Source organism: Cavia porcellus, unplaced genomic scaffold (assembly GCF_034190915.1).
Source record: "Cavia porcellus strain 051 isolate PalLab524CR breed Dunkin Hartley unplaced genomic scaffold, mCavPor4.1 scaffold_4, whole genome shotgun sequence".
Classification (NCBI taxonomy): domain Eukaryota; kingdom Metazoa; phylum Chordata; class Mammalia; order Rodentia; family Caviidae; genus Cavia; species Cavia porcellus.
In genome coordinates, this window is record NW_026947487.1 from 99,063,513 (window position 1) to 99,204,230 (window position 140,718).

Here is a 140,718-nt window from a genome sequence, read left to right on the forward strand (position 1 = left end):
GCAATGGTACTTGTAAGTGATGGGCCAATGTAATCATAAGTTCAAAGAAGTGATTGGCTGGGAGCCAATGAAGACTTTAGAACAGGAACTTTAGTTTTTAGTATATGTGCTGGTGAAGGGAGCACAGGATTGAGTTTTTGAAGGGTTGTTTTGGCTGCCTTGTAAAGGAAAGTTTGGTTAGGACCAAATGGAAGTTGATGTCATGTGAGGGATGAGGAATAGGATGGCTGAGCAGATATTTAGGAGGCTAAGTTGATAGGGTTGGACAACTGACAAGAGAGGAGATATCAAGGTGACTCTGCCTCTGCATGTGTACTGGGGATTGAACTCAGGGCCTTCCCACTGAGCTACATCCCCAGACTCCCGCTCCTCCCCACCCTTTTGATTTTGAATTTTGAGAAAGGGTCGCATTAAATTGCTAAATTGCCCAGACTGCGGTTGAATGTGTAGTCCTCCTTCTGTCTTCCAGCGTGCTGGGATTACAGGCACGCACAATCACATCAGGCTCTAAGTCTTTTTTTTTTTTTTTTTTTTAAAGGAATATAAAACTATTTATTGACCACTGCTCACCATTATTTACAGTAAGTAAACAATATACAGTAGAATAACATTCTGACTACTACAAAGTTGTTTTCCTGGCTTCTGCTGAAAACAGTAACCCAAATACTGAAAAGATTGAGCCTACATGTAACGAGCACGTCGGGGTCAAGAAAAACATGCAGGTCAGTAATTTTAGATTACAAGTTTGTTCACTCAGTGATTCTAGCAGGTCCTAAACTGTGAACACTTACCACTCAGTAGGTTACCATAGGCCAAGTCTTTAGACATCCACAAATCCTGACTTTTGAGTACATATTTTTGTTGTAAAGCAATGGGTCATGAGGAATCTTTAATGTTCCCTTAACAAGTCTTCCTTAGCTAATTCAAATAAACCAGGTTTTGACTTATTACCTTATTTGGGTTGGGAAGTTGTTAGTAGAGAGAACAATTCTTTTTTTCAGAAAATTTGCAAGTAAACTGCAGCATTTTATTGACTAAAGACACAGATCTAGATTCTGCTAATGCTGTTTTGAAAATATCCACTTTAAACAGTCCTATTAACCACAAAACCACCTCTTTAACTTGAAAAGTTATGGCTTCAGGAAAACGTTTAACTGGAAGTGATTTCTTCTTTTTAATATTTTTTTAATGATTTCTTAAATTGCTAGCATGAGGGCATCCCAAACATGAACTTATCACCCAGAAATTTTTTTTTTTTGGTGACTGCTTAAAAACAAAACAAAAACCATTTATATAAGTATTTTATTTATACACACACAAACAAAAAACTCAAGAATGGTCCATAAGCATGTAAGTTATAACATGAGTTCTGATTTAGTTTGACTATGGACAATTCCCCTAACATTTAGAAAAGCAGAGGAAATGTATCAGGCTAGCTCTTTACTGACAAAGAAAGCAACTACAAAAGCTTTTATTTGTTCAAAGAAACCAGTGCTATAGATGCAAAACAAACAAAACCCAACAACTCTCCCAAATACTATTTTCAAAATTAACATATTCAACTTGATTTTCATTAGAATGCTGTTTTTTTCACACCAGTAAATCAAAACCAAGACCCATTATTACCCATATTTTATATATATATAAATATATATAAATGATGTAAGTTATTGAGCTTCATCTTCTGGACAAGAATGCCAGGTTAGTCTCTCTTCATAAAAAGCGATTACAATTTGAGGACATTTCATATTTGCCTCTTTTGCCAGCACCAAGTCAGCCTCATCTGAATCTTTCCATTTCATGAGAAACATCAATTCCCCACTACTGTCTGTGGCACCAATTATTCGTTCAGGATCAAGACCTCTAGCAAAGCCTCTAGGTTTGTCAGCAGCATCTCTTTTTTTCTTTGATTTGCTATCATCAGATTCACTGTCAGATAAAGATTTTCGTTTTGTACCATCTTTTTCTTTACCAGCTTTTTGAGAATTAAGAAATGCTTCAATTAACTCTGGACAATCTAAATTTTCTTCAGGTTCCCATGTATTGTCAGCATCTGTAAATCCCTTCCACTTCAGAAAATATTCCACCTTCCCATTCACTACACGGCGGTCCAGTACTTTTTCTACCACAAATTCTTCAGGCTCTGCTTCCTCAACTTTTTTACTTTTTCCATTTTGTTTCTTTCCCATTTTTTGCAATGTAGTTTTATTGGACGCCATTTTTTATTGCAGACTTGAAGAGCTATTATTCACCGCCTCGGATGCTCAGTCGCGGGTCCGCAGCGTCTCGGCCTGCGCGCTTGCAGCTCCACTTCCAGGCTCTAAGTCTTTTGATGTGGATCTTTGGTCAGATGTTGAGGCCATTCTGCGTAACGGAAAGGGGAGGAAGAAGAGCAGGTTTGGCGTGAAAATTAGTTCAAAGTTATTCTTGGGTCCTCAAAGGGTGTAGCATTTAGCAAAGGGATCTGCAGTCGTTGACGCCACAAAGGGACAGCAAGACGTAATACAGTCACAGTAAGGAACTAGAGTGGCTTTCGTTGAGGGATGCGTAAGGTGTGGCAGTCAATTAGCCATGTGATTGCCTGGTCCGGCGCAGCTGCATTCACTAGAAACTAGGCTGTTCGGATAGAGGGGGTGTTGGCTCCGACCAGTCCCGCCTCTTGCGTCCTACTTTTCTTTTCATTCATTGGTCAATACCCAGGTCGGTCAAGGGCCTGCCTCCGCGTAAGAGCCAATCAGCGATGATAGGAGGACGCTTTCCTCTGGAGCTTGTTCACGAAAAGGGGCCTTGCAAGGGGAAGTGAGACGCTGGTGGTTGCGGCTGGTGCGCAGCCGCGAAACTAAGGATCAGAACTGTTAGCGGCGGTGCAAGCTGGTAAGAAGAAGGCGAGGATCCGAGGTAAGGAAAGAAACGAGTCACGGATGTGGATGCCAGTTTCTCTGCCTGGCCTCGCCAGCACTTGACTGTCCCCCACGCGCGGCGGGAGCTCAGGTGATGGGGCGGAGATGAAGTGACGCGAGAGGGCGGGACACGCGGGACCCGTGGCCTCTGTCACCTCACTGGCTCGCACGCGCCACGTGGGCCCGAGGACCGGCGGAGGACGCCGCTGAATACCAGGGAGTCCGCGTAGTAGTTGCTTTATCTTTGAAGACGCCCTGAGTTCGGCGCCCCTACAAGATTCGCGTTTTTTTCGACCTGGGAGGCAACGGCTCAGAGACTCCAAGCCGGTGGCCGGAACACCTGGCTGGGACGCGGCAGCGTCGGGGTCTGGGGGAAGTCGGATTTAGCAGACCTTGGAGCTCAAGCGCTTATTTTGGAGGCCGTAGTCCGAGACTTGAAATTCAGACCTATTTGTGGTGTTTGGGGTCCGGGTTGAGGCGGACGGCCTCGAGTAGTGCTACTGGCACTCCAGTGTCTAAACCCTCGGCGTCCCTAACTGACCTTTCCTACCCCAAGTTCTGTGCGGAGAGCAGAGGAAGGACTGTCCTTGGTGCTGGGAGCTCTCGCGATCTCAGTAGGCAAATTAGGGGAGGATAGGATTGATAACTCAAAACTTGTTGGAAACGCTCCACGTCCCAGATACCGGAGAAGAACTAGTTATTATAATTTTTTTTAATCGGTATCAGGGATCGAACTCACGACTGTCTGCTTGCAAGGCAGGCGCTTATGCCGCTGAGCTAAATCCCCAGCCCCAGAAGAACTAATTATATTTACTTAATTTTTATTTTTGTATCGGAATTTGAACTCAGGACCTCACGCTTGCCACACAGACATTGTGCTGCTGAGCTATATCCCCAGCCCAGAAGCTAATTATAACCGGACAATCTTTCTCTTTTTTTGTCAAAAGAAAACTTCTAAGAGATGATAGCGAAAATACTAGAAAACTGTTTCTTTCATGCCATTGTGGAAGCAGCTGTAAAGCTTTCGTGAATCAGATTGGCAATATGGATCTACAGCCTTTGACCTACAGATTTTGCATTTGGGAAATGTATAGTTAAAATCTAAGCAAGGAAAAGGTTGTTGCATAAGGCCATACAGTTTGGTGTCTTATAAAGAGCTGGTTAGGGGAAAGGACCTTTAAATCCCAGCAATAAAGAATAGATAAGTAATTGTGATTGTTTATGCAGAAAATGATATATTACCTATCCTATAAATGTATTTATCATTAAAAACCAAGAAAGCCAGATTCAGAGTTGTAGGTACAATATAAAAATATGTAGAGAATGGATGTATATGTAATGACTTTTTTTTTAAGCAGAAAGATCATATTAAATTCTCACAAAACCTTATAAGACTGGTATTATGCTCAACCTACCAGTGCATAGCTGGAGTTTAGACTGGAGCAGCAGTATAAACAGCTAGTGTCACACCTAGTATACCACTGGACATCTGAAAACGTCACATTTAGCCAGTGTTTGCCTGACAGACATTGTACTGCTGAGCTATGTCTCCAGCCCAGGAGCTAATTATAACAGGACAATCTTTCTTTGTCAAAAGAAAACTTCTAAGAGATGATAGCGAAAGTACTAGAAAACTTTTTCAGAGTTAGCCCTGTTGTTTGCCAGGTACAGGGGTGGATACTGAAGAGCTATTGGTAAGGAAGCTATAGTTCATAAATTCACAGAGCTTGTGGGCTAGTGGGAAATTAGGTGAATACTTGTAGTTTCGTGGAGAGATTGTGAACATGGGATAAAAAGTAGAGAAAAGACTCAGGGAAGAGAGGAAAATGGGGTCCTGGGTTAGCTAGATGAAAAGCATAAAGCCCTCAGTGTAAGAGCAGAATGTATAAACATAGCTTTCCAAAATTTCTGGAATGTGTTTATGTGATATAGTGAGAAATAAGAATACTTACATTTTAAGTTTACTCAATTTTTCTAAGTTGTTTAAATCACTTTCAGATATTATCAAATGTTTCAGAAATCAGTATTTTTGAAAAGTTGAATTTTGAAACTTTCTTAAACTCTTTAATTTTCATGTTTAACAAATCCTTATTTGCCGGCATAGTTTCAGAATGTCAAGTACTATGTCCTACTGGATCTCAACTTCTGCAAGGAGCTGCATTGCCACCTTACAAGGTGGCAGACGCCTATACTCAAGGTGTGTCTCAAAAAGGAATCTATCCATATGGAGGCGCCTTTCCTGGGCATCATCTCCCCTACAAAACAGTTCACCATGTGGTACCTTCACACTGCAGAAAGTCTACAGACACACATCAACAGAGGAAGAGGATTTCCACCTGCAACTCAGCCCCGAGCAGGTAAATGAAGTGCTTCGGGCTGGTGAGTCAGCCCACAAGATTCTTGACTTGGACAGTAGAGTCCCAAATTCTGTGTTGCGGTTTGAAAGTAACCAGTTGGCTGCAAATTCCCCAGTGGAAGACCGTCGAGGAGTAGCTGCCTGCCTACAGACCAGTGGACTGATGTTTGGTGTCTTTGATGGACATGGTGGTCATGCATGTGCACAAGCAGTGAGTGAGAGGCTCTTCTACTACGTGGCAGTGTCCCTGATGTCCCACCAGACCCTGGAGCAGATGGAGGGAGCGATGGAAAATATGAAGCCCATGTTGCCTATCCTGCAGTGGCTCAAGCATCCAGGCGACAGTGTCTACAAGGATATCACTTCAGTGCATCTTGAACACCTCCGTGTTTATTGGCAGGAATTGCTTGACCTACACATGGAAATGGGACTAAGCATTGAGGAAGCATTGATGTACTCTTTCCAGAGACTGGATTCTGATATCTCACTGGAAGTCCAGGCTCCCTTGGAAGATGAGGCAACAAAGAATCTGTCACTCCAAGTTGCTTTTTCTGGAGCAACAGCTTGTATGGCTCATGTCAATGGAGTTCACCTGCATGTGGCAAATGCTGGTGACTGCCGGGCTATCCTTGGTGTCCAGGGGGACAATGGCATGTGGTCTTGTCTACCTCTTACGCATGATCACAATGCATGGAATGAGGCTGAGCTCTCCCGGCTTAAGAGGGAGCACCCTGAGACAGAGGACAGGACGATCGTCATAGATGACAGGCTGCTTGGTGTCCTGATGCCCTGCAGGGCCTTTGGAGATGTCCAGCTGAAGTGGAGTAAAGAGTTGCAGCGCAGTGTCCTAGAGAGGGGCTTTGATACTGAGGCCCTCAACATTTACCAATTCACCCCCTCACACTACTATACCCCACCCTACCTAACTGCCAAGCCTGAGATTACGTACCACAGGCTGAGGCCCCAGGATAAGTTCCTTGTGCTAGCTTCAGATGGACTGTGGGACATGTTAGGGAATGAAGATGTGGTGAGGCTGGTAGTGGGGTATCTGTCTGAGGCAGGTCGCCATAAGCCAGATCTGGCCCAAAGACCTACCAAGCTGGGACTCATGCAGAGTCTACTGCTGCAGAGAAAAGCTAGTGGGCTCTATGCAGCTGACCAAAATGCAGCTACACATCTGATCAGACATGCTATTGGAAGCAATGAATATGGGGAAATGGAGCCAGAGCGGCTGGCAGCAATGCTGACATTACCAGAGGACTTGGCAAGGATGTACAGGGATGATATCACTGTCACTGTAGTGTATTTTAACTCAGAGATAATTGATGCATATTACAGGGGGGATTAAGAATGAGCTATGAAACCTGGCTGTTAAAGGGACAGGCAGATAAATACAACTTGCTGAATAATTGACCAACAGGAGAAGAAAACAAAACAGCCTAGGTTTAAAAGCAGTAACAGTGATTTTATGTCCCTGTGTGTATTGGTCAACTTTTTAGTGCAGAAAAGAGAATATAAAGTCTGTTGAACTGGCTTGTGCTCATATAGCCTAAGTCCTTTATAAAAACACTTGAACTCTGTCACCTAAAGTTTTTTTTAAAGTATAAATTTAATAATGATCCTAAGAATAAAAACTTCAGGATCAGGGGCTGGGGATTTAGCTCAGCGGCATAAGCGCCTGCCTTGCAAGCAGGCAGTTGTGAGTTTGATCCCTGGTACTGATAAAAAGGAAAAAGACAAAAACAAAAAACAACAACAAAAAAAAAACTTCAGGATCTTCTGAAATTCAACTGCAAAAATCTGATAATTCTGAATTCACAATCATGCATTTCTAGATTATAGTTTTATTTTGCTTTGTTTTTTAAGTTACCAAGGCCTAGGTTTACAAAGCATACTGTAGGACACTTTTCTATGCAACATTTTTGTGAATATTCTTGTGAAGACATTCTGTAACAGTGCATTCTAGGTCTGTTTTAGTTTATTTAAAAACTGAATCCTGACCAAAAAAACTAAACTAAAAAAGCCAGGTGTGGTGGTACATGCCTGTAATCCCAGCACTTGGGAGGCTGAGGCAGGAGGATGATTGTTAGTTCAAGACCAGCCTGGGCTACAAAGTGAGCGCAAAGCTAGCCTGAACTGCATATTGAGACCCTTTCTCAGAAAGACCAAAAAAAAAAGAACTAAATCTTTGGGCTGGAGATGTAGCTCAGTGGTAGAGGGCTTTCCTAGCCTGTGTAAGATCCTGAGTTTGAGTCCTAGCATCACAAAGACCAAACATACTGAACCCTTAAATTTGTAAACAGGCCTCCAATAAGCATGTTTGGGACAACTTGATTTTCAAGTGAGAGTGAGAAGGTCTCGGCCTGTGGACCAGCGAATTTTTACTTGTGCAGCATTTGGCCTCTCCACTGAGTCCCATAAAACTTTGAGCCGTTCCAGGGGGAAATTTATGTCTAATTCTTAAATCTTGGCCTTTCTTGATTTAGTAAAATACTCCACTCGACACTCCCATCTTAGCCCCTGGGGGATTATGCACTGTTTTTTAAAAAACCTTTCTGATTATATCTCTCAAACATTCTTTAATTTCCTTCTGACACAACATTTTTTCCTCTGCTATCCTATGCAACCTTAACCTGAAGTTGCTAACATTGTGATGGTTTATCCAAGTCTTGTACCTACTCCTTCAGATGGCTGGATGAAAGGGAACAGTGTGATCACATGTAGTTTTGACGGACATTTAGGCAGAACACACTTCTTCAGGGGTTTGTAGATTTAAGATTTAGCCTGAACCTGGAGAGGTGAAAACTTGTGGGGTCTAAGGAGAACAGCCAGTAGCCAAGATTCCATCTGCATCCTGAGAGGCAGTGGGGAAATGGGAGGAGTGAGACCTATCAGATGGGACATCTGCCTGTGACTGATAAATTGCCATTGCTACGCCTTAGGAATTAGACCATATTAGGTATGAGAGCTGAGGCGAAAATAAAAACATAACTTGTAATGGTTTCCATGGACTGCAGAATTTTTGTTCTTAAAAATTAACCTGCATGGATCCTTTTGGGGGATGAATTTTCTCATGAGTGGCTATGGCATTTGAACAACAGGAAATGTGTCCCGAAATGGAAACACAAATATAATCCCCAAGCCCACAGATTAGTTTCCTGTGCCAAATCAAGCATAATTCTTCAGTATAATTGAACTACATTAGTTGATTTCCTCTCCCCTCCTCATACCATCCATTGATTAAAAAAAAAAAAAAAAAAAAGCAAATAACTATGTTTGGCTTCCTTATTTTTATCTGTCCCAGATGAAATTCGGTTAAGGGTTGGAATATGTCCATCTTGGGAAGGTTTCTTTGTACGTTTTCTGGTTTACCAGTTTAATGGTGTGACTTCATTTAAGAAGTTTCTCTTTTAGAGCTGGGTGTGGTGGCACAGGCCTATACGCCCAGCACTCTGGCATTGAGAGTGAGGCAGATAGATTTCAAGTTCAAGGCCAGCCTGGGCTACCTAGCAAGACCCCCACCACCACCACCAAAAGAAAAAAGCAGAAACACCAAACTCTTGGGTGCTTTAAATAAACTGTGGTCCATTTATTCTGAAATCATTACTATTCCTTCTGATCTCTTAGACTTTAACTCAGAATGTGAATCATTATCATTCTCTTAAGAGTTTAGCGTGAAAGTTTGCTGCTGAAACTGAGGGACTCAATTTGACTGACATTTTCTGTTGTTTTTCATGCCAGCTAAACACTGGAGTACGCTTAGAGCCTGGCATGGGTCATAAATGTGTAAAATTCAGTAACTTGTGTAGCAACTGAGAGACAGTCTTTCCGCCTATGTCTGCAAGCATATCTGTGTTTTTTCTCAGCTGAATAGATCCTACTGCTTTCTAGTTGGTATGTTGAGAAAGAAGAAAGGCTTGTTTGTTGTCGGCCTTTTCTCCTGCATGGACTCTCAGCTTCTCCCTTGAATGCCCCAGGGACCATCGCCTTCTGGTTAAATTCCAGCTGTCTTTCTGAGATCATGGTTCTTGTTAGTGGCCTTCCTGAAGCACACAGGCCGCTGCTTAGGACACTGCAATTGTAAAGAAACTTAGTAGTCTTTGTCAGATCTTCCAAAGCGTTCGCCATTACTTTTGTATAGTGATTTCAACTTTAAGACTTCTTAAATTGAGTTTTTAAAATGAGATTGGCCATTTAATATAGTACACATGGCTTTTGAAGTAAGTGTGATTTGATGCTTAAAATTAGGTATTTATCATTTTAGGTAAGAAACAATAATGGCATTGTTTAGATTTTGTTTTATGTGTAAATAATACAGCTCTGGTAGTCTAATTTCAAATTGTTATCAAGTTACTGAGTTTCAGCTTTTGGAGATGTTTGTAACATAAAAGCTAATTTATTATAATTAAAACATAAGTTTGAACTATGTCAATATGGAAACATTTTTCCCAGTACACATGGCCTAAAAGATCTCTAGTATTAGGCACATGGGTAAATTTTGATTGTGGTATAATCGAGTTGGGGTCTTTTATATATATATATTACATGGTACTGGTGATCAAACTCAAAACCTCACTTGCCAGGCAGGCACTTGTGCCACTGAGCTAAATCCCCAACCCTGGGATCTTTTAAAGACAAGTGAAATATAAACAACTTGAGAGCTTGTTAAATAAGAATGTAATTATGTGGAGCAAAGTATATACAGAAATAAAAATATATTTAGAATGAGTCTGGCTTAACTCTTGTCTGTCAGACCTGTCTTCATTTGACAGCTTTGGGAAAACCTTAACTTCCCAGGTTGACCAGAATATCCTCTAACTGAGCCATCCGAGTGTCATTGTAAAGTGGTTCATTTGTCTCTGAAATGTGACTCTTGTAGTACAAAATGCAGTGAGTACCTTTGGAGCTGGAGATCCAAGCTGGTGTCAGAGCTAGTGACGCAAGCTGCCACACGCATGACCTAAGGGGAATGTGTGTTTGGGCTGCTGCATAACTGACCCTGAGCCAACCAGGGCTCTGTCCTTGCCTTCTGGGGCACTTGCTAACTTGCCTTCTGGAAAATACTTAACAAGCATTTTCTTGGAATAATTATTAACTGTGTTCTTTAATAATTACTGGCAGTTGTATTTTAAAATGTATACCAGTGTTCTTAATTGATACTGATTTTCTGTTAGAGATATTTAAAACTTGTAAATAAAAGAGATGAAATGAAATTGATTTTCTTTGGTTTGAATACTAATTTTTCTAGCCCTTAGGAGACTAGGTTGGGCCAACTTTTGTTTTACCCCGTTTATCTGACCAAGGAAGTTTAGTCTAAGAGGCCATTCAGAAGACAATGCTCTACAAATTTTGGTGGGTTGCTGAGCACACAGGAAGCCCTCATTTATGTTAACCATGTGTGTGGGGACCTGAGAAGAAGGAAAAGGGAATGAAGGCTTTGATGTGAGGGTCTCTGCACACTGAGAGCCAAGGTCTGCTGAGATTTCATATTATTTGCTGAGATTTCATATTGTTTAACTGAACTTTTAAACTGTAAAACCAGGTTTGTGTCAATAGTAAATGCAGAACCAGCTTTGGGCAAAAGGTCTTGAAATGTACCTTAGCAGAACCAAAAACTCCACTCTAGCCACTGTGCTAGTCAGTCTCATTATATGTTGAGAGAATAGCTCAGTTACAAGGACTGTGTCAATGTTTTTTTTTTTTTTTTTTTTAAATCAGTACCAGGGAGGTGCTTCTGCCGCTGAGCTAAAGCCCCAGCCAGTGTTTTTGTTTTTTAATGAAGACCTGTCCTAATAAGGAAATGCAAAATAAATAACAGGGGATATAGATCAATGTGAAGGCCCCGGGTTTAATCCTGGTACCAAAAAAAAAAAAGATGTTAAGTCACTAATGCTTTAGTGTCACCTGGGGTGGTTAAGCTAGGCCTCCAGATGGAGTTTTTTTTTTTAAATTAGCATATATTTATGGGGTACAATGAACTTTCAGTATATTTATACATTCTGTAGTGTACAAAGAGGGGTATTAACATATCCATTTCCTTAATCTTCAATCATTTCTTGAGCAAATTGTAAGGAAATGATGAGAGGGGGAGTGTTAGGAGTCTAATCATAACAGAAGAAGCTGTTAATCCCCACACACACCTTTTTAATGTGACTCAGGTTGTGAGCTCAGGTTCAGATTGAAAATTTGCCCGTGACCCCATGGTAAGGCTGGGGTTTGAAATAAATTGACAGCATTGTCCCGATACTGGGCTTTCAGAAAAGGATAACAGTGTACTGAAAACCTCTTTTGCATGGTTTTGGTGCATTATAGAGGGACTGGAGAGGAGAGGCTGGTGGTGCTGAAAGGAAACTAAAAGGCTCGTTGGGGTCATTGCTGAGAATACAGAGTTCTTGACATTGCTTTGGCTGTTAGGCAGGCTGCATATACTTGCATATTCCTGTGTTTCATCATTTTAAAACATGATAAAACTGAGGGAACATGAGAGAATTTAAAAATGAGACTGTTTGGGCTTTTTAATCGGGAAAATTAAGCCTATAGATTTATTTCACCCTTTACCTTTACAATTTTTGTTTACATTTTACTTGATGATACTAAATGGCCTTATATGGTCCCCAGCCTGGTGACTCTATGAATTGTGGTTTACTAGCCCTTCAAGTGGTTCTCTTTGGGGACAAATGAACTTGTACTGACCTCTATGTCTTTGCCTCTTTGGCCCCTGACCTTATCTGCTTTTTAAAAGCATATCTAGGTCTGGAAAATGGCCTGCTGCCAAGATAATAGGGCAAGGTAGTCTGTGGAGGGAGGGCTGCTCTGCAGCTCGTACTGTCTCCATCTCAGCTTTGCCCTCCTTGAGCAGGATTTTGAAAAGCCCTCGCCTGCCCAAACCCATTCTCCTGCAGCAGATAAACACAAGGAATGTCTACCTGGAGCATGACCGGGGGAAAATTATGCCTAACTATCTAGGGATGTCTTAGTTACTTTTCTCTTATTGCTGGGACAAAATATCTGACACCCAAAATGAAGGAAGGAAAGGTTTATTTAGCTCACTGTTTGTGGAGGTTTCAGTCCATAATCAGCTGGCTCCAAGGCAGGGTGTCATGGCACAGGGACAACACTTCAAGGCAGCAGCCAGCAAAAGTAGCTAGAGCAAAAGTGGGGAAGAGAAAGGTTCTTTTTCTCCCTTATATTGTACATAGCAACCCCCACTCCCAGGGCAGGTGTAGCACTCACAAAATCTAATTACCCTCCTCTTGCACAGCATGAGGATACATTTACAAAGTAAGGACCCTGACTCTGCTGAGTCAGTTAAACTGCTAAACTTCTCAAGTTGACACAATGTATCAACCAGAACAAGGGGTAACCTCACCCACCAAGGGGCTGATCCCACCCACTACAGCAGTGACCATAACACTGACCCTGAACTGGGGCGGGGGGCTAGGGAAAGGGACACATGGACTGAAGCTCAGCACTGGGTCCAGTCAAGTATCTGGTGACGGGGACCCTGGGCATCGTGGAGGTAGATGTGAGAGTTACAGGGAAATTACAGTAAAGGTGGCAGGCAGCTAGCCAGATGTGGTTGGGTGGGTAAGGAGGGGCCCTCAAGGGATCTCAAGGCATGGGAAAGTGATAAAGACCATCTAATGGCCTCAGGAAAGGCTGGAATGGTGCTTGTTCTTCATCAGCCTGGGATAGTATGGGGCAGAACAGAGAATTCCCAGTTAACCCCGCAAGTTCCCAGTAGCGTTGCTGCCCGGTCTGGGCAGCTATCTTTGTGGATCTCTCCCCTACCTTTATACTCCAATCTCAGGCTGGATCCCATCCTGCCGAAGGGTGCACAGGCTGATTGAAAAGTGCATAAGGAAGAATGAAAGGACAGGTGAATGGATGGACAATTAAGGTAGATAAAGAAGATAAAGTAGTAGATAAAGATGTACCAAAAAACAGGGAGTTCAGATTTTTAGGAGGAAAACTGAAGGGTGATGTGATAGCAAAAAAATATCAGGAACCTGGTCAAGGTCCCCGACTGACTGTATGAGGGGTACAGTGAGGGGATGAGATAAGAAAAGGAGACAAATTTAGTAATGAATGACAAAAAGGTTGGGCGGTCAATGCCTCACGATGGGCAGAGACAAAGACACTGAGATAGCCACTGTTTATTGAGTGTCTACAATAATTGGTCCTAGAGGACAGCTGTGATCTTATATCAATAAGATCTTATGCTGATGAAATCATGCAGGATGACCTAGAGGGCAGAAGTGACCTTATGCTAATGAGGATCTTTATGTTGAAGAAGACATTGGGAAGAGATGGCAAGTTAAGGAGGAATTTGTCCTTAAAGTGAATTCTGGGGGCTGGGGATTTAGCTCAGCGGCATAAGCGCCTACCTTCAAGCAGGCAGTTGCAAGTTCAATCCCTGGTACCGATAAAAATGAAAAAGACAAGAAAAAAAAAGTGAATTCTGGCTCTCTCTCTCTCTCTCTCTTTTTGGTACTCATGACCTCAAGCTTGCCAGGCAGGTGCTTATACCACTGAGCTAAATCCTCAGCTCTGTGAATCCCTATTTTTACTACTATTTGGTTCTCAAGAAACCAGGATGTCCTCAGCTGATGCAATCTTGCCCTGGAGTGTCACAGTATCACAAGACCATTGAGGCCTCCACTGTGACTGGAGATACGTGGAATTATGTTCCTGCACGCATAGCTGTCATGGCAAGGCACTGGGCCTCCAACAAGCCCTGATCACAATTTAATTGTGAAATGATTTTCCCCCAACAGTTATGCAGAATGGCCTTCAACAAAAGAGAAGTGAAGAAAGTTGGCAAAGAGGGTTCAGTGCCTGAAGACCATGAATATGGATGGATAGAAACAATTAACTAAAAAAGAATCACTCCGAGAGTGGCAAGGGCCCATTCTTTACTCTCTGGCCACAAGATAAGCCTGGATGGCAAGGTAGAGGTAGGGACATAGGTTCTGTGAGAAGCAGGTGACCCTATAACTGGAACAAGCAGTGCATTAGGTGGGAAAATGGGGCATGAATTCAACAAATTATCAAGTCCCTAGGCTTGTGGGACGGAATGTGTCCATGTTCACTTAGAGAGGCAGGGGGTTTACTGGCCTTGATGTAGGCCTTGTCAAGGAGGAATAGAGGAACTGGGCATCTTCTAAGTTCCAGCAGGTGCTGTGGTCACTAAATCCTGAGCGTGGCATGATGAGGACATTAAGCCCTTTGCTGTGGGGTAAAGTGACTGAGGCAGTGTGAAGGGCTGCCTCTAGGTGTCGCCATTAGGCCATGCTATTGTCAGCCTCAGCTAGCTAGGTAGGAGTGTGCTGTTGAGAAGAGGAAGTCTTGAGGCCTATCCTTGGCTGAGTGGGGTCTCCCTGGAGCTGTACACTGCAGCAGTCTACAGGAAGCCCCCTGCACTCTGCACACATTTGGGGCTGAGAACAAAGTGGAGTGGGAGAAGGATCCACTCAGGTTGTGCCAGAGCCAGTGGTTGGCTGTAGGTGGTCAGGCACCTTGACCAGTTTCCCTCAGTATCACTGCTTTCCCTTGTGGGCTGACCTACACCTCAGACTCCATCCTTGAGATCGTATTCCTTGAGCCAGGTCCCACAGCCACCCTCCCAGCAGTCCTGGGGTCCATTCCCTCCTCCCCACCTCCTATGGTAGCTTTAAGAATAGTGCCAACTGGGAGCTGGAGGTTTAGCTCAGCGGCATAAGCGCCTGCCTTGCAAGCAGGCAGTCGTGAGTTCAATCCCCGGTACTGATAAAAAAGGAAAAAGACAAAAAAAAAAAAAAAAAATAGTGCCAACCACCTCTGTCCTCCCTGTCCCCAAAGGACAGTTGTGTCCCTGTCAGTGCCCCCATCATGCAGTCAAATCTGACTGAGTTACTGCTCTGCTCAGAACCCTTCCATGGGGGAGAGTTCAGACTTGCCTTCCTAGGGTTGCCTACCCAACATCCTCCACTTCCTCCCAGGTGAGTGGACCTAACAGTCACACAAAGTTCCGTGTTCTTAGACCGTACCAGGCCTTTGGCCTTGCTAGTCCCTCTGACAGGAATGCCTGCCACCCTGCCATTCAACTCTTTATTGATGTGCTGAACATCATTTGGCCTGGGAAAACTTCCTGACTGACTTTCTATGTCCTTTTTTGTTCTCGTTTCACTGGGTGCTCTTCACATTTCCTCAAGTGTCTCTTGTCTGTCTGTCTGTCTGTGCAGTCAGCACCAGAGTCCTGGTCTGACTCTCCTCTGGGTCCCAGGAAACATGTCAGGCACTCAACATACACATTTAAAATATTAGGGGCTGAGTGGGAATGTGGCTTAGTGGTAGAGGATTTGCCTAGCATGTATGGAGCCCTAGGTTCAATCCCCAACCCTGCTAATTAAAAAAAAAATTAGGAGAAAACTAAGAGTTCTCAGTCCTCTTATATAAGATTCACTTCTTCCAAAAATTGGACCCCTGACCTCTCCTGGGATTCAGCTTATCATCTTCCACTGGTAGTTTTAAGAATGGTGACCAATTTTTTTTGTTGTTGTTGGTACCAGGGATCAAACTTATGGGGGCTAAATCCTTGGCCCCCATGACCAATTCTTTGACACTATTCCTATGAAGCAGTGAGGTCTGATTTTCCTCCTCTTGAATCTGAATCTGGGTTGACTTTAAGGACTTGCTTGCAACAAGGAGAACACAACAAAAGTGATAGTGAGGTTGACAGAGTTAACGTATGACAAAACATTGATAATTGGTGAATCTATTTTTATTTTTTCTGGTACCAGGAATCAAACTTATGGTCTTGTGCTTGCCAGGCAGGTGCAGTGCCACTGGCCATATCCTTAGCCCTAGTGAATCTAAAGGATGATCCAAGTAGGTTTGTTATAATATCTATTCTACTTTTGTGTGTTTTGGAAATTTAATGTTTTTTTTTTTAAATGGGAATTGAATCCTGGGCTGCACACACATGTACTCTGTCACTGAGCTACATCCTCAGGCCCCTCACCCTTTTTTTCCAGTTCTAGAGATTGAGTCAAGGCTTTTGTACTGAGCTACATCTGTTTTTTTTTTTTTAATTTTTTTTTAGGCTAGTCAAGTGAAGCAGTGGGAGTGGAGAAGGAACAAAGAAATCTGTAACTGGTTGTGATCAATTAGTTATAAACACCACTGCACTCGGACGGACCAGCCTACATCTGTTTTTATTTGTTTTGTTTTTGTTCTTTTAGAAATTTGAGATAAGATCCTGCTAAGTCTCTAACTTACTCAGCGCAGGCTTGAACTTGTAATCTCCCTACCTTAGCTTCTCAGACCTGGAACTTTTTTAACTGACAAAAAGGTTTCATGCAGGTGTGGTGGTGCGCACCTGTGATCTCAGTTCTCAGGAGGCTGAGGCAGGAGTATTGGCATGTGTTTAAGGCCAGCCCGCATTATTTAGTGAGGTTGAGTCTAGCATGAACTACATAGCAAAACCCTACCTCTAAAATCCCCCCCCAAAACAAACAACCCCCCCAAACAAAAACCAAACTAACCCAAAACAAAACCAAAAGCCAAAAAAAAGTCTTCATCCCTGGCCCCGCCCCCACCCCCACTACCCTCTACCACTTCCAAAGAATTAAAAAAAAAAAAAAAACCTCAGTTCCTTGCTAATGTGCAGGGCCAAGTGTGTGAGCTGACCATGTCCATCCCACCTCCCACTTTTTCCATTCTGTGGCAGCCTCCCTGGTCTGCTTTCAGCCACAGAAGGGACACAGAGAGACTTGTGATAATTGAGGTAATGAACTAGGCCATGTTTATGAGCATATACTCTGGCCAGGTGCTATGCTGTACACTTCACAGGTATCATTTAGTGCTCATACAACCCTCTAAGTAAGTATTACTAACCCACTCTACAGATGAAGAAACTGACCCTGGACAGGTAAAATGCTGTGCCTGTGTCACAAAACTGGTAAGCACAGCGGTTAAGTTTTAAATCCTAGGGACTGACTTCAAAGCTTCTGCTTAGCACTCCGGCAAATCTGTTGAGTATTTATCCGTCTGATAAGAAGGGCATGCTCCACCCCCTCCCAAAGGCCTGCCAGGATTTAGGAAGGAGTGAGTTGTTACTCTACAGAGCATTGTAGAAAAAATTGGGGGGGAGCCCTTGGTAAGATATGAATTACATAGAATCAGAGGAGTCCCATCTTGTGGCTGAGTACTCAGCCTAAGCCTAGGATGGTGACTTTGTGGACACAACTTCAGCACTGGTCAGGGGAGACCCTGTGTATACTATTTCTCTGTGTTCCTGGTCAGTCTGGCATTTGGTTCTGGTTGGGAAGCCAAGGGCATGCAGAACTTATGGGGCGCCTGCCTCCAGCAGGCAGGAGGGGTCAGGCGATCCCTTCACTGGTCTGCAGTCCCTCTCCCTGTCCTGGCACCTCTGCCTTGCATCCCCAGAACTTCTCAGAGGCACAGTGAGGCCTGCCTTCCCACCCAATACCTGTGAGAATTTATCTCAGAGGGAGAGACAGGGAAGGAGGATAGGCCTGACAACTACACCAGGATTTGAACAAAAATGGTTATGGCACTGGTGTTTGTAAAAAAGAGAAACTATGTGGTTGACATGTCCTCCTCTAGGACCGGACACAGAGATCCTGGTACATTCATCTTGGCAGACTTTAAAAGTAATTGTGAAAACGGAATAGTGGCAGACCATTATAATTTGACAGGAAACTGTTATTTGTAAATATTGTAAGTAGGGGTGATCAACAGAATGTGCAGTGTGCCCCCCAAGTTGCAATCCCTCCCCTAGCCCTCACACACACTCCTCCCCCAGTTCCCTCGTGACTTACCCCATTAGCCCAGTCAGTTGGTAGGTGGAGGAGGGGAGCACAACTATCTTGGGAAGGGGATGAGATCACCCAAAAGCTGGCTGATTTAGAACCGGGTAACTTTTTCCACCCATATGGTTCTCAGAGACTTCTGCACTGGCTCATAAACTTAGGTGCCAGTCTCAGGGAGGAGGGGGTCATATGCCCTCCTCAGCATAGAGATGATGGCCTGGCTCGATAGAGTGCAGAACAGAACTGAAGTTTTGAGATAGAGTGGCAGAGTGGAATTGGGGCATCGCAGGGCCCAGCTGGGACTCGACAGTATCTTTCCTCCCAACAGTCTGGGTGTCCTGTCACTCCCCAGGGACTGGTCTAGGTGCAGGAATAGCCCGGAGGACAGCCACCCTGTGAAGAGCAGAGCTGGGCTTGCTGGTGGTACCTCTAAAACCTGGTGTGTCTTGGGGTCCAATCAGCCAGCTGTTCCTCCCCGAGAGGTCTGGCCAAAACCCTGCTGGGCTTAGTTGTAGAGGGAAGAGATCTGGGCAAAGAAAGGATTAGGTTCTATTGCAATTTGGTTCTTGATCCCCCCCCATCTTGTGCCCCCAGCTCAATATCCCTCAGGCTATCTCAAACTGGGCCTCCCCTACCTCAGAGGAAAATGCAGTGTGTCCCAGTCCCTGAACTCAGCCACATTTCTGAGCCTTTGCCTAGGCTTTTGTCCCTAACAGCTCCCCTCCCCTTCTTTAGCTGCCTTTGTCAACTGTATCCCGAGTCAGGTGTCATTTGTCCCAAGTCAGTATCTATGATACCAGCTTTTTTTTTGTATTTTTGAGATAGGGTCTCCTTATGCAGCTCAGGCTGGCCTTGAGCTCACTTTGTAGCCCAGGCTGGTCTCAAACTCTCAACAATCCTTTTGCCTCAGCCTCTTGAGTTCTGGGATTATAGGTGTGTGCCACCATACCTGTTTTATCATACCAGTTTGTTCATGTGAATTCATCTGAGGCCAGGGGCTGGATCCAGGAAAAACTCTAAAATGTGTTAGATAAGGAAAAGAGCAGGTCCCTAGAAGGGGTAAGGGATCAGGAGAAGATTGACTGCATGCATGACACTGTTCTATGCCAGGCCTCAAGGGAACCAGGAGCCTCAGATGCTTCGGACCTCACAGCACACAAAAGACTATGTAAGTATGGTGTGTGGGGAGCCAGAAACTGGGTAGAACTGGAGTGAGCAGGAGCATCCTGTTGTAGCCTGGGCCCCAGGCAACAGAACTATGTGTGGAATTCTCCAGTTGGAAGCCACCATTCCTGGAAAATCCCCACAAACTCTTCAGAAATGTGCTTTTGTGCTGACTGGGCTGCCTCATGATTAGAGAGGAAGGGGCTTTTTTATACCTGAGCACCTTAGCTGAGGCCTTTGCCTTCTCTGGACATCTTGGTTTGGGCTCTGAGATAGCTAAAGTGGTGATTCACACATCTATTGAGCACCATTGTCCACTCCATCTAATTTTCTCTATTGCCTGCGAAGGAAGCTGACTCTCAGATGTCAAATGGTTTGCTCAAGATGATGTAGCAGAGTCAGGATTGGAACCCCACCCATCAAGGATTAGGCAGCACATGGTTCTAATCCTCCAACCGCATCCAGGGCAGGGAGCCTGCAGGCTGAGGATGCCACTTCCAGCTCAGTCCCACCTGACTGAGGCCTGGCCTGGCCCTGTTCCTGTCACTCTCAGAATAACCCAGGCAGTTCTGGGCATGCATTGCAAGCCATCACCTGGGAACTATTTTTGTCCTTCGGGTAACAAGGAAGTCTCACCTTGTTCAGTAACCACTTGGGGCAATGGTGGAACATGTGACCCCCTGCAACGCCAACTGACTTTGCTGCCCTGCTGGGAAATGACCCTGACTGTGCTGAGGAAGCCTTGGCTTAGATACATTGCCTTTCTTCCCTTCTCCTGGAATCTGGTTCTTGCTGTCCCATCCCTCTTCCTGGTAGCCCACACCTCCACACACATGCACACTATGGCCAGGAAGCAGAGACTGTCTTCATTTGTTCTGATGACTCATCAAGTCTTATGTACCAGCCAGAAAATTCTTTTTCATATTTGCTGTGCAATAAGCTCGTTTCTTCAAGTTCAGGTAAGAGTTCTAAAATCCAGGTGCAGGGGCCATTTCAGGATTTAACATTTAGAACTTCACTTTTGGAATCTGGGGTCTTAAAATCCTGTGGAATAGTGGCTGATGGCATTTGAGGAGATGGCAAAAATGATGGGCATAACCATATGTATTCTGAAAGGTGTTATGGATTCCAAAGGCCATCTGTAGATCATGGATCCCAAAGGTTATCTGGGGGTATAGCCCAAGATGCAAAGCACCCCAGCTAACATTGAGCGTCTAACTGCTGAAACCAGGTATGTATGTGTTGGGGAAAGAGGGCAGGGAACCAACCGCATAAGAGACATGCTCAGTAACAAGGCTAGAAGCAAATCTGATTTTTAAAAAGTTCCTAAAACAACAAAACCAAGAATGACTATGGCTGTAATTAATAATAATAGTTGAATTTTTGTTTTTATTTTCAGGTTAGGGCTCAAACCCAAGGCCTCAAGAACACTAGACAAATGCTGAGCCACTGAGCCACACTTATAGCCAGTGTAGTATATTTTTCGAGGGCCCATTATGTGCCAGTTTCTGTCCTCAAATCAGAGCTTCGTTTGTCTTTTCTCAGTTGATCCTACAATCTACTCTTTTCTGGGTGAGAGGATGGGCTTTGGCCCATAGGATGAACCCCTGAATTGTGGCTGGTTTAAACCAGTTCTGCAGCTTCCCTGAAGGGGAATAAATGAACCCTTAAGCCCCATACACAGAGATGTTGTGCTGTCCCTGCCAGCAGTGCTGGGCATGCGAGGGCAGGGCTGGTCTCTTGGGGATGCCTTTGGGGAGCCAGCCAGGCCCACGGAGCTGAGCTGGGCCCCACTTGGTCCAACTCCTCTAGGCGTTGGGGCTTGAAATAGCAGCTGCTCAAGAGCTGACAATCAAAGGGCAGCTAAAAAAAGGCCCCTCATCTGGGCTCTGTCGCACACGGCTCATAGGGCCTATTTTGGGGGAGAGGGTGCCGACGTGCCAATGGAAAATCCATGAGCTGGGAGTTTCCAAGGTGGGGACCCTAGACTCCAACCCTGAGTGTGTGCATGCATACACGTGCACATACACACATACAAGTTGCAGCCCTTAACTCATCTTCTTGGCCCTTGGACCTTTTTCCCTATGACAGCATGGGACAGGGATGAGGCAACTGAAGCTCAGGGAAGGGAAGGGAAGGGAATTACCTGAGGTCATTTATCTAGGAGTGGGCAGGACCATGGCCAGACTAGGCTTCTTTGGTCCCCCGTCTGGAGCTCTTTCCAGGAGGCAGCCTTCACTGAGTAAGCCAACAAACACATTGCCCTTGGACAGTCAAAGGCTAAGAGATGGGAACAATGGTGGTCTGTGTTGGCGTGGGTAGGAGAAATGGAGGATGTGGGAAGAAGCCCCACTAGGAGCCCCCATGTCACCCATCTGGCATGGCTGTAGGAAACAGTAGGGCCCCATGAACAGTGAGCCCAGCCCCCACCTCACTGGTTGACCACTTCATGCTGGCTCTGTCTGAGCCCCAGAGGCTGGCAGCTGTTGCCAAATTTCCAGAGAATGTGTCAGATAAGGGGCCAGTGCTCGTGACTCTCTCCCATCCTGCCACTATCTCTGACCCTATTGCCACGGCGCAGTGGGTAAGAATAGCAACAGCCATGGCGAACAGGCACACACAAGGCCATCACAACTTGAGACAACACAGCAACATCCTCAAGAAGACAGACATGGCTCTCAGATGAAGGAGGGCAAGCCTCAGGATTCTCCTCCCTACTGGTGCCAACCCCCCCCTGGCTTCTTTTCCTCCTTGGCACCAAATCCTAGCACATGGAATGGCACAGAGCAAACTCAGTGTTGCCTCTGGTGTCTCTGGGAAGAGATCTGGCCAGATTTGCCTTCCATGGAGAGGCTATGGGACCTGGAGTTGATGCTGTCCCCGTCTAGGCACCACAACCACCCCCTGAAGCAAGAAGCAGCCAGCTGAGGCCTCTCCCAGGGATAGAGCCCCTCACTGTCCTGATAACCCTGGCCTGGCCTGACAGCTGGATACCCCTGAGAACACTGACTGTGGTCAGTGGGGATATGGATGGGGTGGTCCCTATGTCCTATGTGTTAATGGCCCAGTGATCACAGGTAGAAGGGGGAAAGTTGTGCTGATTTCCCTGCACAAGGCTGAGATACTCCTACAAGTATGTGAGAGTAGCCATGTCCCTCTGAAGGAAGAGGCTGTTGTCATGGAACCCATGGTGAGCATCACTGTGACGCTAGAATGGGGGAGATCTAAGGAGCTTTGTCTCGATGTTCCTGAGTCACTATGACACCTGGAAATAATCATGGGAGCTGAGTCTCTAGTCCCTATGTTAGTAGCCCCTGCAACTCTCACAGGCTGACTCACCATAGAGACGGAGATGCAACCCCACTTCCCTTCTACCACTCCTATGCCCTTGCTGTCCTCATTTCCCTCCTCATGTGGCTCTTCCCCTTGACCCTTCAGCTGGCCTCTGGACTCCCATGTCCCCCATCTACCCCAGGACCTGAGGAGAAGATCAGGGATGCTAGGAAAGGAAAGGAACTGGTCTGAGGCACTCTTTGCACATTCACACACATCGTGACACTCTGACACTGCACAGATGAGATGGGCGCATATGCTTGCACACACACAGGCACATGCATGTGCGTGTGCACATGATTCATAGTGTGACAGGGCTGCCAAGGGGTCCCCCAACACTTGTTCTGCCAGGTAGTCCCCACCATCACTGTGTCCTCAGGATCCTTCCACCTTTCTGAGGAAAACATGTCATTCCATACCAGAGGAAGAACTTCTGCCTTGAGGCCCAATCTGGAGTCCTGGGTTAGATATAGGTGGGTGGGATTGGGAAGCCTTTGGGGGTCCCAAGATTGTTTTTTTTTTCCTTAAGGGGTAAGGGCCAGCCTAACCCCTGGGCCTCTTGCTTCAAGAGCTCTACCGTTGAGGCTGGAAAAAGTTTAAAAATATCCTCATGTTTACATTCTTTTCAAACTCTCCTCCCAGTCTTCAGGGCTGGGTCCCTTTGATCTGGCTCTGTGCCTCTGGAAGGGGCCTGGGTCAGGGGGAGTATGAGCCCCCTACTGGAGCCTACCCGCCACCCCCATTCCCTGCTCCAATCCGGTCAGAGCCTGTGAGATCTGGTACATCACAGTACCAGAGAACCTAGGATCTGGAAAGAAGCCCAGACCAGGAGTATGTATTGCCCTGAGGCACCCAGCAAGGCCAGGTGGGGAATGGAACTAGGGTCTTTATCTATAACACTTCTCCACAGCCTGGGCCTGATGGGACTTCTATGGGGCATGTGCATGGGTGTGGCTGCAGGAATTTGGGATATGCCCTCCAACATCTTGTGGACAAGGGAAAGATACGTTAATTAAGCTCCTGTGGTATGCCTGGCACTTTGCTAAATGTATTTTGTAAGGATTATCTCATGTCATTCTCCCAGCAATTCTATGAATTGAGATCCCTTTTATCAACAAGTAAACTAAGGCTCAGGGAGGTGAAAGGATTTATTTGGGAACACACAACAAAGAGGAGGTAGGGCCCACGAGTTCTTCCACCTGTACTGTGCAACTCGGTACCACCCACCCCCATCACACTTTGCTCTGTTAGGTCTAGGCCTTGTCTGCTGCGTGAGACTGCCTCACTAGTGAGAATCTCCATAAGTAATCACTGACCCAGTGCCGGTATGTTTCTCCCACCTTCAGCTTCCTTTTTAGAATGGCGCTAAGGGTTACAGGAAAGGTTTATATCCAAAATTCCTTAAGAAAATGGAGCCCTTGTCCCTGTGATCAGCCCTAGCAGTGATACAACCATGAAGTGTCATGGTGTCTGAAGGCTTAAGAATGAAGCTCTTAATCTACCCTGGCAACTTGCTGTTTACTCTTTTCTTAATTCCTCATTTACTTGTCAATAATTCAACTACTCACCACTTGTATACATACCCATTCATCATCATCCCTCACCTACCCAGGCACTCATTCATTCATTTACCCATATACACAGAGTAAAGACCCAGAAAGCAGGAGGTTCCAGCTCAGGCATCATATCTCACTGACTGCATAAACCTGGGAGCGTCTTTCCATCTCTTTGTGATTCGCTATCTTACTTTTATCAGAAGGATCCCTAAGGCCCTTCAGGGAGATCTGGGAGATCAACTAATGGTTATGGAAACTTTTAGAGAGGTAATATGGACCTACAGTGCACGTCTACCTCCATACAATTCTGCTTTGTGCTCTCATTCCAAGATTCCTAGCCTCAGCCTTACTTCCCTGGCCTTCAAGATCTTTCACTGAAAATGGAGCCAAAAATCCACCCTAGTAGGTATAACCTCCGAAGAATTTTCTGCTCTGAAGACTTCCAATTGGGTACAGCCAAATAGAGAATCCTGGGAAGGGAAACTGTTTGGGCTGGGGTGGTCAGCAGAGCCTGTAGTTGGGAGTGGGATCCCTGAGCCCAGGGTAGCTGGGACTGGTCTCAGGGTTCGTCTACAAGCTCCCCCAGGCCAGCCAGTGTGCCTGCCCTAGCTCTCTCAGCTAGGCTTGGCCCCCATCCCACAGGATCTGCCAGCAGTAGAGAGATTATCTCCTAAAAATAGGGCTGGGCCCCACCAAGGTTGTTTTTCTCCCTTCCCCGTGACTTACCATTATCAGCTCTGGATGCTTGGGACAGCAGGTCCTACCCTGACTCCCCAAAGACTGTAAGGAAGAGACTATGTGGAACCAGCTTGTGTCTAGGGTCAATCAAAGGGCAGAGACTGGAGGTCAGTCTGGAGATGTGGTCAGATTCAGCAGTCCACCAGGGCTATGGCTTAATTTTGATTCAGAAGTAGGGGTTCACCAGCAACAGGGACAGCTTCAGGGAAAGGCACAGGGATTTCTGTCCTTTTGAGTGACTCCTCTTCCCTGACTTTCTGCAAGATGTCTCAAGTGAAACATAGAAGTGCCTTTGATAAGATTATATCCAAAAGATGAGAAGTATAAAACAAAAGAGGCCTTTATTCTGAGAACGTGGAGAGAGAAAACCAAAACACCTCCGACCACTGGAGTCAGGCTTTCTCTCTGGCGGACACATGTCGTGGGGGGTATATAAGTAGCCTCCGTTTGGGGTGGAACCTAAGGGGGCATTAGGGATGCTTGGGTAGCCCATTGGTCTTTGTTTGGCACCATAGGTAAATTCCTAGAGGGAGGGGGAGATAGGAGTCACAGGTAAATTCCTAGGGATGGGGGAGATAAGAGCTCCTTGGTTCCGCCTCTAAGGCTTCACCGGCTACAGTGTCCTGTCTGGGCCAAAACTCTTTCACCTTGAGCATCACTGGGACAGAAGGATTCATTCACTGGTTTCATTTCTCCTGAACTTCCCTTTCAGGGCCCTCAAGGTTCCTGTGCCTCCTGAGACTGAGGGGGTCTTTGTCCACTCCTGGGTGCAGGTGGTTCCCACACAGGGACACAGTGTGCTCATGTACAAGGAGAGGACATTTATTTGCAAGATTATGCACTGCCATAGAAAAGCTAGAGCCTGAAAATACAGGACTTGACCTTCACCTGAATAGTTAATCCAGTCAAGGTTTATTGATGGTGGTTGCTGGACACCCAAGGAAATGACCCACCTTGCTTTGGTCCCAAGATCTCACCAGCACCCCATATGATGTCCCATATTATTTCTTACAGGGGACCCCAGGCTTTTCTTCAAGTCCCCAGATTCATTCTGTGCAGCAGGAGATAGAGAGGGCACACAGAGCAGGTGTGTGTATTCATACCCATGCATGTGCATACTCACATGGACACTCAGATATGAGCACAGTAATTCTTTAGGGCTCAGCCCAGCTCTCTAAGGTTTATTACTGGACAATGAGCTGCCATTTAGAGTACTCTCATGGGTATTCCATAAAGTCAGAGTTTCCCTCTGGGGATTTGTCTGGTGATAGTGCCCCCACCCTAGGAAGGTGGAGAAGGTTTTACTCTGTCTTGGCCCCCATTGGATCTTGCTACTGGATCTTTCCCAGTGGATTCAGTTAGAACCAGGTCCAAGCTCCCTGCTGGTGCTGCCTGGATCACTCAGACGGCCACCTTCAGGGGCATGCTGTCTGCTGGTTGATCCAGGTCCTTCTTCCTCGCCAGGGCCAAGTGCGTGAAGATGAGGATGAGGAAGAAGCCTGAGGGGCCCAAGAGGGATGGAGGGATGGATCAGCTTTCAGAAGGGGCCCTGGGGGCTTTCCTATCTCTAGAGATTCTCTGCCATTGGTGTTAGTTTAATAAAGAGGTGCAATTTCCTAACAGCATCCCTGAGGCTGGCTGGGGATGACTCCTGATGCCGTGAGACGTCTACTGCTTGGCCTTCTCAGCCCTCACCAGGCCCTCACCACACCAAGGCCATCCCAGCACACTCCAGCCTCCCAATTCCCTTTCTCTGGGAGACATTTTGGGTGGAGTTCATCTGAGAGCAAGTGAACTGTTCCCACAGACCTCCAAGAGAAATGCACAGCAGACCATTGTGGTAGAATTGTAAAGAAAACCAGTAAGGGAGGAACTTGGCGGAACAGAGGAAAAAAAAGGTACAGAGAGCGTAGTTTGGGTGGAAAGAATTAGTCTGGAAGGGCCTGGACTCTGCTACATCTTGGCAGTGTAACCTCAGACAAGTCACTAAATCTCTCTATGGCATAGTGACTTCATCTGCAAAGTAGAGTTGCCAGGATCCATGTCACAGGGTGTGGAGAGAGAGCACTCCACATGATAATCCATGTAACATGCCCAGCATAGGGCCTGACACACAGCCAATGCGTGATGATGTAATGATGAAAGCTGGTCCTGATGATGTTGATCACTATGACACCAGGTGACAAGAGCATGACTATGAGAGTTAGGGGATTCCTTTTCCAACACAGGGGAATCTTTTATTTGGAGAGTACAGCTCCAACCCAGCCATTGCCCTCCCCCATATAGAATCCCGGTCTCCATTACCTATTGCTGCCAGGGTGCCCAGGAGGGTGCCCATGGCCATCAGCTTCGTGGGCATGCCCTTCATGTGGCCCACCTTGCGCATGCACTCGCCCTCCACATTGCAGCGACACACAATCACTGGGGGAGAGGAAGGTGACAACTGTGGGGGAGGGCTCCCCTGCTTCTTGGAGCCCCCTGTCTGGCCAGTTGGCTGCTATGCACTTTTGTGCACACACCTGTGTCTGTGTGTGTGTGTGAAAGTGCTTGCTCCTTTGTACATGTGCTACACAGAGGCATGTGGGCCTGGTAGCAGTTGTACAGGTATGCACTGTCACTGTGAGGGTCCATGCTGTATACCCACCCTATCTTCTGCACCTTGGTAGCTCTCTCAGCATATGCAGATGCCAACTTTGGCTGCATCTAAACTCTAGCCTCACCTTGGACCAGGAGCTGCCATGTCTGGACATTGCGGCTGACAACCACAGGGACTTCGTGTTCACCTGGTTCTACCCAATGCAGGGCTAGGGTGAGGTAGGCATGGGAACCTGTTGGGATGCAGGCAATATGTATGGTCACTAGTATAGACTGGCATCCTGGGGGCTGTTCCTTCTAGGCCCAGCCCCAACCCCTCTCACTTCCCAGAGACCCCACCCCCCCATCTTGGCCACAGCATTTCACCTCCCACTTCATACCATTGAGAGGCTGGAGGCGCCAATCCCGCTGCACTGTAGGGTTGGGGCCAAGGGCAAAATTATAGGGCCCAGGCACACTGGCGAGGTCAGGATCCTCACTGAGCCCACTGACCACCACACCATAGTCCTGGCGGGGTGTGCAGAGGTATCGTGCAGGCATGGGTGCCAGAGTCAGAGCTGGGGCAGGAGGGGCATTCAGGAAGTGGACCACTAGGGCAGCAGAGGTGCTCAGTCTTGGTTCATCTGTAATGTTGAGGATGAGGGTGAGCTGGGGACTCTCTGGGGTGGTCCATTCCCCACAGCCTATCAGTCTCACCTGCTGCCTCCCTGTCATTGTCTCTCCATCACCCCCTTTGTTATTCTGTCCCATGCCACTCTCTTTCTGACAGTAGGCTTCATCCCTTCAGTATCTGAACAGATGCCAAGCCCTGATGCCCCACAAGGTGACAGTGCCCTGACCATGGAGAAGCACATCCCTGCTGGTCTACCCTGGGCCTCCCAACCTACCCTCCCTTGGGACAGCTGTTCACAGCTACCAGAGAGCTGTTTATCATCCTCCTCAACCAGCCTCAGTGCCCCATTTGGGTCATGTTCCTGAATTTGTCCTAGATGCAGAACCTGGCTCTCCTCCTATCTTCCCCACCCAGCTCTGTCTGTCCCCACCTGATCACTGAATCTAACACCTCAAGAAGTTCTCCAGGGGTAACAGATAGAGTTGAAGGGATTTCAATTTCAAGGTAGCAGGGTGGTGGGAGAGGAGAGGCAGAGGCCAGGCCTGTATATCTGAGTATACCCGTTTTTAGTGAGGGATACTGAACTGGAATCCTTGTCCCTCTCTCTTGCCCAGGGCTGGGTGGTTGCCAGCAAGGGTCCCAGGGAAGAAGCTCAGTCTTGACCATCTGTCAGTCCATTTGAGGTCTGCATATGGAATGACTTCCATTTGTATTTCTAGTGCTTCCCTCCCTTTGGGCTCCATTGTTGCCTGGTCATACCTGTGTCCTGGGCTTCCACAAGCACTGTGTATGTGTCCCCAGGCTGGGCACCCTGTAGGGACTGAGCCGTGTGTACCTCCCCAGAGACTTCCTCGATGCAGAGCCAACCCTTTGAGTCATTGACTAGGGAGAACCTGAGGTCCACAGAAAAGGATGGGGTTGAAAGGCACTGGAAATATGTGTGGGATCTTGCCCAGAAACTTCCAAGATGATGTGATTTGCTCAAGTTCCACATTCTCTCTGTGACTTTGGGGACAGCCACATTTCCAAGTCTCTCTCCTCAGCTTCAATACTTACTGGGCATCTGCCCTGAAATCTGGGTGGGAAGTGGAGGGAAGCCCAGGTCCTTTCTCCAGGTGAGGATGTATAATATGAATTTCCATAAAGCCTAAACACCACCCACTACCATGCTTAACCATTCTATCCAGTTGTGATTCCCACCCCAAACCCAGGAGTCACAACCTTGACACTCGCCGTGGTTGGGGCCTATCCTAGATCATGTGAATCTCCTTTGAGATCCTGGAATCACCTCTGGGGAGCAGGGGAGAGCCAGCCTAGGTAAGGACTCACCTTAAGGTTCTGTTCATGGGTTCTGAGGGCTGGATAGTCAGCAGAAGAGAGCCAGCTGGTGTACTGATTGGGACACTGGCTTCATAGCTCTCCTGGTCCAACTTAGGGGGTGGCATCACCTTCTCCACCAGCACAGTCACTGTGGCTGTGGCTTCAGGGCCTGGGCCTGGACCCACCAGTTCCTCCACATTTTGAACTACCACCACCACCTTGTGGTAGGGAGCTGCCTCATAGCTGAGGTTCTAGAACCAACAAAATCTGGATCACTGTGTGGGTGAGGGGATGGCACACTTGTGCATGAATATGTATGTTTGCCCCTTTCCTATCTGTCCAGACCCTTACCTTGTGGAGTTTGAGTTGAACGTGACCAGAGTCTGGCTCCCAATCCAGTGCAAATATCCCTTCCTTATCCCCTGACTCAATGGCAAATTCCATGAGGCGGAAGGCAGGATCAAGGTCAGCATCAGTGGCCATCAGTGTGGTCACCACAGTACCAGGCTCCACATCCTCAGGGAGGCTTACAGGACCAATCTGGAGAGAGGTTGAGGGGACAGTGAACCCTACCAGTGTTTTCCCCAGGGTCTCCCTCCAATTTTGCTTACCTGGGAGGTGGTGAACTCAGGGGCGTGGTTATTGATGTCGGTGATCACAATTGCGACCTCACACAAGCTGCTAAGGCCTGAAGCAGGGGAGGGCTTGTGGTCAGGCCGAGGTAAGAACAGAAGGTACAGGGGCTCGGATCACCATTAAGGGACTTACTTACCTTCCTCTGCTCCTGCTAGGTCAATAGCCAGTACCTGAAGCAGGATGTGCTGGCCAGCTTGGAGGAGAGCAGGCCCCAGGGTCACACTGCCTGAGGCAGGGTCCAGCTCAAAGGCTTTCCCCTCAGCCCCCTCCTTGGGCTCAGGACTCAGGAGCTGATACACAACATGGGAATTGGGAGAACCAGGGGCATCTGCGTCCTCTGCCAACAGCTGAGTCACTTCAGTGCCTGCAAGACAACGGATGGGATCACAGCTTTATCCCTCACTCACTCCTTTTTTGTGCTCAACTGAGCGTGTGTGTGTGTGTGTGTGTGTGTGTGCTGAAGGACACTGAGATGGCAGCCTGAAACTAGAGCCTCAACCCAGAGAAGCAAGATGGATGGTTCATAGGGATTCCACCCTTTCCACACTTCTGTTAGGACCCATAGCCTACCTGGGGGGCTGAGCTCAGGGATGCTGATTGAGGGACCACGTTGGGGGCAAACAGGTGCATTGTCATTTTCATCCGTCACCACCACACGAAACTCCAGAGGTTGTGCATAGTCCTCACCATGGGAATTCTGAGCCCGCACCAGGAGTAGGAACTGTAGTGGATGGGGGTGGGTTGGGTTGGGGTTCAGGTCAGGACCAAGTGCAGCTCCATCCTGCCTGGGTCTAGTTATCCATGTGGTGACGAGCTTCAGCTCTTTTTCCCCTGTCTTTACAGCTCCAGCTCTTCTGGGCTCTCTTCCACTGCCTTAGCATCTGTGGGAGATGTGACATCTCCCAAAGCTAATTAGTCAGCAATTAACACCCTTCAGCCTCCCCTCTCCTTCCCTCTCACCTCACCTCAGCCTGAGCCTCTCTGTCCAGCTCCATGGTCACATAGAGTTTCCCTTCTGCGTCCACATCAAAAGGTCCAGGGGGTTGGCTCTCCAGGTGATAGTGCACATTCCCCCCACTCCAGTGTACCTGGAAAGAGGACACAGAGTGGCCAAAGTCAGGAACAATCTATGCCATTCCTGGGTCCCAACTTTAAGCAAGGAGCCTGGGTCCCAACTACCTTGTGACCCCAGGCAAATTGCTGCCCACCCTGGGTCTGGAGTCCAATTAGTGTCCTTCTTTTGGGGGCACTTGTCATTGTAGTAACTCCATGCTAGTGTTGCCTTGGCCTAAGCCTCAACCCAAAGTGCCTGAATAGGGCTGGGGATTTAGCTCAGTGGTATAAACACCTGCCCTGCAAGCAAGCGGTCGTGAGTTTGATCCCCGGTACCTATTTAAAAAAAAAGTTGCCAAAGTGCCTGAATGACCAGGTTATTTTCTTTTTCATACTCTCAGGCTGGGCCTGACCCCAAGGGATTCCTAGAAAAGGCCTGAGACATTCCTGCCTTGGGTGATAATCCCCGCGGCAGCAAGAGGAGGCAGCTGTTTTCCCTGAGAAAACGTAAGAGGTCAGAATACAGAGCCACACCTGTCAAAGATGGCAGGCAAGGGACTGAGGGCTTGGTCCCAGAGCCTTAAATATCTCACTCCACAGTAGGAAGTGGTGGGAAGTATGCAGGAGGAGTCAGGGTCAAGTTGGGTCCCAGGCCCCTCTCCCATGAGACTCAGGTCCAGCTGCACCATCCAGGGGGCTGTATCAATTACTGATAGCCATTTACTCACCTGGGCAATGGGGTGTGGGTACAGCACTTTGAGATTCTCTGCCAGGTGGATAGGCTCTAGGGATACCCAGGTATTCTGTACTATGGAGATCTCTATGGTGGCTGTGGCCTGGTGGCCTGAGGCCTGGTCACCCATGTCCTTGACCTGTACCAATAGTTGATAAGGCCCCTCCAGGGCATGATCAAGACTGGTGCTCCCTAGAAGAGATCAGATGGATGCCTGAGCATTGGGCCAGGGAGCAAGCACCAGGCAGTCCTTCTCAGTGAGTACCAAACACAAAATCAAGCATACGGCAGGTGTTCAGGAGGCTTTCTTGGTCAAATGATTAGAGGGGCTTTTAGAACCATCATGAGTATCCAGCTCTGATGCAACAGTGTACCATGTCACTTTCATATTAACAGTGAGTGATGATGGCTAGACTGGAGGAGTAGATGAACAGCCAGGATGGGGAAGTGGGTAGGTGGAGATAATTCACTGAGTGAATGAATCATTGATTAAGTGGATGGATAGGAATTTGGATGTGCAAGTGGATGAAGACAGTGTGGATGAATGAGTATATTAGGCAGGTGAGTTGCATGGTGGTTGGCAATAAATGGGTGACAGGGTAGCTGGCTGGGTCAACACATGATTCACATTACCATCCATCCACAGCTCATGCCTCTGGTCCACACTCACAGGGGCAGGTCTCTCCTTCCATCAGTCCTGAGATCTTCAGACTCCGGATCCTCAAGTCATTCCTCTCTGGTCTCCAGAATGCGGAGCCAAAGTACTCCATTGACACTATTTCCTATCTCCCTGTGCATGGCCTTCACCTTGCTGCTCTTTCCTCCTTCACCTCCAGCCCCAACTCATCCATCCCTTACAGCTCAGGGGATCCCTCATCCAGTAATCCCAGATCCTCCATCACACCTAGTTCAGGCTCACCCTCAGGGCTGAGGGCCAGAGCCCCCTGCTGAGGCTCTAGCTGGAACATGTCTGATGAAGGTTGGGCTGGGCTCTGGCTCAGGATGTGGAATCGAAGATCTGAGTTGGCTGTGCCTGGAGCATCCGCATCCGAAGCCTCAAGGAAGAAGAAGGGAACACCTGGAGGGTGGAGGGAAAGGTGAACTGTGAGGGATGGCAGGGGAGGGAGGTTCCTATGCCTCCCCTATTTCTTCCTGGTTCTTCCATAACCATCGTTGAATCAGGATCCTGGAGGTGAACTACAGATTTTCAACACACTTCCCAGGAGGGCAAACTGAAGCTAAGAGTAAATGGGTCCCTCAGTGGCGTGGGAATGGTAAAGGACCAGACAGAAATGAGAGAGAGAAGCTTAGACCCTGCCTGCCTTGTCCTTGTGTCTCTTTATTCTGCTGTCCCATCAGGGCCCACCTGACCTTGCTGCATGCAAAGTGGCTGCTCTGGTCACTCACCGGGCTTGGTTCCCTGGCTGAGCTGAACTCTGTAGATGGCCTGGGAAAACTGGGGAACCTGATCATTCTCATCCTTCACATGCACAATCACAGGCTGTGGACCCCACAAGACCTTTCCATCTCCAGTCTCCAGGGTGACCTGGAAAGGAAGGGGAGTCAGTGCCTGGCCATACCTTTCCTGCTGTATCCTATACCGCAGCTATACCTGTAATTTGTATTCTGCCTGTTCCTCCCGGTCCAGGGCACCGGTCACCATAAGGAAGCCAGAGTCTAGATCCACAGCAAAGAGGCCCTTAGCTGCCATCTCAGAGTCCCCTGACAGCATAATCTGGCCTTCAGCCTTCTCATGGGGCAGCGGCAGCTAAAGGATGAGAACAAAGGTAAAAGAGGTGAGCTCCAGGTCTCAAGAATGTCCCTGTCACATAATGGCCTCATGTGTGGAAAAACTGTCTCAGAGAAGGCTGACATTTACATGAGGTCACACAGTCAGCAAGTAGCAGGACTGAGATTCAAAGTCAAAACTTTTTGCCTTGCATCTGAGTTCTCCATATTTCTTACCCCTCTTTCTAAAGTTGGAGCTTCCCACCAACATTTCATTCTTTAACTGAGACCCCTACTCTCATCTGAGTAACGTTATAACATATATGCTCCTGAAGGGAGGGCTTCAAAAGGGAGCTGGATCAAGACAGAGGAGTGGGAGGCTGAGGCAAGAGGATCATTGTGAGTTCGAGGCCAGCCTGGGCTACAAAGTAGATTCAGGGCCAGCCTGAACTACAGAGTGAGAACCTGCTGGAGGTGGGGAAGGAGGCCTTTGTGAGGAAGGGAAGCTCACCCAGCTCTCAGGCTCACCTTGATCAGGTACAAAGGGAAATTTCCGCCGTAGTTCTCAGGGACTTCCACAGACAGCTCCGCAGGCTGGGCCTCAGGGAAAGCCTGTAGGGAATTCTCACCTTGTCCCTCATAGCCATTCCACAGGTCATCCACTTTCTGTTTTTGACCTCCTAATTCCACAATGAACCCATAGCCCTGGTTCTGAGCCCACATCCCCACAGTCCTCTCATAGTCATGGTAGTTGGTCCAGGCAGAGTTAAGATCAAGGGCACCAATCCCTAAGGCCAGGACCTGAAGAAGGGGGTCAGGGCCCACTCACCTGGGGAATAGAGAAGCAAAGCAGCCAAAGCCAGGCAGGGATCATGGTCAGGATGGGCCTAAGGGACATGGCCATGAGGATCTGGCCAGATGGGTGGGAAGATTTCCATCCCATCCACACAGCCAAAGGAATCTTGCTACTGGTTAGCCCCGCTTCCTCCCCTATGACCCTGTAACTCCATGTTAGCTGCAAGGAAGTGTCCAGATCCACAGCCTGAACCAGCAAGGACCCCAGGCCCAGCCACTCCGCTACTTGGCTCTTGCTCCCACAATGACCTCCATGTGAATTTTACCTCCCTTTGTCTCCCACCAGAGCTTCTAGATCTCAAAGTCATAATTTTCCGGCAGCCTCTCAAATTGCAAAAGTTTGAGGCTGGAAAGCTGACTGTGAGAGTTCCTTCCTGTAACTGCCTCACATTGCAGGCAAGGCCTGAAGGGCAGGGCCTGGGCAAGGTCACAGAGGACTTGACAGGAGGGTTCCTTTTGGAAGAGGGGACCTGTGGCTGGAGGGCTGTCTTGCTTTCCACCGCCACCCTCCAGACATGGAGTGCCTTCAGGGAAGAAGCTCTGCCAGTATCATGGCATTTTCCAACACTCAACATAGAGCTCAGCATTAGGAGTGCAGACGCCATTGCAGGTTGGGTCCTTGGGGATTCTTTTCTGACAGTGAACAAGGGGAGGACAGGGCACTGTTCCCCTTCAATCCCACCCAGTTTTGGCCTGATCAATGCTGCTGTGCTCCTGGCCCCTCACTCACTGGTGTCAAAGGCGGCTCCTTGGGTCCAGCTGCCAAGAGGGAGGACTCCTTCTCCAGGGAGATCTGGTCTGCCTGGGCTGGACGTAGAAGGACAAGGCAGACACTTGAGCAGGAAGGCAGTCCAACTGCGCTTGCTCAGAAATCATCCCTGGGCCCACACAGCATGCCTGGCTCCACCTAGCCCCCCAGGTTACTCATTGACTTTAGGAAGCCGGGAGCTGCTCAGCATCCGTGACTGCCAGCCCCAGGAGGTGGGCAGATCATTGGCCTGGCAGCTTGACACAGACCAGTGGGCATAGAAGTCTGGCTGTTTCCTGTGGCTCCACTCAGTCCCACTTTCCCCCTGAGTACTGGCACCTGTAGCTGTACCTCTGTACACTCTGTTCCTTTTCCTTGGATTACCCTTCCCAGCCCTGCAGTGGTGTGGTAAGTACCTACTCATATTTCAGCATTCAGCTCAAATAGTTCCTTCTCCAGGAAAGTGCTTCGTACTCACTGGCTCAGGGAATGTCCCCATCCCATGCTCTGTGCTCCCTTTATCATTTTGCACAGGACACCAGCTAGTTTCCCATACATTAGATGAGGAGCCCTTTCAGGGTAAGACTTGAGGACCGAACCACGAGTTGGCCCTTATCCTGCCTCATAGCCCCTGACAGGCTTGGGGACCTCAGACAAGGCCTGGAGTGTGCATCAGATGTAGGGTGGATGGACAGTGCATGACCTGGGTATTAGGGACTTTAGACCACATGCAGGACCAGGGTTTGGGGAGAGAAGCCTGTGTACTCTCCTTAGCCCCCACTGAGTTTTCACACTGGCCCCCAGTCACTTACAGGACTGGGGCAATGGACTGTCTCACGCCTCTGACAAAGAATGAGTAGACTGAGCCAGCTCAGGTGACCTTGAGGGAGTGCAGGGCTGACTAGGGCACTTCCACCAGGCAGGCTGCCAAGCAGACTCAGGAGAAATTTCTGGGGCCTGGGAGTCTGAAATGATGGGGGATGGTGGGAAGGTCCCTGTTGCTCCCTGTCCTTAGAGCTCCTGGTGGACTTTGCTGGTGTCTCTTCATTGAGTATATGTTATTGCCTCTCAGGGTGGAAGCTGGGCTGGGACATCTCAGCTGCCCCAGTATTGTCATGAGCTAAACGCCTGTCTGGAGTCACTCAGTTACCAGCCTGGATCAAGGCTGTGTGGAATCTGTGCCGTGAAGGGGTTTAACATGTGTTGAGCTCCACTAGGCAGCTGGCACAGCTGTGAGCACACACCTTCATTACCCTACCCACTGTGTTCTGAAGGGTCCCTGTCCCCATGTACTCTGGGGCACAGAGAGGCTACGTAGTTTGCCTGGGATCACATCAATAAGCAACAGAGCCAGGAAAGCTGTGGTTTTTCTTCAGGCCAGGGGACACTCACTTCCTCTGAGGAAACCATGCCCCAAATGTACATCAAAGTGTTTTGGTGGCTGTGGCGGGTTGGGGTGGGGTGCAGGGAGTGGCAGCAGTTTTGAGAAATTAATACTTCTTTGGGCACATGGATGATTCTTAGAGGCTCCTGCTTTTGTCTCACACACAGAGAAGCAGCCCACAAAGCACCTGGTTTTTTTGAGGGGGGCAGTATAGGGAATTGAACCCAGGGCCTTTGTATACCTACAGTCCCTTTTAATTATTTTATTCTGAGATAAGTGCCTAAGCTGAGGTCAAACTTGATCCTCCTGCTTCAGCCTCCCAGAGTGCTGGGATTAATCATGCTTAGTTCAAACCTCCTCTTGAACAAGCTGTCTTCAGGGCTCTAACCAGGTCTTGAGGCTGTTAGAGGTCTGTAAATAAATGGAAGCAATGAAGAGATGTGTGGGTCCTGGCCTAGAATGTTCTCAGAATCTGTCATCTGTCTTGCCAGGGGTTGCCTCCAGGCTTTGGAGACAAGCAGATCTTATACCAGTCCCCGGTTCTCACCCGTCACCAAATGCAAAGGGTTGTTTCCAAAACCATGTGCAGTGGTCCTCTCTCATCCCCATGCTTAACAAATGAACCAGTGCCTTCTCCCACCCAGGTCCCCATGTCTCCCTACCCAGATGATTCCTGGGCCCTTAGGCAGGAACACAGAAGAAATGTCAGCTGCAGAACCAGACCCAGGCCTCTTGTGTGGCTGTGAGACCTAAGCCAAAGCATGCTTCCATGAGCAGCCTGTTTTCCTTTATCTACAGTGGGTTGATAGAGCTCTTAATCAGTTGAGCAATGCCAAAATCAGTGCAGAACAATGATCTGGATACCTTGAGCTTTGAGGGGTCCTCCTTTGAGCCCCCTAACCATGCTCCACCCCCTGTCCCCACCCCATCTATCCCTTCAGTCTAGCTGGCTAGACTGCCAAGTACTAGAATTAGATCATGAAGACCACATCAGGGTCCCACCAGAGTGGGGCAAGGGGTACAGTATCTCCCAGCTTCAGAAATCCTTCCTGTTTCTGAAGCCCTCAAACAAGAGGAAACAACAAGCCTGACATGTCAAGAAATAGTCTTTATTACAAAAATCTGTATGTAAACAAATAGCAAGAGCACTGAACAGCCTTCCTCCAGGCTCCAGTGCATGCACAGCTGGGTGTAGAGAAAAGCAGTCCCCATGCACAGGCCCTGGCTGCTGCTAGGATGCACATGGGCCTGCATATGCATCCCTGGGGGCCCAGCCCTCACTGGCCACTGAGAGTTGCCTCACTTTGCATCACTATCTGTCCATGACCTTTAGGAAAGGGAGGCCCAGTGGGCAGCTCCAAGGGGTGCAGACGCTCAGCCAGTCCTGAGGCACCAAGGGTGGTTGGCTGGACCAGCCCACCAACCCATCCATTCTTCTGCCTACCACAGGGAGAGGTCTTAGAGAACTGAGAGGTCGTGGCAGGACTTGGACTTGGCACGAAAGGCCATTTTGCGGCTGTTGCGTGCTACAATGCGGCCCAGGAAGCGCTTTGCCTTCTTGCCAAGGCTCTCTCGCCGCTGGGTACCAGCTTGCCGCCGGGCATTGGCTTCTTTGCTGTCCCTGCGCAGGCGTATCTGCCGCACGACACCTTCAAACAGTGCTTGGACATTGTGTTGTAACGCCGCTGATGTCTCGATGAACTTGCAGTCAAAGACCACAGCACAGGCCCGGCCCTCTGGTGTGATGGAGACAGGCACACACAGGTAAACAAAGGGTGGCAATGTAGGGCACTCACTCAAACCCTGGCCATCCCTGGCAGCTATCACCTAGGAATCCTTGAATAAGCCCTGGGCCCTTTTCCGAAACACAAAGTTCGTAGCTCCTGTACTGAAGATCCCTGACACTGCTGGGTTACTCCAAAGGGTGAATGTGCCTGTGCTTAGGGAGTTCCCAAAATGGTGGTGCAAAAAAAAGGAATTCATTTATTTATTTGAAATTCAATATTTAAATAAAAGCACTATAGTAGTCAACCAAGAAAAATGAAAACTATTTTGGACCGTTTAGTGTCTTACGATTTAATGCTATCTTATGCTAAATGACTCAGTGGACTGAGGAGAGAGGCAATATCACCAAGGCACTGGCAGTTTTCTCTGAGGGGGTCAGTGCTGGGGGCCACAGAGGAGGATGCTAAGCCCACGAGGGAAGGGTCAAGCTTATTCTGAGACTGGCTTCAGCCGGGAACCAGGCTCTTTTCTTCTGACCTGATTCCCCGTACTCTCTCCCACCAGTCAACCCCTAGCTGTTGGGTCAGGGCCACAGAGCTAGGGGAGGAGGACTCTAAGGTGAATCAGCCCCTTAGAAAGTCGAGTTCTTTCTCCAGGCCTTTGGGAGGGATAGCAGTCCCCTCTCTGCCTTTCTTCCCCTTCAAGTTTTCTTCCTTAACATTTTTAGCCACTGATGATCTCCAGGGACTCAGACTGAGCCAAGACTGACTGAACTGCCAACCAACCAGGTTCTCCCTCCCTTTGCTGACCTGCTGCCCACTTACCATCCACAGAAACTTCACGGGAGCGCACAAGATCACTCTTGTTGCCCACAAGGATGATGGGAACATCATCTGTCTGCCGTGCCCGCCGCAGCTGGACCCGAAGTTCTGAAGCCTTCTCGAAGCTGGCCTTGTCAGTGACTGAGTATACGATGACATATGCATCCCCCATGGCCATGCAGTGACCAGGCAACCATCGGCTTCCATCCTGCAGAGCACACACAGATGCACACACCTACCTAGCTATCCTTGTGCCCCTGCCTTGAACCTGTCACTCCTGGCAGGATCCCCTCCTCCAGGTCTCTCCTCCTACTTTGACCCTAGATCCCTGTTGATTCTTACCTGCTCCCAAATGTCATAGACCATGAGTGATGCTTCTTCTCCGTCCACCATGATGGAGCGATCATATGTGTGCCCTACACAAGAGGCCAGGAAACAGGTTACTGATTGGCTGTCAATCCAATGCTCCACTGCTCCTTTTCTTGTTCTGTTTATACCTCCCAATCCTCCTCAGAGCCCCTTTCGCTAGCATGATGATACTACAGGCAATGGAAGGGACAGTGCTGGGGGCTGGTAGATGCATGGCATGGTATGCCCAAGCTTCCCACATGTCCCCAAGATAGCAATGTCCTAGGGGTCCTCTCCAGTGCTCCCTGCCTCCCTGATGCCTGGCCCTAAGGTGACTATCACAATGTCCTGAGTTAGAACAGTGACTACCACAACACTTGGAGGGCCCTGACCATCTAGGGCTCTGCTCCTAGAAACTCCCTCTGGTTCTGCCAACCCCAGCAGAGAGCCATGTCTAGTCCCTATGCTATAGAGCAGTCAGAACCAAGCCTCGGGTCTTCTATTTTGGGCATTTCTCCCATACCAATGGTTGGCATGTGGGGTATAGGGATGGCGTCCGGTTTCCTTTAGTTTCCCCATCTTGAAATGGGAAGGCAGAGACATAATTTTGACAGTGCATTCACAATACCATGGTGTTGGCCCATTTGGTCCAGTTCCTAGCCTCACTGCACTCTTTTCCTTTGTCCTGGTATTTCCTCTCCCCTGAACAGCCTCCCCGGTGTCCTGGGGATTTCCTCTCCCGCGAACAGCCTATCTCCTCACCTGCAGCCTCTGCTTCAGGGCCGTCCTCTACACCACCGAAGATGCGCGCCAGGGCGCTCTTGCCCACGCCAGCGGCCCCCAGAAGCAGCACTTTGTATACGCTTTCGTCGGAGCTGCTGCCCCCCGAACTGAGAGAGTCGGAGGAGCCCTCTGCCCAGTCCAGCCTTGGACCCTGGGTCACCGTGCTGGAGCCAGCCACGCTTGCAGCCCGGGCGCCCGGAGTCAGCGCCGCCTGCAGGTCGCGATCGTCCACCGGCATGCTGCGGCGGTGCATTGGGGGCGCCGCGCCCCAAGGGGTGCTGCCCCGACGGCGCTCGCGCTCCTTGCCCGCGCCCCGGCTCCCGCCTGCCCCGCTGCCGCCACCGCCGTTCAGGGTCATCGTGTCTGATGTGCAGTCTGGAGGACCAGAAACCCGGATGGCCTCGTAAGCTACAGGAGGGAGGGACGGGCGGAAACCTACTCCCAGCCACAGGGTCTTTGCACCCTAATCTGTGCCCCACCCCGGGCCTCATTTGTCCACCCACGGTGCGGCCCGCCCCTCTCCATCTGGACACTCACCCACTCGCACACAGGCACCTTCAGGACCAGGACCTGGACTCTGATATAGCCCACGGAAGGTTCAGATACAATCAAATCGCGAACCCGGGTTCCCACAGACGGACCTTCGCTGCCGCTGCAGCTGGTACCTTCCTTCTCTGCAGCTTCCTCGGTGGGCTGTGGGTCCCCGGCTCCAGAGCCGCTTATTTAAACCCCCGCCCGCCCCCGCCCCGCCCCCATCCCCGCCTCTGCGGGGGCTGACGTGTCCGCCCTTCTTCCCCCGCCCCGCGGGAATCCCCCACCTCCTCCTGGGACTTAGAGCTGGCGGAGACTACCCCCCCAACCCGCCACCCCGCCGCGTGCCAGGGGCGGGGCAGGAAGCCAGCGGCCCAGGCTTGAGAGTAAAATGGGAGAGAAGAGGAGAGGGAGTTCGATGCGGGGCGGGGAGACTCGAAGAAGAGGCAGGCAGAGGGTAAACTGGACTAGTCAAATCTAATTCCTTCCCTCTGAGGAGTTAGATCTGGCCCTTTAAGAGCAAATTCTGTCTCCCGGACCGGGACTCTTGCCCAAGCCAGTCCTTTTCACTCTCCTTTTGGTCCTGGGGAGTTGAAGATTCTCCCTAAGGTGAGAGTTGCCTTTCAGAGAGTTGGTGTCACCTATGAACCCCTAGAGGCCATCAGAAACTGTTGGGAAGAGGCCTTGAATTGTACCCTCCCAGCAGCTGCCAGCAACTCTACTAAAAATATCTGCCCCTGACCTGGCCTGGTCATTCTGCTCCTGGGCTGGAGGTTGTCCAGAATTGGGGAATCCAGGCAGCCAGCGTGGGGTGCCAACAGGAGCCAGTCACTTCAGTCTGCAAAGTTTCTTTGCTCCCTAGCTCACTTCCCACCAGGAGAGGCATAAATGCAGTGTGGTGGTCTTAATCAACACAGATGCCATACTCTGTCCAGACCTCACTCTCCTTTGGACCTAATGTTGGGTCTAGGGGCACAAAGAGAAGGGGACGTAATGGGAGCCTCGGAGTCTAGTTCCAGCTCTGCCTCCAGGCCACTGAGTTTTGCCCATCTCCCAGCTTCAGTGTGCTGAGCAATATATTGGACATCATGCCCTTCTATTCTCTCCTTACTCATCTTTGGGGTGTGTGAGGTTTGAAAGTGGATAAGCTATGGAGTAATCTGCAACAAGGATTTGCTATCAGACTCTGATGTTTGACTATGATGAATGTGGTACAGGTTGGAGGACACCCATTTGGTGCTCAGGTGACATCACAGATGGATGGACCCTAGTGGGCTGTTGCAGGTTGTCATGGAAACCTGGGCCAGATTCTGGCTGCTATGTCAGTTTCCTTGGCAACAGCAAAGAAAGCCTTGAATTGAAAAGGGCCTAACTAGATAAGGTTAGGGAGTTCATGCAGGACAACCTATGGTGGCCTTGGTTTCCTGGATGAGGAATTGTGGGAAAAGAGAGGCATGGGCCCAGCTCCTGTCAGGACAGGAGTCTCAAGGGCCAGCACAGCACATCAAGAGCCTTGGCTATTTATGCCAAGCCCCCCTCCCTCTTCCTCCTGCCTGCCCAGCACACACACTGTGTTCTGGAAAGAGCCCCTCAATGTCTAGCACAGTGTTTGGCAGAGTGTGAGTTTGCGGGTAGCTGTGGCCCTTCCCAGCAGGGGACCGGGCTGGGGAACCTGGCTTTCCCCTCTGGTAATCTGAGCTCTTGACCTCAGCAGTTGTGTTTTCATTGCCAGGGGAACTGCATCCACACAGGGCTACTCAGATCCCAGGAATTCTGGTGGCTGCCTCAACGGGTCAGAGACACTCATCACAAGGCTGGGTATGGCCAGGGCTCCCAGGATCCAACATTTGGGCATGACCTTGAGATACCCGCTCTCCTATTTCCTAGCCCTCCCAGCTCTCTGGAATGAACCTGGCTATTAAGAAGCAAAAAACAGACTGGAATCAGAACCAGGACCTTCTGTCCTTTTCTAGCTATGTTTCATTCCCGTCCATTTATCCCAGCTGAGTCCATTTCCTTTCCAGGGGGTTGTTCTGAGACATAAAATAACACAAAATGCGGAGGTAAGGTAGTTGACTCCAGTCTGGCACATGGTGAAATTTCAGCAAGAATATTTCTACTATTACCCTTGGTTGGATGGGCAGACTGAGTGAATCTGAGGGCCCTCTCCATTCTCTCCAGGATAGTAGTGTACACAGGAAAAGGGAAAAGATCTTAGGAATAATGCAGATAATTCTGTCCCGTCCCTCTCTTCTCTGTGGGATTCCACATTTTCCTTCCTCTTTTAGACAACAAAATGCTGCAGAAAGAACTCAGTGAGGCTTCCACGGTCCTATCCCTTCTGGTACCACAGCCCTTCTGCCCCAGGGCCTCTGCATTGCTTCAAGGCTTCATTTATTTATACCACTGACTGATACAAACAGTACCTACTGTGTGTCTGGCCCTTGTGTTGCCAGTAGGATGATGAGTGAAAATAGACAGGGCTGGGCACATTCATATGTATCATCTGATCCCTGGATCAATCTTTTTAGCTATGGTTTGTTGTTCCCATTTTGTAGACACAGTAATCAAGGCCTGAGGGGTCATGGTTAGAAACAAGGGGCAGAAATATCTAGTGAGAGTTTCAGAGACCTGAAGTTTTGCCACCTCCCTATATCTCTGTGTCCTCACATAGCAGCTGGGGTTCCAGAAAGTTCCTTGGGCAGTGGCTCAGTATGCACAGATGGTGTCCTGCAGGCAACCAGCAGCCAGGCACAGATGAGTCAATACTGCAAGTAGACTATTTGAAATACCAGTAGTGGCATGAGCAAGCTGGTGTCCCTTAACCACTGTGGCCAGAGGAATGACTCAGAAACACCTGTCTCACTTATTACCCCCACACCCAGCTGGACACAGACACCACAGCCACTTTACACAGATGGGGGTCTGTCAGGGCAGAGGTTCACATGTGGTGAGGCCTACAGCGTGGGAAGGCTCCCGGGGACCTGATCATCCCGGTCAGTCACCCTGCTTCTCTGGAGCACACAGCTCCTTCATCTGTGGAAATGGGGGATCTAATGACTGGAGTCATCTGCAACTGGCCTGGGCCATTTTACACACAGAGCAGTCTCAAGGGGATTGACAGGGTTCTTCAGGATCCTTTTAGCACAGAAAGCTTTAGCAGTGCCCTGCCTGGGGCACTGCTGGGGACCAGACTAGGTGATTAGCTTGTTCTGCATTACCACCATCAGGATAAGCTGGCATCACAATCTACTCACGGGTATTACAAGATACATATGATCCTGGGCAAAAATCCTCCTCGAATTTGAACTCATTCTGGCCTCTAGACCAATCTTTAATTACAGGAAACACAGAGGACAAAGAAATCAGCTTGTAAGGCTTCTCCTGGACAACTCACCTGTTTTTTTTTTCGAAAAAAGTCAATGTCCTAGCCAGGCATGGTGGCCCATGCCTATAATCCTCAGAGGCTGAGGCAGGAGGATCACTGTGAGTTCAAGACCAGCTTGGGCTACAAAGTGAGCTCAAGGCCAGCCTTAACTGCATAATGAGACCATCTCAAAAAGCCAAAAAAAAAAAAAAAAAAAAAAAGTCAATTTCAAAAATACAATGGTGCCTGGTATTGGGGCACATGCCTGTACTCCCAGCACACAGGAAGTTAAGGCAGGAGGATCTTTACAAGTTCAAGGCCAGCCTGAACTACATAGACACCAGTCTGACCTACTAGTGAGACCCTAAGAAAACCAAAAGTACATACTATAGATTAGATGTGGAAATGTCCCTCAAAGACACATGGGTTAAAAGCTTGTTCCCCAGAATGGCACTATTGGGGGGTAGAACCTTTAAAAGTTGGGGCCTATTGGGAAGTCTTCAGGTTGTCAGAAGGGTGCCAGTCCTTTTCTTACTCTTTTTTGCTTCTTGACCATAAAGTGAGTGGCTTTGCTCTGCCATGCCCTCTCCATCATGATCAGTCACAGGTCCAAAAGCAATGGGACCAACCATGGACTGAAACCTTTACATTTGGGAGCCAAAATAAATCTGATCTCTAAATTGATTATCTTTGGTTTTTGGTATAGTGAGGAGAAGCTGAGACAATTATAGAAGAAGCTAAAGAGAGACAACAACCAAGTGCAATATATGACAAGCCTTGAGTGGAACCTGATTTAAAAAATGGACTATTACTAAAAATGCCTTTTGGGGGAAATTCATATATGGCTGGATATGAGTTGAGGAATTGTTCATTTTTTGGGAGGGGCAGGTAAAAGTATTATAGTTCTACTAACTTATCTAATGCAGATGTAGGACACAATACTTGAAAGAAAAGGGTCATGTCTCTACAGGTTACTCTCCAATATACAGAATTCATATTTATACATACATATAAATAAAGCCAGTGTTTTAAAAAGTCAGTACTGAAATATAGTGGTAGATTATTGGGTATACACATACATTCATGTACTACTTTCAATACTTTTTGTATACTTCCAAGTTTTCCTAATCAAAATACTGGGAGAAAATTTAAAAATTAATGAAACCACAGTACACTTTTCTGCATACAACAACCACTATCTTCTCCCAAATCCTAGTGACTCCACCAAGATGAAAGATACAAGACACACCAGGAAATGAATATAAATTAAGGTTTTATTACAAAAAACAAAATGTTAGTTCCTCATTGTCAGTGATTCAGGAAAACAAAGCCCTGAGCTCCAGGTGAAGCTGAGGTTAGGACACTGGTGCATAGTGAAGGACAAACAAAGCTCAGGAGCGGGCCGACAGGCACTGATTCACAACCTCCAGCAGGTGGGTGTTCTCCAAAGCAGCTGCCACTCGCTCCTTATCTGCAAGCTGTTTGTTCACTAAGTGGGAAGGAAGAACATGAAAGGCAGAATCAAAGGCAGGTTCTGGCCAGGTTGCTAACCAAGCCCATTTCTATGCCTTAGTATACTATGTCCACCAATATGGCTCTCCTATTTCCTTCTGTTGATTAGCCTAAACCCACTACCTGAGCCCCTATCTATTTTGCCTTCTTACCACCCTCTTCCACCTGGCTGCTCATGTCTGCTTCCAGTACTACTGAAGCCTGACACACTTGTACTAGGGGAGTATAAGATGGGAGTACATGAAAAGCAGAAGACTTGGGTCAGGCTACATTTGGTCTAGGCTACCACCTTCACTGAAGAGTCTCTGGCAATTTCACTCACCTAGTCCTCAACATTAATCCTGTCTTATAGGCATGACAATCTACTCATGGGTATTACAGGATACATATGACCCTTCTCAAAGTTGAATTCAAAGCACTGTAGCAAGGGGGAAGTCTCAAGACAATGTAAGACTGTAAAGACATCACTGATGCCACCAGCTCACACTTACCTGCATGTTCCGAGGCATGGGTCCCTGGAGTAATGTGCACATCCATCTGGGAGGGAGAAAATTTAAGCCTGAGCATTCATTCACCTACCTTTTGCTCCCTCCCTTGCAGGCCCTGGGGCAGCACCTCTCATACTTCCTTCTACTCACACCTCTGGACTACCTCTTCCATTACATTCCAAATCCACCCACTGCCACTACAATTCTATCCAAATCACAGGCTATCCTTGACCCAAATCCCTCTACAACTCCTTACTTCCTTTCCTGCCACATTCACTACTTTTTTGCACTTTCCAGTCATTATTTTTATTCTTGTCACATTAAACTGCAAAGTTTCCTCCATTAGATTTCTGCTAGTTGCAATCTTTCTAGACCTCATCCTGATGTTATTGCTCTATCTTATGTCCTCAGCACCAGACCCTTACACCTGTTTTACCCTTTAGGTTCAACTCCAACTGACCTTGAAACGCTGGGGGAGAGAGCGCAGAAGCTTGACTTTGATGGACAGGCCAATAAGAGTGGCCATGCTGCAGTGTGGAATTGTGGGTGTAAAGGCCACGGCCACTGTGCTGTCGGGGTCACTAACCTGGTAATGGTGAGAAAAAGATGTCAGGAGACCACGGACACCTCCAACCCTAAAGGTCTCTTCTTTGTTGCGTTGGGCAAATCGTCTATCCTATACGGGCTTCTGTTTCAATATTCATAAAATGGGCACATGAATCTTCCTCCGAAGATCCTTCTAGGTGTCCGTGAGCTCCACTTCACGGGCAATGGAGTCTAACTGTCCCGAACAAGTTGCTCTTGTCACTGAAAGTAACTCACCTGAACCCTAACTTGCTCTACTACGTTCAATTCCTCCAGCGTCAGTGGATGCTCCGGATCATTGATGCAGCGAATCAGATGTGTCAAGTGAAGGAAAAAGGGCTTTACGTTTTTCCCTACTCAAAACCCACGGCCAGGGATGACTGGGATTATTTCTCCGCCAACGGCTGGATCTTAAAGACACATCTTCCCAAAGATCCGCAAACCCGCCCCCCACAGCGGCGGATATCAAAGATCTCGCGCGCGTCGATGATGTCCGGAACCTGCTCGTCTTCCTCGCCCGCTGTCACAGGCCGCTCCCCAGAACGCTCGTAGATGAGTGGGTTAGCGTTCTCCAGAAGGCCACTGCCCACCCCGCCACCACCTCCACCCCCACCTGCACCTCCGCCGAGGCCCACCATCCCGGAACCACTGTCAACCCCAGTTTGTATATACTTCCGCTTCAACCTGCGCACGTCCTGGGAACAGGAAGAGGCGTGGCGTAGCTACGGGGTCGTACGAGGCACATTCGGCGTTTCCTGCGCTCAGGCGCGACTTTAATAGAACTGGTGGTTTTGGCGTGCAGACCGCTCGCATTCAGAACAATGAGAAGGAACCCTAAGACACTGAGCCGTGTGAGCCCATTGGAAACTGTGATATAGAGACCAAGGACAGTTGTCCTGGGATACTTAAGAGCAGTCCGAGGTTGAGCCCCACACCCCTTTCTCCGGGAAGTTAGGCAGAGCTGGAGCTCAGGTGCCCAGGCTGACTTCCCTCTGTTAGGGCAAGGTTCTCCGTATTTAGAAGTCTCCTAATGATTTCCTGCCTGCCCCATAGAACCATAGGTCCTGGAATTACCTGCCAGGAACATGATTTGGGATCTGGCAGGTAATTATTAGGCGAATCAGTGACAGTGAAGTCGACCTCGACTGGAGAGAGTACTGTGAAACCCTTCCCAGACCCTGCCTGAGTGAGTCATTAAGAAGTGCCACATTCACGTATGCATTTCAAAAGTAGAGCAGATACTGAGAGCCAGAAGAACCGGCACTCTCTCAGACCACGGACTATAAAGGAGGACGGACCTGTGAAATGGGACCCAGTAAAATATGGGTCTGAGTCCTGAGTCTCAGTCCAGAAAGCAAGGAGGCGCTGTCAGGATGAAGGTCACAGTCACAACTCCCTGCCTATGTTCAAGTCCTTCCATTCTTCCAAACCGACATTCGATTCCCTTCTCCATCTTTGGGGGTCTGCATCCCAAAGCTCTTCAGGCAGCACTCCTGGGGTCTCCAGTTACCACCTCTTGTTCCCTCCTCTTGACTCTCACCATTCTCTTCCAGTCTGTGACTGCAAAGACAGTAGGCATAGTGGCTTCAGTTTTGAGAAGAGGGGTTCCTGGTAGCTCACAAAGACTGCAGAAGAGGAGGTCACCTTTGAGGAGGTCAAAGAGAGCCACAGTGAGGTGGCCGTGCTCCACCTCTGGCTCCTGGCTCCCTGGATCTCTGTCTACCTCTTGTGCATTCTTCAACATCCACCCTGCCCTAGTGGCTTCAGTTTTGAGAAGAGGGGTTCCTGGTAGCTCACAAAGACTGCAGAAGAGGAGGTCACCTTTGAGGAGGTCAAAGAGAGCCACAGTGAGGTGGCCGTGCTCCACCTCTGGCTCCTGGCTCCCTGGATCTCTGTCTACCTCTTGTGCATTCTTCAACATCCACCCTGCCCTACCCACCCTGCCCTACCCACTCAATGCCCTGCCTACTTCCTGGGAGGTTCAAACTCCATCCAGGACCAACCCATGCTTCTGTTTCTTGGTGAAACACAGCTCACTGCATAGCAGAACAGAAACTGGCCTGCAAACAGACATGCAGATGGACAAGCTTCCTGCGTGGCTGAACTCTGTGATCTGTGGGCTCCTGCTTCTCTTCATCTGCAGCCAAGGTGAGATCCCTTTAGGGGGTGATAAGGACTGAGGTCTCATTTGCAAACTGCAGAGGGAGAACCTGACTCAATGGATGTGAAGTTCCAGGGAGGGAAGTGTTGGTGGAGATGACAGACTATATTGTGGGAATCCAGGGCCCACTGAACACCCCAACCTGGTAAGTGCCCATTGTGAGTCTTGGAAGAATAGAAAGGGTTAGAGCTAAGGATATACAATACTTTAGAGGGAGGCAAGTATGAGAGCTGTGAGGATTACCGGGAAGGCAGGTCAGAAGCTTCCTGAAAGGGAGCTGGAATTCTGGACATTTCAGCCCTGTATGTGTAGCTGTTGTGATAGCTGATCCTGGCCCTCAGGTGTAAGAACAATTACAGCAATAGCTTCCTGATGCCATTGGCTTCTAAGAATGATACCACCTTTGCTAGAGAAGTACCCTGAAATTCTATGGAGGTGCTTCAGGCAAATTTACTGGCTTTGAAAAAGACAGAAGCCCCAGCCACCATATCCCAATGCTGAACTGTGAGAGTTCTGGGTTCCTTTCTCTCCATGTCCCAACCTACGGAAAAGCATGGCATAGTTTCCAGGGCAAAGGTGATGTACTCTGTGCCTGCCAGATATTCTCCAGGCTCTTAACAGTTGCTGATATCAGTATAGCTCCATGTGCAAGGTGTGTCTGCAGCTCTTGACCTTCTCACTCAAAACCTCCTGGTGTGGGAGCCAACACTCTGCCTTCCCCTTCTGCAGTCCAGTCTTCTCAGGAGGAGCCACCACTTACCCCTCAAGGCACACTCCGCTAGACTTATTTTCTTACCTGCTAATGACCAGGCTCTTGGTGGACACTATGACTTCTAGGCAGGAAGACTGGCCAAATCTTCTTGATGGCTCCTCTTTAAACATTCTCTTGGCTTGAATTTATGTTCAGTATCATAAGTGGGCACAAGAGTTGTGCTCTACCTAACTCTCATCAACTGAGACCTGCTGGTTCCTTCAAAGAGAACATCAAGGTCACAGGATTTTACATGCTGTGCCCAGGACTCTACCTAAGAATAGATGTGGGTACCCAGTATCCCAACAGGGACATTGCAGCAGGTTTTGTCCTGTGCTGTAACAAACATCAGGCATCAGTGTCTGGTGTCCACAGTGAACAGAGATCTCGTCTGGAAAGATCTTTAAGTGGCATGTTACCAGAGAAAAGAATGTACCTTTAGAGTTGGAAAAATGTTAAACTTCCCTGTCTGCTGTCTAGGAGTGACTGCCCTGTCCTTAACTGCTTCATGTGTCACAGACGTGCTTATCCAAGTGGACCTGCTGAAGGGATAGGAGCATTAGATCTCCAGAATGTTTTAGGATATTTTTTTCTTATGAAATCTGGATTTCTTAGGCAGAGCCTGAGACCACTGGAGGGAGGTGCCACCTGATGGAGATGACAGCTTCAGGGGAGCATGCATGGGTACTTCCCCATGTGACTGACACTTCCCTACAATCTGAAGCACAGGAGAATCAAGGGTGATTGAATGGTACCCAACACCAAGTGGGCATCCCGTCAGATAGAAGAGTTAATGAACACTATGTGCTCATCATCCATTTTCAACAATTAATAGGCATTTAGACATCCTAGTTTTATCTAGACTGTTAGATGATAATTAATTGCTTCCTCCCCTGCAGACCCCGGCCAGAAGCAGGCTGGGCTTATGATTTGGTCACAACTGCATCTCTTTCTCATAACTTTCCTTACCATATCCCTTTTTGCAAGCAGGTGTAAAGAAGTGCTTTCTTTATGTCATGCCACCTTAGGCAAGAGATCTTTGAGGATGGGGATTTTTTCATTGATTCCTAAAGTCCTCCCAGTACCCTACAAGGACCTGGCAGGGTTAATGCAGAGGAAACTGTCTGCATGAGAACCTTTACTGGAAGGTCCAGGGCTGAATTGATGTGACACCCCAAGATTCTGTTGGGTAGTCTTGGGTAATCTGTTGGATAGTACGAGAGTGTAACAGTCAGAATATGTCTGAAGCAAATGTTTTGCAGATCAGGCTCCCGGCCAAGGCTGAGCTGAGGGTGGCAAGGAGGTGACCATAATCATAGTGTGGAAGACAACTAATTGTGCAGAACCAACTCTGATGTGCACCTCTCTGTCCACAGCCCAGGACTCTGCCAGCCCCATCCGGACCACAAACATAGGGCAAGTGCGGGGCAGCCTTGTCCACGTGAAAGGCCCCAATGCAGGGGTCCACACCTTCCTGGGAATTCCCTTTGCCAAACCACCTGTAGGACCTTTGCGGTTTGCACCTCCTGAAGCCCCTGAGCCCTGGAGTGGTGTGAAGGATGGGACCTCCCACCCTGCTATGTAAGCTGTCTGAGGAACTGGGGAAGTTCAGCCCTTGGGAGAGTTTGGGTGCCCTGAGCTCAGAGTTAGGCTGAAGTGGTTCTGCCATCTAAATCCTACAGCCAGTTTTCCTCTACATTGGGCAGGGGGATTCTCACTATGAGCATGCTAGGCTCCAGAGGATAGAGGAACTATGTTAGATACTTGGCTCAGGGTTTGGGAGCCTCGTGGTATTAGCTTTAGGTGCTGAAGAGAGGGGCAGAGACACATTTCTTTCTCTTTGGGTTGTGCCACATGTTCTGTGATATTGAGAAGGTCTCTGAACAAGATTCAAGTTAATCTGTGAATCTTGTAAGAACATCTGACCCAGCAGCAGATGCAGCTGATCTCTCAAGAGGACAGTAGTGCTAATCCCTTGGAAACTCTACTCTCTGTAGTTACTGTGCCAACTGACAGGGCAAGGTGCCATGGTCTGGTTCTGTCTTGGAATAACTGTTGCTATTGTCACCAGGTGTCTGCAAGATACTCACATCACTGTTTCAGGGGGTGAGAAGTTATTTAATTTGACTGCACCTCCTCTCTCCATGTCTGAGGACTGCCTTTACCTCAACATCTACACACCTGCCCATGCCCATGAGAGATCTAGCCTGCCTGTGAGTGTCAAGCCACGGTCAGCTTGGGTGTGGGAGGACATTTCTTCTCCAAGATTAGAAGGTGGCGTCTCCAAGATTAGATGTGACTTGGTGATAGACATTTGCCTATAAAGCACAAGGTTTGTGGTTCAAGGCCATGTACCACAAAATCAAACAAAACTGAAGGAGAATAAGATAAGAATGGACATGGTTAGCCTGGTTCTGTTGCAGTGTGGACCCTGCTGTGAAACCTTCTGCTATGGAGGCCAGGAAGGGCTTCTCAGCCAGACTGGGTAACTGACCCCTAGGCTTTAAGTCATAAAACCCCAACTGGTACCAGAGATTGGAGGTCTTGGTGTCCAAGAGCTCTACTTTGAAATCACCCAAGAACCCGGATGTGGTTTATCTGTTGGTCCAGTGAAATAACATTTTTATTAGTGATTAGGCAGGATAATATCAGAAAACCCCCAACCCCCTTTTTCCATTGTCAAGGGTTCTGAGAGTAATAGATCTAGGCTTGGAGTACTTGACCCAAAGTAAGAAAGTCCTGGTCTATCTGACTGAACGTGGGTCTTGTGACACACCCAACTGAACTTGTCACCCATGCTTCAGGTATGTGATCTTACTAGGGTCCTCTGTAATAGTTGCAAAGAGGCTAAGCAGTGAATAGTGTATGAGGAGGCCAGATGGTATTTGGGCTGGGCAAAAGTCATATGTCACAAGTCTTAATTTCCCCAGGTGATGGTATGGATCCATGGCGGTGGGCTGATTGTAGGCATGGCTTCTGTGTATGATGGATCCATGCTGGCAGCTTATGAGGATGTGGTGGTGGTCATTATCCAGTACCGCCTAGGTCTCCTGGGCTTCTTTAGGTAAACCTGGGGTTAATCTGGGAAATAAGGCTGAGCAGAGAAAGGACAGGCCTGTCATTACTGTCTCTGCCACTTTTCAGCACTGGAGACCAGCATGCTACTGGCAACTGGGGCTATCTGGACCAAGTCGCGGCCCTACGCTGGGTTCAGCAGAACATTGCTCACTTCGGAGGCAACCCTGACCGTGTCACCATTTTTGGCGAGTCAGCAGGTGGCATAAGCGTGTCCTCACATGTCTTATCTCCCATGTCCCGAGGACTCTTCCATGGTGCCATCATGGAGAGTGGAGTGGCTGTGATGCCTGGCTTCATCTCCAGCTCATCTGAGGCTATTTCCACAGTGAGTATCCTCAACCAGCCCTGCTCAGGACTCCTCTTTCTTCCCTCACTTTCAGATCCTCTGATGCACTGTCATTCAGTGGGAACAATGAGGGCAGTTGAGGTGCCTCAGGAACTGCTGCCTTCTTAGGAATTGCTGAGATCTTCAAGAGTGAGAGTCTACATACCTCTACCTCTAAGAACCTGAGTGTGTTCTGTGGTTAGCAAAGTGAACTCATGAGGCACCAACTATGGAACCATGAAAACAACTGTGATGGCCCCTCTGGCTGAGACTTCTGATCAGCAGGGGAGATAGAAGAGTTTCATACAGGCAGCAATTTGTACAGGGCATCCTGTGAAATTGGAGTTTACCTGCATCCAACTGAGTCCTCTTCCTACTTGGAAGGAAGAGCCAGTTTCTGCCTGAATTAATTTCAGATGGTGGCCAACATATCTGGCTGTGGGGTTGTTGATTCAGAGGCTATGGTGAGATGCCTACGTGGCAAGAGTGAAGAGGAGATTCTGGCCATTACAAAGGTTGGCTGTTCTCAGATATGGTTGAGGGGGGGTGATACTGTCTGAGAGCATGAGTCCCTTTTATTCTGTACTAATAGTCACATATGCATGAGTTGCTGTCCATGCATTCCTGTATGGGAAGTGTGCATAAAGATGTGCTAAGTCAAGGGTGGGATTCCTGGGGTGGATGTGAGTACCCTAGGGTGGTGAGTTAAAAGGGGGTAAAAACAAGTCATTTGACAATAGAAAATATCTGAGACCTGACTTGCATCCCTGACCTTGAATACTCCATCAGAACTTCATGGCCATTCCTGCTGTAGTAGATGGAAACTTTCTGCCCAGGCACCCCCAGGAGCTCCTGGCCTCTGCTGACTTTCAGCCTGTCCCCAGCATTATTGGTGTCAACAATGATGAGTATGGTTGGATCATCTCCTCGGTAAGGCCCAGTCCCAAGCCCTCAGTACTTTGGGATATGCATTTGGTTTGTAGGGGTCCTGTGGGTTATCAGGTACATGCTGATCCTACCCTCAGCTCTATACTATTCCTTCATTATCCAGGTTATTGGCTCTGCTGACAGCCAGAAGAAAATGAATAGAGAGTCTGTGCAGGCTGTTTTGCAGAGCATGCTAACACAATTGGTAAGGCTCCTGTGTGCCTACCTCAAGACACGCTCAGATTCATGCTCATGCAGGTGTCTCATCAAACAAAAGCTGAACCATGTATTTGGTTGTGGGAAGGGTCACCCCAGGAATTGCCCATTTCTTACAATCCAAAGTCCATGACTCATTACTGTTTTCCCACCCTAAGCTCCTTTCCACACCCAAGAACCTGCCTAACCTGTCTCTCTATGATGTGCCTGAGCTAGATGTTGCCTGCTGAGTTTGGTGACCTGTTGATGGAAGAGTACATGGGGGATAATGAGGACCCCCAGACCCTCCAAGTCCAGTATAATGAGATGATCGGAGACTCTATGTTCGTGATTCCTGCACTCAAAGTAGCACATTTGCACCGTGAGTACATCTGTAACTGAGGTCTCACTTCCTAAGCAGTAGCCTAGAACTATGAGTCCCAAGTGAGCTCCGTGGAGTCCAGGTCTGGCCTCATATTTTATTGAGCTTCTAGTGCCAAGTACTTGATGGTCCTCATCTCAGTAAATCTTTGTGGTTAAATCTCAAGCAAAAAAGAGTAATTCTGGAGGGTCACAGTTCCTGATTTGTGCTCATCAACAGATGAACAGATAAAGAAAATGTGTGTATATCATAGAATATGACTTAGCTATAAAGCTGAAGGAACTCATATCATCGGCAAGAAAATGGGTGGCACTGCAATTCTTCAGTAAAATGAGCCGTACACAGAATGTCACATAGTATATATTTTCTACAAGGGAGAAATATGGAGGAAAAAGGGAGAGGTGACATAAAAGTAGGAAAACTAGTAAAGGAGAGGAAGGGAATTGGGAGGGAGGAAGAAGGAGGAAAGTGGGAATGAGGGAGAATGATCACTATGTTGTACACATGTACAAATATGCCAAAATGAAACCCACTAGTCGGTTTATCTAACATGCACTAAAAATTATTTTCCTACCTGATGTGAGAGACAGATACATTTCTCATTATACAGTGAAGAAACTGATGAGACTGACAGTCAGTGAGCTACCCGAGCTGCTCAGCTGGGAAGTCCAAGGTCGTGGCTTATCCAAGGCCCTTGCCTTTGTCCCTGCTGCAGCCTGGGGCTCCTTCCCAAACTGTTCACTTAAGTGTTTCATTACCAAGGGTGAGACAGAAGCTCTAGTTAAGCAGTCACTAAGTCACAGCTGTCCACACCTTCAGGTTCCCATGCCACCGTCTACTTCTATGAATTCCAGCATCCTCTCAACTTCCTCAAAAACACCAGGCCACCCCATGTGAAGGCTGATCATGGTGATGAGGTTCCCTTTGTCTTTGGAAACTTCTTTTGGGGTAACCAAGGTGAGTCTCTTTGACATGCAGGAACAGGCTCTAGCTGGGTCCCTGAGTTGTGACTTTACCCATAGTCCAGATGAGCAAGTTGAGGCCCAGAGAGAGGTCGGGATCTGTGTGCACTATCTTAGAAACTTATCTTAGATCTGTGTCCACATCAAGAAAGTGTACTGGGATTAGAATCCAAGCCCTTGAACTCAGTGGTCCCTCCTCCAACTGTCCTTATCTTGACTATGTGGTCCAGCATGGGTGAAAAGGGAAGAGGGACTGTCTCGAAGCATATTTGTTTTTTTAGTGACTTACCAGAGTCAAAGGAAGAAGGGACTTTCTGGGCCCACACTGAGCCCTGGACCAATTCGAATAGAGGCTGAGATGAAAAAGGTTGGGCAAGGGGAGGGGTGGCTCTAAGGTAAGTGGAAAAGGAGAAGACTAGACCTGATCTACAGCTTAGTGATGAGATTGGTACATGAATGTGCAGCAGGGTAATGTGATGAGCATCAGTCCAAGACCTGGGCTTTTGTCCTCCTTCTCCCTGCAGCTCACTTCACTGAAGAGGAAAAGCTACTGAACAGGAAGGTGATGAAGTACTGGGCCAACTTTGCACGAAATGGGTGAGGGAATACCCCCCCCCCTCAGTGTTTGCATGGTGTGTGACCCTATCAGGTGCATCTCTTACCTGTAGGGACTCTGTTAGCATATGTGTGTCCTTAAATCGTGCATTGACTCTATTGCAAAATCAAGAATTGTGTGGACAGAGAAAGGGGTCTTGCCAGTACAGGTCACTTATCTGTCTTCCAGTGACCTGGTGGTGGCCATAGTACTGTGGTTCTGTCACAGCCTGCTTCTAAGAAAGAGGGGCAAAACAGGACTAGTAACCCTGTCTCACATGGAGGGGACACTAGTGGGATGTCCTTGTTCTCTGTATCAGGAAAAGTTCCCTTTATTTCAGCACTTGCCAGCTTAGCTTCCAGTCTTGATGCAGTCAGCGCACTCGGGAGGGGCTCAGCAGGACTCAGACTGACCTCTAACCCTCTGTTGGGAGGGTGTGTCCACAGGAACCCCAATGGTGAGGGCCTGCCCCACTGGCCTGCACTAGACCATGAGGAGCTGTACCTGAAGCTGGATATTGAGCCTACTGTGGGCCGTGCCCTGAAGGCCTCCAGGCTGAAGTTCTGGACAGAGACCCTGCCCCGGAAGATCCAGGAGCTAAAAGGGGCTGGGGAGAAGCACACAGAGCTGTAACTCCCTGTGTGGGAGGGAAGGGTGGGCGTAAGTGCAGGTAGGGTCTGCCTATACACACCCACACACTCACAGCCATTCATCCTTCAGCCATCCATCCATTCAGCCCTCGCTGCCTAATGTTGCCAAGCCTATCTTGTGTCTTATGATTTGTATCTAGAAGTCTCTCTAAAGCCTTAAGTGGTCATAGCTGGGGTTTTCAAAAGATTACTGGATCTAGGGTATGTGACGCTAGTATTGATTCATGGTGTGATGCTAGATTAAGGGTGCCCCACCCTGGGTGTGACTGATACCTGCCATGAGAGTGAGTAGTCTGGGTAAGATATAAGGGACAGGATATAAGGGATATAAAGCTTGCTGCGGTCACTTGTCATTTGCTGCTTGCTGCCTCCTTCCTGGTGTGAACTATTTCTCCTCTGTGATTCACCTCTGCCATGACAACTTGCCTTGCAGCCAGTCAACTATGGACCTAAACCTGTACACACTGTGAGCCAAAATAACCTTTCCTCCTTTAACTCTGGGTGTTGGGTATTTTGTGTCAGCAAAAAGAAAAGTAACCAAGATACCCAGGAAGCTGTGGATGGCAAGTCCCAATGGACATCCACTTTCCTCCACCTCCACACTGGATCTGGACCCCTTTTCATTTTCTTACTGTATCTTCATGCCTCTACTTTTTGACTTACCAGCCCCCGCCCTTGCCTGAGATGAAAGTGATGCCCAAGAATGTTATCCGCACCTGGGTGTCAAAATTCTTTTTACCTCTCAATAATTCCATCTGTGTTCATATCTATATAGGCCAACAGAAAGCCAGATTACATGAACCTAGGCTCTTTGTATGTCCAGGCTGCTGTAAAACAGTATCATAAGCTGGGTGGCTTCTAAACAGCAGAGATTTGTTTACAGATCAGGAAACTAAGAAGTGGACAACAGTATACTAGCAGACTTGACTTGTTCTCTGGCTCATAGATGCCACCTTCTCACTGTGGCCACGCTTGGTAGAAGGGGTAAAACAATAGCCCTCATGACCTTATTACCTCTTAAGGGCTTCACCTATCTGACCATCAAATTAGAGATTAGGTTTCAGCTTTTGAATCTGGGGGTTGTCACCAGGTTGAAAGAGCATACCTAGAGTTCTCCAAGGTTGCCAACTACTGAAAATGTCTTTATTCATCCCACCCATATTAAATATCACCTACAATTAACTTGTCAAACAACTCACTCACCTCTCTTTCTGTCCAGAGAAGTTACAGGCTCCGTTTTTGTGAGAGTCAGTACTGCTAATGTCCGCTTGCCCTTGGAGCCTGCACCAGTTGGTTCAGGAGAGCAGCCAGGTCCTCAATGAGTGGTCTGTTGAAGTTTACTCGTTTTCATGGTTTCTGCCGACAATGTTAGGTCCACATATACGTGATCATTGTGGACCAGCAAAAAGGTTTCTGTCAGATGTTCTAGAAGTAGTATTGGAAAGTCTACATATGTATAGCTGAGAATATTCCATTCCCTGGCTCCCTGGTGGTCTCTACACTCAGGCAGATTTTGAGAATTCCCCTTGAATTTTTTGCAATGAGGAGAATTCCTCCTTATTATGTGTTTCCTATCATTTTTGGTCATGAGTGTGACTAGTTTTCACTTTATTGTTTTTCCTAAACTGTTTTTTTGACTCTCCAATAAAAACTTATTATGTATTTGTGTCTCATTGTACAGGTTTGTAAATTGTGTTCAAACTGCTTCTTTGTTGCCCCCAAATACTTTCCCTATGTTGAAATGCTATAACCCTTGCCCCATATTCTGAGATACCCTCTTATGCTCCAGTAGCAATCTTTGGCCAACTTGTCATCCTGGGACACTCTTCCCTCTTTCATCCACTACATTTAATATTAAATATAGTGTATTATAATTGTTAAAACATGAAGATGTTCACATTACTCACCCTGCACTCCAGGTGGCTGATAAGGAGCACATTAAGCTTGGGCCGAGACACTTGGTAGAGAGTAGAGACCTCATTTTCAGTGCATCCTCACTGGCACATATGGTGATACTTCAATGTGTCCTAGAAGAGTTATTGAAATCTCGTTGCAAACATGCCTCTGTATGGTTTTCAGTTCCTGTATTGCACAAGTTACCCTAAAAGAGGGTTCCTTGGATATTTCTTAGATCTTAGTAATAACCTTATTTTAAGAGCTTTATTGTATGATAATTTAAATAGAATTAAGTTACCCATTTTACTTGCATAATTTAGTAAATGTAGGAGACATCCAACCACTACTATATCATGTTAAAAATGTTTTATCATTGCAAAAGCTCTCCTCATGCCACTTTATAGTCATCACTGTGGTTTCTGGCAACCACCTAACTGCTTTCTCTGGTTCTGCTTTTCTCTTTCTGTAATATACAAAGGGAATCTTTTGTGATGGTTCTGTCACTTAGCATGTTTTTGAGATTCAAGCTGTACTTCTTTCCTTCCACTGTGGGTGGCCTTCTATCACACGTCCTCTCCCCAGGTGATGCGCATCTGAGTGACTTCTGTACTTTGCTATTTTAAACAAAGCTGTTCTGAACACTTCCAGTCATGTCTTTGTGTGGTACACGCTTCTGTGTGAGCCCTTAGAGTGGAGATTTCTGGTGCAGTGACAGCATGGAAACATGGCCACGCCTGGGCTCACACCAGTGCTGTTTGTGTATCTAGGTAACATTTGCTGGGCACCCACAGCAGAAGCAGTTTTCAGAAATCTTGTAACTGATTAAAGCATTTCTAACAACTGGAGCGTAAACTGTGTGGCCATAATCCATTTATGAAGTAAAAAACTCCCCTGACTTTTAAGGGCAGAGTTGCATGACGAAGCATTTCATCCCCATGAGTAACACTGCCCAGCAGGTTACCACAGAGGATTTCACCAGGTTTGACTAAATACTGATATGGTTGAAAGATATTTGAATAGATGAAATAGTGAGGATAAGAACTGCAAAGCTAAAATTGAACTACTTGGGTGATCTGCAAAATCAGCTATTACTGAAGATTGTGTCAACGACTCTGAGCTGCTGTACCAACAGTGTGTCTGATGCTGCAAATACTTCCTACAGAAGTCCTATTAGGGTTGGCAAGGTCTTCCTACCTAACTCTGCCTTCTTGATCCTGTGCACAAGCTCCAGGCCCTATGTATTTCTTTTGCTGCCCTGATGTTTTTTATCTTAAAAATAATTATAGCTTGATGTGGTGGCACACATCTGTAATTTCAGCACTTGGGAGGTTAAGGCAAGAGGATCACTGGGGATTTGAGGCCGGTCTGGGCTATATAGTGAGTTCAAGCCAGTCTGAACTGATAACGAGCCTCTGTCTCAAAAAAAGATCCCCCCCCAAAAAAAACCCCCAAAACAACAACAAACTCAAACAAAGACATTGTAAGCACAAATTTGTTGTATTTGCAAAGGAAGCATTTATGGGGTACAGTAAGTGTTCTTAAACTGATTGAACCTCTCACTTGTTCCTATTTACGAAAGAGTGAAATGGATATAGAATAGCAAAATGGCACAGTGAAGTGAAAATGATTCAAAGGCCCACATCAGCCTCTGAGCCTCTGAGCACAGCAAGACCTGGATAGTCTGCTCCACCTTGAGTGAGTGCAGGGCCAGTGACCTCTGCTCTGTTGTAAACTTCTCTCTTCACAAGCCACTAAGAGAGGCATCATAGCCCCATCCACAGCAACTATTCACCGACATTAACAGTGTTTTAGCTCATGCACACTCATTGTGCATATTTGTGCAGGTGTATTGTGAGGATAAGGTGATTTTCACACTTGGGATGACAGTTTGCAGTGGTGCACATATTTCCATAAATGCCCATCAGAATCCTCCCCCTTGCTTCTAGGAACACTTCTCCCATCATTCTTGCCACTTTCTGAAGCAGTTCTGCTGCTCTTCTTTCCGGAATGTAGTTTAATTGCACTATTTTGGCTGTGTCCACATCTGAGTTAATTCTGAGCCTTTATTTTTCAAGGTCATTTTGACCTTGAGGAAGGGGGAGAAGTTTCATAGTTTTGGCTCTGGCTAATGAGGTGGATGAGGATGCACGGTCATGTTTTTACAAGTCTGTCCTGTTGGATGGCCTTGGCAGCGGCATTCACCATTTTGATCACAGCTTGTAAGGATTTGAAGTGGGAAGGCTTCTGCAGCTGCTCTAGAGAGTAGTAAGGTATGTTCCAAGTGAGGGGGAATTTTTATTTTTTTGGTAGGATGTGTATGTGCGTGTGCGTGTGTGTGTGTATGGCAGGTTTTCTTTTGCTGAATTAAGCTTTTTTTTTTTTTTAAAAAAAGAACCCTCAACTGCTTATTTTGATCACACCTCGTACATTTAAATTAGGAAACAGATTGGTGAAATTTATCTTTAGCATTTTTAATGTTTGTTGGTTCTGTTTAGTTTATTTCATAAGGATGTTTGCTAGTTTGCTGCAACTTGAACCACTTTCCTCTACAAATTTAATTTGATCCAAAGAGAACAATACTTATATGCAGTTGGCCTTATGGACAGTTGAGTGATATGTCTGTTTTATATGCACATATAACTCAAATGTCAAATATTAATTGGCTTAAGTGTAAAACATAAGTTAAAAAGTTGGAGAAATTTCTGATATGTTTGTAGGCTCAAATATTGATATGTTAACAATTTTAATAAACAAATATAGGTAATTTCATTGCAATCTCAAATCCATATGGATATCAGAAAAGGGGACCCAGCCAACTATGAGTCCAGCAGGCAAGGAAGAACTTTCAGGGTAAAAGGTACAGTCAGACCTCCCTGCCTTTGCTCAAGCTGTTGCCTTCAACTCCATTAAAGTCCAGTCCCATTCTCAGTTTGAGGGGATCCTTTGTGCTCTTTTAGATTGTGAGTGTGTCCAAGAGACCTCATATTTTTAAAAGATGATTTGATCACGGAGGTGCTATAGCTGAACTTGCTGTTCGAAGTTGTGATCAGGGGTTCTGGGTCACTGAGGGCATGACCCAGAAGGATGTATCTCTTCTCAGATGCCTCTCTTCTCTCTCTACTTCTTGTGGCCAGCTTCAAGGCTATCCAGGTCCTTCTATCATGCTGTTTCTGCATTATAGCCCACTGAGTATGGACTGAAACTTCTGAAATTGTGGGCCAAGATAAACACCTCTTTTAAGTTGTGAGTGTCAACTATTGTGGTGAGGGAAGTGATTAAAATACTCCTGTGCCTCCTCAGAGCAGTCTCTCAGCTTCTCCAACTACAGTTTCTTGCTCCCTCCTCTTCCCCTCTAACACTATCCTTGGACCTAGGGCTGCAAGGTCAGTGAACACAGTGATTTCAGGCCTGAATTTCAGGACAGAGTTTCTCATATCCCACTTGATCTGTAGAAGCCACATGGTGCATTTGAAGGAAACCAAAGAGGACCAGAGCAGAGGGGAGGTGACCATGCCCTGCCCTGCTGGCCACTGGTTCCCAGAGACTGCCCGCTCAGTGTCATTTCCTGGCAGCACCCTCTTGCCCTGCCCATACAACACTCTGCTTACTCTCTGCCAGGTCCAAACTCCAACTTGGCAAGGCCCTGCTTGGCTACCTCTCAGTGAATGCAGCTTACTAAGCCGCAGTGCAGGAACTGGCTTGCAAGCCGATCATGACCATGGGGCTGGACGTACACTCTGGAGAACTGAAGGTACCTGGTAGGCTCTTGCAGCTGTGGCAGGGATCATGCCTTGGCCTGACAAATTGTGCAGAGGCAGAGCTTGAGACTTCCAGAGGGAAGATGACCCTCTGGAAGGAAGAGCTGGTAGAGATGACAACAAGAGAAGGTGAATCTGACTGACACCTCCCTGCACAGAGAGGATCATGGGTGACTGAAGAGTGCACAGCATGCAGGATGGGTCTTGTCTGGGTAGAGAAAAAAGTTAACAGATTCAAGGTGCCCATTTTCTACTTTCAGCAACTAGAACATGGGCAGCCAACAACTAGAACATGGTCAGGTGATTTTCAATTGCTTTCTCCCTGCATGGCCTCAGCCACAAGCAGGCTGGGCATTTCACAGTTGTCATAGATGCAAATCTTTCTCGTCACTCTTCTCACAACATGATCATTAGATGGAGGATGCTTTCTTTATGTCATGTAACCTTGAGGGCAAGAGTCCATGAGAATGGGAGATTTTTTCCATCAACTCCCCTAGTCCTCCTTGTGCCTCGTAGAACCTGGTGGGGTTAGTGCAAAGAACCCTCTCCCCTCAGTGCATGAGACTCTTTGCTGGATGCTCCTGGGCTTGAATGGCAGTGTCAAGTACTAAGGAGCCTGACTGGGCCTGTTGGCATAGGTTGGGGACAGACCCAGTGATGGGAAGGAACTGAATGGAAAAGCCAGGAAGTGTGTGAAACCAGAATTTTCAGATCAGGCTCCCTTGACAATGCTGAGTTAAGGATGGCAAGGAGGGGGCATCTGAATAGACAGACCCAAATCTAAAGTGTGTTTTCCTGCTGCATCCCATACCTCTACCAGTCCTATTAAATCATAAACATCAGGCAGGTGTGGGACAGCTTCATTCACGTGAAGGGCACTGATGTGAGGGTTCACACTTTCCCAGGAATATCTCGAAAATTTGCAAAACCATGAGTAGAATTACCACAGTTTGAGCTCCATGAAGCGTCTGAACTCAGAAGTAGTATGAGCAATGGGACCTCCCATCCTTTGAAAGCTCTCTGGGGAGCTGGATATATTCAGATCTAGAAAGGGGTGTTTCTCTAAGCTCTGGACCAGGCCTCTGGGGTTCTTTCATCAAATGCTCACAATTAGTTTTTCTCTGCATTGAGGCTCTCAGTGGGCTGAATAACTCTGCCAGGATTCATACTGAGGGCTTTGCATCTAGAAAGTTTTATATCCAGGTACTCAAGAACAAAGCAGAAATGTTTGTCTCCAGATCTGAATAATGCCCAGAAGTTCTCTGCTATCAGAAGTGGCATCTCTGGGAGAGGTTTGGATTGTCTCTGTGAACTTGTCACCCCTGCCACCAAAGTAGATGGAACAGATCCCTGAGACAGGCAATAGTGGTGGATCTTTGGGGACCTCATTCTCCAAAATCACTGTGTCAAGTGACAGGACCTAGTCAAGAAGAGTGTATTCTTATAACTAGAGACTTATAGAGACAAGGTTCCCAGAGAGCCTGGACTTTGTATGAGGGACATACCACTGCTTTTTTGTGAGAAACTAACCTCCATTTATCCATGCAGTGCCCATGTGAGTGTTTTTGCATGTTCGGGACTGAATGAATACAGAGATTAATGGAGAATGTCAATATTTTCACCCAGTAGTATTCATAGAAACACCAGAGTGAGAATTTCCAAGCTCCAATAGGAGTGGAATACAAGACCCTCAAGAGCCATGAGCCCTCTTTGAAAATCTGTACCCCATCCCAGGTTTCTCAGAACTTATCACTGGTGGGGAGATGGTCAGAGACTATAGAGAAGGATCATGAATAAACAGGCATCAGTGAAAGAACTGCGGGTGGTTTGTAGCAAATCTGAAACCAGGGACTAGTTTCTACAACTGCACAGCTTCTGGAATAAGGTTCTACTGTTGGCACCAGGTATCTGCAAAATGCAGATGTAATGAATTCAGAGGGTCTGAACTTTTTGAATTTGACCCTACATCTCCTATCCCCATGTCTGAGGACTGCTGATAGATGTTATAACTGAACATCTATCCACCCATGGTGATGAGGGCTCCAACCTTCCTGGAAGTGTCAGATTGTTGTCAGCTGGCTTGGGCGAAAATTTGTTCTACAAGAAGATTAGCAGGGATCTACAGATGTATCTCAGAATTAGCACCATTGTCCAGCTCTGGGCTAAAGCTGAACTGAGACAGATAGTTGGGGTGGTGTTGTAGTCAGGGCTTGTGCAGGAGAACAATTAAAATCAGGACATGGAATTTATAATACTATTTTATGATGGTCACCCAGAGTTATCACAAAGTGCCAGAAATCTATCCACAATACCAAAGACATAGGCTATTTAGCCAAGGGCCAGAATCCCACAGCAATGTCCTGCATGAGTCCAGATGAAGATCCAGAGCTCGTGACAATGCCTTCCACTAGACCAGCTGGAGGTCAACTGCCCACAAGAAGGATTCATGCCAGTCTGTTTTATGGATTCATGCTGGGAAGGCCCAAAGGTCAGCGGTGGAAGCCAGAAAGTCTATGTCAGAGGGTTGAAGGAGATGTGCTAATAGGTTAAGTGTTCTATACTGGAGCTGAGAAGTCACACTCAAAACAAAGACCAGGGCAGTCCTGAAAAGCACCACAGCCATCCTCAGTGACTTGGAGGCCCCAAACTCCTCCGATGATAAGCACAGTCGAGTACATGCCAGGAAACCAGCATGATGAGTTCATCTTGGAGATTCAGTGCACACATCTTCCCCTCTGGAGCCAGGAGGCAATGCTCAATGTGTGGACCAGAGCTTCTCCAGGAGAACCAATGGTTCAAACAGCACCAAGTAGGAGAACTCACAACACCTCAATGCCTTAATGCCTTTCTTCTCCTTCTCCATGTCTCTATCCTTGGGTGGAACATCTATGCTCAGCACCATGATGATTTAATTCTGCTGACATTAAACTGACCAATAATTTAATCTATAACAGGTGTTGGTGGAGGAAGAAGAGGAGCAGGAGGAGGAGAAAACAGAGAAGACAGAAATGTTACAAAAAAGCTGCCTCCCAACCCCATCAGGTGCCAAGTACCAAGGTGCTTGACCCTCTCCCACTTCAAACTAGATGTTGCCTATTGTATTTGGTGACCTCTTGATGGAAGAGTAATCTAGGGACAATCAGAAACACAGACTCTCAAAGGCTAGTTTTAAGATATCATGGGGAGCTTTATGTTCATGATCCCTGCACTGCAAGTAGCATATTTTCAGCAGGAATTCACCTGCAAATAAAGTCTGATGCCTAGGGGGTAGCTCAGAGCTGTAGGTCCCATGGTGTGTAGTAAACAAGTTCACACCTACATTTTGGTTGAGCCTGTGTACTAGATAATTTATGTGCTTTGTCTCAGTAGGTCCTCATAGCTAGTACTGGAGGCAAACAGCTCTCTCACTGTATAGATGAGGAAACTGAGCTTAGTAACATTTAGTAAGTTTCCCAAAGTGCTTACCTACAAAGTCCAAGACCTCATTTCAGTCTCCAGATTCAGCCAGCCTTGAACTAGCTATCTCTTGTCATCGATGGCAAGGGAGTTTCAGATAGAGGCAGGGGAGTTTCAGATAAAGTATCACTGCAGAATGTCCTTCACATGTCCCTGGGTTTTCATGGCTCTGTCTACTTCTGTGACTTCCAACACTGGTCCAACTTCAAGTATGTAAATGCTACCCTCCAACAGGAAAGCAGAGCATGGTGATGAGCTTCTCTTTGCCTTCAGATGTCCCTACAGTCACAGAAATGGTCTCTTGATCTGAGGAGCTAGAATGGGGCTCCAGTTGGGTCCTTGAAGTGTGACTTCCCTTACTGTCCAGATAAGGAAACTGAAGCTCAGAGAGAAAGTGGGATAGCATTTTAGAGCTCAAAAGTCTGTGTTGGAATTAGAATCAGAGCCCTTCTACTCTACCTTTTGCTTCCTCCATCTGACCCCATCATGACCACAGTGTCCAGCATGGGTGCAGAGCAGAGTACCTCAAAGGCACCATTGCTTCTTGAATGACTTCCAGTTTTATACTAAAAAGTGACTTTCTGGGCCATGGACCACCCCACGATCACTTATCCAGAGGATGGGATGAGAAAGGACAGGCTGAGAAAGGAGGTCCTGGGTCTGGGGTTTGTGGGAGAGGAAGGGACCGGGCCTGGGTCCAGGTTCAAGCTGGAGCTGGATGACTGTGATATATGAATGAGCAGCAGAATGGGGGTTGATAAGGATCTGGGCATTTGTCTTCTTCTTTTCTGCACTTGATCTCATTAAGGAGGAGAAGCTTTGGGGTAGGAAGATGATAAAATATTGGGCCAATACTGCTTCAAATGCCTGTATGTCCCCTTACTGTCCTGGAATGTCCAAGAAACTGGAGGTGCCAGGAGGGATTTTTCAGGCAGACTTTAATGGTGTACAATCTCAGCCATTAGAAATGCTCAGAACTAGTCTTAGCCCCAAACCAAGGACAGGTCTGCTTTTATAAAACTTGTGACATCAAGTAAGTAGGCATACAGAAGCAAAACAAAGGCAGCTAGTCATGTAAGCAACTAACTGTATCTTAGCCTTGAGAAAAAACACCCTGTACATCTCAGGATGCTAGGATCTGTGTAGCCTGTTCATAACCCCATTTGTTAGTTTTATTGGTGCTGGTATCCAGCAATCATCTCTAAGGGAGAAGATTCCTATGGGAGAACTACCTGGAGCATCTCCCTTATCAATGAGAAAAGCACAAGCCCCAGTGACAAAGTGGCAAGTTCACCTTCCTGAGGGACGTGTTGCCCGAGGACTTGCTTGCCTGTGCTGGGAACATTTTACAGAGGGAGAAAGAGGCTAAGTTTCTCTCCAAGTTCTGCTTTATTATCTCAACTTCCTCAGACACCATGAACATCAGGTACTGTCCTTGTCTGTGGTGACCTCATTAGCATATGTGTGTCTTTACACATGATAACATCCTCCCAACTCCAGGTTCTATATGGACATGGAAAAGGAGGGACAAGCTGTGGTTCTGTCACAGCCTGTCTCTTAGAATGAAGAGAATACAGGCCCTTTCATCCTTTTGCACTAATGGGAGGCAATTGCTTTTTTATATCAGAAACTCCTGTCCTTATCACCATGATTCCCTTGGCCAGCGTGGCTACCTGGCGTGACCCAAAAATCAGGGTTCTGAGATCTGAACTCTGCAAGGCTCAGCCTGCCTGCCCTGCTTGCTGGGATGGCACATTCATAGGAACTCCAAGTGAGGGTCTGCCCTGTGGCTTACACTGGATCACAAGGAGCTATACTTGAAGCTGTATGTCTAGCCTGTTGCGGGCCATGACATTGAGGCCTCCAGGCTGAGGTTTGGGATGGAGATCCTGCTCCAAATGCTCCAGGAGCTAAAAGGGGGTAAGTAGTAGCATACAGAGGTAGGGTGGGCAGGCTTGAGTGCACATTGCCTTTGCTTGTGGTGTCGCATGCCCACTGAAGCACCCCTGTTGGCTCTATGTTGACATAACAGTTCATCCACTGTATATCAACTCATTCAGCTAACATTTGTGAAGAATCCACTGCATAATATTCATTTCTAAGAGTGGCATGTGTTCCTTGTGTTAGACACACTCAGTATAGTCCCCACAAAGCTGTGGATGGATGAGTCCCAATGGACGCTCACTTTCTTCCATAACTCATTGGCCCTGGGCAACTCCTCCCTTCCTGACATCACCTTCTTCCTGCGCTGTTTCTTCGTCTCCTAACCCCCAAATTCTCCCTACTTTAAGCAGAAGTTTTATGGAATTTTGCTTTCACCTGGGTGTCAGAAACCTGTACCCATCCCTCACAAATTCCCCGATGTTCTCAGATCTTTGGAAACCCAATAGAAAACCTCATTACCTAAACACTAGGCCCTAAGTACAGTTAGGCTACTATAATAAAAATATCATAAACTTATACAAAACAGATACTTAATCATTGTTTGGAGGTTGGAAAATTCAGCTCAAAACTCCAGCAGACTAGGTGTCTAGTGAGGTTTTGTTCTGACTCAGAGACGGCACTGTCTCACTATGACCTCACTTGGTGAAAGGAACAAACAATAGCCATCATGATCTTATCATCTCCTGAGGACTCGCTTCTCTTACATCACATTGGAGTTTAGGTTTCAATATATGGATGTAGCTTATACAAACTCGGAAGACCACAGCATTTAGAGCTTGCCAATATCAGTCACTAAGTTTGCCAGTTATTGAAAATGTTCATACTTATAGTCCCCTATTTTAAATGCCATCTATTACTAACACTTTAAAAGCCTCATCTCTATTTGTCCTAAAATGGTGAATGGATTAATTTTTGAGATAATCAGGGCAAGGCTTGTTCTCTGGTTATCCACGAGCTTTCCAGGATGTCAGCTATCTGCAGATACCATGTGGTTCACATTTAAATGATCATTGCCCATCTGCAAAGAGCTTTTACTGTAAGACTTTTCTTTGGGGTGACATTGGTGGTCAGATGGTCCAGACATGTCTAGCAGAAGAGATTTCTGTCCCCTATTCCCCTTGCGAACCCTCCTTCCAACAGGTATCCTCTTTTCTTTCAAAATTTTCCTGTAAGTATCCTGACCACTTGGCCATCTCTTACTCCCAATGGTTGTTTCTGTGATTTGCTTTCATCCTCAAGTAATTTTTTCCTTAACTCTTCTGCCTTCCCCCACCAAAACCATCCACTCTCCACAGGTGTCAAAATTGTGCTCATTCTGCCTGGGAGGATTGACAGCTGGTGGGCAACTTGTTATCACCTTGCTGAACTGATTCAGCGTGATGCTGAATGTGGATGGCCCACCTGAAGATTTTTGATAACTACATAAAAAAGAAGAACCGAAGAGGAAGAAGGGTGTTGTTGGTTCTCATGTTGCTACTGCTTCTCCTGGAGAAGCTTGCTGAAGTTCTTTCCTGATATGAATGTGGCTGTTCTCATCGTCAGATGAGCATTGTTATCAATGATGACTGAGGTTCATTTTGGGGGAGCTCTGGTCCTTAACTTTGAACATCACTTTCTGGCTCTGGAGGGGAAGATGTGTGCTCTTCAATCTCCAGGAGAAACTTGTCACACTGGTTTCCTGATACGAGCTTGGTTGTTCTCGTTGGAGGAGCTCAGGACCTCATTGTCATTGAGGATGGCTATGGTACTTTTCAGAGGGAGCCCTGGTCCTTACTTTGAATGTTGCTTCCTGGTTCCAGTGCAGAACCTTCAGCCTACTGGCACAGATCCTTCATCCCACTGGTACAGACTTTCTGGCTTCCAGCATTAACCTTTGGGTCTTCCCAGCACAGATTCATGAAACAGACTTGCATGAGATATTGTCATGGGTTCTAGGTGTCTTCAGCTAGATTCACACACGATGTTGTCATAAGATCTGTGTCCTCAGCTGGATATTTTGGGATCTTGTGTGTGACAGATTTCCTGCACTTTTTGTATTTGACACTTTTGGTGACTTATAAAATAATTCTATAAATTATGTGTCTTGTGTTAAATTGTTTTCCTTGCAATTTTTGACTACAACATTGCCTCTAATCCCCCAAAGCATTTTTTTCTCCATCTTAAAGAGGTCAAAGCTATCATCTCAGAGACCCTTGGCTCCCTCTGTGCAGCAGTCTGTGACCAGCTTGTTCTCCTGGGCACCAGTTTTCCCAGGGGGATCATCCTCTTTATTTCATGCATTACACTTAACCACAGAGCCTCTGAACATCTGGGATGCCAGATGAACATCTGGCCTTGCCCATCCTGAATGCCAGATAGCAGACAAAAACAACATTAAAGCTGAGGTAACCTGAGCTCAGAAATCAAAGGTATGTACATTTTAGGACGCAAGGTCTAATGCATACTGCTTCCACCATGTTCTGAAAGGGTTATTGAACTCCTGCTGTGAACACATCCCAGTATGTTTTTTAGTAGAGCAGATGCACAGGGAATTTCCCCAGTGCAAATTTTCAGTACATTTTTTTTTTTTTTTGGAAATTTTAGGAGTCTTCTAATTTTTTAGAGCCTTATCATAAAATAATTTGCATAGACAAACTCAACTACTTTAAAATCATAATTTGGTAAATTTGAAATGTGTGAGACTGCTATCACCACCACATCAGGTATTAGACTGATTCTTTTACTCTAGTGACGCTCTTCATGCCCCTTTACAGTCAGCACTGCCCTCCAGGCTGCTCCCAACAAACATCTGTTTTTCTGCAGCTATAGTGTGCTATTATAGAAAAGGCATAATTTGTAACTGGCTTTGTGACTTTACCTAAGTTTTGGTATTCAAACTGTACTTCTTTCTTTTTATTCCTCCCAGGAGATGCACACATGAGTAACTCTCAAGTCTGGATATTTTTCATAAAGCTTCTCTGAATGTTTCCAGACATGTCTTTGTGTGGAGACACGCTTTTGTTTCCTTTGAGGTAAAACCTTGACAAGGAAATTGCTGAGTCATGTGAAAGCACGTTGACCTTTTCAAGAAAATGCCAAAGTCTCTTCCATAATGACTTTATCATTTTGCTTCCCCACCAGCCATATTTAATGGAGTCAGTCTTTCCATATCCTCACTAACCCTTGGACCTGCGGGTCTTAAATCTGATCGATACATAGTGAGAGTTTTCTCATTGCTGGTATTTCCCTAGAATTTTAGCTTGTCCTTGCGTCTTCCTGTTTGTCTCTCTTTTTTTCTAGAGCACCATATGAGGTGTAATCAACAAATACATAAATCTTTTTAACAAAAATGTTGAAAATATATTACACTGAAAGACATTGTCATTAATCCCATTCAAAATCTTCCCTTTTACTTTGTATGTTTTTTATTTTAAAGATAATAAAATCTAACAAAACAGAATAAGTCCAATCAAAACAAAGCAGTGAAATAGGTACAGAATTTAAAAGCAGGATGATAGGAAAACCACAATGCCTACTGTACTATCTCTTTTTTATTTTAGAAAAAAAAGGCTCAGGAAAGAAAAATGAAAAGCAAAAGAGACAAACAAACAACAACAACAAACCCACTACAATAACAGTATACATTTACAAAACAAGATGATAGGAATTTGACAATGGTTGCAACACTGCATATTGTTACCTTCAAAGGGGTTGCTTAGAATAACAGATATAGACATGTAAAATTGATCTAATCTTATGAATATTAACTGTTCTTTTTTCAGTAGCTAATATAATTAGTAGTATAGTCATTTTAGCTATCATATGTGCTATCATATATATATATACAAATTTATATTTTTTCCCTTCTTCTTTCCTCCTTTCCCCTATCTCAATTACTCTTCTTACCTTTTTATAGTATTTAGTGTAGATTTTGGATCATATATACTTTTTCATTTTCTTACACTAGGGAGACAATATGATATTTGCACATGTGAGTTTGATTTATTTCACTTATGAGTATGGTCTCAAGTCATGTCCATTTACTTAAAAAGTCTCAATGTAGTCTTTCTTTATAGCTGATTAATACTCCTTTGTATAAAAACACCACATCTTTTTTAGTTATTCCTTGATTGACGGGCACTTGGGTTGTTTCCACGATTTGGTTATTACAAATTGTGTTGCTATAAAAATGGGTGCACATATATCACTGTGGTATGATGTTTTCAGTTCTTCTGGGAAAATACCCAGAAGAAGAATAGCTGGGTCAAGTGGAATGTCTAATCCTAGCTTTTTGAGGATTTCTTCAGTGACTGCACCAGCCTACACATCCACACAGCCCCTCCAGCATTTATAACTGATTGATTTCTTCATCTTGGCCATTCCTTCTGGGGTTCGATGGGAATCTCAGTGTGGTTTTAATTTGAATTTCCTGAATGACCATTGATGTTGAACATTTTTTCATATATTTATTTATCATTTGTATTTCTTTATCTGAGAAGTGTGTTACTACAGTATATCTTGTTATCTTTACAAATAGTTGTTCATTCCATCAGATAAAGCAAAATCAAACCAAAACAACACAGAATAAAACCAATAAAAACAGAATATTGAATAAAGCAAAATGATTAGTCAGAACAAAACAAAACAGTGAAAACAATATTGGATTCCAAAAACAAGAGAGAAGGAAATTCCCTATGTTTGCTATATCGCACACTATTATCCTCCCTATAGACGCTCAGACCACTGAACCCAAGCCTGCAAAGTCAACCAAACAATACAGGCATTCAGTTACTTTTTGTGTCTATCTCAATTGCTGTCAACTCAGCCTGTCCTCCAAACCAGCCAACCAGCTGGTTGCTTGGTGGCGGTGGGGTGGGGGTGGGGCTTGGTTATCTTCAGCCTGCATACTGGCAGGCACGTGGGAGTTGCTATCTGCTTTTCTTTTCCTGGGCCCTACATGACTTGGACAGCTTTCCAGAAAGGCTGGCCAGTTGGCTTCTCAGTGTGCTCCTGCCAGTCCCAGCATCACCCTGTACATTCTAATCCCATTGTTCTTGCTACTGTCCCAAGCAGTTCTGGAAGTCCTCTTTCATGAGTATTTTTTGGACTACTTTTCTGTCCTAAATAGATTTAGAATGTTTTGGCAATTTGTGTCATATAAAAATATTATGATGTGTTCTCATCCACTGGATCTGGCATCTGGTATCTCTGGCTTTTCTCTAATGTCAGAATGACTATGAAAAGTAAATGTTTTGAATCAATTCAGGACATGGAGGCAGAGAGAACAGTACAACTAATTGTAAATTTCCAACTTCTCCCCAATTGAGAAATTTTCTTGATAATCCTTTTTATTCTACATTTTTATTATTACCTTGGCCACCATCAATGTCAGGGCTTTGGTAAGATGGTGACAGAGCACATTGGGATGTTCACTCCAAGAGTGACAGACAGCAGCCCCAGGGTTAGGAATAAGCACTGCACTGTACTGTCCTGTTATCATGAAGTATCTTCTACAATGATCCTGGGCTTTGAGAAGCTGAGGATCTCTCAGCAGCCACAGAAAAACTACAAAATTAGGTAAAGATAATGAAGGACAGCAAAAGCTTTGGTCCAAGCAAGGGCTGGGGCCATAGCTTGGACCATCAAGCATTGGATAGGAAACATTGAATCAACAACAGGTGGAACTCAAGACTTGTAATATGGGCACCATTGCCCAGGAAAAGGCTAAGAAGAGAGGAAGCATGGAACGCTGGGCTGTGGGAAGTTAACCGCATTGGAGGCTGTGTGAAGAGGCCAAGCCTGGTTGAAAGCACTAGAGGCTTACTCCAGAAGTCAGGCAGGGCTGGTACGCCTGGCAGTTGCTTTGCTCCGTATATCTCGGGAAGATTCTCCATAGCTTAGAATCTCTCAGTAATGGACCTACATCCCCAGAAGAACAATAGGCCCAGGAGAACGCTGCCAGGTCCCCAGATTTGGAGTCAATAGGTTAAATTATATGTTTCTCAAGTGAATAAATGAATGTAAACTTCATTTTGGCCAAAGTGAGGACCAGGGAAGGTACTGGATAAGGGCAGATGAGTAGAGAGGGTAGATCTTTGAGAAGTGTCAGTCAGGTGTGATGGCACATACCCATCATCCCAGTGCTCTGTAAGGCTGAAGGAGGAGGATCACAAGTTTGAACCCAGCCTGGGCAACTTAACATCTCAGAGAGACCCTATCTCACAATAAATAATAGAAAGACACCAAGAATTTAGCTTGATACCATGGCCCTGGGTTCAATCTCCAGTACTGTAGTAGAAAATACAGTACTGCCAGAATTTCCAGTGTATTTGCATCAAACAATAATGACAATAATGGCTTGGATGTTAGATATCCCCAGACCAAGACCATGAGGGGTTGAGAGACCTTGACGGGAGCCCTGTAGGTGAAGAGGAACCTTTAGGATGGAGGGCAGCCATGCCCTACCTGCTGACCAGTGGCTCCCTGTGAGCTCTGCACTCTCCTGCAGCACCCATCTGGTATGGCACACCCAGTGCCCCACCTCCTCCTTGCTGGGCTTAAACTCTAACCTAGGTCACACTGCAGCAAGGCTGCCTGTGGGCAAAACAGTGTATGCCCAGAAGCACAAGACACGCGGACAAACTGACCATGCAGCTGGATGGCCTTCCTACTCTGCTGAGCACTGTCACCTGCGGACTCTTAATTCTTCTACATGCAGGTCAAGGTGAGTCTTGGAGATGTCAGATACTAGGGTAGCATGTACCAAAGTGCACAGAGGCAGAGCATGAGACTGCCAGGCAGGGGGAGTGAGTTTCATAACTCTCTCCTAGCACTCCTCAGCATAGCATTCCCTGCAGGGAGGATGCTTTCTTTATGTCCTTCCACCTCGAGTGTGAGATCCCTGAGGATGGAGGGAGACCTACCAGGGAAGGAAGGAATGGCGGAGGTAGCAGCTGATACTGTGGGAAATGTGTACCACCAAATGCCCGAAACCAAGCCCCTAAGATGAACCCTGGAAGCACTGAGTGTCAGAGTTACCTGAGGACACCCAACACCAAGGAGAAGTCTGGTATAGGTATTGCTAAGGAACAAGGACTGACAGGACTGGAGCTCCTATCCTAGCAGAGGAGCTGGAATTTGGGACATTTCCTTCCTGGATGTATGGCTGTGGCTGTAGCTGCTCATGGTCCTGGGGTGTAACAATAATGATAGTAGCAACTTCTTGCTGCCTTCTGTCTCTGAGTGTGACACTCCCTTAACTAGAAAAGTGCCCTAGGACTCTCAGAGGGAAAGTAACAGGTCTTGAGGGACACAGAAGCTCATGAGCATCACATTCCAAAGCTAAACTGAGAGGCTACTGAATCCCTTCAATCCATGCCCTTGACAAGGAGCAAAGACATTGATTCTTTTTCTTTCTTTCTTTCTTTCTTTCTTTCTTTCTTTCTTTCTTTCTTTCTTTCTTTCTTTCTTTCTTTCTCTTCCTTCTCTCTCTCTCTCTCTCTCTCTCTCTCTCTCTCTCTCTCTTCCTCCTCCTCCTCCTCCTCCTCCTCCACTTTTGAGACAGTTCAGGCTGGCTTTAAACTCACTTTATAGCTCAGGCTAGCCTCAAACTTGCAGCGATCCTCCTACCTCAGGTTCCCGAGTGCTGGGATTATAGGTATGTGCCACCATGCCTAGCTTCATGTATTGGTTTCAAGGGCAAAGCTAATAGGCTCTATCACAAACAGGTAATTCTAGGTCCCTTATCAAGAGCTGATGTCGGGAGGGCATTATGTGCTACATGTATTTGCAGCCTTTGACCTTCTGAACCAAAAGCTCCTGATGTGGGATCTGATGACCCTTGCCCAATGCAGTCTGCCCCAAAGGAATCCTCATTATCTTACTACCATGGTCCACCCTGTCCAGCTTCCTCCCTTATCTGCTATTGATCATGTTTTTCGAGGGTACTAGAATTTCCAGACTGGAAGATTTGTCCAACCTCACTTATGGCTCCAGTTTAAAGTCTTTGCTTGGATTTATGTTTATTAAGTATCATTGAGGAGCTATAAGATGGCACAGGGATGGGGCTCACTCTTTTCTGTTTCTTTTAAACTTGGGTCCTCAACAGGACCATCGAGAACTCAAGTGTCTTCCACATTGTGCTCAAGACTATGTCTAAGAAAATTTATTTATTTATTTTTATTATTTTTTTAATTAAGGGAAAAAATCAAAAAAATTAGCAGGATATATTATAGTAACTTTTTTGATTTCCTATTGATTTGATTTGAAGCCCTGTATTGCTCCCACCATCTTGTTTTGACTGATTTTACTCTGTTCTGTTCTGTTTGATAGTATTAAGTTTGAGGGTATAGACAACTACTTTGAAGGCAATAAGATTCACTAAGATGCCCATTCTGGTTTGACTATTATCTCCTTTTGAAGCCCTGTAATGTTTCCAGCGTTTAGGTTTTATTGGTCTTGTTCTCTACTATTTTGTTCAATTTTATTATACCTAATGATATAGGCAATTCTTTTTAAGGTAGCAAGAGGCATTATGGTAACCATTGTGGATAACCTTGTATTCTGTTTTTACATCATATCCTTTGTTTTGACTGACTGCTTTGTTTTGTCATATTTGGTTTTATTCTCTTCCAAAAAAAGTAATAAGAACTATGGGAGTAATAAAACCCAAAATGTGTAAATGTTGTTGTAAAAAAGAGAGGAAAAAAGTGCTCTAAAGGACACAACTGCAAGTGTGTTTAGATGTGTAAGATAGATGATATTACTAACTTTTTGTTGGATCATTGAATACAACTGTTTGCAGTCTCACTGTTTGAATGTCCACTTTGTATGCTTTAATCCTGTAACTTGAACAACTATTTCTAAGATGACAATATGTAATCTGTTAACTAGTGATTTCTTCCTGTTTTTTTTGAAATTCTGTATTACTTGTACCCTTACACTGTTTTGTTTTTTTTCCTTTTAAATAAATAAGTAAATAAAGAATACTGTTGTGCACTTGTCCTTGTATTTCACCTAAATGGTCACAATATCAGGTCTCTCTGGTCATGGGATTACCCTGCCTGACATGGTGTCCACCACTACATGGAAGGGCTTCCTCTTCCATGATGCAGCGGTGCAGATGCACAATCAGGCATCAGTGTGTGGTAGTCACAGTGAATCACACGGATAGAGAGGCCAGCTGCATAAACAAAGAGAAGTGTGCTTTTTACTTGGAAAGATGTTGTTAAATTTCCCTGTCTGTGAGTGTCTGCTTTCCTGTCCTCAGTGGTACTAGGTGACATCAGACATGTTGATCCAAGTAGATCTAATGGGGAAGGGAGCATTGGCTTCTCATGAAGTTTGGAGGTATTTAACTTTTTCATATGGAATATGTCCAGATCTGCTACATTCTACAGAGGAAGAAACTTGGACAACAGGAGGGTGGTACCCAAGTGATGCCACTTCTTTGAGATGACAATAGCAAGGGAATCCTGGACCTGATTTGACACCTGCCTGAACTCTGAGGCCCTTGGAAGAACGAGGCTGACCCAGGGATGCACAGCCCTGGTCTGAGACAAAGAAGAGTTAGCAGACACTGTGCCCATCCTCTATTTTCAACAGCTAGCAAGGCTTGGACAACTGAGTTTTATCTCAACATTTCTGAGACAATCAACTTCTTCCTCCCTTTCAGCCTCAGTCAGACCAGGCTTTTTATGGTCAGTGATCATATCGTATCTCTTTCCTAGCACTCCTCATCATACAACTCCCTGCATGAGGGAGGCTTTCTTTATGTCCTTCTATCTCAAGTGTGAGATCCCTGAGGATGGGAGACTTTTGAGTCAATTTCCAGTCCTTCCAGTGCCTAACTAGATCAGCATATGAAACACTTTTCTGGGAAGTTTTAGGGCTGAATGTTGGTTATAAGCCCCATTGAGTCTGAGTGGGTCTCATGGGATGTGCTGGGGCCAGGCCCAGTGTCAGTACTGTTTGGATAGGGGAGATTGTGTCAGTTTGGGACATGTGTGAGGACAGTGTCTATGGATCAGGGTCCTTTGACATTGCTAAGTTGAGGGTGGCAAGGAAGTAGCAACATCTGCAGTAGAAGAGGGAGCTGCAGTGGCAGACCCAACCCTGATGTGCATCTTTCCACCCCCAGCCCATGATCCTGCTGGCATCATCTGAAATACAAACACAGGACAGGTGCAAGGCAGCCTCATCCATGTGAAGGACACCAATGTGGGGGTATACACCTTCCTGGGAATTCCATTTGCCAAGCCACCAATAGGACTACTGTGGTTTGCAGCCCCTGAGGCCCCGAGCCCTGGAATGGTGTAAGGAATGGGACCTTGTACCCTGCCATGTAAGCTCTCTGGGGAGCTGAGGAAATCACAGACACTGGGGAGAGGTCGAGTGCTCTAAATTCCGGTTAGTCTGCGGTGACTCTAAACCCCATATCCATATTTTTTTCTGCCTTGATGAATTCCCACAATGAATGTGTGAAGCTGAAGAGGTTGGAGAAGCTTAAACAGGTATTAGCTATAGGCCTAGCAGTCTAAAGACATTAGCTTCAGTTCCAGGAAAGGGAAGCAGAGATACATTTCTTTCCTGATTTGTGTTGGGCCTAGTGTTTGTGCCACCAGGGAAGATTCTAGGACAGGCTTAGGTTGACTCTCAGAACTTTTGAGAAATTCTGACTAAAGCATTAGATACAGCTGATGCCTGAGGAAGACATCAGTGGTGGTTCTTTGGAGAGCCTACCTTCCACTCACTGTACCTGTTGAAGAGGCCAGCGGCCAAGGAACAAGTCTATGATGTTACAAATGGAGACTCTGTGGCTGGGAAGTTTCCTCAACAGTCTATATTTGGGATGAAGTACATGTCACTACTCTTCTTTGAAAAGCAAACTTCCATTCCAACCTGCAACCTCTGTGTGTGGGTATCAGGGACCTGGCTTAGAACCCCAATCTCCTAAACATGTGTACAGCAAAGACTTAAAATAAATGAGACAAGTGGTGTGATTTTAGGGTTCCTCTGCAGAGTTTGAGACTCTGGGGACTAAGACAAGGAATGTCTCTGAGCAGCCTGTATTTAGTTTTTCAAACAAGGAAGAGGTTAGAGTGGAACGTGCAGAAAACTGAACAGACCTTAAGAGTGGTTCGAGGAATCTTTCAAGTAACAGATTATGTTAATTTAGGAGAAGTATCTTAGAAGAGCTACATGTTGCATTTCACTAGAGGAGTGAAATGCCTACAGCTACAGTCTTTATTTAGTTAATTGGAGTTGGAGCCAGGTGTACCCAGCTGTGTTAAGGCATCTTTTTGTTTTCTGGTTGGCCATGCTGCAGCCCTGCATGTGTGTTCAATTTCCAGTTTCAATGGCTCCCAACATGTGGGCTCCTTCCCTATTCCAGGACCAGATGGTTATAGACATAATGGTGAATGTCAGCACCTACTGCCAAGGTTCCCATAGAGATGCCTAACAGTCATGATTTTCCAATCTCAAGATAAGCAGGATCCAAGTTCTTCATCAAACTTGAGGCCTCCCTGGAAGTCTGAGCTCCATCTTGGGTTCCTCTCAGTGTATATCTTGTGCTGATGGATGGGGCTTTGGGAGAAAGATCACGTGAACAAGACTTTATAGGGAACAGGACAATAAGTATTGGAATTAAGTCTGGACCCAGAGTCTGGTTCTGAACCCTGAAAACCCCTTGGCTAATTGCCTTTTCACCAGGTGTCTGCAAAATGCTGATACACTGAATGCACAAGTTCAGATGCTGCTAGATGCAGCTGTGCCTTCCATTCCCATGTCTGAGGACGACTTGTACCTGAACATCTATATGCCAGCCCATGCCTATGAGGTTTCTAAACTGCCTGTGGGAATCAGGCTATGGTCATCTGGGAAATGGGAAATATTTGTCCTCCAAAATGAGAAGAGAGCTGGGGATATAGATCAATGATATATCACCTGAGTGGTAAGTGCAGGGCTCCAAGTAAAAGATTGAGCATCACACATGCACAACACACACCAACACATACACACATGCACAGACACAGACACAGACACAACACACACACAACTGAAAGATAAAAAATTAGAAAGAACAAGATCAACCTGGGTCCTGCTACAATGTAGACTCTGATGAGAAGCCTTTCTATATGAGGTCCAAGAAAGTCTTCTCATTCATGTTGGGCAAGTGATCCCTGGCATAATAGGACCCTGCGAGAGATCAGTTTTGTGCCCAGGAGAATGCCTGTGGTACCCAAGAACTGTATTTTGAGATCACCAAAGTCTTCAACCATGGTTTATATGTCATGTCGGTGAGTTTAGATAACATTGTTGTTTAACATTCAGGTGGGACAGTCAAAAGAAAACTCTGTACTTTTCATTTTGGGAGGGTCTGAGAGTAACACAGCCAGGTTTGCACCCATGAGGTAAATGGTGAAATCTGAGAGTCTTGGCCTAGGGAATTGAAGTTGGGTCCAGATGATGAGGTCCTACTCAGTTTCTATCTGTGTGGGTAGCTGCAGAGTCAAAGCAATGGATAATTTATGTGTAGCTCAGGTGAGTGTGAGCTGGGTGAGACCCACGTGGCATTGTTTTGATTTCCTCAGGTAATGGTATGGATCCAGGGTGGTGCACTAGTTCTAGGTATACCTTCCCAATATGATGGATCCATTCTGGCAGCTTCTGAGAATGTGGTGGTAGTCACTATCCAGTATCACCTGGGTGTCCTGGGTTTCTCATGTGAGTAGGGTTGGAGTGGGAAATGTGGTTGAAGCATACTCAAGACCTGCCCATAATCCCTGTCCCTCCATCTCTAGCACTGGAGATCAGCACGCCACTGGCAATTGGGGCTACCTGGACCAAGTGGCTGCCTTACCCTGGGTACAACAGAATATTGCCCACTTTGGAGGCGACCTTGACTGTGTCACCATTTTTGGTGAGTCAGTGGATGGAACAAGTGTGTCCTCTCTTGTCCTTTCCCGCATGTCTCGAGGACTCTTCCATGGTGCCATCATGGAGAGTGGGGTGGCTGTGCTTCCAGGCTTCTTCTCTAACTCGTCTGAGGATGTCTGCACAGTGAGTGTCTTCAGCCTCCCCAGCCCAGGCTGCCTCCTTCTACTCCCATCTTGAGAGACTCTGGTGCTCTGTTTGTTTATTGGGAACAACAAGGAAAGTTGAGAACTGCTGCCCTCCTTGTATTCCTGGCTGCCCAAGGAATAGAATTCACACAGCCGTGCCGCACCAAGACTGCGTACATTCTGTGACTGTCAAACCTGTACCCTAGGGAACCCATTATGAGCAGAAGCATGTCAGCAGGAAAGATGGTCCCTCTAGCCAGACCTTTGACATATGGGGAAGTTGAAAGAATTTCACACCAGCAGCCATCCACACAAGGTAGTCTGGGAAATTTGGAGGTTATTAGGATTCAACAAGTTCCTTGGATACACTGCTTTCTTTGTCCAAAAGAATGAGACAGCCTTCTCCAGTCCTTTTACAGAAAGTGGACAACCTGTCTGCCTGTGGACAAGTAGTCTCAGAGGCCCTGGAGAGGTGCCTGAGAGGCAAGAGTGAAGAGGAAATGTTGGATATTATCAAAGTCAGACTGAATGTTCTCAGGTGTGGAGGAAGTGGACTGATGGTCTGTGTGAGACGCAGTCCCTACTGCTCTGGACTAGTTGTCTTTTCTCCAAGTCTAGGTGTCCTCACAGCTCTGAATGAGAAATGAGCACCTAGATGTGGTAAGCCCACCGGGCATGAACATCCTGGCATGGCTTAGAAAAGAGTGGGGCATGAGAAAATGTGTGAGACCTGATCTTGATCACTGACCTTTAATGCCCCTTCAGACCTTCAAGGTCATTGCTGCTGTAGTAGATGGAACTTTCCTGCCCAGGCACCCGCAGGAGCTGCTGGCCTCTGCTGATTTTCAACCTGTTCCCAGCATCCTTGGTGTCAACAATGAATGTGGCTGGGCCCTTCCCATGGTGAGGCTTAGTAGTCAGGGGAGTCCAATCAGGGCACAGAGGCTCTTAGGACTGCACAGATACAGGTCTGTGCTACATACAACTCTATATGTCATCCCTCTAACACCTAGTACATGGGCTTCCCTGGCATTCAGAGTGGAATGAACAGAATGACTGTGGAGCACTGAAAAGCATGTCAGCACTGATGGTGAGGCTCCTGGGTTCCTGCTCCAATGGAGAGGGCTCCCCCAGATTCCTGCCCTGGTAGCTGGCCCCCCAAATGAAGGCTGAAATATGTCTGTATCTGCAGGTGGGGACATCCCTCAGCCTGATCATTTTTAACATTCCCTATCCCAATCCAGATTCCATATGCCTCCATATGCCTGCGTCCGACCTAACTTGACTCTCCATTCTCCCCATGAGCTAGATGGTGCCTGCTAACATGGGGGACAGTGAGGACCCCCCAACCCTGAAACTTTAGTTCTTGGAGACAATGGAAGGCTTCATGTTGGTGATCCCTTCCCTTCAAGTAGCATGTAGTCAGAGTGAGTACACTTGTAATTGAGACTTCAAGCCTAGGGGACAGCTCAGTTCCACGAGTCCAGTTCTGGTCCCTTGTCTTTATCAAGCTGCTGGTGATAAGCAGTTGATGTGCTTCATCTCAGTAAATTATCATATTGAAATCTGAGCAAAGAGAGAAATGGTGGAAGTGACACATTTTCTATTTCAAAATATACTATGAAACCATAGTTACAGAAATAGCATTGTATTGGACAAAAATAGACACATGGATCAGTAAAATAGAAGACAGAGATAAACCCCATCTAACTACATCCATGTGATGCTTGAGAAAGGAGTTAAAAGCATGTGTTGGGGAAAATATAGTCTCTGTAGCAAATGGTACTGAGAAAACTGAACAGCTACAAGTAGAAAATTGATACCAGATACTTGTCTCTCACCTACAAAAGTCAGCTCAAAATGGATCAAGGACCTCAGTTTCAGGTCTGAAAATTTGCAAGTCCTAGAAGAAAACAATTAAAGTTATAAACCCAGTCCACTGGCTAACCAGGGCTCCAATCTCACAACAAATAGCAGCAAACATCAACACATGTGACATCAAATTCAAGAGCTTCTACACAGCAAAGGAAACTATCAACAGAGTGAAGGGACTGCCTATAGAATGGGAGACAATCTTTGCAGGCTAAAGTTCCAACAGAGGATTCATATTAAGAATATAAGGTGAACTCAAAAATTTTAACACCAAACGTACCAGACATATGAAGAATCTGAGGACAAAAAGCTAAAAAGAAAAAAGAGAGATGACTTGAAAGTAGAAGGGAGAATAACAGAGAAGAGGAAGGAGAGCCAGAATCAGAGAAGGAAAGCTCAAGAGTCATCATTGGGGGAAAATCATTAAGTTTTGTTTTGTGTATGTATGAAAATGCCAAATGAAACCCACCAGTCTGTATAACTAATATACTCTAATAAAAAAATTCCCATATCGAAGTGTAAGAGACAGACATTGTATAGATGAGAAAATTGAGGGGAGTGGCATGCAGTGCTTTGCTCACACTACTCTGCAGGGAAGTTCAAGGTCAGGACTTCTCCAAAGCCCTTCCCGTTGCTCCTGACCCACTGTCCAGTTCCCAGCCAGCTTTGATCTTGGTATGATGTCATTCGGGATGAGGCAGGAGAGCTCCAGGTAGAGGGTTATCAAGTCACATCTTCTCCACATCCCCAGGTCCCCATGGCACCATCTATTTCTATGAGTTCCAGCATCCTTCCAGCTTCTTCAAAAACAGCAGGCCGCCCTACGTGAAGGCTGATCATGGTGATGAGGGTCCCTTTGTCTTTGTGTCTTTCCACTGGGGCATACAAGGTGAGTGTTCCCTGAAGTCCTCACACAGGCATAGAACTCTGGCAGCTAGACACCTGAGAAGTGGCTGTCGTCACTGTCTAAGTGAAGAAACAGAGGCACAAAGGGGGAATGGGATCAATATCCACAATGTTAACACTCAAAAGCGTATCCTGGAATTAGAATTAAAGTCCTTCTATTCCAATCTGTGTTCTTTCTTCCAACTGTCCCCACACTGCCACGGCCAGCAGGGTGCCTAGTGAAGATGCCTCAAAGGCACATTTATTTCTTCAATGACTTCCTGGTGTCAGAAGAAAGAAGGGAGCTTCTGCGACAGGAGTGATCCCAGGATCGATTCAGCTTCTGGGATGAGGAAGGAAGGTTAGGCCAGTGGAGGGTCTGCTACAGCGTATGTGGGGGAGATGGGGACCAGATTTGAGGTAACAGAGTCAGGCCACAGCTGAGGGGTGAGTGTGGTCCATGAAGAGCAGCAGGATGAGGATCAACCAACACACACACACACACACACACACCCGTCCTCTGCAAGTTGACTTCACCTAGAGGAGGAGCTGCTGAGCAGGAGGATGATGAAGTATTGGGCCAATTTGCCAGAAACGGGTGAGATGATGCCCCTATGTCAACCTCCTCAAGAGACTTGAACCTCTCAGGGGCTTCTCATGTCTGTGTTGAGCTCATTAGCATACATAGTCCTAAATTACATGCTAACCACCTCCCAGTGCAGTGAGAGACCTTGTCAGCATAAGTCACTCACCCTTTCTCATGACCCGGAGGGTGAGACACAGTGCTGTGGTTCAGTCACACCCTGCCTCTGAGGCAGTGAGGAAGCAGGTCCAGATGACCTGCTCACATGAAAGGGACACTAATGGGAGGTCCTTTCTTTCCTATATCTGGCATCCTTCTCATAAGTAGTCCCCTTGGCCTGCTTGGCTGCCTGGCCTGACACAAAGCAGGTACTAAGGTGTGAGTGTGCAGGGTTCAGACTGACCTTGATCCCTGCTGGAGGGTGTGTCCACAGGAAAATCAATGGTGAGGACCTGCCCTACTGGCCTCCATTGGACCAGGAGGAGCAGTACCTCCTGCTCTCTCACCTTCCGTGGACCCTGCCCTGAAGGCCAGTAGGCTGAAGTTCTGGACAGAGATGCTACCTTGAGAGTTAGAGGCTGCCCAGGAGAACCAGGCAGACCTCCAGTTGGGATTTGTGCTTAGGTTTACTGTCATTATCAGTGAGTCTGCACACACTGTGAGGCTACCACTGCATCATCATTGGGGGTCTGCAAAGAGGTTTACCTGTGAGATATTTCTTCCAAGTGGCACTAGGGTTGAGAAGATCTGCACGTGTCTAGCAGAAGAGAGTCCTGGCCCAGAGTCTTTCCACTCAGGGAACTGTCAACTTGCATTTCAGAATTCTGTTGCAGGCTTCTGACTCCCTGATGATCTTTCATCCTTATTTGCCATTTGATTACTGTTTCTTCTCTCCTCGTTGTTGTTTATAAACTTCATTTGAACCCTCCAATAAAAACAGATCATGAATTTTTTTGTCCTCTTGTAAAAAGGTGCCTCTTTGTTCCCCCAAAGTATTTTCTCTTTGTCATTAGAAGGTTTTGCCATTTATCCCAATCCTGGGTATCCCATCCTTCCAGTTCTCCCACTTCTCCCTAATTGATCCTAAGAGGGCACTTGTTTTTCAGGGAGAAAGTCCATCTTCGTATCATACATTGAATTTAAACTTAAAAATAGTGAATTGTAAATTTTGGTTAAAAGATGAAGATGTCTGTATTTCCTTTTCTTTCTGTTTCTTTTCCTTTTACTACTTGTACTTTTGTCTGCCTCCCAGTGTCTCTCTCTGTCTCTCTCTCTCTTTTTTTTTGGTACCAGGGATTGAACTTGTGACCGCATGCTTGCAAGGCAGGCACTTATGCCACTGAGCTAAATCCCCACCCTCTATATATTTTTAAGTTTTAAAACACCCATCCTCATCAGTGCTTCCAAGATTCTTCTTCAATCTATATTTTTCCTATTAATTTGACCATCATCAATGTCAAGCCTTTTTTAAAATGATGCAATAGTTAGGGAGCACTTGAAGACTTTCACTCCAGCAGCCATGGACAGCAGCCTAGGGAGTGACAAGGAGCACTGTGTTGTCTAGCTAACATCTAGGAGTTTGCACTCTAACGCTGAGCTAGAATCTCAGCACTCACAGCACACAGCTATTAATTAAGTAAAGAGACTTAAGGGCCGAGAGAGCATCTGATCATCCAGGGATTGGGGACAATAGATTGGAGCAACAGGAGTTGGATGGGTGTCATTGAATATACAACCGGTCTTACTCACTCAATAGAAGTCATGAATCCCTGTTCCTTGAACTGTGTTGACTACTCCAACTGACCAAGAGTATAGTCCCTCCTAGAAAGTGCCAAATAGGATAAGCCCAAGACACTGTCAGTTGGTGGTCAGTGAGCATCAGGGGCTGTGCCGTGTCAGACTCAAGCCACTTCCTCTGAGAAGTGAGACTGCTGCCTCTTTCTGTTTTGCCATCTGCTGGTAGGAAACTCCACATCAGAATCTCCTAAATATGAATCTGTCTCCCAGAGATGCCATAGTCCTGGGAGAGTCTAACTGGCTCCACAGCATTGGAACCAACATATTCTGTTAAGTGATTATCAAATGGATAAATGACAGTATCCTCCATCTTCTGGGATAGAGCACAATGGAAGCTAGAGATGGCGTTGAGTAGAGAGGCAAGTGAGTAGAAAGGAGAGTCCCTTAGAAGTGACAGAATCTCCAGTTTTTTTCAACAAAACTCCCATGATAGAATATATAGTGACTGACTCAGAGACATTCACAACAGGACTATGAGGGACTTAGAAAGGGACTGAGGGTACTGAGGCTATCAGGCAGGAGGAGCTTGGCACAGTGGGCCTGCCACCTGTGCAGAGCATGGATGTTACAGGCACACTTGCTTTCCTTGACTCAAGCTGTTCCCTTGAGCTCTATCAAAGTTTGACCCAATTCTCCATCCATAGAGATCTTCTTTGTTATGATTGGGGTATCACCCCAAAAGCCTCATGGGTTGAAAATGTGATTGGATCCTGGGGGCACCAGAGCTGACTTGCCATTAAGGAGAAGGGTGTGGTCAGAGGAGGGGGGCTGCTTGGGCCATAAACTGAATCCTCCTAGGTTCCGCCCTTCTCTTTCTGTCTTTTGGCCTCCATTATATGAGTCCAGGTCTTTCTACAAGGCTGTTTCTGCACTGAAGTCATCTGACCATGGAACGAAATTTCTGAAAGTGTGAGCCAAATGAACATCCCCTTTATCTTGTGGGTGTCATGTACTGTGACTGGGAAAGTGACTGAAACACTCTTTCACTTCCTCGGAGCAGTCCTCCCATGTTCTCCTATTACAGCTTCCACCTCCATCCTCTTCACCTCCTATTTTCTCTGTGGTCCTGCAACTTCCAAGTCAGTAGCTATGGGGTCTCTTGGTATAAAGAGATGGTTTCTGGATCACATAGGACCTGCAGAAACCACATGATGCATTGGGAGGAAGCCAAAAATAGCCATAATACAGGAGAGACAGCCATGCCTCCAAGGGCTGCTGCCCACTCAGTGTCGCTCCCTATCAGCTCCCCCTTGCCCTGCTCATACATCTCTCTGCCTACTCCCTGCAAGGTCCAAACCCCAGTCTAGGGAAGGTTTTGGGCTGTCTGCTGGTGAGTTCAGCTTATTAAGCAACAGTGCTGACACTCTCTGCAAGCCGACCAGGACCATGGGATTGGATGAACACTCTGCAGAGTCAAAGCCACCTGCTGCTTCTTCTGGAGCCCAGACTCCTGAGCTTGAGGCTCTTGTATGATGGGGACCATGGCTGAATCTGTCAACCATGCAGAGGAAAGGCCTGAGACTGCCAGAAGGAAGATGACAGAACGGAAAGCGCTGGTGGAGATGACATCAAGAACAACGGAATCCTGAGTTTGCAAGGACACCACTCTGAGAATGGATCAAGGTTGACACAGGGGTGCATAGCACTCGAGGTTGGCATAGGTTGGAGACAGGCTCAGCAACAGGGGAAAAGAGTGAGTGGGAAAGCCAGGAAGTGTTTGACTAGAGCATTTGCAGATAAGGGACTCATGACAGTGCTGAGCTGAGGATGGCAGGAAGGTGGCAGCACCCACAGTGTGGGAGGCAGCTGATTGGACAGAGCTAGCCCTGATGTGCATTTTTCAGCTCACAGTCCAGTACCCTGTATTCCCATCTGGAGCACACATTACAAGAAGATGCAGGACAACCTCATCCATTTGAAGAGCACCGATGTGGGGCTCCACATATTCCTGGGAATTCCACCTCCTAATCCTCCATTAGGGCTGCCATAGTGTGTGCCCTCTCTGGTACCAAAACCCAGAAATGAGAGGATGGATGAGATCTCCCACCATGCCATGTCAGCTTTCCTGGGAACTGAGTAGGCCCTGGGGTGGGGTGGGGTGAAGCTGTGAGTTCTGGGCCCGGTTGCAGTGGTTCCTTTATCTAACTCCACACGCAATGATCCTCCACACTGGAAGTATTCTAACAGTAAATATGCTGGAGAGGGTGCAGTTCAGGCTGTCCTTGTCCTTTGTAGCCTAGGGTGGTCTCAAACTTGCAACCTCTTGCCTCAGTTTCCAGAGTGCTGGAATTATAGGCATGCACCAGCGTGCCTGGCTTCTAGTCATAGAATCTTGAAAACTCAGTCCTCCATAATTCCTATCCCCACATCAGCATAAATTGCCACTGGCCAAAATAACTGTGTAGCATTTTATAATTAGAGAGATGAGTTTCCATGAGATTTTGGACTTTGGAAGAGGGACAACCTGCCCTTCTGTGGTAAACTCACCTCCATTTATCCATGCAACATTTGTGTGGGTGCTTTTTCTCCAACACTGAATGGATGCAGGGATCATTGGTGAATGTCAGTACTTGCGGCCAGTGGTTCTAGAAACACCTGGGTGAGCATGTCTCAGTTACAGAAGGAGTGGGATCTAAAGACCTTAACAACCTCAAGGATTCTATGCAACTCTGAGTTTCATTTCAGCTTCTCCTGAGCTTGTGTCCTGTGCCAAGGTTTACAGAGATTTTAGAGAAGGATCTTGCAAGGATAGGGCATGAATAACAGTGAAGAGTAAGTGTGATTTGGAGCAAATCGGAACTCAGGATCTGGTTTTGACCACAGCACAGGCCCTGGGATAACATTTTTCTATTGTCACCAGTGTCTGCAAAATATAGGTGGCATCAATGCAGAAGGTTTGAACCATTTGAATTTGACCCTACCTCCAGCCCTCATATCTAAGGGCTGTTTGTGCCTGAAGATCTACATGCATGCCCATGTTAGTGAAAGCTTTAGCCTACCTGAGAGTATCAGATGTGGTCAGTTGGAGTTAGGAGGAAATTTGTTCTGCAAGGTTAGAAGGTAACTGAGATGTAGTTCAGTGACGGAAACGTTGCGCAGTATGCATGAGATACTGAACTGGAGCTCAGTCCAAGTGAGACCCAGAGTGAAAGAGAAAGAGGAATGAAGGGAGTGAAGAGGTGCAGGAGAAGAAGTAAGTAGAAGAATGTATCTTCTCTCTCTGCTGCCGTCTCCTGTGTTGAGGACGAGCTAATCTGAGCCCTTCCTACCACAAATACATGTTGTCTGATATATTTGATGAACTGTTAATGGAGAGCAGGGGGATCAAGAACCTAGACTCTCAGCTGATGCCTAAACTTTCGAACCTGATACTATCCAGCAAAACAGAATATAGGAACCTCAGTCAAAAACAAGATGGTGAGAGTAATGCAGGGCTTCAAATCGAGATAATAGAAAGTCAAAGTGGGTTACTATATTATATCCTGCTATATTTTTCCCTTTAATTAAATGGATAAAAATAAAAAAGTAAATAATGGAGTGGAGATTGAGAAAAAGGAGGGCATAACAGCGAAACATGGCAGATCAAAACATAACCATTTAAGCAGAATAGTGTTTCACCACCAGCTAATCCTGACCCAAAAATAGTTACCATATTGACTCTCCTTAAATAAAAAAAAAAAAAAAAAAAAAGAACCTAGACTCTCAAAGCTTAGCTTTAGGACATGTTGGGAGGGAGTCATTTTCCTGAACCTTGAACTCCAAATAGAACAAAGACATTTACATCTGAGAAGTGACTGCCTGGGGGCATTTCAGAGCAGTGAAAAGTTGTGATATTCACACCTGCAGTTTCATGGAGTCTGTCTTACTGGCATCTCTTATCTCAGGGGTCTTTATGGCTACTGTAAGAGACACTCCCCCCCCCCATTTTACAGATGAAGAAACTGATTTTTACTGACACTCAGTACATTGCCCAAACTAGTCACTAGGAAGTCCAAGGTCATAACTTATCTAAGACCTTTCATAGTGTCCCTGTGCCAGTCTTGGGCTCCCCCCATTATTGCCCAGATTCCAGAAAAATTTGAACCTTGATATCTTGTCCAAGAGCTAGGGAGCTCCAGATGAAGTCCCAGCTCAGAAGAGCCTGTCCATGTCCCCAGGTTTCCATGCTGTGTCTATGAGTCTCAACATCTGCACCACTTCTTCAAAGATATCAACCCCTAACCCACTTGAAAGCAGACCACAATGAGGTTGTCTTGGTCTTCAGTTCCTCCTACTACAGCAGCAAAGATGTGTCTTTGTTGCTGTCCAGGAGTTGGGATGGATTCAGCTGAGTCTCTGAAGGGCAACTTCCCTTATTGTCAGAAAAGGGAACTGAGGCTTAGAGAGGAAATGGCATCAGTGCATTACCATCTTAGAGTTCAAAGGTCTGTGCTGGCATTAGACTCTGAGTCCTTGCACGCCAGCCTGTTCTTCCTCCATTCTGATCTCACCTTCACCAGTATCCAGCAGGGGATCTCAAAGTCACCATTGTTTCTTGAATGACTTCCCAGTATCCAAGAAGAAAAAGTTGGCCTTCTGGGCCTGGAACCATTCCAGGATCACTTCAGCTAGAGCCTGGGATGAGGAAGGGCAGGTAGAGAAGCAGAAAGGACTGATCCATGGTATGTGGGTTGGAGGGGACCAGTGCTGGGGCCTAAAGCCCAGCCTGCAGTTGGGTGGTAAGTGTTGTACTTGAATAAACCATAAAGGCCTGGCGCTGAAGGAGGCTGAGGAAGCACACAAGGCTGTGGCTTCCTCTAGGGGAGAAGGGACTTCAGTGCAGGCAGATTAGTTAGTAGCGTTACATGTCCACCAAGGAGCAAGGGCTGGCTCTATATGCTTGCAGCCATTCAATATCTCTACACACCCCACTCCTCTGCTGCCAATTTGATCCACACTTTTGAGGCGTTCACTGCATAATGTTCATTTCCAACCTGTTCTCTGATGTTAGACACACCCAGCACAGTCCTCAGGAGCTGTGGATGGGTAATTCCCACAGGATGCCCACCTTCTTCCACAGCCCACTGGGCCTGGGCTCCTTCCCACTTCCTTGCCTCACTTCCCAGTATCAGCCTCTGAATTTGCCAATTATTAGGAATGTCCATACGTGTGGTCTCCCTGTACTAAATACCATCTATTATTAACATTGAAATAGGGCCACCAACTCATCAATGTTGTCTTAAAGAGGTGACTGATCCCATTTTTGTGATAATCAGGACTGGGTTTGTGCCCTGTTCCATGAAGTTTGGGCCAGGAGCTTCCCAGGAGCTCAGCTGTGTCCTCAGTGGCCTGTCTCCGAAGTTTGCTGTGATTCTTAGCAGGTCTTCAGAGAATTTGGAGGTCATACTCACATGGTCATTGCCCTGCTGCAGCAAGCGTTAACTGAAAGGTTTTTATCTGAAGTAGGATGGTGGTGGGAAGATGCAGACACATCCAAGAGAAGCACTTCCTGTCCTCTGGCTTCCTTTTGCCCTCCATGAAAAGAGGTCTCCTTCTGCTTTTCAAAACTTTCCCCAAAACTCCTGGTCCCTTGACCATCTCTCACACACCATGGGTGTCCATGTGATTTATTTTTCTTATCATTATTATCTGTAAACTTTTCTCCCTGTCAAAAAAACTTCTCTCTGATTTTTTTCCTTACTCTACATTGGTGCCAAATTGTACTCAATCCACCTCGTTTTCCCAAAAGCATTTTCTCTTGTCTTTAATGGGTCGTATCCTACATCTCAGAGATCTTTCATTCTCCTACACTCCTGCCTATGAGTCTTCCAGGGCTCCAGTTTTCCCAGGGGTAACATCCCTCTGTTTTTATCCATGAATGAACTGCAGAGGCTCTGCATGTTTCAAACAGCCTCATGTGTTTAAAAAGTTATTGGATCATGGGGGACTATAGCTGACTTATTAAGAAGTGAGTTGTGGTCAGAGATAGTTGGTCATAGGGGGCACGATATGGCTTGTTCAGGCTCCTTCATTCTTTTTTCTTTTTGGACACTTTCACGTCAGCAGCCTCCTCTACTGAGGCCTTTTCTTCACGATGTCTGCATTGGAGCCAGCCACGCTGGACTGACACGTCTGAAAATGCAAATCAAAATCAATGGCTCCTGTTTTAAGTTGTGCTTTGTGACCAAGAAAGTGATTAAAATGCTCTTTCTATATCTCTTAAGAGAGATTCTCCAAAGTTCCTCAATTTTGTTTCAATGTGATTTTACATTTATAGAAGATAGGTAAAGAAATATGCTGTGCAGCGTGAGTATAGGCCAATTAAAGTAGGAAAAGAAGAATGCTCCAGAAAGTGACAACAAGCTACTGAAAAAGATTGCAGCAGCCAAAAAATTAACAGCAGTTCTCTTTGTATTCCCATTCCTAGGTCAGTTTTAAGCTGTCCTATCAAAAATATTGATTTTGTGCCAGAAGAACTGATGATAGCATTTCTGATTGGTCCCAGATGTAGGACTTGGAAAATGTTTTTCTGTACGTGTCTCTTGGACGTCTGTAATTGACAAGTTGTGCCTGCTTACCTGGTCAGTTGGCTATACCCTTATCTCCTACCTCATTTCTCCCTGAGAGACATAAATCCACATATTTATTTTTGGGTTCCAGAGGATGTGGGGGTGTCCATACTAATAGAGTTACTTAGAGCAGAAAGTGACTGTAGGCCCTACCTTCTGGTGACTGTGCTCTCTGACTACCTTAGGACATTTTGTCTTACTTTGTGGAAAAGAAAAGAAATAAACCCATCAGAATACAGGAAGAAAGGCATTAGTGTATCTGTGTGAAGAATCATTGGGCTGCCTATTCGTGGGAGAAAATAAGTGAATTTTTCAAGTGAGTCATGGGCTGGATCACGATCTGAAGACTTGAAAAGATAAATTTTACTATTAGGTTGGGAATCTGGAGCCCAAGTGTGAGAAGGAGCAGGTCAGAATATTTCTGGTGTGTCTGAAGAGGAAGCCTATGACAAATCCAGCTATTATAGACATTTCATGTTATTTCTGTGCTCTTCCTGTGGAGGAGAAAATATAGTGAAGAGTGATATTAGATAAACTACTATGATCCTTAGGGCCATGACTTTAGTAAGATTGTCCACATTGTGGAGCTAATTAAATACAGAAGTCTTAATATAGGCGCCTATTTTAGCCAATGATGGATAAAGATCATTAGGGACTCTACATAGATACTGGAGTTTGCATTTTGAAAAGGAGCTTAAGGAGGCTTCCAGAGTTTCACAGAAGAAGCTTCTTTCTTTGGATTTCTTTCTCAAACCACTCAGTTCCGGTTAGCTTTATCCTCGACAGGAAACCCAGCTGCTTAGCGTCTTGAGGTGTAAAGCTGCTTGTCTTGTCTCTCTTTTTTTTTTTTTTTTCTTTTTTTATAGGTACCGGAGATCGAACTCACAACCGCCTGCTTGCAAGGCAGGTGCTTATGCCGCTGAGCTAAATCCCCAGCCCCTCGTCTTGCCTCTCTATCAGTCTTTTGACTTCCCAAAGAGACTTCAGAGGTATGTCTTTGGTGTCCCTGGCAATGAATGAGAGTGCCCTGCTTGGGAAGATAAACTGCCTCAAGGAGTTGTAGAATTTCCTGTTTGTGTTTTATACATGAATTTTTCATTAGTTAAGAAACTCCATTTTTGCAGACTGTCACATGGGCATGTAGTATCAGAAATGCATATTTGGAGTCTGTGTAAATGTTCCCTATAATTAATGCCCAAGTAAGGGTTTTGAGTTCTGCTTTTTGAGCAGAAGTCGCTTGGAGGAAGGATTTGCCCTTAGTGACCTGTTGTGAACTCACAATTACACAATTTGCCTTTGGATGTCCTTCTTAGAAAACTCCCATCAGTGAACCACACCTCCTCAGGGCCTGGAAAGGGTAGGTCACTGATGTTCTACCTGCTTGCTAAGTCTAGGAAATCAACTGTTCTGAACAGTAACTAACCTCCGAGCCTGTAGGCACTGGTGAAGCAAAGTTAATAGTAGTGCAAGTCTTCATGGTAACCTCAGGGGTGTCCAGAATCATGCCCATATTTTATTATATCAAGATCCACCCTTTGGCTAATTAGGTCAGGGAGGCTTGGTGTAGTCTCACAAAGTAAAATCACTTTGGCCTTTGGAGCAACTGGAGAATTGCCTCCAATTTTTCTAGCAAGTTTCTTTCTAGTAGGAGACTAGGACACTGTGGGAAATTAAAAACAAATGGTGGAACATTTCATTTTCAAACTAACACGTCATAGGAGGAATAAAGAAGCTCCAACTGGAGGACCCCTGGACTCTAATTAGGACTGTATATATCTAGAAAAGGGCCCTCCAGAGAAGAAGTTAAAACAGAAAGTCACTTTTGTATGTATGAATAACTGGAATGTTTATCCACAATACCCAGGGTCTCTTGGGGCTCTTTGCAGGAGATGAAGACATCCATGGGAAGGGACATTTCAGACTGCCCTGGGCCCCTTCAGTCGTTCTCATGAGAGCAGGTGGTGGTAGTTTTGGCTGGTCTAACTCCTCTCCCAGAGAGGGGATAGTTCAACCCATCAGTGTTTTGAGTCAGGGACCTTGGCCACCTGAAACACAGCAGTGCCTGAGCAGTGGCTTGGTACAGTTGTATACAGAGTTCAGTTTCCTTGCATTTACAGTAGGAACTTTCTCCCTGACTGGCATTGGGTTTTCCTCTTGAACAACTTGTATGTGCTTAAATCACTCCCTACTGTGGCAGCCTTTATTTTGGTCTGTCTTCTTTTTTACAGCCTTTCTCCTTTCATCTCCATCTAGATTCCAATTGTTGAACCCCAAAATGACTCTGGCCAACCTATGATCATAGAGGTTAGGAATGGTCCTTGAATTTGCTGCCCTCCAACATGTCTGAGTATGCTAACCTATTTAAATACTGCCCAAAATGTGCCCCCTGGCCAACTGACCCCAGGGTGGACCACCCCCCTCCCGGCTCCGGGCTATGTTACTGGTCTAAGGACAAGATCATTGATGATATCCATTTCCTCTTCCTTGGAAGCCTCTTCAAGTACATTGGTTCTTGGGTTTTACAGAGACAAAAGGCCAAAACAGACTGAATGTCAGGGATTTCACAACACCTTCCTTGTCTTTTGCAGAAAAGATCTAACTGAAGACTAACATTGTAATTTAGATTGCCATTCTGTATCCATATTTCACCATCTCTTAGTTTAGAATTTACCCAAACAATATTGCAATAAAAGATAAATTGTTAAAGACACGAGTGGAGCTCTATGTCAGGGTTCCAACTACTTCCTTGCCTGGAGCCTATCGGTAGGGGGAGAACAAAAAGAGCAGGATGCAGATCTGTTGAGTCCCTGGGTCATCTTCCATGAGATTCAATTGCGTACCAGATGTCTCCAGCAAAACAAACAGTATTGGTTTCCTTCGACCCCAGCAACCCTGAAACCAGCTATACCTTTTCAAATACCAGGGTGGAGCCTCTGCTGCTCCAAGTAACCATTTCAGAGACAGTATCCCTTCCATTTATCCCAATAAGTAAAACAGGTAATTACTTGAAGGCAGTAGAATAGAAACCTCACTTTTAGGAGAGAGAGAGAGAGAGAGAGAGAGAGAGAGAGAGAGAGAGAGAGAGAGAGAGAGAATGTTTAGGAAGTTCTAAGTAAGGGTTGTTAGGGACTGACTCCAGCTCTACGTTTGCATACGCAGAGCCAGTTGAGTTCACCTTCACTGGTTGTTTCCTTTGTTCCAGTCTCTCCCTCTGATCATGTTTATAATTACCTAAGTTTCTGTTAGAAGAAACAGGAAGTGTATTTAAACTGCATTAAAATACATAAGGAGAGGAGGCCCTTACAATCCCTGAAAACAGAGGCTTTAGCTGTGTCCACATGTGTGAGATTTCCTGGTGTCCATGAAGTCAGCTAAAATAGAGAACGGTGAATAAACATGAGAGAATCACATGATGAACCCAAATGATTGCCTAACAGCAGAAAAGTGCTGTAGGATGTCTCCCTGGGGATCTTAAGAAACAAGGCCTTGAGAAAATAGCTCATTAAGGATCCCCAAGGGATAAAGGCCAGCTAGTGGCAAAGTGCAGCTGAGTGTTTGAGCAAAAATGTTTGGTAGCTGTTTTTCTTTTGAGAGTGAGAAAAGTGAAACAGTATGGGAAGAACAAAAACATGGGGACAAAAAGGCAAAGTAAACTCTATGTCTTGGGACCTGCATGTTTTGCAAAGCTGTCTTGGCCCCAGTAGAGCCAACTGGGCCAGGGGCAGATGCTGAGGCAGGCTTCAGCGGAATTGCACCACATTAAGTGACTGAAGCTGATTGGGAAAATACAGAGGCCAAGTGCTTCCCTTCCCTGTTCCCACATAGTGGGACACACTAGGGGACTCTCCCAGAAACAGTGAGAAAACTTCCTGAGTTCCCCAGCTTTCATTAATTTTTTCCACCCTCCAGGTCCTTGCCTGTTCCTAATAACCAATCTCAGAAAAAGAGTTAAAGGATTGAGTTTTCTGATAGATGAAAGCCTGAGTGAGAAGAAGGGGATCAGTGCTTTCCTAGGGGAGACAAAGCGAGCAAGCAAGCAAACAACTAACACTGTGCTCTTTCTTGGCTTGAGTCCACAGACTTCAGAATGAAAGCAACAAAACTGTGCCTGAGGACTTTACCTCCTGGTTGGCTCATGAAAAATGTCACCATGGATCCGGGAGAATGTGGGCTCTTCCCAGGGATTCTTTCCAGATTCTCAATGCCCTGAACAAAGAATCAGATAAAATGCTTGGAAAAGTTAGTAGACTTTTATTAATGGTAAGGAAAAAAAAATGCTCTGCAGAGTCAGCGCTGGCCAAATGCAGTAGAATTATGCTCCTCAGGGTGAGAGCAGGCCCCTGAAAGAGCTTACAGTACAGGTCAGGCTGCAGTGTTCTTTCATCTCAACCCCACAGCCTGTTTTCCTGCACACTGGGAGGATTCTCTAAATGAGCATGCTCAGATTGGAGAGGATGGAAGAACTTTGCCAGAGTTCTGGCTGAGGGCTTGACACCTGCAAGGTATTATCTCCAGACACTCAAGTGTAAAGCAAGAGACACATTCATCCCCAGAACTGGGTCATGCCTGGTGTTTGCTGCCAGCAGAGGAAGTATCTCTGAGAGAAGTTTGGATTGTCTCTGTGAACCTGTAGGAGCCCCCGACTCCAGAAATAGATGGTGTACATCCTTGAGGAGGGCGATACTGATGCATCTTAGGGAATTCCGCCCTTCAAAGCTCCTATACCAACTGACAGGGCCATGTGGTATTGGTCAAAAATAAGTGTATGTTCTTACAGCTACAGATTGGTAGAGATGAGTTTCCCTGAGTTTGGTCTTCAGTAAGGAACATCCCACTCTTCTTCTGTGAAAAATTAACCTCTCTTCATATACACAGCAGCTTGGGGGTGCTTGTCACTGTGCAAGGTTGAATGGGTACAAGGATAAGTGCTGATTGTCAACACTTGCAGCCAGTGGTTCTCATGCACACTGCTATGGGTGAGAATTTCTCATTTTCAGAAAGAATGAGATTCAAGGCCTTCAGCAAACTTAAGTCCTCTCTGGAAGTCTGGGCTCCTTCCAACTTCCCCCGTGGCCTGTGCCTTGGTGGGCAGGGACTTATCAGAAGGATCAGCTATAAATAGGGCATTAGTTAAGAGCAAAGACTGAGGGGGGTTCCGAGCAAATCTGAACCCACAGTCTTGTTTTGATCATCGAACAGATCCTCAAGTAACCTGCTATTGTCACAAGATGTCTACAAAATGCAGATGAAATAAATACAGAGGGTCTGAAACCTTTGGATTTGACCCTATGTCTTAATGCCCACATCTTAAGATTGCTTGTGTCTAAGCATGTGCATGCCAATAATGGCTCTAATCTGACTCTAAACCATGGTCAGCTGAGGTTGGGATGAAATTTATTTTGAAAGAATATCGAATTGATCTGGGGATATAGGCCAGAGCAGAACCATTGCCCAGCATGCATGAGGCCCTAGGTTCAAGCTCAGCCCTGGGTGAAGGGGAGAGAAAGAGTCAGAGGAGACAGAAGAGAGAAAAGAGAAAACAGGAAGGAGGAGGAGGAGGTGAAGGAGAAAGAGAAAATTACATTGCAGGCTTCTTGTCCTGGAGCCTGCCTACCCTGGATGTTGTCTGTTGGGCTTGGTGACCTGTTGATGGAGAGCATCCAGGGAACTGTCAAGAACCCAGACTCTCAAAGCCCACTTTTAGAAGATGAGGGGAGCCTTTATGTTCATGATCTTTGCACACCTTGCAACACATTTTCAGCATGAGTACATCTGCTGCCTAGGGTGCAGCTCAGAGCTGTGGAGCTCAGGTGAGGTGTGTGGAATCCAGGTCCATACCTATGCTGTCATGGTTGATACAGCGTGCCAATTTGAGAAGTCTAGAAGCTTAACTAGGTAACTCAGCAGCTCTAAATCCTCTTATATAGAGGATTATCCTTTAGCACTCTAGGGTGTTGTTCATTGTGCCAATCTGACCAAAAGTCAGATTAACCTGGTCAACCTGGTTAACCTTCCAACCTGGTTAGAAGTTTAACTAAGTGATTTATCAGGCTTCGAGAGCCTTTACTTTGTAAACATCCTCAGCCTGTGCAAGAGGAGGGCATGCAGATGGTGTGAGTGCTACACTCACCTAGGAGGCATAGCCTGCTTACAATATAAAGAAGAAAAAGAGGTTTTCTCTTTCCCTCTTCTGCTCTTATTGCTTTGTTGTCCTTTGCCACCGTGCCACATCACCCTGCCTTAGAGCCAGATGATAATGGACTACAACCTCCACAAACTGTGAGCTAAATAAACTTTTCCTCCCTTCATTCTGAGTGTTTCATATTTTGTCTTAACAATGAGAGAAAAGTAACCAACACACATGCCTTTGTCAGGTCTGTGATACCAAGCACTTCATGTCCTTTTTCTCAGTAAATTCTCATGGCTAGCAGAAGACCGACATTGCCCCCATTGTACAGAGGGAGGACCAGTGACCTCTTTCCTTCCTGGGACTGCTATAGTCTCTCCACATTAGTCTTGGGCAGATCTGAATCTCCTCTGGGATTCCTGAAGCAGCGAAAGCCTCTACCTGGTCTGGAACCAGATCCTGGAATATATATCAGGTAACCAGCATTGTTCCCCAACCCACAGGAATCCACTACAGGAGCCTCAGAAACTGGGTTCCCCATCTTCCGTGGTCTAATACCTCAGTTTAAATGGCTGCTGCAAATGGGACTTTGGAGAGTTTTCCCCTGAACTCAGTAACCTCTATACAAACTCACAGACTATAAGGAGGGGCAAAGAGGAATGTGACTTATAAGATTAAAAACTATTGGACCTTGGAGAAGACTCTTTAGGAAATTCATAGGAATTCTTTCTCTGTTACTTTTTCCAAAGACTTCTCCATTCAATTAACTCATTTCTTCCTCCTCTATTCATTAGTTTTATTATTTTTTTCATTTTGTGGAAGTTGGAGTTTTACCACATATTTTCTTGTCCCCTCTTTTGAAAATATTTTTTTGTTTGTTTGAATTGGCCCTCCCTTTATTCTCTCCCTCCGTCTCTTCTTTTTTTACTTTTTCTGTTTCAACTTGTTCCCTTAGTAATATTCCTCTAGTTTAATCACCACTTCCTTTTATTTATCCTTTTCCTAGTGGGTCTTCTCTGTTACTATTTTCTTTTTTAAAAATTTTTTTATTTTGAAGGTAGTAAAATACAACAAAACAAGACAGAACAAAGCCAATCAAATCAATGCAGTGAAATTGGTATAGAACTTCAGGGCAGAATACTAGGGTAATAGTAATAGGTACCATAATATATCTTGTTATCTTCATAACAGTTGTCCATTCAATTAGGTATAGCAAAATCAAACCAAAAACAGAACATTATAAAACCTATCAAAACAGAATATTGAATAGAGCAAGACAATTGGAACAAAACAAAACAGTGAAAACAATATTTGCTTTCAAAGAGAAGATACAAGGAAATCCCCCATATTTGCTATATTGCATAGGTCATCCTCCCAAGAGATGCTCAGACCTCTGGCCTCAGGTCAGCACAATTAACCCAACAATACAAGCATTTAGTTGCTTTATGTGCCTTAGTTGCTTGCTATCAACTCTGGCTGTCCCGGACACCTTCCAGTTGCTAAACGGAGGGCAGAGGGCGGGGTGGGATGGGACGTTTGATTCTCAGCCTGCATGCCAGGTAGTCTCATTGACTTGTTCTCTTTCTGGTGTACCTGCTGCTCACTCCGGTCACCACTTACCAGGAGGAAGGACTTGTTGCTTTCTTGTTCAGCCTCCCAAGTTCCAACATGGATGAATCTTGGGAGACGCTGACTTGTCCTCGTCCTGGTGCCTCTGTTACTGTTTTCTAATACCATTACTTTCATTTTACTCCTCTTTAACAGGACATTTTATATCAATCTTACCACATACTTCACATCTTCTAGTGCTTTATTTTTCATAATCTATTTTTTTCTCTCCTTTTTCCAGGTTTCCATACCTATACCGTTTACCCTTATGAATGTGTAGGTAGTTAACTATATCACACGATGGCTGAATATCACTCTAGGGTAAAAGGGGGAAAATCACTCTCATGAGTGGATATTTATTGCACATAATTTTCTGATTCATCTTAGATTTTATTGCATAACTACAGATATTTATCTAGGTTAAAGGTGGCAAAGTATTAGTTATTATGGTTTGTCATTATCCAGTTTATACTTGATGCTATTGTTATTAGGGAATATACTATTTTAGTCCAGGTGATATGGCTGTTGTAAACAACTGATCTTCCTTGCATGCCAATATCTAGATTGTTTGGGAGTCATAGACAATACTACAGCTCAGCACCAAAGAATTGGGTGCTAGGCTAAATATGTTGTATTTTTTTTAGTCCTAATAAACAGAAGGGGGCAGGATCCTGGGCCAGACACAAAGGCCAAAAGCCAGCTATGCCTAGAAGAAATCTTTGAAAAGTAATCATTATCTAAAGAGGTCTCAATAAGTGAGACATATAGAACTCCAAATATCCATGATCACAAAAAAACTATGCCAAGTGGTTGTGGGTTGGGAAGAGAACCAAGAAATCAACCCATCCTTCCTTTTTTTTTTTTTTTGTCTTTTTCCTTCGAACTCACGACTGCCTGCTTGCAAGGCAGGCACTCATGCCGCTGAGCTAAATCTCCAGCCCCAACCCATCCTTCCTATAAGCCAGTGGCAGCCATGTAGGCCAGGAAAAGAACCAAGAAATCAACCCTCCCTTCCTGTGAACTAATGGCAGCCAGTCAGGCCAGGAAGAAAATCAAGAAATCAACGCACTCTTCTTATGAGCCATGTAGGCTGGGAAGAGAACCAAGAATTCAACCTGCCCTTTCCGTGAGCCAGAATCAGCCATACAGGCAGGCAAGAGAACCAAGAAATCAACCTGCACTTCACGTGAGCCAGTGGTAGTCATGGGATGGGAAGAGAACCAAGAAATCAACACTTCCTTCCCAGTGACAGCCAGTGGCAGCCAGGTAGGCCAGGAAGAGAATCAAGAAATCAACCCACCCTTCTTACGAGCTAGCGACAGCCATGTGGGTTGAGAAGAGAACCAAGAAGTCAACCTACTCTTCCTGGCACAAGGACTGGGAGACAAGAAGAGCTTCCTCATACTCCACCCACTTCCCACTGCCATATGCAACTGGTTGATTCAGAGGAACACAGATTGGGATGATAGCAACTGAGGTACAAACATAATTTAATGCTTGTATAGATTCATTGACTTTGTAGGGCTAAAGGCAGTGGTGTGAGCATCTGTTTAGAGGCTAATAATATGTAATATAGCAACTGTGGAGGATTTCCTTTTGTCTTGTTTTTGAAATCCAATATTGTTCTCACTGTTTAGTTTTATTCCATTCAAAATAAAAAAATACACCAAGGTATATAATAGTCTAGATCTGGAAATTCAACACAAGAACAGAATCTTAAAAGCTATTTGTTAGAAAGAAACAAATCACCAATAACTGAAAACCCATCAGAGATACATCAGACTTCTCAACACAAACCCTTAAGAGCTTGGGGTGAAATATTTCAAGAAAACAACCTCCATCCCAGATTTGTTGTATCCTGCAAAATTATCTTTCAAAATTGATGAAGAAATGAAATACTTCCACAAAAAAGGACATTTTAAGAAATACATGACCATCCAACTAGCACTACAAAAGTTCTGAAATATATGTCTAGAAAAAAGAGTGAAGACAACATTTCTGAGAATCTCAATATGATGAATCCAGACAAGGCAAACAATTATATACAAGGTAAAGGGAAGGAACTAGTAACAGGAAAAATAATATGAGTAGCATAAATCAATATCTGTCAGTTATAACCATCGATATGAATGGTATCAATTCACCAGTCCAAAAAATAAAAACTAGACTAGCAGAATGGATAAAGCAACAGTATCCAACATTATGCTGCTTATGAGAAACACATTTAAATTTAAAAATTTCATAGACTGAAAGTCAAAGAATGAAAAACAGTATTCCATGCAACAGGACCCCAGAAAAAAGAGCAGGAGTAGTGATTCTAATTGAAGACAAAGTGGTTCTTGAGCCAAACTGATCAGAAAAGGCAAAGAAAGTCATGACATACTTTGTAGGGAAACTATCCAGCAGTAAGAAATAACAATCATAAATATACATGCACCAAATACCATCAACGATATATGTACCAAATACCCAACTAGGTAAATCAAGCATGGGACCTTGGTACACATATGGACATTTTCAGGACCAATTTGATTTATGAACAGAAGCATTAAGCAAAATTTTGCTTCCATTCATGAACTCCCCATCTGGTGACACTGAACCTTATATGGAAATTTGATTCAGTTTGAGACCACTTCAATTTGGGGCCAGAATTAAGGAACAAATTAAGTTCATTAACCAAAGTACCATTTACATATGAAAATCAGATAAACATTAATGAAATCATAATAGGGAAATTTAGCATCCCACTAACACAAATAAATCAACTAGACAAAAAATTCAAGGCAGAAATACAAAGCTGAACCAAACCTTGAAACAAATAGTAAAAAAATAATAAAAATAGTAAAAAAAATAGTAAAAAATAGTAAAAATAGTAAAAAAATAGTAAAAAATAAATCAACTAGACAAAAAATTCAAGGCAGAAATACAAAGCTGAACCAAACCTTGAAACAAATAAGTAAATATCTACAGTGTTCCACCCAACAACAGAATATGCATTCTTCTCAGCAGTATGTGGAACTTCTTCCAAAATAGATAAAATTCTAGCTCATAGCAAATGCTTAAGCAAATGCAAAAGAATTAAAATTATCCATTGTATATTATCAGGTTATAGTGCAATGAAATTGTAAATAAATGCAAAGTAAATCACAAAAACTGTATAAAAATGGAGATTAAGTAATACCTTCTTGAACAGCCAATGGGTCACAGGTGACATTAAAAAAGAAATTAGACAGCTTCTTTAATTAAATCATAATACCAATAGGACATATAGGACTCTATGAAGTGCAATGAAATAAGTTCTATGAGTGAAGTTCATATTGGTAAATTCCTACATCAGGAAAACAGAGAGAGCTCAAATACCCTAATATTGAGCCTCAAGGTTATAAAAAAAAAAAGGACAAGTAAAACCCATAGCTCGACGAGAAAGGAAACTGTAAAGATCAAAGCAGAAATTAGTGTAATTGAGATTAAGAAAACAGTACAAAGAATCAAGGAATCAAAGAGTTGGTTTTGCAAATATTAAACAAAAGAGACAAATCTTACCAAAAGAAGGAAAGAACAGACTGACAGCCATACAATTACAAATGAATAGGATGAAATCCCACAGATACCGCAGAAATCCAGAACATCATCATGACCTACTTTGAGACTGAAAACTCAAAAGAAATGGACAGATTTCTAGATACATATGAATTACCAAAGCTGAATCAAGAAGATATAAATTCCTAAATAATCCAATATAAGTCAATGAAATTAAAAAAGTAATTAAAAAAAAACCAACAAAGGAGAGCCCAGGTGCTGAGTGATTCACTTCTGAATTCTATAACAACCACAATGAATGTGTTCATTATGAATGGCAAATATGTTCTAATACAAAAATGTTTTTAATGGCTGAGGCTGAAGGGAGGTGGCCATGTTCTGCATGCTGGCCACTGGCATTGTGTAACCTCTGCCCAATCAGTGCTGCTCCTGTAATACCCACCTGGCCTACCAGAAGCCCCACCTTCTCTCTGTAGGGTTCAAATTCCACTTTGGGCAGGACTCCTTTCCAAGGATACCTGTGGGTGAATGCAGCCTCCAGCAACAAAACAAAAACAAAAACAAAGGCAACCTGATGATGCAGCTGGACCACCTTCTTACCCTGATCAGCACTATGGCCTGTGGGCTCTTAATTCTACATCCAGGCCAAGGTGAGACTCTTGCAGAAGATTCCAGGTACTGCAGTAACAGAGTCTGAGAACGCAGTGTTGGATGGGAGTGAGGTGGGAGAGAAGTGCCTGGGAGGGAGAAGTTGGTGGAGATGGCAGATGCCAGTGTGTGCCCCAAAAAATGTTCCAAACCAAGCCCCTAAGATGGGTCACAGAAGCACAGAGAGGGTCAAGACTGCCTGATGACACCCAACACCAAAGAGAAGTCCAATCAGAGGATGGCTAAGGAGCATACATGGTCAGGTGGTGGCTTTGGAGATGGGAGGGATTCAGGACATTTCCCTTGTGTGTGTGTGTGTGTGTGTGGTGGTGGTGGGGAGAGGCTAGCTTTCCCTGCCTCTCTGGTGTAGCAAAAATGAAAGCAGTAACTTCCCACAGCCATTTGTCTGAGCGTAATACTCTCTTAGCCAGAAAAGTGCCCTACTATTCTACAAAGGTAAAATAACAGGTCCTAAAGGACACAGAAGCCCTTGGGCATCACATCCAAAGCTGAGCTGAGAGGTTCCTGGGTCCCTTCACCTCAGGTCCTTGACATGGAGCAAGGGCATTGATTGGTTGCCAGAGCAAAGGTGGTCTGATCTATCACAGTCAGGTAGTCTTAGGCCACTTATCAAGAGCTGATGTTGAGAGGGCTCTGTGTGCTGGGTGTGTTTGCAGCCTGACCATCTGACCCAGAGACTCCTGGTGTGGGATGATCTCCCCCACCCTTTCCCAGTGCAATCTGCCCACAAAGGAACCCTCATTATCTCAACCTTCTGCCCAGCTTCCTCCCTTATCTGCTATTGACCTTGCCTTTGGAAGGCACTAGCATTTCCAGGCCAGAAGATCTGTTCTGCCTCACCTATGGCTTCTGTTTACATCTTTGACTTGGATTTATGTTCCTTCAGTGTCACTGAGGAGCCATAAGAGGGTACTGGGCTGGGGCCCACTCTTATCTGTCTCATTTAAACTTAGGTCCTCATCAGGACCATTGAGGGCTCAATGTCTTCCACATTGTGTCCAAGACTGTGCCTAAATACACTGATGTGCAGTTGTTCTTGGTTTTCACCCAAGTGGTTATAAACTCAAGTTTGTGATCTCTGGTTTTGGGTTTCCTCTTCTACTAACATGAAGGACATCTCACACTCTTACCAGGAATATCTTCCTCTTCCATGATGCAGCGTTGCAGATAAACTCTGTCTCCCAGCAGGCACATTGCACTAGGCTTTATCCTGTGCTCTAACATGCACCAGGCATCAGTGTGTGGTGGCCACAGAGCATTCAATGTGTCTTCTGGCAAGGCATCATGTGTAAGCTGGTGAAGAAGTGCATCTTTAGATGTGGAATGATGGGCTAAACCGGCCTGATATGGTCTGTGAATGGCTGCTCTGCTGTCCCCATCTGTACCAAGTTCATTAGACTTGTTGGTTCAGGGGCATCTGATGGGGAAGGGAGAATTTGTTCACCATGAAGTTTTGGGGTGTTTAGCTCTTTCATATGAAATATGGCCAAGATGTGCCACATTCTGCAGAGCAAGAAACTGTGACAGCGAGAGGCTGGGACCAAGGTGATTCCACCCTTTGAGGAAGAGAAAAGCAGGGACTTGTAGGTCTGATTGGCCATCTCCCTGCATCCTGAGACCCCAGAATGATCAGTGCCGAGCCACATATGCACAGCCTTCGTCCAAGGTACTGAAGAGCTAACAAACATTATGTACACATCATCCACTTTTAAGCACTATCAGAACTTGGACATCTTCTTAGCCATAAATGTGTTCTTTCATTCTCCAGTGATTTCCAGGCATGTTAACAAACCTTGGGAGACACAAATGTCCCTGGCTACCACATCTGAACGCTGAACTGAGCAGCCACTGGATCCCTCAGTCTGGCAACGGACTCTGAGGACCCTTATCAGGAACTGATTTCAGGATGGTTCCATGTGTAGGGTGTGTCTACAACCTTTGACTTTCTGACCAAAGGTTTCAGGTGTAGGGTAGACCTAAAGATCCCTAACTCTTGGCCTGGGAAATCTGGGCAAAAAGTGTCCTACTGTTTCTCCCCTGCTCCAGTGTACTTGTTGGTTGCCTGGGCTCCTTCACAATGCTTGCATTGAGGAAGAGAAAGCCCCCTTATGCAGTAGTGTTATATGTCCATCATGTCAGGAGGAAGAAGCCCAGGAAATGAAAGGGTTGAGTTTGTGGTCTTTTAGGTGAAAACCAAGTAGAAGTGTACACATTTATTCTCAGGCAGTCTTGGGTCAGTATTGAAAACTATGATCTTAATTGTCCCTTTGAAAGAACCATGTTTATATGGGACAAAATTGGGCATTTCTGTGTCCTCGTATGGACCTTCAGTTATGCTAAACACAAGGCTAAGCCAAAGACTATTCAAACAGGATCTATCAGTGAGTTTGGGCAAATCATCCTGCCTGGATGTTCTGGTGCCCTCCAAGACTCTGGCCAGCACAGTAAAGAAAGAAAACCTGGCTGAGTATGCCACAGGGGAGAAAGAGTAGGACACTTCCTGCACAGATTGCACTGGCCAAGAGTCAGGGATCTTTAGGTCTACCCTACACCTGTAACCTTTGGTCAGAAGGTCAAATGTTGCAAACAAACCCTAACATGAAACCTTCCTGACATTAGCTCCTGATAAGGGTCCTCAGAGTCCATTGCTAGAATGAGGGATCCAGTGGTATCTCAGTTCAGCTTTCAGATATGATAGCCAGGGACTTTTGTGTTTTCCAAGACCAGTTAACTTCCCTGGAAATCACTGGAGAATGAACGAGCACATTTATGGCTAAGAGCACATTTATTGTTGATGTGTGTTTGTCCTGTGCTGCAATACACATTAACATCAGATTTCGTGGTCAGAGATCAGCAAGGGTCAGATCATAGCCTTTGGTCAATTACATGGACAAAGATACCAGCTGGCAAAGCATCTTTTGTAGACAGGGAGAGAAGTGCATTACTTACATGAAAAAGTGCTGCCAGAGTGCCCTGTCTGGTCCAAAGTGCTATCAGATGTGCTGATCCATGAGGACCAGATAGACGTGGGAAGCTTTAGCTCCCCAGGAGGTTTGTCGTGTTTATAAAGTTTTCTTCAGAAATTCCATCCATGTCTGACACATTTGGCAGAGGAAGAATCTGAGACAGCAGGAGGGTGCAGCAAGCTGGTGCCAACTGATGGAGAAGACAACAGCTGGAGACTGGTGTAGAGACAACTTCCTGTATCCCAAGGCACAGAGCAGATCCAGGCCGACCAGAGAGCCCAGCACTAGTCTCATGTAGAGAGAAGAATTAACTAACACTGTGTCCATCATCCATTTTTAATCAGGACTAACACAGCTGTGCTCTATCTCAACCTTTCTGTAACAATCGATTGCTTCCTGCCTTTGAGCTTCAGGCAAACCAGTGACAGATTTGTGTCTCTCCTAGAACTCCTGATCGTATCTCTCCCTGAAAGGAGCATACTGTTTTTATGTCATGTCACCTCAAGTGTAGGTTCCCCGAGGATGGGAGACTTTGCAGTTGATTTCTGGTCTCTCCAGACACATAGCAGGATTAATTCAATGGTAATTTCCACCCCATCAGTCTGAGAGAGCCTTTGCTACATGGTTCTAGGGCTGAAAGTCTATTCTAAGCCCCAGTAAGCCTGAGTGCACCTTGTGGGATTGTTTGAGTCAGGCCTAGTGTCTGCAGCCTTTGGATGGGATGGATGTGACAGTTGGATACTTGTGAAGACTGTTTATGGATCAGGGTTGCTTAACAAGGCTGAGCTGATAATGGCAGCTTAGTGTGGGAGGAGCTGACTGAGCAGACCCAACACTGATGTGCATTTCTCTGCCTACAGCCCAGGACTCTGCCAACCCCATCCGGACCACACACACAGGGCAGGTGCGGGGCAGCCTTGTGCATGTGAATGACAGCAACGTGGGAGTCTACATCTTCCTGGGAATTCCCTTTGCAAAGCCACCTGTAGGACTGCTGCGCTTTGCACCTCCAGAGTCCCCAGAGCCCTGGAATGGTGTGAGGGATGGAACTTCCTATCCTGCCAAGTAATCCCTCTGAGGAGCTGGGGAAATTCAGGCCCTGGGGAGAGTTGAGGAACTCTGAGCTCATGGTCAGACTCCAGTGGGATTATATCTAAACCCCACAACCCAATTTACTCCATTTTGGGGAGGGTTTCCATAATGAATGTGTGTGGTTTAAAAGGGAGAAGAAATTTTGACAGGTCCTGGCTACGGAGCTGAACATTAACTCAGGTCCAAAAAATGAATCAGAGACATGGCTCTGCCCAGATTTGAATGATGCCAAGAATTCTGTGCCTCCAGATGAGGTGATTCTTGGACAGACTTGGGTTGGTCTATGAACTCTGTAGCAATTCCAGCTAATGCATCAGACACTACACATGCCTGAGGGGGCAGCAGTTTTAATTGTTAGGGAGCCCACCACCCAGAATCACTGTGCCTGCTGCCAAGGCCAAGTGCTCTTTCCAGGGAAAGAAGGAGGTGGAGGGATGAGTAGTGTAATCTTAGCACAGAGTACGTTCTATTATTCTTCTTTGGAAAAGTAACCTGCATTCTCACCTACAGTATCTATTTGGGACATCTTCATCTATTCCTGAACCACATGTTTATAGAGAAAATTGACAAATCTCATCAGCCATATCCAATGCCCAAGGAGACACTTAGTAGTCACCATATCTCAGCCTCAGTAGTAGTGGGATACCAGGACCTCATCAAGTATGAGAAGTTCTTGAAAATCTCAGCTGCACTGTGGCCTGTGGTTTGATTGACATGGCCTTGAGAGCAAAATGATGTGTGGCAAGGCATCTGAGGGGATAGGATACTGAGGGTAGACGTGAGCAAATCAGTTTGGTTTATGTCACTGTACAACCACTCCACTAAGTGTCTGCCATTTTCACCAGGTGTCTGCAAAATGATATAATGAATTCAGGAGCTCTGATGCTGTTCACTCAGAACCTGCGTGCCATCCCAGTGTCAGAGGACTGCTTATACCTCAACATCTACACACCTGCCTATGCCAACAAGAGTTCTAACCTGCCAGTGAGTGTCAGACCACGGATAGCTGGCTCATGTGAAGACCTTTGTCTCCAAGCCCAGAAGTGGAACACCATTTGCATAACAAGTCCAAGGCTTCAACTTCCAAGTCTGAGCAACAGACATACAAGCACACACACATGCAGACAAAGAGAGAGAGAGAGAGAGAGAGAGAGAGAGAGAGAGAGAGAGAGACTCCCGTGAGAAAAGATTAGAAGGAGGAGTAGTATCAGTCTGACTTTTGCTATAATGTAGATCCTAATGAACAGCCTTTCCATAGGGGACCCAAGAAATCCTTGTCACCCAGACCCTTCTCACCCAGGCTGGGAGACTGAGTGCTGCATGGTGGATCATGGACCCATAGCTCTTGCCATAGATTAGGGATTTGTGTCCAAGAGAACCCTTTTTGTGTGCAAGAGCTGCAGCTTAATATCCCCAATATTTCAGCCATGGTTTATAGGCTGTGGTAATGAGATTACACTGTTGATTAATTTTCTATTGGAAAAGCCAGAAAAAAACAATTTGTTTTTCTTTTGGGAGAGTTTGATGTAATAAGAGAGGAGCCTTGCCATCAAGGGGTTAATGGTAAACTCTGAGAGTCCTGATCTAGTGAATTGAAGTTGACATGATTGCCTTGGCCCAGGAGATGATGTGCTATTGGACCTATGTCAGTGCACGTAGATGCACAGTCAAAGCAATGGACAGTTTATGGGCTCCTCAGATGGATGTGAGCTGGGAGAGAACACACTGCATCTCTCTTTACTTTGCAGGTGATGGTATGGATCCATGGAGGTGCACTGGTTACAGGCATGGCTTCTGAGTTTGATGGATCCAAACTAGTCGCTTCTGAGAACGTGATAGTTGTCACTATCCAGTATCGCCTGGGTGTCCTGGGCTTCTTCAGGTGAGCCTGAAGTTGACTTAGGAAATGGGAAGTGAGCAGAGTCAGGACAGGCCTGTGAACATTGTCCTTGATAATTCTCAGCACTGGAGACCAGCATGCCACTGGCAACTGGGGCTACCTGGACCAAGTGGCCGCCCTACGCTGGGTGCAACAGAATATCTTCCACTTTGGAGGCAACCCTGACTGTGTCACCATTTTTGGCCAGTCTGCTGGTGGCACAAGTGTGTCTTCCCTTGTCGTGTCCCCATTGTCCCGAGGACTATTCCGTGGTGCCATCATGGAGAGTGGGACAGCTGTAGCACCCAGCCTGCTCACCAACTCCTCTAAGGCTGTCACTGAGGTGAGTTGCTCAAATGCCCCAGCCTCTCCCTTCATCTTCAGAGCTGATGATGCTCTGTCTGTGCAGGGGGCAGAAGGGAAATTAAGGTGCCCTGAGAACTGTTGATTTTCTGGGAATTGGTGAGTTTCCAAGGATCAGAATTCACACACCTCTGCCTCAGAGAGGCGGGGTATATTCTATGACTGAGAAAGTTGTACCCCAAGACACCCGTCACTGTCAAAACCATGTAAGCAAGTAGAATTGCCCCTCTGGCTGGGAACTTTGAGAAAAAGAGAAGTTGGAACAATTTCACACCTGCAGACATCTATGTATGATATCCTTGGAAATTTGGGGGGGTCATTTGAACTCAACATGTTCCTTGGGCCCCTCTTTCCATGCCATAGAGTATGAACTGGCTCTCTCTAATCCATTTACAGAAGGTGGCCAGCCTGTCTGGCTGTGGGCAGATAGACTCAGATGCCCTGGTGAGCTGCCTGAGAGAGAAGAGTAAAGAAGAAATGCTGGCTATTATAAAGGTCAGGCTGAATGTTTCCAGGTGTGGTGGAAGAGATTTATGGTGGATGGGAGGGACACTCCCTATTGCTTTGGACTAATACTCTCTTCTTCATATCTTGTTATCTACAGAGCAGTATATGAGAAATGAGGGCCAGATATGCCAAGCCTAGCACGGTTTATCATGGGGTGGGATCAGCATCCTAGGCTGAAATAGAAAAGAGTGGAAGTAAATCACTGTTCCAGAGAATATGCATAATGCTTGCCTTGATCATTTACCTTTAATTCCTCCTCAGAATTTCGACATCATTGCTGCTGTAGTAGATGGGGTTTTCCTGCCCAGGCACCCCCAGGAGCTCCTGGCCTCTGCTGATTTTCGACCTGTTCCCAGCATCATTGGTGCCAACAATGATGAGTATGGCTGGCTGCTCCCCATGGTGAGTCCACATGATATTTGGGGAGTATAATCAGGCTAGAGGAGTTCCTACGACCTCACGGTTATAGACCTACACTCACGATCTCATACTTCATCCCTCCCACACCCAGATGCAGCGTTCCCCAGGCTTGCAGGACATGGATAGAGCAACCCTAAAGGCTGTTCTGCAGACCATGTCAGCAGAGATGGTGAGGCTCCTGGGTTCCTGTTCCAGTGAAACACTTTCCTCCACTTTCCTTTCCATGTAGCCACCCCCAAAAGAAAGGCAGAACTACAACTGTCTGTGTCTGTGGGTGGGGTTATCCCACAGATTGACTATTTTCTACACTCCTGGTCCCATTCCATGCTCAATTGTCCTACTTGGAACTACTGCGCATCCCTGTCCTGAAATCTGCCTAACCTGGCTCTCCATGCTTCTCCTGGTCTAGAATCTGCCTTCTAAGTTTGGAGACTTGGTGATGGAAGAGTACATGGGAGACAACGAGGACCCCCAGACCCTGAAAATACAGTTCCATGAGATGATTGGGGACTTCATCTTCGTGATACCTGCACTCCAAGTAGCACGTTTTCAGCGTGAGTACATCTGTAAATGAGACATGATTGTCATGCATTTGATGTCCCTCGACTAAAAAAATTCTGCTGAAAGTATAAGGATGACTAGTAGAGAAGATTAAGGTAATCACATATCAGGGAAGAAAAATTTGACAGACACAATTGGTGGGAAGTCAACAAAGTATGTTTTGTATATGTATGAAAATGCCAAAATGAAACCTAATAATCCATATAACTAAAATGTACTAATAAAAAACATTCCTCATTGCAAGTGTAAGAGACAGATATCTTAATCACAGGACTACAGCAAAAATAATTCCCAACCTGTAATTTGCCAGCTATATGCAGTTCATGTCTTCTGATAGTGAAGAATGAATATTGAGGACAAAGGAAGTTAAGAGTAGGAAATATTTATTGAGAGAAACTTCTGGGAGACATAAGGGGTCCTGAATGTGAGTTGCCACTGAGGTTCATTGTCAAAGGATATTTTATGCAGCAAAATCCCATCATGAGTAGTTATGGGTCAAACTAAAATAAACCTATGGGGTAATAATATGATAGTCACTATGAGCTAATATTGATCCAATAGGGATGAATCACACATAACAAGGATGTGTGTTGAGCATCATTAACTTTAGCTTACCTAACATAGAAAGAACAAAGGTATTCCTGAAAAGGAATAGTTATGTGAGTCCAGATCTTTTTTTTTGGTCATCCACCTATGTGTCTGATGAGCTTCCTGTGCTCACTAGACCAGGTGATGCTAATTATACTGTAATCCGAAACTGCTACTGATCTCTAGAGAGAGTTGCTGACCTGCCCATCAAATCTTTATCTTGAGGCCTGGCTTTCTTCACATTTACCCTCAACCACAAATTTAATGTAGAAGTCTCATATTCCACACTGACTCTCTTGAGGGCCTCTCAGATTGCCTATTAGTTTCTATCTAACTCAGCTGTGTCTAATAACTGTACAGGTGAGGGGACTGAGGAAAGTAACACACAGTGATTTGCCCAAACTACTCAATTGGGAGGTCCAAGGCCCTTTCCACACCTTTGCTCCTGCCTAGGTTTCTGTACCCTGCTTTATTGCTTCCAAACTGATCCTAGTTTGGGGCCCAGCTCTCTTATCATAAGGATGAGGCAGGAGAGCTCCAAGGTAATGAATCAACAAGTCACAACCTCTCCACTCTCCAGGTTCCCATGGCACTGTCTACTTCTATGAATTCCAGTATCCTCCAAGCTTCTTCAAAAACATCAGACCATCCTATGTAAAGGCTGACCATGGTGATGAGATATCCTTTATATTTGGATCTTCCATGATGCTCAGTGAAGGTGATTAATCCCTGAAAGTTATAAACAGAGGTGGCAGTTTGCTTGGGTCCTTGAGGAGTTACAGCTGTTATTGTCTACATGAGGAAGCGGAGGCTCAAAGAGATACCACATCTACCATCTTAGAGCTCAAAAACTTATGTTGAGCTTAGAATCAAAACCCTTTCACTCCAACCTGTTTTCTTTCTTCCAACTGCCAGACCATGGTGTCCAGCATGAGTAAACAGGATTGGAGAAGTTTCAAAGTCATAGCTATTGCTTGAATGACTCTCCCATGTCAGAAGTAAGAAGGGCAGGAATGACCCTGGGGTCATTTCAGCTGGCAGATGTTGACCTGAGGAAGGACATGTTGGGTCAGTGGAGGGCCTGCTACATGCTATTTGGGAGTGATGTGCACCAGGCTCTTGGTTAAAGGGTCAAGGAACTGGGTGATGAGTGTGGTACATTAAGAGCAACAGGATAAGTAACCATCGGACAGCAGACCCCTGTCCTCTTCCTCTCTGCAGATAACTTCACCGAGGAGGAGAAGCTGTTGAGCAGGAGGATGATGAAGTATTGGGCCAACTTTGCCAAAAATGGGTGAGATGATGCCCCTACATCAATCTCCCCAGGGGACTTGAACCTCTCAGGGGCTTATTGTGTCTGGGTGGACCTCATTATTAAATATAGTCCTTAATTACATGCTAACAGCTTCCCAACTCGAGCATCCATAAAGTCATAAACAGAGATTGTTTTTCTTAGAAAAGTCACTCATTTCTTGCTGATCTGGAAGGGAGGCCACAGGGTACAGTCCAGTCTGAGTCTAAGAGGAAGGAAGAAAATTGATTGAGGTGACCTGCTCATGTGAAGGGCATTCCAATGGAAAGTCTTCTCTTACCTGTATCTGGAACCTTCCTCATCATGGTCCTCAGACCTGCATGGCTGCCTAGGTTAACTGAAATCAGGCACTAAGGCCCAAGTGTGTCCACAGGAACCCCAATGGTGCCCTACTGGCCTCTATTGGATGATGAGGAGCAGTACCTGCAGCTGAATCTCTCACCTTCTGTGGGCCGTGCCCTGAAGGCTAATAGGCTGAAGTTCTGGACAGAGATGCTGCCTCGTGAGTTGGGGGCTGCCCAGGCAAACCAGGCAAGTCCCCGGTGGGCTTTGTGCTCCAGTCTGCTATTATTATCATTGAGTCTGTATACATTGTGAGGACCATCGCCACCTCATCATCGTGGATCTGCAAAGAGGGTAATTTGGGAGGTATTATTTTCTAGTATGATTTGGGTTTAGAAGACCCACACATATCTAGCAGAAGAGAGTCCTGTCCCTGGTCTCCCTGAGAGATTTTTGGTCCAGGGAATCATTCTCATGCATTTCATAATTCTCTCTGAATTCTCCTGACTTGCTGATGATCTCTCACTAATTTCTGTTATAATGAGATTAATTTTCTTTGTTCCCTCATTGTTGACCCTAAACCTTGGCTCCTCCAATAAAAATGTGTCATGCATTTTTGTCCCTTCGTGCAAAGGTTCCATACTGTGCTCAATCTACCTCTTTGTTCCCTCAAAGTATTTCCTCTTTGTTATTAGAAGGCTTTATCATTTATCCCAATCCTGGGTACCCCATCCTTCCAACTCACCTACCTCTCCCCAACCAAAGTCCACCGTCCCACCATTCATTGAATTTACTTTATTATTATATTTTTGTACTGGGGATCAAACTCATGGCCACATGCTTGCAAGGCAGGTGCTTATGCCACTGAGCTAAAATCCCCAGTCCATAAGACTTTTTTTTTTTTTTTTTTTTTTGGTATCAGGGATCGAACTCATGACCTCGCACTTTCCAGGAAAATGCTTATGCCGCTGAGCTAATTCCCCAGCCCATTCACTGAATTTAAGCTTAAAAACAGCAAATTGTGTGTTTTGGTTAAAAAATGAAGATGTCTGTATTTCCTTTCCTCTTTCTTTCTTTTTCTCTTTTTTTCTTTCTTTCTTTGTTTATTTCTTTATTTCTTTCCTTTTCTCTTTCTTTGCTTCTTCCTTCCTTCCTTTCTTTCTTCTTTATTTTGCTGGTTTGCATCTTTCTTTGTCTCTCCTCTTCTCAGTGTCTGTTTTTCTTCTTCGTTATATATTTTTAAGTTTTAAAGCACCTATCCTCCTCAGTGCTCTTCATTCTACATTTTTACTATGACTTTGACCATTATTAATGTCAAGGCTTTGTTAAAACAATGCAATAGCTGGAGAACACCTGGGGACTTTCACTCTAGCAATCATGGACAGCTGCCCAGGGACTAAGAAAGAGCACTGTGTTTTCTGGATAACATTTAGAAGCTTATACCCTGACTCTGAGCTAGGAAGAGATGGAAATTTCAGCAAGAACACTTCACAGCTATTAATTAGGTAAAGGGACTTAAGGGCAGACAAATCAGCTGCCCATCCAGGACTGGGATCAATATATTACAGCAGCAGGAGTTAGATGGAAGCCACTGAATGGACAACTGGCCCTGTCCATTGGATGGAAGTCATGAATCCCTGTCTGCCAATCTGTGTTGACTACTCCAACTGACCTAGATTTTGGTCCCTCCTAGAAAGTGCCAAAATGGGTTGTTTAGGGGGAGCGCTGAGACTACTGTGGGCTACATAGAGAGGCCGTGGCTGATGGTCAGTGGGCACCAGAGAATGTGCGATGCTGAACCAAACCACTTCCTCTGAGAAGTGAGACTGCTGCCTCTGTCTTTGCCATATGCTGATAGGAAACTTCATATCAGAATCTCCTGAATATGAATCTGTCTCCCAGAGATGCCATAACCCTGGCAGAGTCTAACTGGAACCACAACATTGGAACCAACATACCCTGTTAAGTGATTTAAAAATTGATAAATGACAGTATCCTCCATCTTTTGGAATAGAGTCCAATGGAACCACAGAAGGGGGTCGAGTAGAGAGGCGAATCCCTTACAAGTGACAGACTCTCCAGTGTTTTTCAATAAAGCCCCCAAGATAGAATTCAGAGTAACCCACAGAGACATTTGCAGAAGGACTAGGAGGGACTTAGAAAGGAACCCAGGGTACCATGAGTAGGTAGCAGGTAGGAAGAGCTTGGCACAGTGGGCCTGCCACCTGTGCAGAGTGTGGATGTTACAGGCACACTTGCTTTCCTTGTCTCAAGCTGTTCCCTTGAACTCCATGAAAATTTGACCCAGTTGTCCATCTACAGAGATCACTTTTGTTAACCTTTTGATCTAGGTATCCCCACAAAAGCCTCATGGGTTGAAAAGGTGATTGGATCCTGAGGGCACCGGAGCTGACTTGACATTAAGAAGAAGGGTTTGGTCAGAGGAGGGGGGTCCCTGGGGCCATGAACTGAATTCTCCTAGGATCCTCCCTTCTCTTTTTGCCTTTTGGCCACTATTACATGGGCAGCTTTTCTATGCTCAGGACTTTCTACCAGGCTGTTTCTGCACTGGAACCAGCTGAGTGTGAAACTTCTGAACGTGTGAGCCACAATGAACATCTCCTCCTTTATAGCATGGGTGTCAGGTATTGTGACTGGGACAGTGACTGAAACACTTCTTCACCTCCTCACGTTCTCCTATTACAGCTTCTACCTCCATCTTCTTTGCCTCCTATTTTCTCTGTGCACCTGTAACTTCCAAGTCAGTAGCTACAGGTTACTCCTGCTATAAAGAGATGGTTTCTGGATCACATAGGACCTGAAGAAGCCACATGGCATTGGGAGGAAGCCAAAAATAGCCATAACAGAGGGGAGGCAGCCATGCCTCAAGGGCTGCTGCCCCCTGCCTGTCGCTCCTGTCAGCACCCCCTTAGCCTGCCCACCCAACTCTCCACTTAGCCCCTGCCAGACCCAAACCCCAGTTTAGGAAAAGTTTGGGCTGCCTGCTGGAGAATTCAGCTTTCTAAAGCAGCAGTGGAAAAAACTGTACTGTGAGGCAACCAGGGCCATGGATTTGTATGAACACTCTGCAGAGTCGAAGCCACCTGCTTCTCCTTCTGGAGCCAGGCTCCTGAGGGTGAGGCTCTCATAGATGTGATGGGGACCGTGCCTGAGTCTGACAATCATGCAGAGGAAGAGCCTGAGACTTCCAGAAGGAAGATGACAGAGCAGAAAGCACTGGTGGAGATGACATGAAGAGCAAGGGAACCCTGAGCCTGCCAGGATACCACTCTGCAGAATGGGTCAAGGCTGGCACAGGGGCACACAGCACTCAGGGTTGTCCGTGGTCTGAGGTAGGGAAAACAGTTGCTAAACACACATGTCCATCATTCATCTACCTTCACAACAGTCATGATGTGGCAACCTACTTTGATCTGGATGTTTAGATGACTTTCAATTGCTTCATCCCTTCCCGATTCCAATCACATACAAACCTGATATGTTATGCAGTTACAATGACCAATTTATTTCTATCTCTCCTGATAGTACCATTCCTTGCATGGAGGATGTTTTCTTTATGTCATGGGACACCCTGCTTTTCTGCAATAAAATAACCATGAGATCCTGGAGGAGAGGAGACTTTTCCATTGATCTTCACATTCCTTCCTGTGCCTTTTTGAACCTGATAAAGTTAGTACAAAAGAAGATTTTCACACTCTGTGTATGAACCCCTCTGCTGGATGCTCCTCGGCTTGGGCGACGGTGCCACGTATTAAGAATTTTGAGTGGGCCTGTTGGCCTGAGTGGGCCTGTTGGCATAGGTTGGAGACAGGCTCATCAACGGGGGAAGAGAGTGAGTGGGAAAGCCAGGAAGTATTTGACGAGAGCATTTGTAGATAAGGGTCTCATGACAATGCTGAGCTGAAGATGGCAAGGAGCTGGCAGCACCCACAGCGTGGGAGGCAGCTGATTGCACAGAGCTAGCCCTGATGTGCATTTTCCGGGGCCCTGCAGTCTGATCTGGAGCATACATTACAAGAAGATGCTGGACTGCCTCATTCATTTAAAGGGCACTGATATGGGAGTCCACATATTCCTGGGAATTCCACTTCCTAATCCTCCATTAGGTCTGCCATGGTGTGTGCCCTCTTTGGCACCAGAACCCAGAAGTGAGAGAAGGGATGAGACCTCCCACCATGCCATGTCAGCTTTCCTGGAGCTAAGTCGGCCCTAGAGTGGGGTGAAGTTCTGATTCCGGGCCGGTTTGCAGTGGTTCCCTAATCTAACTCCACACACAGTGATCCTCCACGTTGGAGGTATTCTAACAGTAAACATGCTGGAGAGGGTGGAAGAGCTGGTCAGGCTCATGGGTTTCCCAGAAAGTATCACCATGTTATTTAGAAAAAAGCATACACATTTGTCCCCAGATTTAGGTTATTCCAAGTGTTCTCTTCTACCAGAGCAAGTATATCAGTGAGCGATTTCCAATGTTTTGTGAACTTGTAGGAGACTCAAATCGAGAAGTAGATAATGTAGATCCTTAAGGAGGCCCACATTCATACAGTTTTGAAGACCCTGTCCTCCATGATTCCTATTCCCACACCAGCACACAGTGCCATTGACCAAAGTACCAGTGTAGCATTTTATAATTAGAGAGGTGAGGTTCAATGAGGTTCGGGACTTTGGAACAGGGACACCCTGTTCATCTGTGCAAAACTCACCTCCATTTATCCATGCGGCATCTGTGTGGGTGCTTCTTCTTTTCCAACATGAATGGGGACAGGGATCATTGGTGAATGTCAGTAGTTGCAGTCAATGGTTCTAGAAATACCTGGGTGAGCATATCTCAGTTACAGAAGGAGTGGAATCCAAGGCCCTTGACAACCTAGAGGATTCTATGCAACTCTGAGTTTCATCCCAGGTTCTCTTGCACTTGTGGCCTGTGCCTCAGTTTATAGACATTTTAGACAAGGATCTTGCAAGAATGGGGCATGAATAACAGTGAAGTGTAAGTGTGGTTTGGAATAAATCAGAACTCAGGGTGTGGTTTTGACCACAGCACAGGCCCTGGGATAACATTCTGCTATGATGACCGGGTGTCTGCCAAATCTTGATGGCATGAAAGCAGAGGGTCTGAATATTTTGAATTTGACCCTACCTCCAACCCTCATGTCTAAGGACTGTTTGTGCCTGAAGATCTACATGAATTCCGATGTCAGTGAATGTTTTAGCCTACCTGAGAGTACTAGACTTGGTCAGTTGGGGTTAGAAGGAAATTTGTTCTATAAGATTAGAAGGTAACTGGGATGTAGTTCAGTGGTATAACTGTTGTCCAATATGCATGAGGTACTGAACTGAAGCTCAGTCCAAGCAACCCCAGAATGAGGGAGACAGAGGAATCAGGAGCATGAAAGGACGTGGAGGAGGAGAAGTAATAGAAGAATGTACCCTTTCTCTGCTGCTGCTGTCTCCTGTATTGAAGCCTGGATAACCAGAGCCCTCCCTACCCCAAATAGATGTTGTCTGATGCATTTGATGAACTGTTATTGAAGAGTAGGATGATCAAGAACATAGACTCTCAAAACTTAGCTTTAGGAGATGTTGGTAGATGTCATTTTCCTGAATGCTGCACTCCAAACAGAATGGAAACATTTATATCTGAGATGTGACTGCCTGGGAGCCCTTCAGAGCTGTGAGGTGTTGTGGTATCCACACTTACAACTTCATAGGGTCTGTCATACCAGACATGCCTTATCTCTATAGGTCTTTATGGCTAATATAGAAGATAGAAAATATAGTGAAGAGTGATATTAGATAAATTACTAAGATCCTGAGGGCCATGCATTTAGTAAGATCATCTATATTATGAATCTAATTAAAAAGAGGAGTCACAATACATGTGCCCATTTGAGCCATGATGAGTAAAGATCATTAGGGACTCTACTTACATGTACCTAAAGCAGTGCAGGAGTCTTGCATTTTTAAAAGGACCTTAAGGAGGCTTCCAGAGTTTCAGAGGAGTAGCCTTTTCCTTTGGATTTTTTTTGTCAAACAGTTCAGTTGGGGCTGGCTTTATCCTCAAAAGCAAACCCAGCTTCTTCACCTCTTGAGGTGTAAAGCTGCTCTTTTTGCCTATCAGCCATTTGACTTTCCAAAGAAACTTCAAACATATATCTTTGGTAATGAATTCATTGCCATATTCATTTGGCAATCAATGAGAGTGCTCTGCTTATGAAGATAGACTGCCTCTAGGAGTTGCAGAATTTCCTGGTTGTGTTTCATACATGATTTTCCCATAATCAAGCCTGACTAAGGGCTTTGAGCTCTAGTTTTGGAGCAGAACTCGCTGGGGGAAAGATTTTGTCCTTAATTACTTGTTGTGAGTTCACAATTACAGGATCTGCCATTGGATGTCCTTTGTAGAAAAACTATTCCTATCAGTGAACCATGCCTCCCCAGAGCCCTGGAGGGGCAGGTGACTGGTGTCCGACCTGATTAGATAGGCCTAGGAAATCAACTCTTTAGAATAGCTAACGTCTGAGCCCATAGGCACCAGTGACGCCGGGTTAATTGTCATGCAAGTCTTCATGGTAACCTCAGGGATGTCCAGAATCATGGCCATATTTTATTTATCAGGATCCACATTTTAGGTAGCTAGTTCAGGGAGTTTTGGTGTAGTTTCAAGCAATAAAATTCACTTTGGCCTTTGCTGCAACTGGAGAATTGTTCCCAACTTTTGTAGTAAATCTCTTGCTAGTAAAATTGTATGAAGTTAAAATTGTATGATGTCATGATGGAGCATTTGATTTTCTTTTTAAAAAAAAATTTTTTAAATTTATTTAAAGAAAGACTAAACAAAACAGAAAATAGGTAGAAATAATACATATGGTCAGAGAAAAAAATAAACAGTAAGAAATCACTAGTTGATGTTTACATGTTGTCATTTTACAAATAGTTGTTCAAGATACAAAAATGGAGCGTGTAAAGTGGGAATTCAAACAGTGAGACTGCAAACAGTTCTGTTCAATTGTCCAACAAAAACTTAGTAACATGATTGTCAATCCTATACGCGTAAACATACATGCAGTTACCCATATCTTCATTTATGTTTAGATTAAACAAACTAAAGCAGGTTAAAATCATTCTGAACAAAGAATAATAGTATTGCTGGACTTCATATCATGACACTCCATGATCAGCACTGGGTGCTGTAGTGTCTTTTTTTAAAATTTAATTTAAAGAAAGACTAAACAAAACAGAAAATGGGTAGAAATAATACATAATTTCAAAGAGAAAAATAAACAGTAAGAAATCACTAGTTGATGATTACAGATTATCTTCTTACAAATAGTTATTCATGATACTAAAGTGAAGCATATAAAGTGGGGATTCAAAGAGTGAGATTGCAACAATCCAATAGTTGGATTCAACTATCCAACAAAAACTTAGAAATATGGTTATCAATCCTGTACACTTAAACATACCTGCAGTTATCCATATCTTCAATTATGTTGAGATGGAATAAACCCAAGCAGGCTAATATCACTCTGAACAAAGAATAATACTATTGCTGTGTTTCACATTATGACACTTCAGAATCCACACTGAGTATTTTAGTGTCTCTTTTTCTTCAAAGTATCTGTTCATTTCATCATGTGTCATAAGATCAGTTCTCATAAACTGTTTATAGATTCTACACATGCATGAGTCTTAACATGTATTTCTATCCTTTCTATATTAGAGGTAGAAACAAAAAAAAAGCAAGACAAAACAAAATATATTCCTATAAACACATGAGACAAAAAACCATGTAGGATTGTTGTACAAAGAGTTCTACCATGGTTCCTGTGTTGTCTCTTGTTATTTCCAATAGAATTGGCTATATCATCAGACATAGTATAATTGAATATATCAGTACATACAGTATTAATAAAACCACAACTTTGTATGTAGTATAGAACTTCAAAAACTGGCAGTTATCAAACCAGAATGTGTATTGTAGAGTCTTGTCAAATTCAGTGTAGTTGCCTATACTCTCAGACTTGATACTATCAATCATATCAGTTTTGAATAAAATCTTCTCTGCCTCATTTCTGTTATGCTCTTTTTTTGCCATCTGTTGTCTGCTTATCTTCTTCATTCTGTTTTCTGCTCCATTCATTGAGGCCTTTCTGCCACTGTTCCTGGAATCCTAGTACTTTTCTCTCTCTCTCTCTCTCTAGAATGCCCTGCAGTATTCTCTGTAGAGTTGGATTGGTGGTTGTGAATTTCCCAAGCTCCTCTTTGTCTTGGAAGCATCTTGTTTCTCCATTAATCTCAAGAGGCAGTTTAGCAGGGTATATCAATCTGGGATGGAGGTTATTTTCTTTCAGGGCTTGGAATATTTCGGTCCAGGCTCTTCTTGACTTGATGGTTTGTGTCGAGAAGTCTGCCGTTATTCTGATGGGCCTTCCTTTATAGGTTATCTGTTTCTTGTCTCTAACAGGTTTTAATATTCTGTTCTTATATTGAATTTCTGGGATGTTGATTATTATATGCCTGGGTGTGGCTCTGTTTTGGTTGTAAGTGGCTGAAGTTCTGTATGCCTCATATATCAGAATATCATTTCCTTTTCCTATGTTTGGGAAGTTTTCCTTAATTATTTCTGTGAATAACCTTTGTATTTCCTCTGTGCCCCTGCTTCTTCATTCACATTCTTTATTCTCAAGTTATAGATCCTTTTGTCATCTTCTAGCCTTTGTATTGCTACTGCTTGTTTCCTTGTTATTTTAGTTCTTTTTTAAAATTTTTATTTAAAAGGAAAAAGAGAAAAAAAACAAAACAAAGCAGTGTAAGGGTACAAGTAATACAGAACTACAAAAAAAAAAAAACAATAAGAAATCACCAGTTAATAGATTACACATTATCATCTTAGAGATAGTTGCTCAAGTCACAGTATCAAAGCATACAAAGTGAACATTCAAACAGAGAGACTGCAAACAGTTGTGTTCAATGATCCAACCAAAAACATTAATATGGTCAGCTACTTAACACCCCTAAACACACTTGCAGTCGTATCCTTTAGAGCACTTTTTTTCCCTCTCTTTTCCTTGTTATTTTAAAAAAGTTTTCCCTTTCATACTCCCACATTGCAAAACTGTCCTCCAGTTTGGATAATCTATCCTTAGTTTCTTTCAAGTTGATTTGCCATCTTTCCATAGAGTTTTAATTTCCTGGTAATCTCTTTGAATCTGCTTCATGTATTCTACATTTTGTTTATATTCTTCATCAAATGGTTCTCTCCTTTGTTTGAGTTCCTCCCTTCTGTCTGTGTCTGCTTGAGGGGTGCTTAGCATCTCTTTTATTAATCTTCTTATATCTTGCTTTATTTGGCTAAATATTTCCCTTTTGAACTCATCTATGCGGTCCCGAATATATCTCTTTATGTCCACTGGTGCTGTGTCTGATATTGCATGTTTGCTGTTCTCATTCTCCTTTGTATTTATCTGTCCTGGGTCAATGTTCCCAGGGTTGGGATCTGCTAACTTTTTTTTTGTTGCTTCCTCTTCTCATCTTTTTTGTTTCTTCCAGGAGGCCCCAGTTTCTTTCTTTGTTGGTTACAATTCTTCTGAAGTGTGCTGGCTAGATGACCCTTCCCACTGCCGTGTGCTAGTGAGTTGCAGACAGGGACAGCGTATGCTGGCCCCTCCTCTCCAGATCAGTCAAGCTGCTGTGGCCTGCACTGTATTACTTTGCACCACCTCCCCTCCAGGTCAAACTTCCGAGACTTCACTGGGTTATTGTGGTTAGTGTATGCCACTGCTGCAGGGATTTGACCTCGGATAACTTATTGGGTCTCAGCCAGGTTGCATGACTGAGGCCAAGCTCACGCCACCAATCCCATTTGGGAAGGGAACAATTGACTGAAGTCACTGCTGCCCCTAGTACTTGCCAGTCCTGCCTAGTCCTAGAATGTCATCTGCTGGAGTCCTCCTATTTATGGATGGCACCACTCCTGTCACTCACCACAGGTCAATGCAGGCTCCCCACTAGCTCAGCTCTCCATTCATCTGGCCAACCCCCAAATGCAATGTAACTGCGCCTCCGGTGAGTCGAAGTGGTGGGACCTCAGGTGGCTCAGCAAGTGGCCCACTGTAGCAGAAATAGTGAACCTTTAGCTGTTCTAATAATAGCACTGGGACTGTATGTTTGGTTGATTCTTCTCACCTTAATTTCTTCTTGGGACGGGAGAATTCATCTCCCTCTGTTTGGAGCTCCCCACTCTGTATTATGTTGAATTTTAAGTTGTCTATATCAGGAAGCCTCTGTAGCCAGCTGTTATCTATCCCCCATCTTTGTCCCTCTCCTGAGCACTTGATTTTCAAACTGGCACGTCATAGGAGGAATAAGGAAGCTTCAGCTGGAGGTCTCCTGGCCCCTATGTATAACTGTATGTCTGGAAAAGAACCTTTCACAGAAGAGGTGAGAGTAAGTGACTGTTGTATGTATGAGAAACTGGAATTTTTATCCACAGTATTCTTCGTCACTTGGGGCTCTTTGAGGCAAAAATGGGCAGAGGCATTGCCAAGTGCCCTAGGCCCCTTCAGTTCCTCTTATGAGAGCAGGAGATAGGGGTTTTGGCTGGCCCTGTCTCATCTCTCAAAGAGGAGACAGTTCAATCCTTCAGTGTCATGAGTCAGGGACATCAGCCACTTGACACATGCAGCAGTGTCGAGCGGTGACCTGGTATAGTTGTACACACAATGTCCAGTTTCCTTGCATTTAGAACAAGAACTTTTTCCCTGACTGGCCTTGGATTTTCTCCTTGGATGTCTTGTATGTGGTTAAAGCACTGCCTACTGTGGCAGCCGTTATTTTGCTCTGCCTTTTTTTTTTTTTTCATAGTCCTCCTTTCATCCCCATCTAGATCCCAATTGTTGAACCCAAAAATGACTGTGCCCTGCCTATGACTATATGGCTTAAGGATGGTCCTTGAGTTTGCAGTCCTCCAACATGTCTGAGTATGTTAATCTATTTAAATACTGCCCCAAAATGTGTCCCCACAGCAATCAAATTGGTGGTAGGCCAAAGGCCAAAGCCAGTCATAACCTCCAAGGAAAATCATGACAGAGAGAGATGTCCTGTTGCTGCCCATAGGTCATCAACCAGAGGATGTATTCCCAAAGATATGAGTGAGTTTTGATGTGGGGCTCTCAATAGTTCAGAGAGAGAGAGAGAGAGAGAGAGAGAGAGAGAGAGAGAGAGAGAGAATGTTACAAGTGATCCTAGAATGAGGAATGACTCACCTGTGAGAAGCAGAGTGGACTGGTGTTTGCTGACAACAGGGGACAAAAAGCAAGCTAAACTCTAGGTCTTGGGACCTGCATGTCTTGCAAAACTGTCTTTTGCCCAGCAGAGCCTGAAATGGTCTATTCTTTGGCAGGAGGAGCTCAAACAGGAAGCACCCCCAGTAGCTGCACACCTCAACCAATCTAAGCAGGGGCACTAAAATGATAGTTTTGTTGTTGTTGAGAGACAAAGACAGAGATAAGAAAAGCCTTTATTGTCTGCAGTTTGGGAAGGCTACTGGAGAATGTTTTTGGATCCCCTTACTCTGTCAGTTTTTATTAGTTTTGCACGAGAGAGACAATGTGATATTTACTAATGTGAGTCTTGTTTATTTTACTAATGAGAGTATTCTCAAGTTGTCTCCATTAACCTATAAATGCCTCAAGATCATCCTTTTTATAGCTGAGTAGTATTCCACTGTATAAAATACCACATTATTTTCATGCACTCTCTGGTTGATGGGCATTTTGGTTGTTTCCAAGATTTAGCTATCACAAATTGTGCTGCTATGAACATGGGTGCACATATATCACTGTGATATGACCTTTTCAATTTTTCTGGGAAAATATCCAGGAGGGAAATAGCTAGATTGAATGGAACTTCCCATCCTAGTTTTTTGAGGAACCTCACACTGATTTCCACAGTGGCTGCACCAGTCTGTACTCCCACCAACAGTGGAGCTGTGTTCCTTTTTTCCCTGCAGCCTCACCAACATTTGTTATCAGTTGTTTTGTTGATGGCAGCCATTCTTTCTGGGGTGAGATGAAATCTCAATGTTGTTTTAATTTGCATTTCTTGAATGACCAGTGATGGTAAACATTTCTTCATATATTTATTTGCCATTTGCATATCTTCATCTAAGAACTGTGTGTTCATCTCCGATGCCCATTTTTGGAGAGGGTCTTTAAATTTGGGAGCTTGATGTTTTTCAGTTCTTTATATGCTCTGGATATAAGTCCTTTGTCTGAGGGATTATTGGCTAAAATTCTTTCCCATTCTGCGGGTTTTCTTTTCACTTTGTTGGTGATTTCTTTTGAAGTGCAAAAACTTTTTAGTAATATGAGATCCTAGTTGTTGATTCTTTGAAGTATTTTTGGTGCCATTTGCATTTTATTCATGAATTCTCTGCCTACCCCTATGTCCCCAAGATTTCTACCTACCTTGTCCTCTAGTAGATTTAGTGTTTCTCTTTTAATATTTAGATCCTTGATCCATTTTGATTTTAGTTTTGTGTATGGTGATAGGCATGGGTCTATTTCCAGTCTTCAACATGTGGAAAGCCAGTTTATCCAACACCATTTATTAAAGAGGCTATCTTTTGTCCAGTGAATGTATTTAGCCCCTTTGCCAAATATAAGGTGGCTGAGTGTCTTTATAGTAGTATTTTCATCTTCCAATGTGTTCCATTGATCCTCAGGTCTGTTTCTTTGCCAGTACCTTGCTGACTTTATTACTGTGGCTTTGTAGTATAGTTTCAAGTCAGGAATTGAGATGCCTCCTGTCTTGCCTTTGTTGCCCAGAATCACCTTTGCTATTCTACATTTCTTCTGTTTCCAGATGAATTTTAGGAATATTTTCTGCAGATCTGTAAGGTATGTTAATGGTATTTTGATTGGGATTGCATTGAATCTGTATAGCAGTTTTGGGAGTATGACCATTCTCACAATGTTGGTTCTTCCTAACCAAAGGCAAGGAATACCTTTCCATTTTCTAATATCCTCTTCCATATCCTTTTTTAGAGTAGTATAATTTTCAGCATATAGGTCTTTTACACTCTTGGTTAAGTTGACTCCTGTATTAGTTACTTTTTACTTGTCACTGAGACAAAATACCTGAAGCCCAAAGTTGGGAAAGGAAAGGTTTATTTCTTACAGTTTTTGGAGGTTTCAGTCCACACTCAGTTGGCTCCAAGACAGGCGGGCATGGCTGGACCGCAGTTCATGGCAGCCACCGACAGCAAGCTCGAACCAGCAAAAAGAGCAAGACACACCTTCTTCCTGCCATTACATCACATCCTGGCTCCACCCCTCTGTGGGTGGAGCACTGACACCATCAATCCAAGCACTATACAATGAACGAATAACAAATACACAATTCAAACTCATGAGGCCTGGGGGACACAAACATAAACCATGACAATTCCTAAGTATTTCATTTTTTAGATGCTATCGTGAAAGGCGATATTCCCGTAAGTTCTCTTTCATGGAGATTTTTGTTTGTGTACAGGAATGCTATTGATTTTTGAGTGTTGACTTTGTATCCAGCTATAATGCTGGATTTAACCCTAACCCAAGCATCACTATCTGAAATCTAATGTTATATTACAAAGCTCTTAGAATAAAAACAGCACGGTACTGCCAAAAAACCAGACCTGTAGATCAATGAAACAATAGAAGATGCAGAAACAATTCCAAGCACACTCGCTTACCTTAACTTTGGCAAAGAGGGCAAACACTTCCATTGTAAGATATCTTTTTTTTTTTGTCTTTTTCCTTTTTATCGGTACCGGGGATCGAACTCACGACTGCCTTTTTGCAAGGCAGGCGCTGATGCCGCTGAGCTAAATCCCCAGCCCCATAAGATATCCTTTTGTAAATGGTGCTGGGAAAAATGTATTTCCACATGCCAAAGATCAAACCTAGTTCCATATTGCTCATCATGTGCCAAAGTAAAATCAAAATGGAACAAGATCTAAATATTAAAGCAGAAGCACTGAATCTGCTGGAAGTTAAAATAGAGAAAACTCTGATAGACACAGGAGTAGGCAAATTTTGTTAAGAAACAAAATCCAGATTGCACAGGAAAAATTACAAAGAATCAACCACGGAAATTGCATACAATTTAAAAAGCTTGTACAAGCAGAGAAAAATATCAATAGAGTAAAGAAATAGGCCAGAGAAAAAGAAAGAATGTTTACTAGCTACAAAGGACTAATATATCAAGTCTATGAAGAAGTAAAAATTTAAGATCCCCCTCATTTAAAAACCCAATCCAAAAATGGGATTCCGAAATGAATAGACACTTCTTAGATGAATGAAAAAAGTTCTGCAGCATTAATCATTCTAAAAATGCAAATTAAAACCAAGCTAGGATTCCATCTTACTCCAGAAAGAATGATCACCACCTCGAAATCAAACAATTAAAAGGCTGGCAAGGCTATGGAGAAAAGGAGCCCTTGTCCATCGTTGTTGGAAGTGTAAACTAGTACAATTCATCCAAAAATTAAAGCTAGATGTTCCATTTGACTCAGTTTTTCCCCTTTGAAATATCTTTCTGAAAGAGATAAAAGCATCATCTCAGTGAAATATGCATACTCATATTTAGAGAAACACAATGTATAATAGCTAAATGGTGAAAGCAGCCCATATGCCAATCAACAAATAAGTGCATAAAGGAAGTGTGGTGTTTATTATGCAGTAAAAATATACACTTGAAACTTTTTAGGAAAAAGTTTGCAAATGAGACTATCACTTTAAGTGAAATAAATCAGACAGACAAGTTTAAATGTTGAATTGTTTCTCTTGTGTGAGAAACTTAAAGCATAACTAAAAAGCAAAATGCAGGATAGATATTGGGAAGTAGGAAGAGGATGTCTGACTGGGAAAGGGAAGAAGAGAGGGAAGAGGCTGAATCAAAGGAAGAAAAACAGTGAAAAGGAGAATGCAAGGAACACTGCAAATACACGGCATGTAAGAGGCCCTGAGTTTGATTCCTGATGAACACTCCCAGAAGATGCAAATAAAGCTGTGATAAATGGGGGGAGGAAGAAAGCATGAATGGAGTGGAAGAGAATTAAAAGAAAAACCAAAAAGACATATTAAATATAAGTACAAAATGATGAATATGCTCATTATGAAGGGCGAATATATTCTAATACAAAAATGATTTTAATGGTTCAGGCTGAAGGGAGATGGTCATGCCTTGCATGCTGGCCACTGGCTCTAGATAACCTCTGCCCAATCAGTGCTTCTCCTGCAGTAACCACCTGGCCTGGCCCACCAGATGCTCCGCCTCCTCCCTGCTGGGTTCAAACTCCACCATGGGCAGGACTCCTTTCTTAGGCTTCTTGTGAGTGAATGCAGCCTCCAGCAATAAAGAAAACCCAGGCAACCTGATGATGCAGCTGGACCACCTTCTTACCCTGCTCAGCACTATAGCCTCTGGGCTCTTACTTCTCCATCCAGGCCAAGGTGAGGCTCTTACAGAAGATGCCAAGTACTGCAGTAACAGACACTGAGAACACAGAGTGGGAGGGAATGAGGTGGGAGAGAAGTGCCTGGGAGGGAGGTGTTGGTGGAGATGGCAGATGCCAGAGTGGCAGGTGGGCTCACAAAAGGCCCCAAACCAAGGCCTCAAGATGGGCTCTGGAAGTGTAGCGAAGATCAGGATTACCTAGGGACACCAAACACCAAAGAGAAGTCCAATCTGAGGATGGCTAAGGAACATACGTGGCAGGTGGGAAGCATGATGGTTTTGGAGATGGGTGGGATTCAGGACATTTCCAGTGTGTGTGTGTGTGTGTGTGTGTGTGCGCGCGCGAACGTGCGAGCTTATGTGAACCGTGATTCAACACTGGCTGTGGTTATGGCTGTGGCTGTGGCTATACCTGCTCCTGGCCCTCGCATGTAACAATAATGAATGCAGTAACTTTTCACTGCCATTTGTCTCTGAGTGTGACATCCTCTTAGCAAGAAAAATGCTCTACCATTCTACAACTCAAACTAACAGATTTCAAGGGACAGAGAAGCCCTTGGGCATTCCATGCCAAAGCTGAGCTGAGATGTTCCTGAGTTCCTTCACCCTGTGCTCCTGATATGGGGCAAAAACATCAATTGGCTGCCAGGGCAAAGGTGGTCTGATCTATCAGAGTCAGGTAGTCTTAGGCCCCTTATCAGAAGCTGATGTTGGGAGGGATCTGTGTGCAGAATGTGTTTTTAGCCTTTGACCATCTGACCCAAAGACTCCTGGTGTGGGATCTGACGATCTCTCCCACCCTTTCCCAATGTGACCTGCTCCAAAGGAATCCTCAGTACCTCACCCAGATGATCACTCTGCCCAGCTTCCTCCCTTACCATCTGTGACCCTGCCTTTGGAAGATACTAGCGATTCTAGGCAAGAAGATCTGCCCCATCTCACCCATAGCTTCTTTTTACATCTTTGACTGGGATTTATGTTCATTCAGTATCAATGAGCAGCCATAAGAGAGTGCTGGGCTGGGGCCCACTCTTATCTGTCTCATTTAAACGTTGGCTCTCAACAGGACCATTGAGGTTGTGATGTCTTCCACATTGTGTCCAAGACTGCCTAAGTATACTGATGTACACTTCTTGGTTTCCACCTAAATGGTCACCACTTCTGCCCTTCTTGGCTTTGGGTTTCTCCTTTCCTGAAGTGGGGGAACCTCACACCACTACCAGAAACATTGTCCTCTTCCAGGATGCAGCGTTGCAGATGTACTCTGTCTCCCAGCAGGCACATTGCACTAGGCTTTATCTTGTGCTCAACATGCACCAGGCATCAGTGTGTGGTGGCCACAGAGCATTCAATGTGTCCGTTGGCAAGGCATCATGTGTAAGCTGGCAGAGAAGTGCCTCTTTAGATGAGGAACAATGGGCTAAACCGGCCTGGTATGGCCTGTGAGTGGCTGCTTGCTGTTCCCATCTGCATCAAGATCATTAGACTTGGCTCAAATGGATCTGATGGGATAAGGGAGTATTTCCTTCCCATGAAGTTTTGGGGTGTTAAGCTCTTTCATATGAAATATGGCTAAGATGTGCCACATTCTGCAGAGCAAGAAACTGTGACAGCAGCAGGTTGGGACCAAGGTGGTTCCATCTTCGGGGAAGATAAATGTAAGGTGTGTTGGCCTGACTGGCTATCTCCCTGCACCCTGAGAACCCAAAATGATCAGTGGAGACCCACAGATGCAGAGCCCTGGTCTGAGGTTCAGAAGGATAACAAACACTATGTACACATCATCCACGTTTAACTACTATCAGAGCATGGTCACCTTCTTAACCTTAAATGTGCTCTTTCATTTTTCAGTGGTGTCCAGGCAAGTTAACCAGTCTTGGAGACACAAATGGCCCCATAGCTGATTTGAAGAACCATTAGGTCCCTTCACCCATGCACATAAGCTGGGGCCAAGACATGATCAGCTGCAAGGCAAAGATGATGTGCTCTATTCTGGCCATGGACTCTCAGAACACTTCCCAGGAGTTGATGTTAGGAGAGCTCCATGTGAAGGGTGTGTCTGCAGCCTTTGACCGTCTCACCAGAAGGCTCCAGGTGTGGGAGAGTCTAAAGATCTCCCCCACCTTTCACCAGTGCAATCTGACCAGGATGGGTGCACTGTTTCTCCCCTTTGGCACCCCAGGCCAGGCTTTCTTTCCTTCCTTCTCCTGGCACAAGGACTTCTAGGCAGGAGGATCTGCCCAAAATCACTGATCATTTCCATTTCAATAGTGTTTGGCTTAGACTTTGGTCAGTATTACTGAGGATCCACAAGAGGGTCCAGAAATGCCCAGGTACATCCCATATAAGCATGGGTCTTTAAAGGGACCATGAAGGTTACAGGGTCTTCCATTCTGGGCCCAGGGCTCTGCCTAAGAATAGATGTGGGCACATCTCCTTGCTTTTCACCAAAAAGGTCACAAACTCTGCTCTTTCGGTCCTGGGTTTTTCCCCTGCTGACGTGGACACATAACACTACTCCAAGGGAGGGATTTCTCTTCCTCAATGAGGCATTGTGGAGGTGCCTATGTTTCCAACAGGCACACTGCAAAAGGTTTGTCCTGTGCTGTAACAAACATCAAGCATCAGTGGTGGTGGTCAGAGATCACCAAGGATCAGAGCCTTTGGTCCATTATCTGGACAGAGATGCCAGCTGACAAAGCATCAGTTGTAGACAGGGAGAAGAGCATCCCTTAAATGGGAAAATGTTTTGTCTGGTCCCTGTGACTAGCTGCTGCCCTGTCTACATCTGCACAAGTTGCCATCAGATGTGCTGACCCATGGGGACCAGACAGAGGGGGAAGCTTTAGCTCCCCAGGAGGTTTGTCATGTTTAAAGTTTTCTTCAGAAATTTCATCCATGTCTGACACATTTTGCAGAGGTAAATGTGAACCAGCAGGAGGGTGTAGCAAGCAGGTGGCAGCTGATGGAAAGGACAACAACAGGGGAACCCTGGGGAACTGATGGACATCATATTATACTCTGAGGCACAGAGAAATTCTGGGCTCAGCAGACACCTGGCACTTGTCTCCTGTGGAGAGCAAGAAACATTATCTAACACCATAGGCCAGTCCTCTATTTTAAATCAGGACTATGACAGCTGGGTTCTATCTCAGTCCTTCTGTGAAAGTGTGGGAGGAGCTGACTGAGAAGACCCAACACTGATGTGCATTTCTCTGCCCACAGCCCAGGACTCTGCCAGCCCCATCCGGACCACACATACAGGACAGGTCCAGGGCAGACTCCTGCATGTGAATGATAGCAACGTGGGAGTCTACATCTTCCTGGGAATTCCCTTTGCAAAGCCACCTGTAGGACTGCTGCGCTTTGCACCTCCAGAGTCCCCAGAACCCTGGAATGGTGTAAGGAATGGAACTTCCTATCCTGCCAGGTAATTCATCTGTGGATCTGGGGAACTCTGGCCCTGGGGGAAGCTCAGGAGGTCTGAGCACATGGCCCGCCTCCAGTGAGTGCTATATCTAAACCCCATTTAATCTGCATTGTGGAGCTTCCCAAATGAGTGTGTGTGGTTTAAAAGGGTGAAGAAATGTTGACAGATCCTGGCTGAGGGGATGAACATTAACGTAGGTCTAAAAAATGAGTTAGACACATGGCTCTGCTCAGATTTGCATGATGCATAGTGGTCTGTGCCATAAGATGAGGAGATTGTGGGCCTGGCTTGAGTTGGCTCCATGAACTCTGTAGCAACTTTGACTAATGCATCAGATGCTATAGAGGTTTGAGTGGGGGCTCCAGTAATGATTATTAGAGCATCTACCATCCAGATTCACTGTGCCTGTTGGGAGGTCCACATGCCCTTCTCCCAGGAACAATTTTGTGTTGTTTCAAGTGGAGACTCTGTGGAAGGTGTGTTTCCCTATCTGTGTTGTTTGGGCAGTACACACTACCACTCTTCTTTGGAAACGCACTCTGTATTCCCATGTACAGCACCTATGTGGGAGATCTTTGCCTATTCTAGAATCACACAGCTATAGGGAAAAAAGGCAAATATCAACAGCTACAGTCAATCCCCTTGGAGATACCTAATAGTGATGATTTTCCATCCTCAGGAGAACTAGATTCCAAGGAGCTCATCAACCTGGGGAACTCCTTTGAAATATCAGTTTCATCATGACAATCCTTCCTGAGGCCTATGTCTTAAAGAACAGGGACTTGAAAGAAGGATCATGTATGTCAGGGTGTACCAGGCAGTGTTTACTGGAGAAATAGACGTAGCAGAATATACAGAAATGTAAAAGAAATTACACGATTGGTTTACAATGGTCAGCCACAGAGTTGGGTGAGGAAGAGTCCAGAGGGTGTGTATACCCTGGAGAATAAATGTTTCAGCAGTCCAAAGTCTGGAGTCCACTGTAGTGTCCTGTGCAAGTTCATATCAGGAGGTCAAGGGTCTATAATAGGAAGCCAAAGAATCTGTTCTGGAAGGCTGAAGGAGGTGAGGTAAAAACCATAGCCTGCTCTAGAGGCTGGGAGATGACATCCAAGCTGAAGGTGAAGACTGGAGCCTCCTTTGAAGAACAGAAATGAGTCTATCCTTCCTCATTTCCCCTTTATACCATCCTGGCAATGATCCACCCTAGGGTGGATTCTCTCCACATAGGGTGTAGAACTGCTGAACTGACTTAGTTAAGCTTTTAAACTTCTCAAGTGGACAAAATCAACCATTACACTGGGCATCAGGGAAAAGAGGATATTGACAGTAGATAGCAGCAAATCAGCTCTAGAGTTTGGTTCTGGTCACTGCATATTCTCTGAACTATTCGTTTTCCTTTTTGACCAGGTGTCTTCAAAATGATATAATGAATGCAGGAGCTCTGATGCTGTTCACTCAGAACCTGCCTCCCATCCCAATATCCGAGGACTGCTTGTACCTCAACATCTACACACCTGCCTATGCCAGTGAGGGTTCTAATCTGCCAGTGAGTGTCAAACCATGCAGAGCTCCTGGGTGGTCAGACATTTTTTCTCTGAGAGCAGAAGTGAGGATGTATTCAATGGTGCACCATTTATCCAGCAACTGCAAGGCTCCAAGTCCAAACTCCCAACCCTACAAACACTCCAGGAGAAAAAGATTAGAAGGAGGAGGATCAGCTTGGGCTCTGCTACAGTGTAGAGAAGGCTGGTTAACAGCCTTTCTCTGTGGGTTCCAAGAAGGCCTTCTCACCCATGCTGGGAGACTGACCACTGGGTAGTGAACCATGGACCCCTAGCTGATGCCAGAAAGCACAGATTTGTGTCCACAAGAGATCTTTTTTATGCCCAAGAGTTGTAGCTTGATATCCCTCAACACTTCTGCCATTGTGTATATGCCATGCCAGTTTGGTTAGATAACACTTTTGATTAATATTTTCAGTTGGAAAAGTCAGAGGAAGATCATTTTCTTTCTATTTTGGAGCAGACTGAAAGTAATAGACAGAAGACTTGCCTTTGTGAGATAAATGGTAAAGTCTGAGAATCCTGATCTAATGAACTGAAGCTAGCACCATAACCCTTTGCCCAGATGATGAAGCTCTATCAGGCCAAAGTCTGTGTGGGTAGCTACAGGGAATCAAAGCAATGGACAGTCTGTGGGTAAGTGACATGAATGTGAGCTGGGTGAGAACAATATGGCGTGTGTCTTTATTTCTCCAGGTGATGGTATGGATACACGGAGGTGCATTAATTGGAGGTTCAGCTTCCGAGTTTGATGGATCCAAACTGGTTGCTTCTGAGGACGTGATAGTTGTCACTATCCAGTACCGTCTGGGTGTCCTAGGCTTCTTCAGGTGAGCCTGAGTTTGACTTAGGAAATGGGAAGTGAGCAGAGCCAGGACTTGGATGTAAGCATTGTCCTTGATAATTCTCAGCACTGGAGACCAGCATGCCACTGGCAACTGGGGCTACCTGGACCAAGTGGCCGCCCTACGCTGGGTACAACAGAATATCTTCCACTTTGGAGGTAACCCTGACCATGTCACCATTTTTGGCCAGTCTGCTGGTGGCACAAGTGTGTCTTCCCTCGTCGTGTCCCCATTGTCCCAAGGACTGTTTCGTGGTGCCATCATGGAGAGTGGGACAGCTGTAGCACCCGGCCTGTTCACCAACTCCTCTAAGGCTGTCACTGAGGTGAGTTGCTCAAAAACCCCAGCCTCTCCCTTCACCTTCAGAGCTGATGATGCTCTGTCTGTGCAGGGGGCAGAAGGGAAATTAAGGTGCCCTGAGAACTGTTGATTTTCTGGGAATTGGTGAGTTTCCAAGGATCAGAATCCACACACCTCTGCCTCAGAGAGGCTGGGTACATTCTGTGACTGAGAAAACCCCAAGCCACTCATCACTCTCAAAACCATTTAAGCAAGTAGAATGATCCTTCTAGCTGGGAACTCTAAGAAAAAGAGAAACTGGAACAATTTCACACCTGCAGACATCTATGTATGATATTCTTGGAAATTTGCAGGGTCATTTGAACTCAACATGTTCCTTGGGCCCCTCTTTCCATGCCAGAGAGTATGAACCAGCTCTCTCTAATCCATTTACAGAAGGTGGCCAACCTGTCTGGCTGTGGGCAGGTAGACTCAGAAACTCTGGTGAGGTGCCTGCGAGGCAAGAGTGAAGACGAAATGCTGGCCATTGCCAAGGTCAGGCTGAGTGTTCTTGGGTTCTGCAGAAGAGGACTGGTCATGGGTAGGAGAGACAACCCCTACTGCTCTGGAATGATTACCTTTTTTGCATGCCTTAGTGTGCTAATGAATCTGATGGGAAATAAGGGCCTTCATCTGTCACACCTAGTGGAGATTATCATGGGGTGGGCATGAGCATTCTAGGGTGAGTTAGCAAAGAGTGCAAGTAACTCAATGAGCATTAGAAACTGTGTAAGATATGACCTAAATCACTGAAATTTAATGCTTCTTCAGACCTTTGAGATCATTGCTGGTGTAGTAGATGGGGTTTTCCTGCCCAGACACCCACAGGAACTGCTCGCCTCTGCTGATTTTCGACCTGTTCCCAGCATCATTGGTATCACTAATGATGAGTATGGCTGGGGTCTCCCCATGGTGAGTTCTCATGTTAGTTTGGGGAGTACAGTTAGGCTGGAACTTCAGATGCAGGCTTATCTGTCACTAGGCCTCATAATTCATCCCTCCTACACCCAGATGCAGTGTTCCCCAGGCCTGCAGGACATGGATAGAGCAACCCTAAAGACTGTTCTGCAGACCATGTCAGCAGAGATGGTGAGGCTCCTGGGTTCCTGTTCCAATGGATATCGCCCCTCTGCTTTCCTCTCCATATAACCACCCCCAAAAGAAAGGCAGAACTATGAATGTCTGTATCTCTGGATGGGGTTACCTCAGAGGTTGACTATATGTTACAATTTTAGTTCTATTTCAAGCCCTGTTGTCCCACCTTGAACTACTGTCCACTCCTGTCCTGAAATCTGCCTAACCTGGCTCTCCATGCTTCTCCTGGTCTAGAATCTGCCTTCTAAGTTTGGAGACTTGGTGATGGAAGAGTACATGGGAGACAACGAGGACCCCCAGACCCTGAAAATCCAGTTCCATGAGATGATTGGGGACTTCATCTTCGTGATGCCTGCACTCCAAATAGCACATTTTCAGCGTGAGTACATCTGTAAATGAGACATGATTGTCATGTATTTGATGTCCCTCGACTAAAAAAATTCTGCTGAAAGTATAAGGATGACTAGTAGAGAATATTAAGGTAATCACATATCAGGGAAGAAAAATTTGACAGGCACAATTGGTGGGAAGTCAACAAAGTATGTTTTGTATATGTATGAAAATGCCAAAATGAAACCTAATAATCCATATAACTAAATGCACTAATAAAAAACATTTCTCATTGCAAGTGTAAGGGACAGATATCTTAATCACAGGACTACAGCAAAAATAAATCTCAACCTGTAATTTGCCAGCTATATGCACTTTCGTGTCTTCTGATAGTGAAGAATGAATTTTGAGGAAAGAAGTTAAGAGTAAGAAATATTTATTGAGAGAAACTTCTGGGAGACATAAGGGGTCCTGAATGTGAGTTGCCACTGAGTTTGTTTGTCAAAGGATACTTTATGCAGCAAAATCTCATCATGAGTAGTTATGGGTCAAACTAAAATAAACCTATGGGGTAATAATATGATAGTCACTATGAGCTAATATTGATCCAAAAGGATGAATCACACATAACAAAGATGTGTGTTGAGCATCATTAACTTTAGCTTACCTAACATAGAAAGAAGAAAGGTATTCCTGAAACGGAATAGGTATGTGAGTCCAGATCTTTTTTTTTTTTTTTTTTTTTTTTTTTTTTTTTTTTGGTCATCCACCTATGTGTCTGATGAGCTTCCTGCGCTCACCAGACCAGGTGATGCTAATTATACTGTAATCCAAAACTGCTACTGATCTCTAGGGAGAGTTGCTGACCTGCCCATCAAATCTTTATCTTGAGGCCTGGGTTTCTTCACATTTACCTTCAACCACATATTTAATGTAGAAGTCTCATATTCCACACTGACTCTCTTGAGAGCCTCTCAGACTGCTTATTAGTTTCTATCTAACTCAGCTGTCTCTAATAACTGTACAGGTGAGGGGACTGAGGAAAGTAGCACATAGTTATTTGCCCAAACTACTCAATTGGGTGGTCCAAGGCCCTTTCCACACCTTTGCTCCTGCCTAGGTTTCTGTACCCTGCTTTATTGCTTCCAAATTGATCCTAGTTTTGGGCCCAGCTCTCTTATCACTAAGGATGAGGCAGGAGAGCTCCAAGGTAATGAATCAACAAGTCACAACCTCTCCACTCTCCAGGTTCCCATGGCACTGTCTACTTCTATGAATTCCAGTATCCTCCAAGCTTCTTCAAAAACATCAGACCATCCTATGTAAAGGCTGACCATGGTGATGAGATATTCTTTATATTTGGATCTTTCATGATGCTCACCGAAGGTGAATAATCCCTGAATGTTATAAACAGAGGTGGCAGTTTGCTTGGGTCCTTGAGGAGTTACAGCTGTTATTGTCTACATGAGGAAGCTGAGGCTCAAAGAGATGATATCACATCTACCATCTTAGAGCTCAAAAACTTACGTTGAGCTTAGAATCAAAACCCTTTCACTCCAACCTGTTTTCTTTCTTCCAACTGCCAGACCATGGTGTCCAGCATGAGTACACAGGATTGGAGAAGTTTCAAAGTCATAGCTATTGCTTGAATGACTCTCCCATGTCAGAAGTAAGAAGGGCAGGAATGACCCTGGGGTCATTTCAGCTGGCAGATGCTGACGTTTGGAAGGACATGTTGGGTCAGTGGAGGGCCTGCTACATGCTATTTGGGAGTGATGTGCACCAGGCTCTTGGTTAAAGGGTCAAGGAACTGGGTGATGAGTGTGGTACATTAAGAGCAACAGGATAAGTAACCACTGGACAGCAGACCCCTGTCCTCTTCCTCTCTGCAGATAAGTTCACCGAGGAGGAAAAGCTGTTGAGCAGGAGGATGATGAAGTATTGGGCCAACTTTGCCAAAAATGGGTGAGATGATGCCCCTACATCAATCTCCCCAGGGGACTTGAACCTCTCAGGGGCTTCTTGTGTCTGTGTTGTCCTCATTAGCAAATATAGTCCTAAATTATATGCTAACAGCTTCCCAACTGGAGCACCCATAAAGTCATAAACAGGGATTGTTTTTCTTAGAAAAGTCACTCATTCTCTTCTTGCTGATCTGGAAGGGAGGCCACAGGGTACAGTCCAGTCTGAGTCTAAGAGGAAGGAAGAAAATTGATTGAGGTGACCTGCTCATGTGAAGGGCATTCCAATGGAAAGTCTTCTTTTACCTGTATCTGGAACCTTCCTCATCATGGTCCTCAGACCTGCATGGCTGCCTAGGTTAATTGAAATCAGGCACTAAGACCTGAATGTGTCCACAGGAACCCCAGTGGTGAGGACCTGCCCTACTGGCCTCTATTGGATGATGAGGAGCAGTACCTGCAGCTGAATCTCTCACCTTCCGTGGGCCGTGCCCTGAAGGCTAATAGGCTGAAGTTCTGGACAGAGACGCTGCCTCGTGAGTTGGGGGCTGCCCAGGCAAACCAGGCAAGTCCCCGGTGGGCTTTGTGCTCCAGTCTGCTATTGTTATCATTGAGTCTGTATACATTGTGAGGACCATTGCCACATCATCATTGTGGATCTGCCAAGAGGGTAATTTGGGGGGTATTATTTTCTAGTATGATTTGGATTTAGAAGATCCACACATATCTAGCAGAAGAGAGTCCTGTCCCTGGTCTCCCTGAGAGATTTTTGGTCCAGGGAATCAGCCTCATGCATTTCAGAATTCTCTTTGCATTCTTCTGACTTGCTGATGATCTCTCACTAATTTCTGTTATAATGAGATTAATTTTCTTTGTTCCCTCATTGTTGACCCTTAACTTGGGCTCCTTCAATAAAAATGTGTCATGCATTTTTGTCCCATTGTGCAAAGGTTCCATACTGTGCTCAATCTACCTCTTTGTTCCCTCAAAGTATTTCCTCTTTGTTATTAGAAGGCTTTATCATTTATCCCAATCCTGGGTACCCCATCCTTCCAACTCACCTACCTCTCCCCTACCACAGTCCACCATCCCACCATTCATTGAATTTACTTTATTATTATGTTTTTGTACTGGGGATCGAACTCATGACCTCGCACTTTCCAGGAAGGTGCCTATGAGCTGAGCTAAATCCCCAGCCCATTCACTGAATTTAAACTGTATT

The 140,718-nt window shown here is 45.6% G+C and overlaps 7 protein-coding genes, 1 long non-coding RNA gene and 3 pseudogenes across 11 annotated transcripts; 6 read left to right on the top strand and 5 right to left on the bottom strand.

The window, feature by feature from the left end:
• Positions 1–1,285: 1,285 nt before the first annotated feature.
• On the bottom strand, positions 1,286–2,432 carry LOC100715243 (chromobox protein homolog 3). Its single transcript, XM_005004664.4, has one exon. It carries the CDS (start codon positions 2,217–2,219, stop codon positions 1,668–1,670), a length of 552 nt encoding a protein of 183 aa, XP_005004721.1. The 5' UTR covers positions 2,220–2,432; the 3' UTR covers positions 1,286–1,667.
• A 241-nt stretch (positions 2,433–2,673) lies between these two features.
• Pdp2 (pyruvate dehydrogenase phosphatase catalytic subunit 2) lies at positions 2,674–10,473 on the top strand. Its single transcript, XM_003471935.5, has 2 exons — positions 2,674–2,898; positions 5,005–10,473. Exon 2 carries the CDS (start codon positions 5,012–5,014, stop codon positions 6,602–6,604), a length of 1,593 nt encoding a protein of 530 aa, XP_003471983.1. The 5' UTR covers positions 2,674–2,898; positions 5,005–5,011; the 3' UTR covers positions 6,605–10,473.
• A 1,814-nt stretch (positions 10,474–12,287) lies between these two features.
• Positions 12,288–18,484, bottom strand: LOC134475624 (uncharacterized). Its single transcript, XR_010046801.1, has 3 exons — positions 18,081–18,484; positions 13,048–13,098; positions 12,288–12,400 (listed from the first exon to the last, which is right to left on the bottom strand). It is a non-coding gene; the product is annotated as an uncharacterized LOC134475624 (long non-coding RNA).
• A 7,269-nt stretch (positions 18,485–25,753) lies between these two features.
• On the bottom strand, positions 25,754–35,317 carry Cdh16 (cadherin 16). The gene is made up of 18 exons (XM_003472039.4): positions 35,126–35,317; positions 34,370–34,427; positions 34,069–34,152; positions 33,425–33,580; positions 33,220–33,358; positions 32,732–32,890; positions 31,808–32,004; positions 30,992–31,114; positions 30,597–30,747; positions 30,163–30,390; positions 30,002–30,078; positions 29,742–29,930; positions 29,400–29,641; positions 28,830–28,963; positions 27,838–28,080; positions 27,583–27,690; positions 27,167–27,283; positions 25,754–26,361 (listed from the first exon to the last, which is right to left on the bottom strand). The coding sequence occupies exons 2-18, from the start codon at positions 34,412–34,414 to the stop codon at positions 26,264–26,266; spliced, it is 2,490 nt and encodes an 829-aa protein (XP_003472087.1). The 5' UTR covers positions 34,415–34,427; positions 35,126–35,317; the 3' UTR covers positions 25,754–26,263.
• Positions 35,318–37,620: 2,303 nt separating this feature from the next.
• Rrad (RRAD, Ras related glycolysis inhibitor and calcium channel regulator) lies at positions 37,621–40,914 on the bottom strand. Its single transcript, XM_003472037.5, has 5 exons — positions 40,742–40,914; positions 40,184–40,579; positions 39,416–39,489; positions 39,077–39,281; positions 37,621–38,263 (listed from the first exon to the last, which is right to left on the bottom strand). Exons 2-5 carry the CDS (start codon positions 40,560–40,562, stop codon positions 37,986–37,988), a joined length of 936 nt encoding a protein of 311 aa, XP_003472085.1. The 5' UTR covers positions 40,563–40,579; positions 40,742–40,914; the 3' UTR covers positions 37,621–37,985.
• Positions 40,915–45,358: 4,444 nt separating this feature from the next.
• Ciao2b (cytosolic iron-sulfur assembly component 2B) lies at positions 45,359–47,353 on the bottom strand. The gene is made up of 5 exons (XM_063247470.1): positions 47,152–47,353; positions 46,925–47,002; positions 46,563–46,688; positions 46,106–46,151; positions 45,359–45,591 (listed from the first exon to the last, which is right to left on the bottom strand). The coding sequence occupies exons 1-5, from the start codon at positions 47,323–47,325 to the stop codon at positions 45,494–45,496; spliced, it is 522 nt and encodes a 173-aa protein (XP_063103540.1). The 5' UTR covers positions 47,326–47,353; the 3' UTR covers positions 45,359–45,493.
• Positions 47,354–47,440: 87 nt separating this feature from the next.
• LOC100724941 (cocaine esterase-like) lies at positions 47,441–58,375 on the top strand. Its single transcript, XM_013154931.2, has 13 exons — positions 47,441–47,538; positions 48,720–48,835; positions 50,976–51,180; positions 51,671–51,812; positions 52,530–52,663; positions 52,744–53,002; positions 53,419–53,517; positions 53,792–53,932; positions 54,054–54,134; positions 54,362–54,506; positions 55,326–55,463; positions 55,993–56,065; positions 56,510–58,375. Exons 2-13 carry the CDS (start codon positions 48,760–48,762, stop codon positions 56,694–56,696), a joined length of 1,680 nt encoding a protein of 559 aa, XP_013010385.1. The 5' UTR covers positions 47,441–47,538; positions 48,720–48,759; the 3' UTR covers positions 56,697–58,375.
• Positions 58,376–58,509: 134 nt separating this feature from the next.
• Positions 58,510–59,783, top strand: LOC111757434 (low molecular weight phosphotyrosine protein phosphatase-like; annotated as a pseudogene).
• An 18,133-nt stretch (positions 59,784–77,916) lies between these two features.
• On the top strand, positions 77,917–84,991 carry LOC100724664 (acylcarnitine hydrolase-like; annotated as a pseudogene).
• Positions 84,992–104,347: 19,356 nt separating this feature from the next.
• On the top strand, positions 104,348–115,042 carry LOC100723931 (pyrethroid hydrolase Ces2e-like; annotated as a pseudogene).
• Positions 115,043–129,799: 14,757 nt separating this feature from the next.
• LOC100723652 (pyrethroid hydrolase Ces2e-like) lies at positions 129,800–140,425 on the top strand. 4 transcript variants are annotated; one of them, XM_063247471.1, is made up of 13 exons: positions 129,800–129,927; positions 133,157–133,361; positions 134,772–134,910; positions 135,623–135,756; positions 135,838–136,096; positions 136,507–136,605; positions 136,882–137,022; positions 137,122–137,199; positions 137,440–137,584; positions 138,784–138,921; positions 139,122–139,274; positions 139,428–139,500; positions 139,896–140,425. In XM_063247471.1, the coding sequence occupies exons 1-13, from the start codon at positions 129,852–129,854 to the stop codon at positions 140,125–140,127; spliced, it is 1,872 nt and encodes a 623-aa protein (XP_063103541.1). In that variant the 5' UTR covers positions 129,800–129,851; the 3' UTR covers positions 140,128–140,425. The 4 variants fall into 4 exon arrangements, with proteins under 4 accessions (XP_063103541.1, XP_063103544.1, XP_063103542.1 ...); XM_063247474.1 differs by having other exon boundaries at positions 139,122–139,204; positions 139,896–140,034; XM_063247472.1 differs by lacking the exon at positions 139,122–139,274.
• The last annotated feature ends 293 nt before the right edge of the window (positions 140,426–140,718 follow it).

What these genes read in the sequence shown, in the direction of transcription:
- LOC100715243 (XM_005004664.4), bottom strand. Translation starts at nt 2,219, where the DNA reads ATGGCGTCCAATAAAACTACATTGCAAAAAATGGGAAAGAAACAAAAT.
- Pdp2 (XM_003471935.5), top strand. Translation starts at nt 5,012, where the DNA reads ATGTCAAGTACTATGTCCTACTGGATCTCAACTTCTGCAAGGAGCTGC.
- Cdh16 (XM_003472039.4), bottom strand. Translation starts at nt 34,414, where the DNA reads ATGATCCCTGCCTGGCTTTGGCTGCTTTGCTTCTCTATTCCCCAG. An exon ending in CCCATGAACAGAACCTTAAG is followed by an intron (nt 28,964 to 29,399) that starts GTGAGTCCTTAC and finishes TGTGGACCTCAG; the next exon opens with GTTCTCCCTAGTCAATGACT. An exon ending in GGGCACCCTGGCAGCAATAG is followed by an intron (nt 26,362 to 27,166) that starts GTAATGGAGACC and finishes TGGGCCCCTCAG; the next exon opens with GCTTCTTCCTCATCCTCATC.
- Rrad (XM_003472037.5), bottom strand. Translation starts at nt 40,562, where the DNA reads ATGACCCTGAACGGCGGTGGCGGCAGCGGGGCAGGCGGGAGCCGGGGC. An exon ending in TCTATGACATTTGGGAGCAG is followed by an intron (nt 39,282 to 39,415) that starts GTAAGAATCAAC and finishes TGTGCTCTGCAG; the next exon opens with GATGGAAGCCGATGGTTGCC. An exon ending in CCGTGAAGTTTCTGTGGATG is followed by an intron (nt 38,264 to 39,076) that starts GTAAGTGGGCAG and finishes CCATCACACCAG; the next exon opens with AGGGCCGGGCCTGTGCTGTG.
- Ciao2b (XM_063247470.1), bottom strand. Translation starts at nt 47,325, where the DNA reads ATGGTGGGCCTCGGCGGAGGTGCAGGTGGGGGTGGAGGTGGTGGCGGG. An exon ending in ACGCGCGCGAGATCTTTGAT is followed by an intron (nt 47,003 to 47,151) that starts ATCCGCCGCTGT and finishes CACTTGACACAT; the next exon opens with CTGATTCGCTGCATCAATGA. An exon ending in CCATGCCTCGGAACATGCAG is followed by an intron (nt 45,592 to 46,105) that starts GTAAGTGTGAGC and finishes CTTCCCACTTAG; the next exon opens with TGAACAAACAGCTTGCAGAT.
- LOC100724941 (XM_013154931.2), top strand. Translation starts at nt 48,760, where the DNA reads ATGCAGATGGACAAGCTTCCTGCGTGGCTGAACTCTGTGATCTGTGGG. An exon ending in AGATTCTGGCCATTACAAAG is followed by an intron (nt 53,518 to 53,791) that starts GTTGGCTGTTCT and finishes ATACTCCATCAG; the next exon opens with AACTTCATGGCCATTCCTGC. An exon ending in CTTCTTTTGGGGTAACCAAG is followed by an intron (nt 55,464 to 55,992) that starts GTGAGTCTCTTT and finishes TTCTCCCTGCAG; the next exon opens with CTCACTTCACTGAAGAGGAA.
- LOC100723652 (XM_063247471.1), top strand. Translation starts at nt 129,852, where the DNA reads ATGATGCAGCTGGACCACCTTCTTACCCTGCTCAGCACTATAGCCTCT. An exon ending in ACTTCTCCATCCAGGCCAAG is followed by an intron (nt 129,928 to 133,156) that starts GTGAGGCTCTTA and finishes CTCTGCCCACAG; the next exon opens with CCCAGGACTCTGCCAGCCCC. An exon ending in GCCAACTTTGCCAAAAATGG is followed by an intron (nt 139,501 to 139,895) that starts GTGAGATGATGC and finishes ATGTGTCCACAG; the next exon opens with GAACCCCAGTGGTGAGGACC.